The sequence below is a fragment of the Mugil cephalus genome, chromosome 4, assembly GCF_022458985.1.
Source record: "Mugil cephalus isolate CIBA_MC_2020 chromosome 4, CIBA_Mcephalus_1.1, whole genome shotgun sequence".
Classification (NCBI taxonomy): domain Eukaryota; kingdom Metazoa; phylum Chordata; class Actinopteri; order Mugiliformes; family Mugilidae; genus Mugil; species Mugil cephalus.
The window spans coordinates 25,095,676-25,239,854 of NC_061773.1; the positions used below are offsets into that span (position 1 = coordinate 25,095,676).

General features: G+C 41.4%; 4 protein-coding genes across 6 annotated transcripts; 3 read left to right on the forward strand and 1 right to left on the reverse strand.

Annotated features, from left to right (window-relative positions):
- Positions 1–12,157: 12,157 nt before the first annotated feature.
- etnk2 (ethanolamine kinase 2) lies at positions 12,158–28,956 on the forward strand. Its single transcript, XM_047583477.1, has 9 exons — positions 12,158–12,568; positions 18,115–18,252; positions 18,346–18,467; positions 18,954–19,094; positions 21,735–21,877; positions 22,364–22,447; positions 22,538–22,698; positions 22,805–22,878; positions 24,531–28,956. The coding sequence occupies exons 1-9, from the start codon at positions 12,422–12,424 to the stop codon at positions 24,601–24,603; spliced, it is 1,083 nt and encodes a 360-aa protein (XP_047439433.1). The 5' UTR covers positions 12,158–12,421; the 3' UTR covers positions 24,604–28,956.
- A 7,592-nt stretch (positions 28,957–36,548) lies between these two features.
- Positions 36,549–81,303, reverse strand: LOC125007221 (transcription factor SOX-13-like). Of its 2 annotated transcripts, none has more exons than XM_047583895.1 (14): positions 80,481–81,303; positions 51,773–51,992; positions 51,579–51,681; positions 50,175–50,261; positions 48,791–48,963; positions 48,391–48,459; positions 48,170–48,284; positions 44,272–44,348; positions 43,570–43,735; positions 43,104–43,231; positions 40,862–40,958; positions 40,307–40,477; positions 38,731–38,947; positions 36,549–37,026 (listed from the first exon to the last, which is right to left on the reverse strand). In XM_047583895.1, exons 2-14 carry the CDS (start codon positions 51,989–51,991, stop codon positions 36,729–36,731), a joined length of 1,920 nt encoding a protein of 639 aa, XP_047439851.1. In that variant the 5' UTR covers position 51,992; positions 80,481–81,303; the 3' UTR covers positions 36,549–36,728. The 2 variants fall into 2 exon arrangements, with proteins under 2 accessions (XP_047439851.1, XP_047439850.1); XM_047583894.1 differs by lacking the exon at positions 80,481–81,303 and adding an exon at positions 74,334–74,874 and having other exon boundaries at positions 43,104–43,222.
- Positions 81,304–122,439: 41,136 nt separating this feature from the next.
- snrpe (small nuclear ribonucleoprotein polypeptide E) lies at positions 122,440–126,780 on the forward strand. The gene is made up of 5 exons (XM_047581977.1): positions 122,440–122,635; positions 124,070–124,096; positions 124,210–124,272; positions 125,765–125,843; positions 126,572–126,780. The coding sequence occupies exons 1-5, from the start codon at positions 122,579–122,581 to the stop codon at positions 126,625–126,627; spliced, it is 282 nt and encodes a 93-aa protein (XP_047437933.1). The 5' UTR covers positions 122,440–122,578; the 3' UTR covers positions 126,628–126,780.
- A 908-nt stretch (positions 126,781–127,688) lies between these two features.
- Positions 127,689–139,285, forward strand: LOC125006588 (cell division control protein 42 homolog). 2 transcript variants are annotated; one of them, XM_047582758.1, is made up of 6 exons: positions 127,689–127,766; positions 131,686–131,826; positions 132,069–132,141; positions 132,274–132,383; positions 132,480–132,677; positions 137,370–139,285. In XM_047582758.1, exons 2-6 carry the CDS (start codon positions 131,722–131,724, stop codon positions 137,457–137,459), a joined length of 576 nt encoding a protein of 191 aa, XP_047438714.1. In that variant the 5' UTR covers positions 127,689–127,766; positions 131,686–131,721; the 3' UTR covers positions 137,460–139,285. The 2 variants fall into 2 exon arrangements, with proteins under 2 accessions (XP_047438714.1, XP_047438715.1); XM_047582759.1 differs by lacking the exon at positions 137,370–139,285 and adding an exon at positions 134,948–136,807.
- The last annotated feature ends 4,894 nt before the right edge of the window (positions 139,286–144,179 follow it).

The window sequence follows — 144,179 nt, forward strand, 5'->3', positions numbered from 1 at the left end:
CTTCTGATGCTCCTGTCACCGCTGTGGATTCCCCAACATCTGTCCCTCCTCCCCCACTGCAACCATCACCTGCCCCTTCCAATCTACCTCAGGCATCAGATGTAGATAGCCGACTTACCTCACGATTTGGCAGAGTCATTAGGCCAGTGTGTCGTTTGATTGAGTCCATGACACAACTTGAGTCCATTCTAGGGGTTGAGCCAAGCTCCCATGCTGTTATTCATGTGTGAGATTTATGAGTCAGAGTGACTTACTACATGCGTTCCTTTTTGGGGTGTGTTCTTAGGCCACTCTCTATGTCGTGGTAGTACTATGCTGCTGTGTAAAACTGTTTTTTTTTTCCCCTCTTGTCTCATTTACACACATTGTTTGGCCTGAGTATGTGTGGTGTATAAGGCACCTCACGTTGTCTATTGAGTATTATGAGCTCTTGCTAGGCGCCAGGCAGATCTCTAATTCTCTTATGCTTTAGATAGGAAGCTCATTTTGCTGGTTCATTTGGTTATATTGTGTGTGTGTTTTCTCAATGGCCAGTGTGTTTGTAAATGTGGTTTGTTTTGCAACCCAGAATTTTGTGTAATTCTAGGAGGGTAAATGTAACAGGGTCAAATATACAGTACTGTACAGTATACAGTAGTATAATTACACAAAATCTGTTTCACTTTAAATTGTTCTTACCTGACATGTTTGTCCTCCTAAGTTGTTATGTGGAACCTTTAAAACTGAGCTACTGTACCCCTACGTTTATTTTCGGGGTCCCTCCCCTATAAATGTGTCTCCCGCCTTTACCTCTCCCCTTTTCCTGTTGTGCTCTGGAGAGGTAAAGCGACACAGTAGTCACAGAGATTTGTGTTTTAGCTATGTGCTAAAGCTATACTGTTAAAGTTCGCTCGCTAGCTTAAAGCTAACATATTTCTGTCCTTTAATGCGTGTAGGAGCTCATGTTTGTGACTGATGGGAGGATTTTGTTTTCATTTATACTTTCGTCAGGTATGCTTTTCTGTGTTTTAATGTATTATCCGCCCTTTTCCTGTTGTGCTCTGGAGAGGAGCTCATGTTGTTCGTGACTGATGGGAGGATTTTGTTTTCATTTATACTTTCGTCAGAGAATAAACGGAGACTGCCTCCTCCAAAGAAATCCTGGTCTGGGCCATTAATCCTCATCACACAACGCAGAGGTAAAAACTAGCCGGTTACACATACTCCGAGGTTAATGCTACACTTCCACAAGACAAACAAATCTGAAGTGCACACAAGTTGTCCTGAAGATATACAAAACGACGCTCGTCACGTGAGGCCAGTTTCACGGACATGTGGAGGCATGTTGGTAACCAGGTGAAGACCTCCGGGCTTGGAAACAATGTTTCTCCTTCCATGCTTTAGAGGAGCAGTCCCACAGTGATAGGATAGTCAAGGTCAAGACATGCAACACGAATACGGAAACACACACACAAAGGACATATTATTTAATACAGTAAAACGGCTTTATACCCCTCCGCTGCTGTTTATCAAGCACACAGGGGTTCTTTCAGTAGAAGTCACTATACATTATTTTATTTTATTTTATTTTATTTACCAGAACTGACATAATTTATTTAGTTTCCAGTCCATCAAATGAGGCTGCAGCTCATTATGATGGAGAATAAAAAACATGAGGTGTTAAATGTTGTGTGTGTGTGTTTGTGCGCGCATATGTTGGTGTGGTACAATAAGTAATTAATGTTCAGAAAAGAACTTCCTGCCACCCCTGACAGACAGTCCCCCAGCTGCTGCCAAACACGGGTGAAAGGACCTCATCTGAAAATGAAAGGAGAAGCAAGAAGAGAGGGCTGTAAATAAGGGGGAAGGGGTCTGTGTGTGTGTGTGTGTGTGTGTGTGCGTGTGCGTGTGTCGCTGCTGCCCTGTTGTTCACCCCTGTGAGGAGGAGTGAGGCAGTATCAGTATTGATAGGAGCTGGGTGGAGGCTCTGTGTTGTTCTGCCATATGTTCCTCTGAGAGTCAACAAAAAGACAAACAAGAGACTCAAACTCTGACGACACACGCTGACCGACTGGACCAGCTCACCGAGGGCTTGTCTTGGTTTAGCCCTGCAGCGACATGAAGCTCTTTAAACGCGTATGTTAACCTGTTTGCCAGCTTTCGTTTGTCCCCTCTTATCTTCGCTGCTGCGGCCTCCATGTTTCAGGACTGATCTGATCTGTGTGTGATGGACTCAGCTGAAGGCTGCATGTTGTTTCATGCAACATGTGCAGATGCTACGGTGGTGTCTGTCTCCCTGGTTGCAAGACTTTCTGAATTAACATACCTGGACTACTGTCCAACAGTCTGGTCTTGGAGATTATACAGTATAATTTCTGACTTCTTGGTTTCTTTCTTTTTCTTTTGGTGTTTGCTAGTTTCTGGGTTTTTTCCTGTAACCGTACGGCTTTTAGGTGTTTGGAAAAGTGGGATGTGATTATCTTATATATTCTGGGTGGTTGTTTTTCTATGTAGAGTATGTTATTGGGAAGAATGTCCATTGCCCCTATAATGGAGTGATCACAGATGGGGATCCTAATAAACGCACAAATAAACAAGCAAGTAAATACACTGGACTTAGCACGAATGCAAAATTTCAGCTGTATAGTCCCTAGGCTAGACTTTAAGACAACTACAAATCAAACAAGGCAATGTGGAAAATGACATCAGTCATAAAACAGTAAAATGTACATGCATGTCATACACATACAGTATCTTTACAGAGCTGCTGCACGTGGCTCAAGATGTGATATCTTTTCTTTCAGGAGAACAAACAGACTTTAGACAGCCCTGCATGCGCTCGGAGTGCTTTGGTGATCTCTCCCTGCCTCGTTTGCTCAGGTGTGGTTATCTAAAGAATCTGGAGCGGTGCAATCACTGACCTAGATCTCCGACAAAACACCCAACTCTGAAATGTCATGAAGATTTTTTTTTTTAAATAAAACAGATCCCAGCAAAAAGCCTTTTTTCAGCGAGCAGAGATAGAAGAACAGGATGGATGAACAAAATGATTATAAGTCTCTTTATTGGCCAAATGTACAATGTACACAGGAATTTTACCTGGTGTATCAGCCCCACATAACATTAAATAAAAGTTAACTTAGAAAATGTTTTACAATTCCTAGTGAATGATTCGGAAGTGTTCCTAAACCAGATCAAACATGCAATTCATCCAGGAAATCGATGGCTGTGCGCAGTAAGCCCCGACATGGAGACTCTCGGAATAAGGCATCATCATAAGATACCTAAAGCAAAGAAGCAGTGATACTATTTCAAATGACGTTTGTTTGATGCCTAAGATCTTTTCTATAGTATTCTATGCATTGGTGCATTGGTGTGGAATACAGTTTTCAGCTCTGGCTTTAGACCTAGTGGCCTTTATTTACAAAGTTTCCCTCCACAAAGAGCTCACTCTTGTATCACACGTAGCCAGGTTTCCCTCTTGACACTAGGGATGGGAACCATAATGTCACCTGTGCTGACGCTGAAGCGGTAGTAACCAGACCGTAAAGCGACGCAGATTTCTGTGCTTCGCTTCTCTGCCCCCTTGGCTCTGTTGCTGTGTCAACGCTACACGTGACGTTAGTTTTTCACCTGCATGGATGGAAGTGAACCTTTAAAATGCCAAACAGTCAAAACTTTGGCTGTACCTCACCTTAAAAGATGCAGACAACCGTCGTGCTTGAAGGTGATATTGTGCGAAGGAGGTAACGCCAGGAACTTGATTAAACACCCAAGGACGCATAGCATTTCTTTAAAAGCTTAGAAATGTACCATCTTTGATGGCATGAAGACCCCACGCCACTGTTTTTATTATAATTATGACAGTTTGTTGTGAATTTTGTTTTATATTGTTTCATTTATTACTCAGTCGTATTGTAATGTTGTATTTATAGTATTTATATGAATATTCTGTTCAACTTGTACGCCACAAAACGCCTTAAAAATAAAAAAAAAAAAAGGTCAAAGTTTGTATGTTTTCTGTTTCTTTAAGCACCATTTCAAAAATACTGGTTTGGCATCAATATATCGGATAAAACCTTAACAATAGCCTTTCTTGACACTATACAGGTTAGAGAACATTTAGTCCATCAGAGTCCTGCAGTCCAGCTTGTTCTAATCTGTCCAGATGGTCAGGTGTCCCTTAATGACCTTCCACACGGTGACTTTTGTAGATCATAAACAGTTCACATTGTTCAGCTTCTCAAAGCACATCTGTCAAACGCTGAAGCCTGTCCACATCCTTTGTGCGGGGGGTGAGTGAATGTCGTGTAGTTGTGTGTGAAAGTAAACACTCCTCACGTGGAACGGTTCCTTTACTCCAAACGTCCCCGGTCCGTTCTAACCCGAGCAATCTGTGATAGATGAGGACTGTGTCAACACGGGCCTCGACATGAGAAATTAGGTCGGACAAGAAGAAGGCTTGAAGTTCGCTCTTTCAGTGGCGATGTGATTTATGTGTGCGTGTCACTTTGTAAACACAGCCCCAGCGTTTCAGCACGTAAATATTTCCTCATTCCCGCGATATCGAAGGAACGGCACTCTACCTTTGAGCTGTCCCACCTGCTTGCGAGGTCACAGCCAAGACACACATAAACACATTCACGCCCACACCCACACAGCGGACCTGTCTTCACACACACACACACACACACACACACACACACACATACGTCATGACACACATGCGTGCACAATTTACCAGCTACATTCCTGAGGCAGTGATGAGCCAGGATGAAGTTTAGGGGGAGCAGATGAGACATGTGGATACAGGCAGAGCTGCAGCTCTGAGCTAAAACGACACCGCATGGGTGTGACTGCGCTACCTGCTAAAGTAGCATCTGTAATAACTTTAAGTTATTGGTGGTGAATTGTTCTGTCAGAATCAGAATCAGAACACTTTATTAATCCTTCAAGGAAACTGTTTTTTTTGCTGTTGCTCCCATAAAATCCCAGTTGCAAGGAGGCAGAGTCAGATAGATAGATAGATATGAGGTGCATTAAAGAAAACAAAATATTGCACAAGATATTCAAAACTTGCAGGGGTAAAATGGTTACAGATAAATTATAACAGAGCATGAAGTGCTAGGAGTGGCCAACACTCAGCGAGAGGAGTTATTAAGTTTGATGGCCACAGTGTGTCGTGGAGTGGGTGAGAGGAGTTGTCCAGTACAGACCCCTCCATGGCCTACATCACTGTTACATCACTGCAGTAGCTGGAGGCAAAACAGAGGGAAGCTAGAGGCGAACACTGTCGCTGTCAGCTGGGAAAATGTCATCTTGCTGTATTGTATTTTTGTGTGCCAAAACTGAAAAACCCAAAACACTAACTAACGTTGTTTACCAGGGACACATGCACCACAACCAGCAACTCAAAAGGCTCAAAATGATGCAACGACTGCCACGTTTTCTTTGCAAAGCTATTACCTTAAATTATGTTTAATCCTTCAAACACTGTTGGAGGATGAAGGACCAGTGGCTGTGCCAAAATAAATTGTCGTAGTAATAATAAAACTATGCCTATTTCTCTCCTTAAATTAATAACAATACTGTGGGTAGCACCAACCAACTACACTATGTGTTTAAAAAAAATATAGTACTACATATGGGGAAGTGTATATACCCCAGCCAAACACTGTCACTGTCACTGTCAACTGTGAAAATTACGTCTTTCTGTATTTTTTGTGCTGAAACTGAAAAATCAAAAACACTAACTTGAAGTTTTATCACGTACCAGCCACTGCTATTGGTTTGGCTTTGGCGTTTGAAAGAAAGGATTAGAGCGAGACAATCATCAACAGTCACACTTCTTATCAGATAAGATTAATATGTAATGCATCACCAGTTTCAGCCTCGATAACGATATGGGTTAGAACAATTGTGACTGAAATTATGTAAGTAAATCATTATTTGGGGGATTCTTGTTACATGTTAATGCTAATGCTAACTGCTAGCTAATGCGACGTATTTCAAGGGTGTCCCGGTTGAAGTTGCTTTGCTAGGTTACCCTGCATAATGGTTCTGCTTCACTTCACTTTATAAAGGCAGCCCCACTGTGTTTGCATGGACAAAATGCATTGTTCAATTTCTTCTCCTGCAAATCTTGCACATGCCCAGTCAAGACATTGTTTTAGGCGATTTGGCAAATTATGTTAAGTTAACCATTATTTGGGAATTCTTGTACATATTAATGCTAATGCTAACTGCTATGCTAGCTAATGCAATGTCAGTTTTGTGTTTCAGGTTGTGTCCGAGCGGAAGTTGCATTTACTACATTACCCTCCACAGTGGTTCCACTTACTTCTTGTAATATCTTTGTTGGAGAGACTTCACTTGATAAAGACAGACCACACATTGTCCCCTCTGTTTCCTCCTTTGGTCAAATCGTCCATCCAGTGAGTGAGAATGTAAGGGTCGGTGAATGTAGTCCCATTAGTCAGAGTCAACTTTTTAAAATAACATTAACGTTTCGAGGAGTGAGTGTATTTGTATATTCTCTAAAATATGTGTTTTCCTCGTCCATTCTTGCCAAAACAGTCCATTGATATATGCTAACCGGCATTTACAAGCTAGCATGTTTGAGATGTTTTGCCTCCAGCTAAGCCCCGCCCCTCAAAATACTTCACACCGTTTACAAACTGTGAAGGGGTCTATGGAGTCTTTATTGCAGTTTTGCGTCTTGCTCAGGGAATCTGTGTCACAAATCAACTAACAGGTAGTTCCTACATTCGACCACACTACCAGTAACGCTGCAACCAACATTTGTCTAAAATAAAATCCTCAGGAAGCTGAGGGTTTGTTGGTGTAATTATGACTCAAGAATGTGGGTGCTCTTTGCGGAGACCATGAGAGAAAAACAGAAACTGACCTCACTTAAAATGAATCAGCAACACTACGGAAGTATGTAAAGACACTAGTGGCTAGTGGGTGAGTCACCTGAACTTACATGAGCTCACATGGAGGAAACTTGAGATATTTTCATGAGTGGGTGAGAGGAGTTATCCAGGATGAAGTCTTTATTGTAATTTTGTTGTTCTACTGAGCATCAGCAACACAGTTAACTGGCCAAGGATCCCAGAAATTATAGTTACTCCATTTTATCTGGACGTATGTCATTTATTGCAAACTTATCTGGCATCCTCCAACTTGCCCAGGGTTAGTTTTAAATAGGTAATCTGTACACATAATATCAAATAGTTTCCATCACACTAGACCAGTAAGGCTGCAACCAACATTTGTCTTCGTTACCTATTTAGTGTTGCATGCCTAAAATGTCAAAATAAATAAATAAAATAAAATCTGCGTCTGGCTCACAGTTGGAAAGCAGGAAGAATCAAATTTGTCTTTGTCTCCTCATGAAAATGATTCTCTCTGTAGAGTATTGGTTACAGCTGCAGTGTACAATAGGGGGTAAATAATGGCCCCACAACAAACTGTTGCCCCCGGGGCCCTGTCTCACACATACACCAATGACATGAACCACTCAAACATTGACACATTCCCTCAAAGCACAGGTGTCAAACAGACGGTCTGCAGACCAAAAGCAGCCCACCAGTAAAATGTCACATTGCACGCAGAGTTTATGTTTTCAGTGCAGCACAGAAAACATTGAACAGTGTCTGATTAACCAGAAATCTTTACGTCATAAATAAGAAGCGCAACGCTGGCGCACTGTAGATGATGACAGCTGTGCACTCTCAAGCGTAAAACAAATCAAACAACAAAATTCGTCTTAGGCAAGTAAAGCATATTCATATTATAAATTAACCTCTAAAGCCAATAGGACCGACTCAGCTTTGCACATGAATCGTGTGATGGAAATTATGATTTTGGCCAAATGTTCTAAAATACTTGCAGCATTGCAGAATCTTTTGCGGCCAAGAAAGCATTTTTTCCTGGTTATTAAAATGCTAGAAAATAACTTTTATTCTCATTAACTAACAACAATGTACAATAAATCAATAAATCTGACTGGCAGCCATGTTTCTGCAACACCTGATCCAAAGTCATGATGTGTAATGTTAGAACTATTAATTCTAAAAGGAGACATGGGTTCTTTGGTAGCTTACATGAAAGAATATATAAAACATAACATAAGAATATAAAGGTGCATGAAGTGACTGCCCATTAATCAGAGTATAAATATGATTTTGTTGAAATGTTTTCTCGAGTGTCATTGCTATGCGGTGGGGGTTCCTAGTGTGGTTTAGGTGGATACTATACATCTAAATAACATTCACATGAATTGCATTGTCAAGATGGTCAGTGTCAGTGGTCATAATGTTATGCCTGATTGGTATAAATGAACGTATGCAGAGTAACTTACCTTTTGAATTATGCCCTAGACGCAAACACCAATGAACGTGTTACCTCATGAACACGTAAGGAATTTGTCCTCTTCATTGAAGATGTTATTTACAGATTCATACGTCCAGGCCCAGTCATCGTTCTTTTCCCCCAAACAGTAAACAATACAAATGAAAAAATCCCCAAACTTCCTGTGGACTTGTTTATGTCTTCTGGCTTAGCATACACACACAAATCAAGCCAAACCCCTGCATGATGTGCAGTGGCTGCCTCCAGCAATATATGCAACTAGTCCGAGCAGGTTTAATGTGGCCGGACGTCCGTGGATGTTTACTGTATCTCACTTTGAGCCACGGTGCTGGAGGCAGATGGATGTTTAGAAAGAAATTTTATCTGCACAGAATGGGAATGTGGCTTATTGAGCATGTGGCGCGCTGTTTACTCCAAACTCGTATGAATAAATAACCTCATGAAGTTTAAGAATCCCAACATTACAATTGTGGGTGAGCCGTAGGTAACCTTTAAAGTATTTATATCTCTTTAGTTTGGTACGTGCAGGAGCTGGGGTGCTCATTGGCCAAAGCTTTAGACCAGTGTTCCTGTCAGCCGTGCTACTGTGTGTATCATGTGTGGTTACAAACATGTGATAGGAGGTTGTGGACTTTTGCTGCTTATTATGTTGTTCTTTGATTCTTAGGAGTAAAGGGGGAGATTATAGACCCATTCACAGTTTGGAAACAGTGTGACGTTTATTGAGGGGCGGGGCTTAAGTGGAGGCAAAAGATCTCAAACACTATAGCTTGTAAACGCTTGTTAGCATATTTCAACTGATTGTTTCGTGAAGAACAGACGAGGAAAATGCATATTTTAGAGCATAGGCGTTCAACAGGGGGTGCGTGACCCCGAGGGTGTCCGAGGAGTTACTGTAAGTTGAAAGATACACAAGTTAAAATTAATATTTTAACTTGTGTATTATTTGAATAACTTATTATTGAGTGCAACATGGTGATAATTATTTAGATCTATAAATAGCACTAGGCCAAGTTTAAAATAGAACACAAATAGTAGGTAGGGAGTCCCTACTTTATCTCTTCATCAGTTTGGGGTCCTTGGCCTGAAAAATGTTGAAGACCCTTGTTTTAGAGAATATACTAATACACTCACTTCCCAAGACTGAGTTATTTTAAAAAAAATTTACTCTGTCTGGTGGGACTATATATTCACTGACCCCTACACTCTTACTCTCTGGATGGATGATTTGACCAAAGGAGGACACAGACGGGACAAAGTCTGGTCTGTCTTTATCAAGTGAAGCCTCTCCAACAAAGATATTACAACAAGTAAGTGGAACCAATGTGGAGGGTAACGTAGTAAATGCAACTTCTGCTTGGACACCACTGAAACACAGAACTAACTAGCGGTTAGCATTAGCATTAATCAAGAATCCCCCAAATAATGATTATCTTAACGTAATTTCAATCACAATTAAGTCTAACCCATAATCCATGTTATCCAGGCTGAAACTGATGATGCATTACATATTAACTTATCTGGTGCTTTTTTGTTTTTGGTCCCCAAAAATGCATTTTCATGGTTGACAATGACAGTTTGTCTCAAGTCTCCCTCTGTTTTTTTTTTATATGACTTATTCTTCTTTCTGCTCCCTTTCATTCAGATATGGGAACATTTGTGCTTATATTGAATTGTATTGTTTTAATCAATGAATGAAATACAAAAATAACCTTAGATAAGTCTGGAGTAGCCTATACACTTTCCCACATGTGGTACTATTGTGTTTTCAACACACCAGTGTAGTTAAATGGTGCCACTCCTGGTATTTCTATTTATCTAAGCCTTTTTCAAAAAGAAATGTTTTGGTTTTCTTCTTTTTATATATATATATTCATGATAGGCAAACAAATAGGCATAGTTTTATTATTATCACGACAATTTATTTTGGCATGGCCACTGTGTTTGTGTTCCCTGCAAACAACGTGAGGTCATCTCATCATATTTTAAATAGAATTTTTCAAGATTCAAGATGTTTATTGTCACTAACAACACTAAATAAATAAAACACAAAATTGTACCATTTGAACTCACTGACACCAAATCCACCAAAGATGAGGCACCTGAGTCTTTAAACTGTTAGGTCCAAACATGGACTATTATTATTATACTATTATTATATTTCAAATAGAATCTAAAGAGGCAGTTACATGCAAATTGATGACCCTCTTGAAAGCCATCCCTCAGGATAACCTTCACCCACGTTTGCAGCTCATTTTTATCACTTTACTGCCCTCATTTGGCCGAGAGAAGGCACTACCATGACCAGTCGTGTGCTCTTCGTTCATTTAGCTGTCTAACAGTGTCACTCAACGTATTACAACACTGAATATGACAGAGCTGGTGTTTCTGCTTCACACTGTGTTTGAGTTTCATTGTGCTGTTTTCTGGAGCAGGTTTACAGTTTTGACACCTTTGTTACACATGACTCTAGTCTATAGTTTACTTACACTCATCAAGAGAGGCAGCTCTCCCCAATGTGACTTGTGATTTTTGTCTCCATTATATCAGTAATAGACACACAAACAGCAGACCCACGTTAATAATCTGTCCAGTCACCTCATGCCGTATATATCGGCTATAAAAAAATGGACTTAGATATTGTGCAGGGTACAGACCAAGATTAGCAAGTCACTGCATTATTACAGTTACACAATAATTACAGAACATTTATTACACAGCTGTTGATTCCAGTAGTTATTAAAGATTCATTGGCCTTCTCGTGTATTTGACATAGTTAATTTTCTTCTTGCCCTGATGCGACATCGCTCTGGAACACAGTGTGAAATCTGGACTCATCAGACCACGTGGCCTTTTTCCTTTGTTCCAGAGTCCAAACTTTATGCTCCCTGGCACAATGAAGCCCAATTTTGGTAGTTTAGTAGTTTCTGCTTCAACTTTTATTTTTGCCAGGCAATGTACATTAACCTACCTCTCTGTAATAGTTAATGCCATGTTATCCACATGAATAGACACTTTTAGCGTCTGACTATCATTGACGTTTATATTCTCCCATCTCTATTATTTTTTACATTTGTTCATATGCTAATTACATACATTTTGTTGCTCACACTACTTTCTATTTTACTTATTACTCATATTTTTGTCTTTCTTTTACTTGTGGTTCTTAAGAGTTTTTTCTTTCATTTACATAATTATTAATACTTTTCCTAATTTAAGTGGCCCCAAAATAATATATGTTATTATTCTTGAAAATAAAAGTGATAATAGTTATATAGTTATAGATAACTGTCCAGTTTGGAGGTTTAAATTGTTGGGGTCAAAATTGATGGCAAGGATAAAACATGTTAGTAAATGGGAAGAGTATGAATGTCAAGAAAAAAGTCGAAATACAATGTCGAGAAATAAAGTCGGCTCAAAAAACACAGCGTAATTCTCAGTATTAATATGGAAAGACGGTTCTTGAAGTGTTTGCTCATTTTCTTGTTTTCTCTTGGAGGGCTTTAATACTCTTCCTTACATACCTGACACATACACCTGGGGGAAAAAATGTATTATAATCATTTTTTGGAGGTTTAAAGCTGGGGCTAAATTGACCCCAGTGATTAAAAAGTGTTAGTAAAAGTGAAGGTAATAAGAGGGTTAAAAGTCTATGAAAGCCTAATAATAATTTTTCAGTCGTCAGAACGCGTGCCGTCATTCGGCTGGACTCGGCTCCACCCGGAGAGACTCGGAAATAGTGGGCGTGGTCGGCCTTATTGCGTCTCCGTCTCCACCGTCGTACAATCGGATGATCCCGGGTGGGCGGAGCCAAGTTTAAGGAAATGGTCCCGTTGGTAGGCGGCTGCTTCTGCTCCCAAGAAAACCGGCGACGAGCATCCATACCCGGCAGTTTCACGATTCTACATCTTCACTGCCTTCAAGCCACGGCTACCGAGCAAAATACACAAAATCCACAGTGACACTTGCCTGCTTACAAGCTGAGCGAACGACAGTACGCTGCAAAATTTCTAGAGATATCCGTGTCGGGGCTCGGAGATTAACGTTTAAGATAAACCTCTTTAGAATGGAGACGCAGATACATGTGCCCGTCGGGTCGCCGGTAATTAGGAAGATTCCCGTTTTCGTGGACGAACACAATGTGACGGAAGGAGCCATGAAGCTCATTAAAGAGCTGAGACCTGCGTGGGAGACGAGCCGTATCAAGACCAAGGTAACGTTAGCCGCTTGAAGCTAGCCGTGGAGAGTGGGCTAAGCTAGGCTAGGCTAAAGATTGACAGCTCTGCAGCATCACCAAGCAGTACCAGCCGGGAGGAGGGCCACGTTTTCTTTTAATTTACCAATTTTTATTGCTACATAGTCTCTTTATTCACTGACAAAGACGTTCAATTGCGTATATTGTCACATAACGTGTTGATTTTATTTAAGCCAGACTCTGATTCTGAGAGTTATAGTGGCAAACTAATACTAAATCAGTGGGATTGTAATCTAGATTTAGACTTTCATCATCCACAAGGGAAATTATTTGGTCACAGTAGCTCAGGTACACATAAAAGAAACACTCTTAAAAAACACTAGTAAAAAGAAAGATACAATAAGATTAATATATAAGTATTATCAAATATAAAATAGCCTAAGCAAAAAATGTACAGATTTATCTTAGGAGCAAATGTACAAAACTACTCTTCCTGTTACAGGCAGCCTTGTGTGCTCGATGTTAAACAGCAACACATTGGACCAAATCTGGAATAAAAAGGGCCAGTCATGCTGTCATCTTAGTGTCAGTGACCAGCTGGTGGTGACGTGATGGGTCTATACACGGTCATAGTTAATTGCGAGTTCAAGGAAGCAGACACACCTTATGCTGACGTTTTTTTACAGCTGTTTGTGCTCACGCTGCCTCTTGACATCCAGCCACGTCCCTCGGCTTCTGCCGTCACATGGACTGGATGTTAATAATAATCGAAACCATCAGCGGTGGAGGTGGCGTCTTGGGTCCTTTCCAGGGTGATAGTTTGGACTTCCACGCGGTTAACTATCTGCACCGCAGGTTTCAAACATACGGGGCAATTAAGTGGCCTGTAGCAACATGAAATCGCAAAGTCTACTCATTTTTACCAGTGAAAATAAATGACGTCCCTAATTTGTCCACAGCTTTAGTCAGAGAAGTGAACAGAACACAAAACTAAACAGAAATATATATATATTTTTAAGGATAGTTCATTAAATGTAAACATTCCCTTAATTCACTTGTTCTTCTTTGCATGAAAACAGATGGATTAAGTTGCAATTAATTTGTGGGGGCACTTGAATGGTGCCTGGTTCTCCTTCCTTAATAAACTAAAGTGTAGTGTGAGTTAAAAGCAAATTTAATTAATGAACTCAATTAAATCCCAGAGGGTGTAGTGGTGTTTGTGGGCTAACTCTGCCACCGCACTGATTGAATTTCCTTTCCAAGACTATGAATACACGGACGGAAATCTCATATTTGACTGAAGTCCTGAACCTCGTTGCTACAAGCCAGCTACGAAAAATCCCCAGTGATAATGTCCATGTTAAGGACAATATTAGGTTGTCATTCGACATTTAAAACAGGATTTGATGTAAAGATTTATATGGTCATTCATGAACCCAAAGTGATGGGCCTGAAACGAGTAGAGAGGAAATTAAATCAGAACTATATGCTTGTTGTCCCAGCAAAAATGCCTCAAAGGGTCTTTTTTTGTTTGGAGACATGATGTAAAGAGAGTCAGACGTCTGTTTTCAAGCTCCTGCTGCAAGTGAAGTTGTGTGTGTGGACTCACTGATGTTTTCTGTACATCCTCTTAACTTAGCAGGACATAGGAAACTCTCTCCGTTACACTATTATATCCGTGTGCTCTACTTGTTCAGTCTTTTATGGGAAAGCTGTACGGTGTCAGTGTAAAGCTCTGATGCTTTTGGATGCATAGTGATATGTCAGTCGTGTCATTAAAGGTACATTCTGCCCAAAAAGGTGGTTGGTGAGAAACAGATATTCGAGTTGAGGATCTTCTACTAAATAAACTCTAGGTAGTATTTTCCTTTCCGTTAGCTTCTCACTTTTAGGTACCGTTATTGATCTAATCTAATCTGTTGCTGGTTGTAACAGCTAATTAACTTGCTTAGAAGCACTAATTATTTACTTTAGTTACTGTGATACACTGGGCTGGACATTCAGCCTGACTATCGTCTGATTAAAACGCTCTGTTCAGACGTGTCTGTGCTCTGACGATCGGACTCTGTGTCTCCTTAACACTAGTATTTATAGAGCACAGTCTCAACAAAGAAAACACGGATGCACCGAAAATAGTTTGTAACGCTTTTATTTTCTGTTCGTAAGCTATTTCTAGGCTCCTTAGTGTAACACGCTAACCTTGCTCTGTGCAGCCGCATGTCTTCATTTTGTGCATAAAGAGGCGGAGCATTAAAAAGCTGGGTGATTGAAAAGCTCACCTGATTGCTAATATATTATTGCATATGTTGTGCATCCCTACCACAAGTATTACTCTCCCTCAGACTTATCTTTCGACTGTAATTCCTCCCGTTTCCATGTAACGATGCTGTTGGATATTTTTGAGTTTCGACCACTTTGGACCCAACTGAATCAGCCAAATGTTTGTGTAATGTGCATTTCACCACGGATGTATTGTTAAGCAGTCCCTTTGCAGGGATAGAGAAAATGCATAATTGATTCCCGGCGCGTGGATCAAGTGACTGATGTGTCATAGCCAGGTCAGACTATTCGGAGCGGCTCCGGCGGTGGGACACGATAACACCATTCACCGCCTTCGCTCTCTCGCAGGCTCAATTTGAACACAGCTGCTGCAGCCGTGTATTTACATCCCGCTGGCTAATCCCTCTCTGGATCTGATAGCCCACGCACTCACACACACCTGCAGCTGAGGACATCACATTGTTTACTTCACCCCCCCCCCCCCCCCCGAGCCTTTTCTCTCTGACCACCACCCAGACAGAACTCAGAGGTACATCTCCACGACCACCAGCGCAGCCTGATCAGGAAAGTGTGCGATTAAAGTGAAAAAAACCACAGCTGCACCATTGTTCTGATGGGACTTTGAAGCTCTAAATGCGGCGAGGAAGGAGCGCGGCAGCAGCAGCGGCAGCTGTTGACAGAAACACCTGATTTGCCCTGCCACCTGGACAGGAAGACTTTTACTGTAAATACACACTGTCCATTTCCAAAACATCCTCCACACGCCCGCCGAGTTCCTGAAAACATCAGAATGTGCCAACCTCAACAGAGCCGTGTCCTATTACAACTTTCTCATGCTCAAGATGAATTGATTAATATCTGCCACGGGAAGCCTCCTTCAGGCCGCGCGGTCAGAACCGGCCGGTGTAGACTTGCACACACCGGGGGGGGGGGAAAGTAAAACCCTTGTCTGGATCCAAGCTTATCGCTGCGTATCGACGTATTGATCGTCGGTCTTAGCGGCGTATTGTGCAGGCGGGCGGGATGGATCAGTCATGTGGTAGCAAAAGGCGTGTTTGCCTGTGTACGTGCGGTCGTAACGGGGATGCCTGCGTGCCCATCTTTGTGGTTCGCCATGTGTGGAATGCCAGATATGCGTGAGTGAGCGTCTGTGCTGGGGTGGACGTAGGCAGTGTGTATGTTGTTATTGTGTTCTCAGCAGGCGGGACCAGCCCACCGGTTTCCATTGGAAAGATGCCGTCATTCAGATATCGAGATCCGAGGCTTTTTTTTTTGCTTATTCATCAATTTGGATGAAGCGTTAGAGTTAACCTGTTTATAACACCATCCTGCAAGAGTCATTGGACCATGGGATGCAGGAAGTAGCCATATAGTCAGTTTGATGGAAGATATACAGGGAGGGACGTAAGTATTTAACATGTCAATGTTTTCTACACTTAAACACAGTTGACAGTATCCCAGCTGTCATTGGGTGAGTGGCAGAATACGGCCAATTTAGAATCACCAATTAACCTAACGAGCATGTCTTGGGAGAATGGGAGGAAGCCGGAGACAACCCACGCAGACACAAGGAAAATATGCAAACTCCACTTGAACCCTGGCAGAAAAGCCACATTCGGATGATGTATTCGAACCTTCTCGCTGTGATGAATCAGTGCTAACCACCACAACACGGTTAGTCCAAACTGTCTCAAGACACTTTGCTGAACCTTGAGCCTGAAACCCCCAGAGGAAGCACCACGCAACAGTGGCAAGAACAAGCCTCCCTAGTACCAGGAAGAAACCATGAGCAGAACTCTGTAATGTGAGAGGACCCATCTGCTCGAAGTCGACAGAAAACCTAGAGAGGCAGAGTGAGAGGAACGATTCAGACGCACATTTATTTTTATGATTGATCTTTGTGAACTGTGAAAGTTAATATCAATTGTCAGAATGTCTTATGAATTGCTTCATTGTAAGATATTATTGTGTAGAATATTAAAATGGTCATGTAGCGTCTATGCTAGTCCGAGTCTACTCCACCCATGTCAGTTTTGCGGGGAAAAGTTGGTCTGAAGTTGATCCACAGGCAACTGATGATGTTCTGGCAAAGATTTGCCGGGTTAATTGAATAGTTTGTTTGGGCTTCATGTCGTTATGGTGTCGTAACAGTGACAAAGTCATAGACGTCACCTGAACACTGAATTTGTTGACAACAAAATGCCTGTGATTGGTTGAAGACTGATCCAGTTGCATGCAGAGGTATTGTTTTTCTGCATTGGTTGTAACAAACCCCATAACACCAGGCATCATTTCTAAATCATCTAAATAAATGAACAGACACTTGCATTTATAAGGAGGTTCCTATCAAACCTGTAAGAATGTACAAACAACCATCTACCAGCTGAGATGTGTACTAGGTTATGGCTCCCAAATGTACTTGTCATTTTTATACGTTGTGTTATTTAAAAACCGATATGTCTGTTGTGTTAAACATAGAGTACAGTAACAGTAGATGGTAGTTACTGTTGTCAGTTTCAGCTTTTTTAGTAGAAGCTTACCAATACTTTGAGTATTGGTTGTCAGTTGATTTAACCTGCATGGCCACTTTTTAATACCTTCTTTAATCGTACGTGATATGCAAACATCATATTTCCTGCTTCCTCGTGAAGTTACTAATTGCTAAACATGCATGAGCAGATAACGACGCGCATCACACGAGATCTTTCATCATGAAACATACTTCATAGCTTCATAGTAATATGATAACAATTGTGTTAAATAGTTTTGCAATAGTTTCAACTTGACTGTCAAGTTGGGACTCGTGAGAGTAGTTTACTCCATTACGAGCGTGTGTCATGGCAGGATGTAACAGACATGCATGAGTTACTCAGAGGTGTAAAAAAAAAATGTCATGCAGCTAGTTTGATAAAACAACTGCTTTGTCATATCCAGGTTATTTCAAATTATTAGCACATTCGTCAATGACTGAATGTGTAAAATAAGTTGCTTATTTAAAAAACATGACGTTCCTCTGTGTCCTTTTTGCACCAAAGGAATGTAAAGTTGCTCAGCACTGAGCTGAGTATCTTTGGGCTGAAGGCTGATGTGATACTGATTCAGTATCACGTTCAAGCTTTTGCGATGTGACACATTCGTCTCGTGGCGTCTGCAGTGTTGATGCTGACTCAAGGTGAACCGATAGCTCTGTGAAACGACCAAACAAAACACTGGAACCACCACGGTGCCGTAGCGCTAGATGTTCTCTCAGAGCGGCTACATGATGCCTTTTCCTCCTCTTCCAGCTCTTCACCGATGGAACCACCAACAAGTTAGTGGGCTGCTACGTGGACGACAGTCCAGAGGACGTGGTCCTGGTCCGAGTGTACGGGAACAAGACGGAGCTCATTGTGGACAGAGACAATGAGCTCAAAAGCTTTCAGGTAGCGTTAGTTTTTTTTACGAATTTGACACATTTTGGTGCTTCACAATTGTTCGTCCCATCCATTTCTCATGTTTTTTCATGTCTCCTCCAGGTGCTACACGCTAACGGTTGCGCCCCTCGTCTCTACTGCACCTTTCAAAACGGCATCTGCTATGAGTTCATGCAGGGAGACGCTCTCGGGACGCAGGACGTCAGGGATCCTTCTCTACTCAGGTTAGGACGTTGGGGACAGAGTCGGGGCAGCTCGGGATTATTACAGACTTAGCTTAGAGGGGTGAAATTATAACAGTGTGCCCATTAACGTGATGATTGGCACACGTGTTTTCCCAAAGCAGAAAACGCCTCGTCATCATGTAGGAAAAATGCAAATGAAGTAAACCCACGTTAGTCAAATGGTATCTGCAGTTATCCACAACAACAAACCAAAACAATCTAATACTTTATCTGGTGACTCAGTGTCCACGGTACTTGTTGTAATGTTTGGTGTCTCCTTTGTGGAAATCACTGTTCAGTGCTGGATTATGTATTTGCTGGGTTTAAGTCAACTGCACAAGAGATTATTTGTCCTTATCTAACATATAACAGATATCTTGACCCTGTAGCAGGACACTCTTGTCACTTCTTCATCTTCAGGATTATAACTCGCATGTTATCACTTCAGTCGTGATGGATAACCTTGTTCTTTCTTTCCTTCCGCAGGATGATTGCTAGGGAAATGGCTCGCATCCACGCCATCCACGCACACAACGGCTGCATCCCCAAACCCAACCTCTGGATCAAGATGCGGAAATACTTCTCCCTGGTAGCCACGGAGTTCACCGAGCAAGCCTCCAATGTCAGGTGAGTCCTTTTTTTTTTTTTTTTCTCCTCGGCTTTCATCTTGTTGTCCAGGCTCCTGCGACGCCGCTCTACACACGGTGTGATAGCGATGCAAATAGTTGCTGAAGTGCAGCTTCATTTCCCTGTAACACTAGTACCGAGAACAGGGGACATTTGCATGGACATCAGCGGAGAGAGCTCAGTGAAAAAGAAGATGATTGCATTAGGAAAAAAAAAAAAAGCATAGTTGTTTGCTTAAAAAGTGTCAAAGGTGAGAATTTAATATGAGCAAACATAAAATAAGACTCTATTTTTAGGAGTCACGGACAAACATGACCCACATAATTAATTGTGCACTTAATTAAGGAAATAATGAACCTGGAAAATCCAGGCTAAACCAGCAGAAGTGATAAATATACACCTGAAATTTCTCATTGACTGACGCACACCTACAGTCAGCAGAACTGGAAATGAATCTCTAGGAAAGAGGGAGGCTGACAGTGCGGAGGTGTCCACGTCCACCTGTGGATCTGTTTTAAAAGTCGACCCTTTCATAACCCGGCCAGCTGCCCGGCCACAGCTGATACCTTTGTCCTGATGGCTATTAGATTATGTCCAACATGTGGCTTATATAACAGTAACAATAACAGCCGCCTGGATTAGGGAGTCTGAGGCATGCAGCGGCCAGCAGATGTTTGCTCAGCTCTGTGTATCAGGTCACTTTACTGTCTTCCATGGTAACACAGATGGCTGAGGTGTCCTCGTCCTGGACAGCACAAACCGGTTTCCCTGCAGTTAGAGAGACACACGTCACCGGGGTATCTTTAAAGAAAAACTGTAGCGGTGACAAAATTTCATCAGAAGACGGTGTGGGAGAAGGCACCAAACCAGAAAGACGTTTCCGAGGAGAGGGCGTGTCTTGTGTTTGTGTGTTTGATGCAGCCTTCCAGCCCTGTTTTCTCCCATCTCCTGCTATAAGGCCGACTGCAGCTTAAGCCCCATAAGCCCATTACCGTTAGCGCAGGGGTCTCTACTCAGCACTCAGGACTTGGTTGGCTGAGGCACTAACCCGGTGGCTTAACTCTTTTTTCCACCAGCCAATAATACCACCTTTCAACTGCTTTCAGGCAGCGTCTGCTGTTGATGTGATTGGGTTACAGGGCGTCGTCCGGTCCAGGCAGAACACTTATATATATCAATATCAATTTTGAGTTTTTTTGCTATTTTTCTTCATTAACATGTCATTTATCAATCTAGTTTAAAAAGAAAAGTCTAAATGCTCATTTATGTGTTCTTTTCACTACACTTTGTCTTGTTTGTGCCTCTAATTAACTCGTAAATTGACTTATAAACTCAGCTTTCTGAGCCGTCTCGTAGCTCTGTGACCCTCATCTCTACCCTGGCGTATGAGCTACTGTTGTGAAGCTCCTTTTCTCCTGCAGAAGTCTGTCGGGCCAAAATACAGTCACATCCTTTGTACTGGCAATTAATCGTGAAAGTAGAAAGGCAGATCTGAAGCTAAACTTGAACTCTCGTTGGTTGGTGTCGATTTCTGACAACGTGATAAGTTCAAACGTGTCACGTGACCGGATATTCTACCGGTCTGGGTTTATCTGCGAGGGGCATTTAAAAATGCTTCTTCTCTAAGAAGAAAATTACAGCTCAAATTAGTAAGAAAAGTCAAAGAAAAGACACAGATAGAGAGGAGAGGGGAAGTCAGACTCATCTGAGTTCAAATTGTGTTTGGTAAAAGGAGACGAAGGTGGAGACGATCAGCAATGGATCAACATTCATGTTTCACACTTGAATGAACTCATTGAAAATTTAATCTTATATTTGCAATAGATTTGGTTTTGGTACATAGTGGTTTACAATAAAGAAATATACATGATTCTGTAATGTTAAGGCCGTTTTCTCAAAATGAGTTTTTCTGCTACTCTGAGCCAGAAATCTCCACTTCAGTATCACTTACACAAACAAAACTTTCCAGATTTGTTCCTAACTACATTCTGCAGGTATTTACAGAGGGGATTTTTTTATAGCTTTTATCATTCAGAGCCTGATTTATAGAACATTTTACTCCAAAAAAAACAAATTTGAACCTGACTTTAGTCATTATTAAGATTTCTGTTTCAGAAATTTATGCAAATTAGTGCATATTTAAGTAAGTGATACTTAATTTGTATATTTAAATATACATTCACAGAAAACCTGTAATACAAAAAAAATATTGTATTTTTTGTAAGTGATCAACTGGAGAAGGTTCATGGTGATATCTGTTAGTTAAAAGTTTTACCCTGTAGTGTCTCGTGTTAAAATTGAGTCCACATTTCCTGCGGAGACGTAGCGGTGTATCCATGGAGGGTCCACTGAGGACAGGTTTCTCTGCAGCCGTTCCCAGGAGCCGTCTGGCCGGAGCCCCACTGAGCCTGTGTGTTGCCTGAGCATGTCGATCCACGTTGTTTTTACTTCACACACGTCTCCACGCCGCAGTGATGCCACAACACAGAAAAGTAGTTTAGTTTGCTCGGTAACAGTTAGCGAGACTTTCCCTTCCCGTACATATGGGCGCCTGTTGTGTTCGCTGACGCAAAGAGAGAGTGTGTGTGTGTGAGAGAGAGAGAGAGAGAGGTGATTTTTACATTTCTTCTCCCCGTCCAGAATCCAGCAGGAGGTTCCCAGCAAAGCGGTTCTGGAGCAGGAGATGGTGTGGATGAAGGAGCATCTCTCCACGCTGGGCTCACCTGTCGTGCTCTGTCACAACGACCTGCTCTGCAAGAACATCATCCACAACAGCAAAGAGGGTAGGACGCTTCACTCCCTGCACTGCTTCCGCCCAGTAAATGATTGACAGCTGCAGAAACACATGCATGATTGTGAAGCTAATTATAGAGTTTCATAGATAAACCCAGAATCTGAACATACTGACGATGAAACAGTGTCAGAGTTTCCGTTCTCTTTATATTTTTCAATGTACATTTATCTTGGATTGGATTCAACCTGCACGATTATGGCCAGAGTGACAATCACGATTATGTTGATCAATATTATAATCACTGTTATTCATCATGTTAAAGAAAACATTGTATTTTTTCAGCAGTTAGAACGTCTGAGATTCTGGTTTAGTTTTTCTTCACACCTGTGCCGCCCCTGACTTGAACTCGATCAGCTGACTTCCCCAGAAATTTGCAGCTTGACTTTCAACGTTCTGCTTACTAGTGTTGAATCAGTAACAGACTTTAATCCTCAGGTTTTAATGCAGTTATCGCTGTTCTGTTTTTGTCTCGCAGGTCACGTCCGCTTCATCGACTACGAATACTCCAGCTACAACTACCAGGCCTTCGACATCGGCAACCACTTCAATGAGTTTGCAGGTTTGTCCGAACCGCACCACAAGCGATTTTTGCATGTGACGGTAAATATTAAATCAATGCATATTTACGCGTAACATGCTGTGCAACCAGGCATGGCTGAGCTGGACTACGGACTGTACCCGAGCCGGGAGATGCAGATGGACTGGCTCAGAGTGTACCTGCAGGCGTACAAACTCTTCACCAAGAAAACAGAGGAGGTCAGCGAGCGGGAGCTGGAGACGCTTTATGTGCAGGTCAACAAGTTTGCTCTGGTGAGGAGAAAAGAAGAAAAAGAAGCTCGCACACTTCGTTCTATCTGTTACACCCCGCGTCTCGTGTTACTTGTCCTCATCACATGTCTAATTTGTGTCCCTCAAGGCTTCTCACTTCTTTTGGGGCTTCTGGGCACTCATCCAGGCCAAATACTCCTCCATCGACTTCGACTTCCTCGGGTACGTTGGTGTGTGTGTGTCTGTGTGTGAGAAAGAGTTGGCGCTGTGTGTGGTGACCCCATACCCCCACTCCAGTTGTGTATGATGTTACTTGAGTAACGGGTCAAAGTGTGTGTATGAAAAGGATCTATCAGCATGGGTTAATCAGAGTATTATGAAAGACTGAAACCAGGAACCCAGAAAGCCAACATGTCTCTCATTCCCATTGTGAGCTTCCATATAAGAGCCTCACCTCACACCTGTAACACACAGAGATGCTGGGTTTGCCTCCCCTAGTGTTTCACAGCAAGAAACTAGACCTAAGCAGAGTCGTGGACTGCACCCCCTCGCTGAGTGAAACGGCTAACGTCCTCCTAAAATGAGACATTTAAGTTGGAATGGAAATCGTTTTCTTCTTAAACTTATTAAAAGTTTAAAGACTAGAACTAATAGTTTCTAGTCTACAAAGTGAGGGTCACATGACAAAAGTGGTTAGGGAAGTTAGTACTTTTGCTATGAAGCTAATCTGCTTCTGCTAGCGTGTTTATTTCAAGTTGTTTTTATTAAATTTCCAATAAAATGTAATGAGAGAAAAAGAAAACGTGGAGAAAATAAGAAAAACAAACAAGTAAAACTGAACTTAAGGAGCCAAGAGACACAGTTGTATGAGACATGGATACAATATCCTGTGTGAACTGGACATTATCTTTACAAACATAGATACAAACCTCATATAAATAATAGTGATCGACCGATATGGATTATTTAGGGTCGATACCAATACTGATTTTTTAATACTCATCATGCTGCCGATATTTCTGAGCCAATATTTGGAGCTGACACTGCTTTTTCTCCACTTACATGATAAAAATGAAACAAATGTTACAAGTTAAACATAAACATTTATTGAACTCAAAGAATATTTAGGGCTGCCTGTGGATGTGCCTGTCTGTAAATCTTGCCAGGCAAAAAAAATACATACACACACACACATATATATATATATATATGTACATATAAATAAATGTATCTGCGAACACACTACCAGTAAAAAACACAAATATCAGCCTGATATGTTGATTTCTAACATATACATACACTTTTCTTGCTTCGGTTCATTAGCAGTATCCAACCCGTGTACAAACTCATGCATAAAATTCATCTGCTAAATGAAGTAGATTTGCAGGAATAGAGAAATTAGAGGCCGATAAACAAGCTTGTTCTCTTTCTTTATAAATCCAGTCAGTTTTTACGTTTTTGGTGCACGTTGCCAAGTATTGTTACAATAATATTTTAATTGCCTGACACAATGTAACATATTATATTAGCACCAGTACTAACTAGCGAGTTTGTTAAACAGATTGAATAGTGCAGACATTTTCAGTTTTTAGCTAGCAGACAGAAGTGATGAGAAAACACTTTGAATTAAAAAGTCAACGGGGAACAGTGACGAGTTTTCCTGATGTTTTCCTGATGTGGGCGGGGCTTAATTGTGCTCCATCTCTATTTGGGCTCGTTGGAAATAGCGTGAGGTCATAGGACACACACTGAACCAGATCCTTCTAAAAATGTTTGGTCAGTTGAGTAAAAGGGAAAACCACATCCATAGCATCAGTGTAGTTTGTGTTTTCATTTCTCTAGCGTCACCGATTTCATGCCCTTGTTTCTTGCAGGTATGCTGTGCTACGCTTCAACCAGTACTTTAAGACCAAACCTGCACTGATGGCCCTGCAGATCCCAGAATGAGAGGGACGGCGGAGAGGAAGACGGGATGCAGGGTGTCTCAGACGTCCCTGTGGGGTGTGGACTCTCTTCTGTACCAGCTGTCGATGGACCACAGCTGGGTCTACCTGCCATCCTCTTTTCTGCAAGAAGCGCAATTACCGTTTTATTCCTCCGAACCCAGCTCCTCGTCCGTCACGACTCCAGCTCCAGAATTACAAATCTTCCATCTGTGTGAATGTGCGCGTGTGTGATTTACCGCGACGAACCCCGAACAGCGTCTCGCTTTTTCCCTCTTTGGGCAGCTGAACCAGACGTAGTGAGAACAGCAGTGTGTGTGTGTGTAGGTAGGGTAGAGGTCACTGGCTTAAAACCTGCTTTATCATCTGTCGCACTGGCGCCAAAATGTTCCAGAACGCTGGTAATGAAGGTCAGTAGAGGGGACGAGACTGTTCAGGGCGGTTTGACGGCGCCGCTGACGGATAGTTTGTCTAATTTTTTCTGTGTATATCTAACGGGACGAGCCCGTCGCCTCCTTCAGGGGCTTTTTTTTTTTTTTTTTGCCTGGCGTTATGTGTTTGGCGAATGGAGCGACACCGTTTCGCCTTCTCTCCCCCGATGTTTTAATACTTTAAAGTCTATGTTTTACCCGCCCGTTTTCTCCGTCTTTGGTGCTACCTGCTCGTAGCTGCAGCCTCTTTTTGCACTGAACTTCCCAGAGATCAGAGCCGAACACGCATCACTTTACCCCCCTCACCCCTTCACCCGGCTCTCCTCTCTGTTGAGCTTCTGTCGGTACCTCTGATAATTAACCGCTGCTTCTGCCGCTGCTACTTTTCTGTTGTGCAAGGCCCCCCCCCCCCTCCCTGGAAAGAAGGTGCGAGTGTGAAAAATGGCTTTAGGTTGAATCACTATTGTGTTGTAGCAATCGGTGACAGAGAGAAGCTAAATGTGCATTTATTTATATGTGTGAAGAAACTGTGGATTATTACACATCTCAGGTTTAACAACTCTTGGGTTTGGATCGCTAAGTTGGAAAGCGGTGTCGCGGGAGGAGCGGGGAAGTAAATGGTTAATAAGAGGGGTGTAAATGTGACACTAATCTCTGTGTGCATTTCTGTCCTCGCGCCCGCTTTTTCCACCTTCTTGACTTTTATGGTTGCGCCGGATTCGCTTCGTCAAAGCTTCCATTTAAACTTTCCAGACCTTCTGGAAAATCACGACCTCCGTCACCCTTCTGTGCCAGCTGCTCCCGTCCTCCTGCTCCCGTCCTCCCCCCCCCCCCGCGCTGTTGTGCCCCCTTGTGTCGGCTCCCTCCTCACCGTTTCCATCCGCGATCTGTTTCCCTCACACCTGCATCACGAAACCATCTCCACATCCCGGCCTCCTCTCGGCTCCGCGTTCGTAATCCGTTCACATTCCAGATCCAGAGCCAGATTGTGTTGCGTAATCAGATGTTACGTAAGTTTTATCTGGGGTCAAATCAAGTGTAGCTTTTTAAAACGAGGGAGGAATGGGATATTTTTCGGGCTGTGTGACTGTCGTGCTCTTACGTTCATGGTAAAAGGTGACTTCTGGCCCTTTATCAGGAGAACACTTCCTCCTCCGGCTCTGACTGCGCGTAGAAAGCCGCATCCTTAACGCCACGTTTTTGTGTTTTGTGCGAATTTCCCCGCACAAAACGAAACCTGGTCAGCTCATGCAGACACCTCTAGCCGTAACGTAGCACAGCAAGATGCAAAATCACGTTTTTATGTAGTAATTTGCATGTTAATACACTACAGATTCACCACTGCATCGCACATCTTGACTGGACGTCACGGCCCCTCGCTCACAGCCTCGTTCCTTTTTTTTTTTTCCTTTTATCTTCATCAAAGACCTTTTGACTTGTCACAGAAAAAATAAAGTACAGGTTAATAAAGGCTGCTGGGACACTTAATGGAGCTGAGCCATCAATAATACACCTGTGCCTCTAATCCTGTCACAAGTCAAAATGTCTGACTCAGTGGCCGTGAAACATGTTTCTGAATGAAAGTTGCCCACAAACAGAGCGGAACGGGACGAATTTTGTAGAAATATCGGAAAAGCAGATGATCTTCTCATGAACAACCAGCGTTTATCTGGAGGAAACATTTGAAGACATTTGTATGTAAGACAGTGAACAGTCCCTTGAGTAGGATATAAATGAAGCTCATGTTAGTTCAAGAGCCTCATATCAGTAAATTCTGCATTTAATTTATGTTCCGTTCCACCCGACACGCTCAAGATTATTTAATTCCTCACAGGCCCAGACGGGGGAGACACTGAGCTCTGACCTTTGTCCTCCACTGCTGGTGTTGTGTAACCGACAGGTTTAATAATTCACCAGGTGAGCGGAGCCTCAGAGCTGCAGCACAGACGGAGATGTTAATGAGACATGTTTCTAGAAGGGTTGTATTTATGTCTGAATATATGTGAGTCAGAACTCAGTTGAAGGCAGTGTGACGCTGAATGAGTTTACTTCTTTAATGGCACGTATTTGGGAGCAAAAAAAAAAAAAGCTGTATTGTCTTAAAAAAAAAAAAAAGAAGCTTGAATCATCGCACATCACTGAATGGATTCGAGAATGATCAAGAGGTCCCCGTTTTTAGCGGACTAATAGAGTAATCTGCTTAGTAGATTTGCAGACAAAGGCCAAATTGGTGAACTTGCTGCTCGGATGCACAATCCTAAAGCCCTGCTAGGAATTCAGCCTGGATAAAAAAAAAAAGAGCACTTGCACCCCGTGAGCACTGAATACATTTCTCCATTCCCTTTAGCAGAGGGCCCTGATCCAAAGTGGAACTCTTCTGTTAGCACAGCTTTCTGCAGAAGAAGAAGAAGTGTGTGAAGTGTCATTGTCTCTAAACGATATCTGATACCGCAGCATAAACAGACGCTAAAGGCTGGAGATCGGTGTAGAGTCGACGACCTAAAAAAACACATTCCACACAGCCGAGGTCGTCCTAAAAAAACGCTGCGCTCGTTTCACAGCTGTTTGACCTTTTGGCCACCTTACCCACTGTGCTCTTTGGTGCTCAGCGTGCGGCGTCGCAGCGTCTTCGTGTGGCTGAAAATCGTTTTTGTGTTCTAAAAGGCACGTGACATTCTTCCGAACCGCGGAAACACTTCTGTCCGCGCAGGTTCTGTGAAGGAAAAGTTAACGTTTAAAAGCACAAAAGCACATGATCGGAACGTGTCCCTGTTCTGTGTGAACCTAAAGATGCGCCCGGAACTTTTTATCGTTCAACAACAAAGTCTCAACAAAATATTAGTAAGAAAAAAGTCTGTAGCTACACCAAACACATATCGCAGGATGTGGAGTGTTCAGCTTCCAATGCACAGTGGACACAAACGTTTTCTAAATTATTATGTTGAATAGATAGAATAATCCCACATGCATCACGACATTTGTCTAACTACAGTCTCCTAGGGTTAGGGTTAGTGTTGCCCTTCTCAGAATCACTAACATGAATTTTTACCTGCTTACCTAGAAACTCTTATTAATTAACATATTTACCTGAATTAACCTCTTGTCAAAAATGTTTTTAAGTGATAAAATGAGACCTATTAGATGTCGGGTACTTTACTGCGTTTCACCAAAACATTATCTTAAGGATTTGCACTATTGCACCACACTGACAATGAAGTGCGGCAAAAAGCAACAGCCGTTGTGTAGTCGGTGGATCACTCCGTGGGTAAGGTGTCAAAGAGCCAAGAAAGTCCTGCGAGTGTTCACTGGAAGCTGAAAGCTCCCGTTTCCTGTTTTTAAGACGGACTCTGCGTTTTATTTCGTGTCCTTTTTGTAGCGACCTCTCCGTGCCGGCCGTCGAAAACATTTAACTCTCACTGTGTCCGGCCTTTTTAGTGTTTTAAAGCCGTTTATTTATTGAAGGAGCCTAACGCCGCATTTCCCACTTTTCCTCTCGTTGTTTTCTAATCATACCAAAATGGCTAGTTTCAGTGTGCATTACAGTTAATTTGAGATTAACCGTTTTTGTGTGCGAATGTACTAACTTATGATACACTGTACAGGAAAAAAAAATATAATTTTTTTTCTTTCTTTGTATGCCGATATTTACTTTTTGTAAAAGCTTTGACTTGAAACCTAGAGCGCCGTGTAAAAGGGACGCAGCGTTTGGCTTGCAGATGTGACTTTGTACTCATCCACTGCTAAAAAAAAAGAGGTGGTGCCTCAGTGTGTGTGTATGTGTGTGCGCGCGCCTGGCGGAGACGGAGGATGTAAATACTGTAAGAAATACTGTGAAAAGCTTACTGTACAGTGATCCTTCACACCTCTGTAGGAGTGGCAAGAAGAATTATTTAACAGTTGTCAATAAATATTTCCATTAAAATGTATGGAACGATGCGCGGCCTCTGTTTTTTTTTTTTTCTGCCCTGCGACGCGCTACGAGTCGAGGAAATGACCCACGCGTGACTTGTGCTGACACTCCGGCTTCCTCCAGGGTTTGTTTGTGTCTGCCAGCTGACCCTGGGTGTCGACCCTGGACAAGGAGGAAGGAAGGAAGGAGAAAACTTCTGCTGTGGGACGTCCTGCCACAACACGCGGGCACGCACCACTACTAATATTACCACTACAGGCGTTAATGGCCAATCTTTTCCTTCCCACACTCACCATCACCTTGTTATATTTAATAGAATATATATAGAATGTATCCTTTTAACCTACTGAGATCCTGCGTCCTCATATGGGGACATTAGGTTTGTGGCTTATTCGGCTTCATTTCAATCTGTTGTGGTACCATGATAACGGGCATTTTAGCAAAATCTTTATTTTATTTTTATTTTTATGCTTTAAACTTCTCCATTTATACTTATTAACTGCTCTAGTTTGATACAACATACAAATTTAACAAATTCTACAGCGTCGCTAATAAGTGAGTACTCGTTTGAGGACATTGGGATTAAATGTCCTTATTTTTATTTTTTCCTAGGTCCTTGGAGAAATCAACAACACACAACAAATAAAAGCTCAGGTTTTAGAAGGTTAAACACATTGTACGCTGGTCATAACCTATAAAATAAAGACAGTGATCCCTGAAGTGTCCTGCAAAGCAACATTGCAACACAATTAAAACATAAAAAGGTTACATAATGTGGTCCAAACCAACACGAGAATCAAAATACGAAATCAAGTGATCTTCATTACAAACACCTGACTTTATTTGAAGAAAATATTCAAACTCATAGCCTCGAGAAAAGTAAACATAACCTGATTTGTTCAGTTTAAGCTCTACTTAAACTTAGAGGATAAAAAAAATGGCTGGATTGAATCTGAGCTACTGAGTGAGTGTAATTATATCTGAAGTTAATAGCTGATTTCATAAGGGTGTAATTTGTGTCAAGTAGTGAAAAAATAATGTTAACTGTATTATATATATTTAAGTCATAGTAATTAAAGAAACAAAGTAATGAGCCAGTAATGAAACAAACCTATTCTTAGCAAGTGTAGGTGAAAAGCTGATAAAACTGAGTCAGGGTCAATAAACCTGATTAAATTCCATGTTAGAATCTACAATGTGCATTAGACAAAATGTAAACAGGGTTTGTGGCTGATAATTACAGCAGCCGTTCAATGAGTTCTATTGTGGTTTTGGTTCAATATATTCAATATAGCATTAGTATGTTAAATACCCTGTAGCAGGGAAGAAGAAGAAGGGCAACAAAGAATGAAGCTTAAAACAAGGGACACTGGACGTCACTCCTCATCCAGCTTCTCCAGGTGACTGGTGGGTATTTGGGTTATTCCCGGGAACGTCTATAGGTGGCGCCAACCTGAAACTCACGTGACTTGGGGCCTGTAAGGGCCAGATACTCACCTGTGATTGGACAACTTTGTTTTGATCCTGTTACCAATGAATGGTACTGTAATAACCCAGCGATGGTCCCAGAAACCCATCTTCATATCCATCTTTCTTCCCTCAGCTTGGTTTATTGGACGTAACATGACCTGAATCCCCGAGAGCACTCAAAGGGGCCAGGACTCTCAGCTAAATGGGCATTCACAGCGAGTACAAATCAATGCAATTAACAGGAAGGGATTGTCTGGAGCAGATATAGATTTGGGACAATATTCCGGTAAAGCATCGCTGCCAGGCCCAAAGACACCAGGCAGCACCTGAAAACCCCCAACACACCGACATGGCTGGTTTTCAGGTGCTGCCTCATGTCTTTGCACATGGCAGCAGTGTTCAGACTTTTGGGAACAACTGTATATTGGATAAAGCTACATTACAGCAACTATGCTACGTTAGAGCTAACAGCTGCACTGCTGGATTAGCACAATGCCTGAACCAATTTAAAAACACTTTTTCTCATTTATCCAACTCTGGGGAACACGGTGGGTGAGTAAATATCACATACGGGTGGATTGTGGGAGTAGGAAAGTTGGTTTCTTATTTAACATAAGAAGCTTATGTCACCATTGATTATTAGGGTTTGTCTGTTTGCTTGTGTAGCTGGGATACTTCAGTCAGATGTGATCAGAGCACACAATCCTAAAGAAACATCACTTTTATATCTTTTTTTTTCCCTCAATGGGATCTTGGGAAACTCTTTAATACCTCTCTGCTTGTAAATCCTCCTGCTACGTTGCAGGTCAAAGGAAATCGATGCCCACCTCCCTCATATATAAGGGGTGAAGACCTTCTTGAGGTCAGTTATGAGTCTCCTAATTCAGATTTTGAACCAAATGAGGAAACTGCTATTACCCCAAGCAAGACGTTCATATAAAAAAATGGTGAAAAACACTGGTCTTTGTGGCCCAAATGTGCATCAGACAAGACTGTCTGCAGAAAACACAGCAAAGACAGAGCCAGGGCTGGATAGGACGATCATTTTTTCTTGGTTTTAAGTCGGTGGATCAATTTAAAACAAATAAATAAAATGTAAAATAGGTAATTTTTCACAAAATCAATGTCAATTACAGTGATTGTATTTTATATGTAGATCTTAATGGTTAATTTTTTTAATTAAACATGCAGGAACATCATTGCTGGTCCTGAGAAGGGAACGTAATAGGAGCTACATTAAACAGAAAACCACATAAGTAAATATAAAATTCCTTAAATTTCACACTAAGTATTAAGAATGAACATGTTGTATTCTCTTTCCTCACGGGCAACACCACAGTACCACAATACACACTATAACAACGCCAGCCTCTATCTAAGACACATGTCCTGTTTATGCTCCTTCCCCCTGGCCATCACCTGTTTACTGCTTATCACGCGCTCCCACTTTATTAACTTAAATATCATGTGCTCTAAGTGCTTCTTTTTGTGAATAAGTAAAAAAATAAAACCTTGAAGGTGCTCTTTGGTGCAGGGCTGGCAAATTGTGGCAAATGAAGAAAGTTGCCAAGGCACTCTTGGTCCAAAATTTAAAAAGCCTTTATTTAAAGTGAGTAAAATATATATATATATATACAGTATATATTTTGGACTGGCGACCTGTCCAGGGTGAACCCCACCTCTCACCATTGACAGCTGGGATAGACTCCAGCAACCCTAGAGAGGACTAAGTGATCGTTGAGGATGAGGGCCTTGAACAATTTTATTTTTTTTTGCCACTATTAATTTTTTCAATTCAAACTTTTGCAACAGTGTCGGAAAATTGTGGGGTAAAATTACAAAATATATATAAAACACGTCTAATCAACTAAAGATTTTGCGACCCCCTGTTGAAGACATATGCACTAGACCTTTTACGCATTGATATGGTAGTTATATTATGTTGGTTTGAAGTGTTTCAGTCTAGTTGCTATGGAGACAGGTGACGGAGATGGAGTGTGCTGCCTTCAAACTGTTTTCTGGAGACACTGTTAAAATGCTTATTTTAAAGGACGTATTCATATAACCTGATATAAAAGAGGCCTCACATGTAAACCAACACAGGAGCCCAGAGACGTGGCCTCCAGTCAACTCTCACACTGGACAGAGTACGACACCTCTCACAATTGTGGGTATAAAACAGTTCACATCAACACATCGTAATAGGAGTATTCACCGATCAGGCATAACATTATGACCACTGACGGGTGAAGTGAATGACATTAAAACCGTCTTGTGACAATTCAAGGTTCTGCTGGGAAACTTTTGGACCCGACGTTCATTCATGTGGATGTTACTTAGACATGTAGCCCCCACATAGATCAGACCAAATCAGACCAGGCACCCCCCACCCCATAGGAATGACAATCCTTGACGGCAAGGTGTGAAGATATCAGACCCCTGAGGGAATTATCTTTGGTTATTATGGGACATAAGAAGAATAACTTGACCAAACACACAGGTTTAATATATTTTATTGTGGTTGCTGTGTTTTTATTTATTTATTTATTTATTTTCTGATAGCTGCCTGACACCTGATTAAGGCCCATCCTGTAAAGAAAACATAGCCTGAGTAGATGCTTAATCCAACCACTACCAGGCCATAATAATATATAGCTTGATTCACCCTGAACACAATTTGTAATGAGTTCCTGCAGAGAGCTGTAGTGAGAGGTCTGCTCCTCCTTTTAGGAGCTATTTAATGACCAGACCATAGACAGGCGCCGTCCGTATCCCCGGGAAAATAGCATCAGTTTGGCCAATGCAAGGGTCCATATTTATATACAGTCTATGCACCAGCCTGCCTCAAACAAAATCATGTAATTATAAAAAAATTAAATAATTAAAAAAAAAAAATCATACCAAACACAATTAACACAACCAATTTATTGTCTTTCAAAAAACAAAAACGAAAAAAAACAACACAAAACTCTGAAAACATAGAGAAATGTACACCTTTAAATTACACAATCTCTTATAAACAAAATAAAGTCTCTTTCTATATTTACATCAGCAGGGGTAACAACAGGTGACTCTTCAGAATATCTCATAAACAATCTTTCTCTGATTTTGTTTTTATGTCTGTACACACACACGCACACAAGAAAAATAACAAACAAACAAAAACAACAGCATCAGGATGTGACCCAAACCCTGAGGTCTGACGTTGGTCTTTTTTTTTGCCGCTTTTTTGTGATTTATCAGCGGTGTGATTTGTGTCTTTTTTGTTTAAATTGTCTCAGTGGTCAGCGAGTCTAGTGAGTGGTGAGAAGAATAACAACACCAACAGCGACGCGCCGTTGGCCAAACAGATTTATTCCTGGGACTGATTTATTTAACGATTTTGGGATTTTATACTCCACAACCACCTTCACTTCAGATGGAAAGAGTTGGTATTTTCCTTCTTGGAGTTTAAACTGTATGAACTTCTTACACAAAACTATAATCATGAACTAATTAAAACATCTATACATTTAACTAGTAAATAAAACCGTTCACACAGCTTAGGGACCTCGGGTCCATTGACGACGCGTGCTATCGTTAGCATCGTTAGCTGCTCTGTTACTGGAATTTTCCCATTTTCTGTGTAAACCGCTGTGTCTGTGTTTTCCGAGTCACGCCTTCAACCTCCTGAGACCATGTGTCCTCATACGGGGCGTTAAGTTTTAGGTTTTATAGCAGCTTCCTCTGCTTTGTATAAACCCGTTGTCCTCGTTAGTGGACAATTGAGTTTGCCATCTAGTGGTAAAAGAGGGTCAATGCAATAGTCGGTAAAAACATGATCGCAGGACAAAAGTGGACGAGGAGCAAATTTTACAGTTAAAACTCATCTATTTATGCTTGTTATCGTCTCTATTTCGATATGACCTGAAAATTTAACAAATTTAATAAACAGCAACAGGCTACAACGTCGCTAATTAGCAAGTACTCGTTTGAGGACGTTGGGACTTCATTGTTTGCAATTCTCTTTTTGCTTAACCATGTACAGGTATTAAAATAAACAGTTTTATATTTTGTCACACACGGGTGACTTCATTCAAATAAATATTGTTTATTAAAATAATCCCAGTGTCCACATATGAGGACATTGTTTTGTTTTGTTTTTTCAAAAAACTACTTAGGTCCTACTGATCGCAAATAGCTCAGAGACGTTAAAAATGCAGACCAAATAAAAGCTCAGGTCTCAGGAGGTTAAAACACTCTCAGTGGTTTTATTTAGTACTCGGACCAGACTCACTACCAAACTTCTAATAAGTGCTTAACATCTGGATCACGGGTTGTATTGTCATCGCTAAGTTGAACCCAGAAGTTGATTCTTTCCACTTGTTATTATATATAATTGAGATGTCTCTGCTTTTGTGTCAACCCCCATGAAGCGCAGGGTGTTGTGGTTTATATACATCCTACCGGTAGACAGCTCCCTCCAATGTCAACGCACGGTCAAATATGTTTATGTTTTGTTTGAATGTCCGAATTCGGAGTGTGTGAATGTACCCGCTACACGCTAACCTCAGTATTATATACACTACTAACTCTTAGAATTATTACTGTGAGTGAATTTTGGACAAAGCCAGAAATAACCGCGGACCGGGAACCATCCTCATATTCAGATGGAACTTCAGCTGAAAAATGTTTCAAGATTAATAATAAAATAATAATATTAACAAAACAAATAATAACATGTCGTATGTGGATATTTTCTGCAGTTTGCTGCAGGAAGCTGCATCTCAGAAGAAAAAAAAAAACAAAAAAAACAAAACGAAACACGGCAGACGTCTGGATTACACACATAGAAGGTGCTCAACACGACAATCAATAAACACTCGAAGAACCAAACACAGAGGTATTAAAAAAAGGAAAACAAAAAAAAAGAATAAGCAAGGCTGAGGTCAACCCACCCTGCTGTGGAGAGGGAACTGATGGACACATAAATACAGCATGTACACATGAGGAGAGGAAGGTTTGATTGTTGATAACCTGGGACACTCTCCCATTAACAGGAGTCACTGGTCATGTGCCTGTAAAGCACTGCAGGAGAAGAAGTGTGTGGCATTAAAAGAATGTAGAAAACATTCATCGACAAACTATCAAACTGCTGCTAGTCCTCGTCTCCCGAAGACACACGACTCATCTCATCGCACGTTTCTTCCCCCCGAAGGCCAGTTCACGGTTTTATGAATCTACGCTCGGATCCGAGGCGTTTGCTTTGATTACAGTGATGCAAACGTGGATCAGGCGTTAGCTCGGCTGAACGACAGAAAGCGAGAATAGATGGAGATCCCCAGGGTGTGCGATGCTGCACAAACATAGTGCAAAAATAAAAAAAAAAACAAAAAAACATATGCAGTCCAGACATGGGCAGAGAGTGAAATTCATCATCAGATGCACAAACAGCAGCGCGAGTCCCAGTAACACTCATCAGAATATGAGTCTGGTAACTCGTCACTGGGATTTCAAGACGGGGCGTGTTCCAACGGACACACAAAGAAAAAAACAAAACACCCACGCAATTGTCTACAAAATCAGAGCCGTTTTGTTTGGTCTGGCTTCCAGAATACATCAACCATGAACTGGCCTTGAGGAGTAATCCCTCTTTATTTCTACTTCCCATCAAATGTGGCTCGTTCGCTGCACTCTTCGCCTCTGTTGTGTTGAGATTGTGGGTAAGTAATACCACATTGCTTAAATATATCCTTAAATGTCCACCTTTGATCCTGGTTATGTTTTTTTTTTAATTTTTCCTATGTTTCTGCAGCACCAGACAAGCTTTCGGTGAGATTTATCTCTCTGGGTGCTATTTGGTAATAACTATGCTTTACCTGCAGGGGGCAGTACAGTGCTATAGTAATGGGATCGCTGAGCTCCTCTGCTGTGTAACAGGTGAAAACAGGTATTCTGTTGAACTTCTTTAAGAGTTTTTCCTCCAATGACTGTTAGTCAAAATCAACACGGGGAGAAAACAAGAAGCAAGGCAGATTAAACACTAAACCTTAAACATAATAATCAGGGCTCCAACACAAAGGAAGCGATGACATGATATACATAGAGGGAAATAATGAAAGCCCGCCTTTATGTGTGTGTGTGTCTGTGTGAGGAGAGGGATGACATTTCCTTTTTTTTTTTGTTTTTTTTTTGATTCATTCAATCCGTCCTATGTTTATCCTCCTTCCACTCTGACTGCCATTAAACAGAGGCCCATTTTCACCTCCGCCAAACTCACCTCTCCCCCAATTCCTTATCTTTTGTTAAGTTTCTCCTTTACAAATTCCCACCTTCCCCTCAGTCTGTCAGGAGCACCAGTTCCCCCTCGCTCCTCTCCCCGCCGTCGCTCTCCTCTCCTTCGCTGTAGGGGGGTCGCTCCCTCTCGCGCTCCTTCTCCCGCTCCCTCTCTCGGTCCCGGGGCAGGGAGGTGGCCGGCGCTTGGCCCTCGGTTCTGCGCGGGGCCTGCGGGACCTGCGGTAGGTAGTGCTCCAGCAGCGCGGGGTGGAAGGGCATGGCCGCGACCGAGACCGAGCCGCCCCCGCCCGGGTACTGGCCGTCAGCGTGGGAGAAATGCATCTGCTGGGGGTCCGTTTGACTGCAAAGACGAGAAGAACAGATTTGGGTGATGAACTTTCAAAACTTCTCAAGGTTCTCTACATTTAGACGTGTCCACCGTGACCGCATGACAAACAGAACATAATTACGGTTCTTATCAGATATGAGTGTGGGAACGCGCCGTCATGGGACGCGTTTCAACCGGGACAGAGGTGGAAAAAAAAAATAGCTCTGCACGCAACCTGGATAAAACCGAAACCTAAAACCAATCAGATGCCAGATGTTGTTCTGGGTTTACTCAGAAACAAGAGGTGAAATCATTTCCTGAAAAGATTCAAACTTCAAAAGCAACGGATGATGAATTATTTGTTAAAAATTAACAAAACATACCGGACGTCTCTTATGTGTCACTAAATATTAACAGACACGTGAAATGCGTTTAATTGCAGATTCAATTCAAAATCAGGACTTGATTTTATTTTCACTTGTGTCCTCGAGCAACAGACTGAACATCTTGAACTTTTCGGCGAAGTGACCGACTCTCCTCCGCTGGCGGCTGCTGTGACGTGTCGTTCACAGACTCATGCCACGTGCAGCGTAAAATAAAAATATTGCTTTCAGCACGAGGGAAGAAACAAGTTCTTGGTTGTGTTGTGTCTGCAAAGAGGAATTTCAAGAAAGCCAAAAATCCTTGTATCTAAGACATCTTACATTTTGTTCAGACAAGAATGTTGTTGCTTATTTTTTTCTTAATACAAGATAATTTGATTGAATATAAGAATGTTTTGCTTCTTTCTAGTAACGCTGTGTTTGAGTCGACCAAATAAACCAGGATAGAGATCGACCGATATATCAGACGGCCAGTAGATAATAGATCGGGACGATATTTGTGTTTTTTTTTTTTTTACTTGTATCGACTGATACTTGGATGCCAATACATATATAAATATATTTCTATGTGCACATACACAAAACTAACAGAGTGTGTGCAACCGGAAGCTGGAAGTTGTTTGCATGAGAGTGTTAAATATTCTTTGAGTTCAATAAATGTTTATGTTTTTGGTTAAACTTGCGACATTTGTTCTCATATAAATGTCAGGAAAAAAAGCAGCTTCAAACATCGGCCAAAAACGGTAAAGAAGGACCAACAGCCTGTTAAACAACAACACGGCATCATGTCTTCACTCGTCTGTAGATGCTGATGAGTTAATCGTTCCATGCATTGGGGCCGAACCTTCACTGCACCAGGCTCAAGATTGATCTCCGAGAAGTTCCTTCGAGATTAGTTTTGATTTTTTCCGTCCACTTTGACAGTCTCATATTGATGTCTTGTCCTCAAAAAGGAGTTCAAAAGAGAACAGATGTGACGGGGTGGAGGAAAGCGCAAGAAAGAACTCAAAAACAAGCACCGTAAACAGTCTCCGTGCTCCGAACTCCTCAGCTTAACTAGTTGGAGGAGTTGGCAGGACCGACGGCGAGGGAGTCTATTCATCGTCAAGGACAGACTGAAAAACAGCCCAGCTGCGGCTTCCACACTTCACTTTTGTTTGTGTCTTCGAGAATAAAAAAAAAAAAAAGAAAAAAGAAAAAAAGGAGCTTTCATAGTCGGGATTCATTGTCTGCTGCAGTGTGTGGATGTGCAGCGCAAACTCATGTTGCGCGGCGTTGTGTGCCAGGGACAAATTCTCTCACATTATACCTCGGCGTTGCGCGGTGCACGCCGGCGCCCCCCTGTGCTTTCTACCTGTGCGTGTAGGTGGCCCTCTGCTCCTGCCGGCGGCTCTTCATCATGGCCTTGTACTCGCCCACCCTCAGCCTCCGTCCCTCCACGATGCAGGTGCGCTTGGGCCGCGGCTTGTATTTGTAGTCGGGGTAGCGCTCCAGGTGCTGCCGGCTCAGCCTCGCCTGCTCCTCGTAGTACGGCTGCTTCTCCTGGTTGGACATGCCCTTCCACCTGGAGCCTGGAGACAAAGACCCGTCAGCACAAAGGAGGTGAGCTCATTCACAGAACATCTCCAGCGACACAACAGGGCCGGCGTTAGTCTGCGTCGCTCATTGACTCATTCGCTTCTTCTTCTTTTTTTTTTTTCCTATTTAGTAAAAGCTGAGTATTATTATTATTATTTGCTTAGATACCACACACAAAGAGATGTCCTGGCCCACTTTTCCCTTATTTAAACAAAAGCTAAAAAGGGTTTTATAAGAAACAGGAAGAGTCGGTTGCTGCGTTTTCACTCAGTCACACTATGGGCTACAACTCTTGTCTGTTATATTTAATTTATATAAATCTTTATTCATTATATCCTCTGAAACTGCAACAGAACGGACTTCGTGCATCTTTCCATACAAGCCTCCATAATACCAGCTTTCATGGGTAGAGGATGCACAAATGGCACTTTATTCTTTTAATTAAAGAAATAAGAGGCCAAACTGACCTAAGAAAAGACTAGAATGGAAATAAAAACCAACTCCGTCTTTGCAGCATCAGCATCATACATTCATTCATAAATAAAAACATCGTTAAAAAGAGATTAAAACTGCAACTCATGCAGACATTTTCAAGTCCGAGTGAAATTTTGTTGGACTGAATGTCACGAAACCATCAGACTTCCACTAGTGTCAGATACAGGACGATGCCACACAGCACCTCCACGCTGCTAATTTCACTTTTCCTTTTTGTTTTATAAAACCCTTTTGTTTTCCCCGTCGTCCGTGAAGCGAAAGGGTTCGCGGTTCAATCCCTGGAACGCGCCCAAGTGTCCTTGAGCGTGACACCGAACCCCCAGTGGCTCCCAGTCAGTGCTCGGAACTGGTGTGTGAAGGTGTGTGAATGAGTGGCTACTGTGAGTGTGAAAGGGCTCTGAGCACCAAACATCTTTACAGGGCGTCATAATAAATGACTGCAAATGGCAAAGTTTGTCAACGTTTAAGCTGAACTCCTCACATTTGCCAAGACAGCTTGTTCAGAAATTCATTTAAAATTTAGCGCATATAAGTTTCTCTTAAATAAAATAGATAAAACCACAGAGCTAACACTTTAAATGGCTAGTGAGCACATCCTTATGTCTTAAAGTTTGGAGTAAAAATCCCTGTTTGAACTCGTTCCGAACCAAACAAGCTTCCAACAATACAAAGAAACTTAAATGTTGGGTCGAAGGAAAGGGATTCAGGCCTGTGTGTGTGTGTGTGTGTGTGTGTGTTGGGACTGTGTGCGCTGCTGGGGGAGGAGCAGGTGGCTGCTAATGCCCCCACATGTGCCAGGCAGTGTCTCAGAATAGAGACGTCAAGTGAAACCCACCCCTACCCAGCGCTGGGCTCACCCAGGATCTTGCTGATGGAGGAGTTGTGCATGTCGGGGAAGGCCTGCAGGATCCTCCTGCGCTCATCCTTGGCCCAGACCATGAAGGCGTTCATGGGTCTCTTGATGTGGCCCGAGGAGGCCGGAGGCCGGGCCTCGGCGTAGCCGCCCGGGGCCGAGACGGGCAGGGCACCTAAAGAAAACAAGGTTACTGGCTGGGTTCGGAATATGTTAGTCATTCTTCAGGATATCTCCACTTGTTTCTTCCTGGGAGTGGCTCACTTCTCGATATTAACCTTTCCACTCGCAACTTTAAAGTTGGTAAATATCTCTCGCTAATCTTTAGTCGCCTTCTCCCACAAACATCCGTTCCTGAACAATTATTCGCATTTTTTTCGAAGTTTTTACCGGAAACGTTCGTCGTCTCTCTCATTAAAGCTACAAACACCTCATGGAGATTTTGATTGAACACAAGCACATGGTGGTGGTTTAAATGATGAGAAAACACGTATGGAATAAGGGTAATTTTGCTGGTTGGAACGTTAATATGAAGCATTAAACAGGGAGGGACACCTACTCTCAGAGTCACTGCTGAGGTGATCCTCAGTGGACGGCAGGCCGTGTCTGTCTTCACAGTGAGAGATCCTCTCGCTGCGGGGAGAAGCTTTATACTCCTGCAGACACAGAAAAGACAAAGATAGATGAAGCCAGACAGACGCGCTGCAACGTCAAACAAATATTCCATCAGCAGACAAAGAGACAATTTGAATTTGGACTGCAGTAAAAAAGAGTGACTCAATGCTCCTGGGGTGTGTTCACGTGTTGCGCAGAGTTTCTATTTAAGGTAAAGACACGGCATGCTCGCCATATCAGCTGCTGCTGAAATGCAGAGCTGTAAATGCAAAGACAGGATGTTACGACGCTATGGAGAGGAGGGTGGAGGGTGGGGGAGAGGTGGGGAGGGGTGGTGTTTATTGTTTGAGGGAGGAAAGGTGAAGGAGAGGAGGCAGAGGTGGGAATGTAACAACCGGAGAATTTGCAAAACTACCTTTCTGCCAGTGTAATATCTATCGCTCCGTTTCCCCGAGCTCTAAAACGTTATTTATCCCCATGCAGCGGAGTGAAGTGTGATACCAAAATAGGTCAGTCAACTGTAGTGGTGTTAACGCGGCGGCAAAGGCGAGATGGAGGAGTATAATGGAGGAGAGGAGGAGGAGCAGGAGGAGGAGGAGGAGGAGGAGGAGGAGGAGGAGGAGGAGGAGGAGGAGAGCCACAGAGTACAGTATTACTGTGGACAAAGAGAAGAGGGCAGGTGGCTCAGTCAATGCCACACTGAGGCCTTTGTGGTATTGTGGGGCTGCAACAGCTGTTGCTCAGGACGAGGCTGAGACCAAAGCTTCAGCCACCTCAAAGAATGAAAACCAAGACCGGAATAGAAGACCATTTTTACAAGAACCAAAACACAAAATAACAGCCAGGAGTTTTTTTTTCCCCCCTACAATCAACATTCTGGACAAAATACACAGTTCTGAGACTTACAACATGTTGCACATCACTGCAGGATAAGAGCAGTTTTTACGGTTCACTTCATAGAGTTTACCGAGCTGTAACTATGTGCTTGTGTGTGTGGGGACACCACAGCTGGGATCCGCTGGTTAAATCCTGAGGCGGAGCGTGACTCCCTGCGACTGTAAACCGAACTCTGACCCCTCATTTGGACCCCGGTCAGTCAGAGAAACGGAGACAGACTCCATCCTCATTCTCCCTTTGTTCAGTTACAGGGAATTTGAATCCCACATTTCACTGTTGATTCTTTTCTTTGTTGACATGCCGCCTTTTGAAATGAATGTCAGCGGCAAGATTTACGCTAAAATACCTGCTCTGTAAAGTTAGCGGCCGGCCTGACTGACACCGTGAAGCATTTAGCGGAGAAAGCAACACATACGGTTCTTTCTTCAGGAGTTGGTAGGGACCAAAGCAGAGCACATAGCAATAACTATGTGTAGCTAAGCAAATGTTTGCTGGTTAACTGCAGAACACAATAGTTGTGCTAAGCTAAAGTGCTAAGGGACTGATCAGACACACAACATCTGGTTAAGTTTATGTTTGTGCTGCTGCCATATGCTAGTTAGCATGTAGCCCGTAGGTCTTCAACAGGGGGTCCGTGACCCCCAGAGGGTCTGCAGAGGTACTGCAGGGTGGGTCGGAAAATCTTTGGTTGATTAGACATTTTTTTTTTTTTTTAATTTTCCCCCAGTCTATTCAGTTGCCAGGTGAAATCCCACGTATGTGAGGTATGTTTACGTCAAGTATGTTTATTTTTTTGTCGCAGTTGCACGGCCAACCTACTGTTGCACATGTTTGAAATAAAAAAAAATAATATTTGAACCTGAGCTTTATTTGAATAGCTTAATATTGAACGCAAAATGATAATAATAATGTATATTTATAAAAAGCACTAGACCTAGTTTGATATAGAACACATATAGAAGGTATCTCTCCATCAGTTTGGGGGTCCTTGACCTTTAAAACGTTGAAGACCCCTTACGTAGCCTAATAGCCGTCCCACTAAAGGCTCGTTTAAGGTACTGCGGGACCTTGACGCCATAACTACGCACGTAGCCTACGTTGGTGTGTCATTTATATTTGTGCGCTCATCTGCCTGGCTAGCTTTGGAGCAAACGCCACCCAAACTCTAGTCAGCGCTGGCCTCTTTTGCTAACTGGATTCATTTTCGGAGTAAAAAAAAAAACACCGTTCCGTTTCTATAAAGAGGCCCACGTTTGAAAAGGTAGCGGGGAGGTTCGACGTAAGCTCACCATCTTTCCTCCGCCGCCATCTCTGTCTCTGTCCCTCTCCTTCTCCCGGCCTCCACCGCTGTGACTCCTCAGGAGCTGCTGGGCGTCGTGGATGGCCTGGGTGACCACGTCGCCGTCTCCTAGGAAACCTCAAGATTAAAATACAGCACAAGGAGGAAAAAAAAAAAAAAAACAAACAAAAAAAAAAAAACACGAGGAACAAGTTCAAGATTAGACATTTGGACAGGCCAATGCACGGCAGCCAAGAACGACTTGCTTTGCAATTCTCGGCTTGCCGTTGCGGTTTAATCTGTTTGTTATTTGAGACGAATTATCTTGTTATCTCAAGAAAACATTCATCTAATTAAGTAGAACGGTGAGGCAGTTTTACTAGTTTCATAGATAGATAGATAGATAGATAGATAGATAGATAGATAGATAGATAGATAGATAAGGATCTATGTACTCCATAAAAAAGTGAACTCACTTAGGGCGGATCGTGGCGGGCTGTGGGACACCTCTCTCTGGAGGTCTCTGGGTCTGTAGGTCCCTTGCAGGCCTAGCGACCCCAGCTCCATGGCCTGTGGACTGGGTGTTTTTCCCAGCTCGAGCCCCTTAGGCTTGGAGGTCAGGTTCAAGGGCTGACTGGCTTCCTAAACACACAGATGAGCAGGCAGGGGTGGAGCTATTTATACACACTCAACCATAACCACAAAGGGCGAGGATGTGCATGTTTTCTGGTTACGCACGCCACATACGGCATGTCAGAGCACATCTGTCACACCTTGGTAGCGCTTTCTGCCTTTTGTCTTTAAGTTACCCTCATCCTCTCTTCCCTTTTATTTGTCTAAGCCGTGTTCGTCTAGTCCTGCCTGAGAACCTGCTGTGCAATTACAACTCACAATACACAGACATACACAAGCACACACCTATACCACACACATTAAACCTCTGAACGGTGGGTGTGGAGTGTTCCTAAAGCCTCCCAGACACCTGAAAAGAATATTATTTGTTCAATCTGGAAGGCTTCACTTTCTTTAGCATTCCTTAAACTAAACACACAGTATATACACACACACACACACACATTGCACAGTAGCCAAACACGCTGCTGTAACACACTATTAAATCCTAAAAGCTGAACAAATTGCTGCCGAACAAATGTATTGAAACAGTGGAGATATTGTACCTGTCGGAAGGAACCACTGCTCCTCTTGACAGGGGTGGAGTGAGTGTTTTGGAGCAGCTGCATGGGATAGTCCACAGCTGTAAAGGGTGAAAGAACATTTTTTCCACAGTTAAATACATAGATTTAAACATACATACATAAGTTGGGTGAAGTCATAAACATAAACATCCATTGTCTGTTGCAGGTAGTTAGACGACGCCTCCTGTATTGTATGTCGGCCCACATAAAAAATAACTCGCTGAATTGTGGTGAGTTATACTTTCTAACCCTTAGACTGTATAAAAAATGGACAGCGGGAACCGATCTTCAAAAGTGAGACCAAAGCAAGTAGAGCTCCCCCTGGTGTCTGGCTGCAGTATAGGTCATAAGCTCCGCCCCCTCCATGTTAGTGGATGGGACTTAGAGCGAACTAATACACGTCATTTCTTTATTTATTTTTTTCCAAGATGGTTTCAGTCATTTTTGGGTAGTTAATATAATGTTTTGGATTAGTTTAAGTTTAGTTAGTTATGTGACACTACAGAAACAGGATGTGACATAATGTCGACCAGCAGTTGCCATGCCAACCCCTCGGTAAATACATCCCAGAGGGACAATGAGAGTTGTAAAAACTGTTTTTAATATTTAATATTTCTGAAATATAATATCTGAATGCACTTTCAACATTTCTGAGCTTAAACATTGTACTGTATATATTTTAGGTTTTGATTTCAAATTTAACCCCTTGAAAAAAATCCGATTAATCGCGATTAATTATCATTTACCTTTAATCCATATTAACAGCGTGCACTGCAAACTGAGTATTTTGACATGTCATTGTTAAAATCTTCACACGATTGTACAGATTCAAACAATATAAATACTGAAGCTGTATGTTGTATATTTTTGAGCTACGTTCGTCTGTTCAAAAGCATTTTACCTCAAAAAGTATAAAAGCCACAGCTTAGATATTTGTATATATAATGTGTTCACACATGGGCAAATTTCTTATTGTATACTACTATTACTATTGCAAAAGAAGATCAACCGCCAGCCAAAGGGTTAAGAAAAGTCATAATATATGGCTAAAAATCTCCTTTTAGTTAATGATTTCCAGTAACATATTTTACTAAAAACACATTAATACTTAGATTAGATTAGATTACATTAGATCAGATTAGATTAAATCAGATTAGAATAGATTAGATATTTTATTTATCCCAAGGGAAATTCAGTGTCCAGTAGCTTCATCACATAGGATAAAATAATAATAATAATAAAGCTATGAGGTCACTTTAGCATTTACATTTTCACTACACATCGTGCTGTGATAACCACCACAACTTTGCACAATTCACATTTAGGTTCACTTAATACAGTGACACTTTTATATTACCTATATATATATATTACTAGATTAGAAAAATGATTAAGCACCACAGTCACCAACGGCAGAGACGTATCACCCAAGCGGTTTGCAGCAGCGCCATGTACTTTACTCAAGATCTGGCAGAGCGACAATGTCTGGGGGTGTGAAACTTCATGTCCAACCTTTATTGAAAGAGCGCTAAGGTTATTCTGAATAGAGAATGCAATTCACAGCGCGGTTAAAAAAGAAAAAAAGAAAAAAAAAGGGGCTGTATTACGACACGGAGGCAAAGTCCACAAAACACAATGTCCATTTCATGGTGTGGTTATATGCAAACGTGCAAACAAATAGAAGACACCCTCGAAAAAATGAAAGGAAACAGCTTCATTCAAATGAGATACATACAGTACATCTACAAAGAACTTTCTGTCTACAAGCAGCCTCCTCCACACAATGCGGCAATCCTTCTACATTTTTTACATTCATCTGTCAAAACATTCAGAGGCACTCGCACGCTGAAAGAGAGAAAAGCAAATGAATGGCTACTCTCCGAATTCCGTCTGCAGACGCTGAAAAGGCCGGCCTTGTGTCTTTAAGTTCCGAGAGACAGAGGAGACAAGGTCGCCCGCAAGATATGAAGACTCGTGAAAGCAAATCTGACAGAGCTGTGGCTTTCTCAGCCGTAGCCTCTGTAGCCCCCTAACTGTACAAGTGTACAGCTGCACTGTTCAGCTGAAGTCCTTCGATTTTCTATGATAAAAAGGCGTGGGAGCACCTCAATCAATCAATCAATCAATCAATCAATCAATCAATCAATCAGACTTTATTTACAAAGCACTTTTCATATTTCTCTAAAATCTCGCTTAAAAAATGGCTGATTGGACACTAGTCTGCAGTTATTAAGAAGTGTGGGATCCAAGCTGCTTCTCTTCAGAAGGGTTTTAACCACAGCAGCACCCGTCTACACTCAAATAGGATGAGATCTAAAACACAGGTTGCTGGATTTAATTGGGGAAATAAGTTCTCTAAGCATCTCTGCATCAAACGGGATGAACCTCTCTAGTGTTTTTCGTTTAGAAGCAAAGGTTCTGGGGTGTTAAATTTCATAAGCTGGGATCTGATACTCTGTTTTACTGCTGAAGTGGAGGGCAAATTCTTCTGACATTCTGCTGGAATTATTAAATTCTGCTTGTTTAATTGCCTTATTGTAGATGGTTAGTTTTTCAATTTGAAATTGGACCACTAGTTTCTAACCCAACGCCTGCCTAGAGAAATGAAGGAATCCGTTTTAAGGGTCAAGGTGGAGGACCTGCTGGACTTGATATTCTTGGAGTGAATGAGAGAGCTGGTGCAGAGCCTAATGTTTCGGTCTGAACCAGCGAGTGAAGCTGATACACCTGATTATTCAACACGATGAAGCTGTTTGAGAGGCAGAGGTCCTGAGCTGGAGGAGGACATGGGTGGTGATGTCGTCCCAAGCTTACAACCGTGTTTCCCACAGTGAACCACCGCCCACGGCGCCATGACCGACCCAGGGTGGAACACAGAGAAGACTTCCGAGCCCATTGGTCACTCTGTGATGGGACACTGAGACTAGCATTACTTTATCGAAATCGAAAAACTGTGACGGAAACGCAGCTGGTGAGTCGCTCGTCTTCTCTCAGCTGGTGAAAGATTCTTTCCTCCAGTTTGACGACTTTCTGGTTCGGCCAAAGGCAGCTCACACAGGAGGCAGGTGGACAGGTGAGCGGTGGCAGTCTGTGCTGGCTGGTCCTGCTAGCCATCGGGCTAAAAACAAACTGGTTGCGCTAGCAGCGGTGCTAGCAGTGTGTCCAGTTAAAACGTCTCTGTCAGTAGATGAGGTCGTTTCTTTCTTCTTCCACCGTCGCCTTCAGGCTTGTCCTGGAAGTTTCAGGCTGGTTTTTCGTGTAACGTCTTGATTTAATTTGTATTATTATTGACACTATATAAATAGAATAAAATTTAAAATTTGAAACTTGAATGATTGATTTCTGTGGTGCAGTCAATATAAACTTCAAAATGGTTGAAAACGGGCTCAAACAAGGGTTGAAGATGATTTAAAAATGCTTTAAATGAATCGATCTTGTCAATTTGTTTTCATTCACACAGACGCAGCGGCTCAAGCACATAAACATGCTTTTCTTCTAAACCACTCACGGATGGCAACGCGTGGTGATACCTCTTCACTAAGTTTCTGGCCTTCAAGCGGAGTTGAGTGCTCATCCTTCAGAGTGCATGCGAACACATTTAAACAAACTCACAAAATGAGCATTTCCCTCAAGGTCCAGTGCATAGAAACTTTGGTTGGTTATTAAGAGATTCCAGTGACTATTGAAGGTAGTAGTAGTATTAGCCCATTGTTTTCCTTCTTGCACTACGCCTTGAAAACTAAAACGCTTGTTGGCTGATGGCTTTCCAGAGTCGTAAAATATTTCTTTGATAACAGAATAAACCCTAAGATTACTCTAACTACCTTAACCTTCTCCGTCTTAGATCCATTGCATTATCCGCACTTGCTCGATGACTTACTCGGTTTGCAGGGAATCGGCTGCAGCGGCAAGGTCATCTGTGGATCAGAGGCGACCGAGAGTTGCTGGGCGTTGGGGTGGAAAGCCGGAATCATCACGTAGGGCATGTTCACCTGCTGGGACAAAGCAGGACACGTACGGCTTACCCAAGAGTTCTAGTTTCACTCGTTTGAGACAGTCGTTTTGACGAACTAGAGCGAAAAGGTCTTGAGAGGAGCTGACCTGGATCTGCTGCTGGAGCAGGTTGATCTTGTGCTGCTGCTGGATCAGCTGCTGCTGCTGCTTGGCAATCTGAGGCAAAAACGACCTGTTCATTAGCTGCTACTACTTCAACTCTCCTTAAACGCAGTAGTTACATGTTTTGGATGCAGCATTATCCAACACAAGCTTCCAGGGTGCAAGTAAGTGCTAGTGGATCATCAAACGAACATCACGTGTAAAGGTGCACAGCGGTGCTGTTCTTTCCTGACCAAAAATGACATCTCAAACAAAGGGCGCTTTCAATTTTCATCCCTCAGATTTGCATGATCTTCATATGCATTCGAAACACCCAGGATTTCAGACTGCTTCCTGGCAGAATATGCATGTTGCGATGGGTGCATGCATAGATTCAGAGCGGTACCTGCTCCTGCTGTTGTCGAGCCAGCTCCATCTGCTGCTGCTGTTTCTCCAGCAGAAGGGCGGCCATGTTTCTCTGCTCAGAGTGGGCTCCCAGGAGCTGCTCCCTCAGGCCGCTCAGCTGGTTGATCATCATCAGCAACTGGAGCTCCTTCTCTGCCAGAGACTCCGGGGTACCTGGAACGTCAGAGGACCATGTTTCTCCATGTTAACATATCTTGTATTCATTTTACGTCAAACTAACCTGTGTTTATTTGCTAATTTGTAAGCTTCTAACGTAAAAGTCTTAGGCTGGTGTAGCCAGAACATATCATTCTGTTTCAACTGATAGAGAAGAAAAGAAAATCTCTGTACGCAACCAATCAGAGCCATTTAGTTGTATTTTGACCACCTACACCTAAATGATTTGACGGGGCCGACAGTTCTTCGCTGTATCGTGACCAGATCCTAAGAGAGTGACGACACACCAATTGTCCAACACAAAAAAATAAAATAGTTGGCATTCCTTTCTAATCCTTATGAGAAAACGTGCGACAGGAAGAAACTTTTATAGCAGCACTTTTCCTGTTTGTTTCTTTTGTTTTTTTGTCTATTTTATTCGTGTTCCTTTTTTTTCTTCAAATAAATCTTCTCACTTCACAAGGAGAAATGTCTCTTGCTTTTGCAATGAGCTTATTTTCACAAGAAACTTGTCACATTTTAATAAAAGACTTCACTCGGCTTTGTGGTAAAATTCAGTTTCCTGGAGCAAAATTTATAACAAATAATGTTTTTGGAAAACTTTGCTTTCTCCTCCCTGAAAGATGCATTTACCATTATTTTTTTTTTACTAATTTCTCCATTAAAAAATCCTTTTACGACATAAATCCAGTAAAGGATACTGTAAATGATACAGTATCACAGCAGGAAGCTGATATCAGTGTGTTCACACCAGAAATGTTAGATAATACCGATAATTGATAAGTATTACAGCTACAGGCAAACATCAAAGAAGGTCAAATGATAAAAACCTGCGACGCCCAGATTACCACTAAAGCACACAGTGAGACAGAGACACTGACAAAAAAAAAGGAGTTAGAATAAGTCTCCTCCTTCTCTTTCGACTTCCAGATGTGCTGTTTTTGTTTTTTACTAACTAGCCCCGAATTTAGAAGAAACAAAGGATGAAACCAGCAATTTCGAAGGCTTAGTTGTCCGGTTAGAGACGTAACGACCTGCTGCACGCAGCCAGGTCACGGTTATGAAACATGTAGGGGTTATATAACACTGTCTCCTTCATAAAACAAGAAAAAAAAATATATATATATATATATAAAAAAAAACAATATAATGGTTAATAAATTGTGCATAAGTGGTGCAAAGTTTTCGGTAGTGTCTGAAAAGCTGACCTTTCAGTTGTCCTGCCCCCGCTGTGCTTTTATCCAGAAGTTTCTCCTTCCAGTCAGCATTCAGAAGCTTCTCAATGGTAGGCATTACTGTTAACAGGACACAACAGGTACTCAGCAGAACGGCACCGGGCAGCAGGAGATGGCGCGAAAAATCTATTCTGTCAAATAAAATGCATCTGACACCGAACTACTTTCTGAGGCTCTCGTCTGCCTTTCTAATGGCCCTGATTGAAGAAGGCTTCGGAGGTGTCGAAGGGCAGAGGTTGTTTGTGCATCAGGGAGAAGTTTTGAGTGTTTGAGTGAATCAATATTTGGACAGAGAACAATCCAAGGTCAGCTAGTGGAGCGCATAAGAGAAAAATTTTTAAGGCGAGGAGTGGAGGCTGGTGAAAGACTTGAGGGCAAGGAGAGGCTTGGAGAGAAGCCTTTCACTCCACATGTGAAGGACAGAACAGCAACAACAAAAAAAAAAAAAAAGAAAAGAAAAAACCCAAAACCAAAACAACACCCTCGCTCTGCTAGACAAACCGTCACTTCTGCACATCGATTTTCAGCAGAAGGCATTGTTAATTGCTGAATGCGGTGCACTTAAACGCGTAAGATACAGAGTCAACAAAGTCTGGTTGGTGGGGGAGGTTGTATGGATGTGCATAGAGGTGAATAACAGACTCCCATTGAAGGAGGCGCAGAAAGGAAAGAGGTTGTGGAGGTGCAGTGACACGACTATTCTATATTCGGTAAACACTGAGGCAACCTGTTGAGGTGAATCAGGTGCGGATCCCAATACGACTGCGTTTAGAGTCTCTTAGACTGATGTCAAAACTACCTGTCCTTAATCATTACTATTACGTGCAGCCGCCGTGGCTTTGATAGACTTCATCAAAGCCCCCCCGACATGTGTGCCATCAAATTACCTCATGGTGTCTCTAAGCAGGGCAGGTAGGGCTATTGAAACACACTTTATTGTCAGAGGTTTGGGAATTATTTCTGTTGATTATCATTGTTTACAAGCGGCCTAAATGTCTGAGCTCGCGCTGGGTGAAACTTCGTCCAATGTCTTTAGTTTTTTAATGCTCTAATAATCATAATAATGCACATATGACTGCAAATATCACGGCCATGTATTAGCTGACTGTTATAGTAGTATATATAGTATAGTTGTTGAGATATTTAAGTATGGTGGACAGTGATGGACCGAATATCCAACTCACTCGTCTGGTACAGTGTGGTAGTTGAGGGTTAATAAAATGGGACACCCAGTCTGAACAGCCACGCTTGTAAATAAGGTATTTTTTGTTCTGTTTTGACAGGTGATTCTAAGGCAGCTCGTTTTTCAGATTTAAGAATGACTGGGTCTAGTCCTGACGTCTGAGCACACAGAGAGAGCAGAGGGTTTAGACGTACCTTCCTTCAGGTTGGACGGCCCTTCTGAACGTTCATGCATCCTCGCCTCCTTCAGTCCCATGGGGCTCTGTCTGTGAGGGAGCTCCTTACCCGGAGAACCCTCCTGCCGAGGCACAGGGAGAAGACAACATTAATCTATGACACATCCTTCACGTTCTCAAGTGCCCAGGCTTGGATTTCCTGATAATCCTTACCGAAGGGGAGCGAGACAGCGGTGGGGTCAGCTGACGGGCCTCGAGCAGCTGATTTCCGGACCAGTCGCGTGAGGGAGACGTCTTGCGAGGCTCGGAGCCGCCACTGACTCCGCCGCCGCCTCCGCCGAACTCCTCCTGTTCCACCTTGACACCTACGCCCGCCATGCTCACGTCCCCGCTGGAGAGGAGGTGCAGCGCTGGAGGGCTGGGCTCAACCATTCTGTTGAAAGACAAACACAATGCTGGGTGTCATTCGGGTGTGGCAAAGGGTTGGGCACGGCAAATCTGTAGATGCAGCGAGATCATGACGAAAGATAATTCCTGCAATATGATGGTAAAAAAAAAAAGAACTTTAACACAAGAGCATGCAGCCATGCTAGAAGTTCTGCTAGCTAAATGCTAACAGCAGCGTGCTACCAGTGATCATGTTTATATGATGATTGGTCAAATAAGATTCCAGCGCACAACAGGATACCGGATTTCTGGCTAAATAGGTGCAAAATCCTAGTCATCCAAGCATGTTAGCCTGCAAACCTTTTCGGCAATTAGCAACTGGAATGCAACCTCCTTTACAAGTATCTTAAACACATCTGGAGAAAATCGCCGTCATCCATGAAATAGTTACCGGGATGTTTCACTTTGTGTCACGGGTATCAACCAAGGACTCATCTCTTAGAGAAATATCTGTACCAACTTTAGCCTACCCTGGTAGCCTCTTTAAGGTATTGTCTTGGGAGCAAAGCGAAGATGTGACAGCACTCAGAGCATCCCTACAGCTGTGTAGTCCTTGGCTAACACAAAAGGCTAAAGTCTGGCTCCTAATAAAGTCCAAGAAACGCATTGGTGGGGATGGAATGGCCTATAGCGCTGAGGATGGCTGACATACTCATTCTTGCATAATTGTGATTGTTGTCTGAGTATATATGGGAAGAGAAATGATAACTGAGTCAAATATACTGCAGGTGTTAGATGTAATGCCTGTGTGCATTTCATAGATGTTACTCACCAGCTTTAATTAAAGGAACAGGAATGTGGTGTGGAACGATGGGGGCATGAGGCCATTTAACTGAAATCCATTGTTTTAGGCGACTTCTTCTGAAGTCAAGGTCAAGGGTTAGGTGGCCCTCGCGTTAAAGCAACAGCCATTGTATGTGTGTGTATGTGTGTGTGTCTGTGTGTGTCTGCGCGAGTGTGTGACAGTGAATAATGGGAGGTTACAGGGGATTGGAGTCAGACAACGCCTCAGCCGGTGGAGAAAAGGGAGAAAAGGGAAGAGAGGACAGGTTGAGTGAGAGAGGTCTGAACCACGGTGAACTTGAACAAATCAACTCGGGGGCCCGTGTGCGATGCGTGTGCGCGTGTTATTTCCCAGCTCTACAACAGGAGGAAAGAAAAACACAGCAGACAGCAGAACAAAACAAACAGAACACACACAAGGGCAAAAAGTGCACATATATATAAAGAGGCAGAAAAAAAAGCCATTGTTGGAGCCGGGGAACAAAGGAAGCTGGGACAATGGGGGAGAGGCTGACAAAAGCCGCCGGCCGCAGGAAACAGGCCGGATAACAATGCCAGCGGAATGTGCCGACCAACTCGGGAACACGGCAAAAAAATGCGGAGCGCCACCGTTCTGCGGAAAGCATAATAATGATTAGAGCCCCCACCACCACCACCCTCCTCCCCTCCTCCTCGACTTCACCCAGCTCTCCCAGAGCGCACACTGTGTTTCCGAAACAAAGCCACCTGTCAGTGACGGGGTCCAAGACTCCAGACCTCTGTTATGTATATGCACGTGTTGGTGTGCGTATGTGTTTCGGTAAAACACATGATTCTAAACTAATTCAGCCTCCTCACGGTTGCTGCTGGAAATCTTATCCACACAGGAAGTGATGAATCAAACACAAAGTATCCTCCAAACAACAACACCAACAGCCCAACAAAATCTCCCTATTGTTCTTAACTAAACTGAAAGCCTCCGAGACTTAAAGGTGGAGACATTTCTTATAATCAAACTGCTGTTTGCATGTTGCGTGGCTGCGCTGGCCAGATTTACTCTGAATCTGAGTATCAGAATAATGGCCCAATCAGTCCACATGCTCCTAATCAGAATCATTTCACCTCAGGTTGAGCGAACCGTGGCACTGTTCAACGCGCTGCTTTCTAGTGAAAGCACAAACCAATGCACACGTGCACTACGGGGTTGAATCAACAAGTCAGCTTTACTGCTGCACCGTGACGCTTTAAGCAGGAAGTCAACTAGTCGCTGATCACGTGACAATAACAACACGGACGCCTCCTAGAAGAGGTGACAGGTGAGGAGCATTGACTGTATAAACTATGGACAAACCCATCGTGACGTCACCCGTTGGATTCTGAATCTCGAAGACGAAGCCTAAAGCGGGCGGAGCACGTGTTCGCCATGTTGCATGAGCTTTACTCCGCCCACATTCGGATACTCCAAATATGGACACGCTCCGCTACCCGTTAGCTCAGGCTACCGCCGGTCACTTAATTATGCAGAATCTTAAACCTTAATAAAAAAATAAAACTTAGTACCAGGCTGTAAACATGTTAAATAATGCTGTAAAGTTGGGCTTTTTAACGTGGGCGTCTATGGGGATTTGTTTTTGGATTCAGCCTCAAGTGGCCACTCGATGAACTGCAGCTTTTTGCACTTTGCATCGGCTTCATCGTTCACACCTGGAGGTTGACACTTGTTGAGGAGACTCACAACGGTTCATCAACTGTGTGGAAATACTTCACTAAAGACACGCAGAATATGTAAGTCAGTCCTGAAATACAACTAAAATTCTACGGTAATACCCACTCATCTGAAAAGATATCTGCTAATGCAGAGGGACAGTTCAGATCCAGTTAATTCAGTTAATTAACAACTACACCAAACGTCCTGAGGCAACAGAGGAGGAGGCTGCAAATCAACTATTGTCTGGTGCACATCTTTAGCTGTTATATATAGAGAAGGATTTGCATTTTTTTTTTTTATTTCCCGGCTACATTATCCTATCTTACAACACGCTGTGAAGGCTATGCATATCTACAACACACATTATTGATAAGCTATTAATAAGTATTGTTTATGTTCACTTCTGTTGTGTTCTATGAATTGATATTGTTGCTGTGGTTGTTGTTGTTTTATTTTTTATTTTTTTTGTTGTTGAATATATATATATTGTTGCAATGCATTACTGTGTCGACTAGTCAACTTTCACCACATTAGTCGTTCAACCCTTAGTGTTAATGCATCAACAGTGACCACTTGCAAAAAAACAAACAAAAAAAACATGGAGCTGTTCATCAAAACATTGTTCCACAGCGCTCCTAGTGGTCAAAAACTGTGTCACGTAAAAAGACGTTTAATACCAGAGTATGAACAAAACGTGAGCAGATGACACGGGAGGTATTTTTCTAGTTTCCTCCACATATCGAGCAGCTAGCCAACACCAAGACCAACCTTTTTTTTACCGAATTTGAATTACTTTTGCAACTTTCATGCAACCGTGCTACACCCTGTTGTTTTCTCACAAAAATGGCAGTAATGACCCAAAATGCAGTTAACTCCCTGAACTACAACCTCAGCTGCTACTGCGATATCCACACAAATACATCAGAGAACGCAGGTATTAACTATGAATATCTTCTCTTCTAATAAGGCTTCTCTGAGATTTGTTAAGAGATTTGGCCAAGCTAAACAGGCAATATTAGACATATTTATATGTTTTTCGATATAAGTGTATACAACAAGATGGAAAATTTAAGTAAAATTACGTTTAAAACATTCATAAGTACTGATTAGTATTTAAAACACACACGTGTAAAGCCTAAAATTCAGATTCCCAGTCCCAGTGGCCACTCATGGTATTGCAACAAAAAAAGCAACAACAAAAAAAATAGATTCAAATATTTAATCACCACTAAAAACAAAACAAAAAATGCAGCAACGCAAATTAATCACACTTTTACAGTTTTTCTTTTCTTTTTTTAACTATGGAGGTTTAACCCTCCCCCAGCAGCCATAAAAGTGAGTCTACGTTTGAGAAGTCAACACAACGGAAAGGACATGTGAGGGCAAATGTGGTTGGTACTTACTATACTTTTCTTTGGGCAATGTGCCATAGTGGAACAAGAAATCACAGGAACAAGAATTCTTGTTCTCATTTTTTTTTGATCAATGAATGTGCTTTGTGATTTACACTTCAGTAAATATTCCCAGTTAATCGCTTCTTCTATACTGTAATATATTAACGACATCCAGAACTCTGGTGAATGCGTCACAATGATGTTACTACATTTCAACACAAAACCACCTTTCTGTCCATCCTGAGTTAATGTGTGCGTGTTTATATCTCTGTATTCAAATCACAGAATCATAAAAAACACCTCATTTACACATCTGATAGTGACTGAAAAGTACCTTAAAACACAGCTGCGAGCAGGAAGAACAACAACACTCATTAGACGCTAGCGGTGTGAGTGGACACGCGTTTGTGTTTCTTTGTTTTCCGCCGAGTTTAACCTTCTGATTTCCATCACATTTGCCATGAACTATCGACAGCTTTACACCCACAAGAATCTGCATCAGCCTTAATGTCGTTTGATGGCTATTTTCAGGTGGGGTGCGTGGTTTTTTCGCGGAGCGTCGGGAGGGAATTAGATGAAGACGGAGAGAGGCGGGCAAAGTGTTTAGCTCTCGGCGTCCGCCCTCGGTGTCGGCGAGGGGTTGATTGTGCGACGGCAGGGGGGGTGGGGTGGAAGGGGGCGGGGTGGTCGCCCCGACAGTGGCAACATACCGAGCTCGGTCCCACGCTGCAAGTTATTCCTGGGTCTCCCCTCCACGTTCCTCAAGGGCCGGACTGTAGAGCTGCCACAGGTGGCTTTCACACGCCTCTGCACCGACCCACGCTGAGTTAGTGTGTGTGTGTGTGTGTGTGTGTGTGTGTGCATGTGTGTGTTGCCATGTGCGGAGGTATGCGCAGAATCTCGGCAACACACGGAGCTGCTGACAGTGAGGAATGTGTGTCAAGGTGCGTGCAAGTTTTATAAGTGCAAAGGTGTTTTTCTTGTTTGTTTGTTTTAACAATGCCTTCAGCGTCTTAGAACAATGCACATCAGTCAAGGCCACCACGTCCCTGCACATCGCCCTCTTCTAGTTAAACACACACACACACACTTAACATATCTGGAGCCGACTGAACCCATATAAAAACCTGACCTTGTGTTTGTACGTATGTATGTATTTAGTGCGCGTTCAATAGCGCTGCCTTCCTACGGGGTTATCTGATTGAGGCCCTTCTCCGACCACCTGCAGGGCTGCTCGGCTTTTATAGGCGCTCGCCACATGCTGCTAAGAAATCACAATAAAACCCACCTCAGAGCAGCTGTCGGCTTAAACAAAGTGGAGCAAAAAACTTCCACTCAAGACTGAGTGTGACTATTTAAAAATGTACACACACAAGTCAACAGAGCAGAGCAAACAGTAGTGTTATAAATTACCATTTATTTATTTATTTGGCAGTTGGCTTTAGTTTTGTTTCTACTTCCCGCTGCACTTTCAACAATGGAAACTGAAACTTTTGCCAAGATTTTGCAGAAATGAGTCACGCAGATATTTGTAATGCCCGAACCTCCTCAGGTTTATCGATCCGAAACAATCAATTCAAAAATTGTGGACACGCAGAGACAGACGGAAAGTTAGTGAAGTTACATTTCTGGGGAGTTGCAGGTTCTGCGTATGCTCTGCACTGTCGCAGCTGCTAAACCATCTATTAGCCACATATACACATCTAAAAAAAAAGTTTCCATCTGCTAGCAAAATATCCATTAACCTCTTGAGACCCGGTGTCCTCATATGGGGACATTATGTTTTAGGTTTGTTGCAGCTTATTCTTCTTTATTTAGGACCTGTTGTCCTCATACAGAGACACTTTTACTTTTAACTGCCATGTATTGGTAGCGAAGGGTCAATACACTTGTTTATTTATGCTAATTAACTTTGATATGACATGTAGTACTCGTTTGAGGACGTTGGGATTTCATCGTTTCCAATTCTGCTTTTGCATTAAAATAAACAAAACATTGGGGACTTAAATTGTAATATGCAGTGAAATAATGCCACATACTATTTATTTATTTACTTTTTAAACTACCTCCAGTTCAAAGATGATGCTTATTTTTTTCTACTTCTCAGGTCCTTCTAATCCCAAATACCTAAAGATCTTAATCTTATCTCAAAGAAATTGAGATGCATTTCAAACCAATGCTTGGGTTTCAGGAGATTAATGCAACTCTAAACTATAGCAATATGTTTTTTGGTTTGGGAAAAGTTCTGAAAACGCTTTTCTACCGATCGCCGCTTAATTTTAGAGTGGATGAGTATATACCGGCCTGAACGTTAACTTTATCTGGACTCAAACGTCCCAGACAGACGGGTAGATACTTTATTCATCCCCTGGGAAATCGAGCGTCCAACATAGAAACAGATACGAAAGATCTTTGACCGTTGACACTTAAATAGGTGACCTACCGATTTAAGAAGAATTGTCTGAAGGTCCAGGCGCAGCCACGTCTGAACCTCCAGCAGACAGGGAGGGGTTTGGAGGATGACAGCGGATAGAGGGAACATGCCTCTGCCCTTTGATAATAATCAGCTCTTTTCCTTTGAGCTCTGACAACACTGAAACGTTACACTTCCCACGACACAAGAATCACTTCACACAAAGCCTACAGTTACCCAACAAGCTGTAACATGTAGAAAAGCCCGGGAGGATTGGCAACGCAAATCCTTTTTCTGTTGTTCTCCCTTTCCATTCTTTTCTTCCTTTGTTTCCGTTATTCTTTCTCTCGCTGCTTGTGGGTTTTTTTTTTTTTTGGGCTCTACCCACCTGACAAGAGAAGCTTGTTAGGTTTATATCGTCTTCGTCGCTTTCCAACTAGTGCCCGAGGCAGAACAGAACAAGCAGAGTGCGTGTGATAGACAGAAGGAGAGGGTGCCAGCAGTTAGCCTCAGTCTAGAGAAACTTACTCGGTGATAAACAAATAAAGACAATCTCACCGTCACCCCTCAGACTGACAGCTGTAAAGGCAGAAGACTTCCCTGCAGGAACATATCAAAGACAGAAAACCACGACACAGCTCGGTGTGCTGGCAAGAGCACAAGTTACAAACAAAAAAAAACAAAACCAAAAAAAAAAGCTCACTCTCTAATCTTTGTAAATTTCCACAGCCGGTTCCATCACAATTCATCCCTGAACACGAAGCCTTGTTCCTACACACACACTAAATCGTCTGAGGCTGTTCGTGACAGAGCTCTCGCTGTAAGTTTCCAACCTGCTGTGCAGTCGTGTTAGGACAAGTGTGAACCAATGTATAAACAAATGTTTGGGGAAATGTTTCACAGTTAGCTGTATTTGCTTAGGGATGATAAAACAATTCAGTGTTCTGTGCCCGCTACATTCAGTCCGCCTGAGGGACCTGTCTCTGGCTTATCGCTGAAAGAGTTCCCAGGAAACTGAAACATCACTGCAGTAAACCACATCTCATCAAATAAAAGAATCTAAAATAATCCGACCGTGACCCGTCTGACTTCTCTTAACATTCATCATTCGCTTTGTTTGAAAATCAGGGAGAGTTGTCACTTTCCCTTGAAGTTAAATAAAAGAGATTCAAATGGATGCCAGTACTGCAAAGTCAATTTCATGTAAAAAAACAAATAAATTAAACAAAATTAGCCGCCACATCCTTCCGCCTACATTCCAGTTCTGTGTACTGACCTGGTTGAGCCGGGTGGATGCGAGGAAATCCAACAGCGCTCCCTGACTGCAACAGACCTGCCGACACAAGCCATAGCGACTACTCTCCGGCTACAGCGACGCCCGTCTTTTCTGCTCTTTCGCCACCTCGACCCATCCACCCCTGCCCCCATCTCGTCTACCAAGAGAGGAAGTACAAAGAGCCTCTTCAATCCTCACTGTATGCCCGCTTCATTTGCATAATTTAGCTCACTGCAGGTAACCCCGCAACGTCCACGATACCAATCAAACATCAACACACCAACAGGTGTGATTGTTGCGTGATAAGAGCATTCATCAGTGGCGGACACTTTCCAACAAAGTCTGCTTTATTCACGGATACAATTTCCTGGATGGCGACTGAGGTGGCACGAGTATCACGCCGGTATTGTAAAAGCAAGTGAATAAGGCAGCACAAAGACAATGAAGTGGCACTGACTCCATTGTCGTTGCAATTTAAGACCAACTGAGGTTTGAAAGAAGTTGAGATCACAGTAGTTCGATTGTTAACCCTTTATGGGGCAAAGAACCAGATGTGGTTCATCACATTTTAAAATGCGTCACCGTTCCTCTCGGTTTCATTCAGTCAATCAGAGAAGATCAAGGAAACATTCTCAGGTCTAATCAGTCTAATGTGGTCTACGAGGTGCATGAACACTGAGCAGAACTGATTTATTAGACTTATTACTGAAAAGTGCCTGAATCGCCACCAACACCACCACGTTCTAATGCTCTAAACACATGTTTACATTTGTTAAACACATAATAATCTTGAAAATTAGAAAGTAAAAGAAACCGTTTGTAACGGTTGATACTATGAAATGCACCTTTACGACATTATGGCAAAAAGTCACATAGCACGTGAAGCTATTTGTGTTGGTCACTAATAAAAATTGACAGTTTAAAACACGATGTTTGTGCTCTTGATTTTTAACACCATGGAGAACTACGGTTACTTAAAGAGAGGTGGTCAAAACCCAAAGGAAACGACTCCAGACGAAACGTTCACTAGCTTAGAGCTAGCTAGCAAAGTTAGCTAGAAAATAAACTGTTCACTATAAATTACATTTATTTGCTGATACTTTTACTATGATACTATTGATATACTGATACTATTTAATCATACGTACATCTGACCATAGAATACTTTGTCTCCACGGCATTAGGTTTAGTGTTTTTGTTGATGAACAGGCTCTTGCTATTTGTCGCTAAATCCAATATCCGCGTTATTACGGTAATTTAAAGACGGACTGACCCAAAACGCATGTTTATGTGCCATAAAACAAACAAACAAACAAAAAACGCCAAGCTCAGTGAAATTTTGTGAGAGACACTGAGTTGTGTACGAGTGCAGTGCATGTCTGGGAGGGTCAGACTGCAGCTTTCTCAAAAACCACTCATCTAAATGAGAAGCTGAACTGTCGTCGCACCGTTCCTCAGTTTGAGCAGTACCTGCTCAAACTGAGTGCAGCATTATCTAACAAAACACAGCAAATGTGCTGCCATGCCCCCTGATGACTAAGTCCTGTTGAGGAGAAAGAGACAGCAAAGGCAACGCAAAACTCTGCCTTGCTTGGTTCCTCAGCTATACTGTACGCCCTCAAAGTGAAAAGTGAAGCGCATACGATAACAATCATGTAGTGAGATTATTTGCTTTGTTACTGACTTGACTCCATGTGTTATGTTTTTGTTGATTTAAGAAAAATTTGAATATCCTCATTCTTCCCGTGAACGCATTGCCCTGGCTGTTGGCTCTGCTCCACATGCTTCACCAGAGCTGGATAGATGCTATTTCTTTGATAACTTGAGGACTCCAGACCAGCTTTCCACCACAAAAACAAAAACAAAAAAAAGAAGCTAAGAGCAGGGGGATGTCGGCATGCGTGTGAACACATTCACCACACTAATGTGCATTTGTTATATGTGCCCAACTCGGCCCTTGTAAACCCTCATAAACTGTGCCGACAGAGATCAGAAACCGCAGAATCAGATGCTTTAATGAGCTGTTTGTGTTACAGATGCAATAAGATTAAGAGCAGTCAAGCGAAACATTTAGGAAATTCAGGTGTGACGCTTTGTACAAATGCAGGCAGCACCAGTTAGACATGTGCTGACTCACTCACATTTACTAGTTTACGAGTTCAATTGAGACTTCCCGAATGCGGTCCTCACCAGCTTACATGAAAAACGAATAACTGATGGGAACATGTCCTTACCTGTGTTAATACGGCCACCTTTCCGGTTGACCTATTATGTCATATAATAAACAACAGGGAGCCGTTCATGCGGCAGACCGTCATTTCAAACAACAACAAAATGGATGATAGTTCAGCTTTTTTTTTTCTTTTATCTCGTACGTAATGTGCACTACTTGTGCCGCCGATAAGATGCCGCTATTCCTCAGGTGGTGCTTCTAGCAGCTCTGTTTATCTTTATTCTTCTACGACCGACTTGCTTGGATGTTTTTGTTCCGGGGTCAAACATCAGCGCAGCGGTTGTGGAGCACGCGTACGCGCGTTGTCCAGTTAAAATCTGATTATGGCGTATATATGCCAGAGAAAATCGATTTCCAGTCGCATTATCTGGGTGTCTTATCGGATAAGGAGAACTCTGATCACATGCGATTAAGTTGTCCAGTTAAAGTCAGATTGAGGCAGTAATGCAGTTTTTTTTTCACATGTATGTAAATGTTAAATACTGCAGCTTGTTTTTCCCCAATCAGGGTAAAAAGCAAATACTCTTCAATATGTAACATTATTATTATTATCTCAAGGTGAAAAGAAATATCACTCTATGAATGTTTTTAACTTGAACCCAGAATTATAAGAAAGTGCAACGAACGGTATGAGACGTCCTTCTAATTCGCTCTAAAAGCAGGTGATCGGGAACCAGCCATGACAGGGTGGTTCTGTTGAAACAGTCAGGCTGGAAGTGATAATGATTAGTGAATTTACTGAGGACAGGATGTTTAATCACTGCAGAGCAGAGGGACACGGACACTGAACCTTTTCATTAACCTCACCACAGACCAGAGTAACACCTGTAACCACCTGTAACAACAGCTGTGCACAAAGATGGTGACAGCTGTAGCCTCTAAAGCAAAACTAATACCAAAAAAAAAAATCATCAACTCTTATTTTGACCGATTTTTGTCAGAAAACCAAAATCAGGTGTCAGAGTTACCACAAGCCCACAATTTTACAAAGGTCTAATGTCAGCGAAGCTCAACGAGACCAAAAGCAGCTGACAATGAGCTCCCTCTAAATAAGTGACCTTTAACTACAGAAAAAAATCTAGCACATTTAAACTCAAACATGCACCGACTCTGCAAGGTCTGCACGGCTTCCCGTACTGTATTTGTTTTCTTCTCCGGGTCACATTTATTTACCACGACCTGCCCCTCTAGAGAACTTCAATAGCAGCTTTTCAGTGAAGTTTCAAGGCCCTGCAGAAAAAAAAAAAAAAAAAAAAAAAAAAACGAAGATCACACCAACAGACGAGGTCTCAAATAACTGGAGAGCGTGCGTCCTGGATCCTGGATTTTTGAAAATTACATTTTTTCCGTGATGTCGGAAGAGTGGTCGGAGAGAGATGTCCACACCGACGCCCACGCAGAGCAACGGACACACACACACACACACACACACACACACACAGCTGTTGAACAAAGCTTCCTTGGGCTGCTGACTGGGCCTCATTAGAGATTGAGCTCTGAGGACCAGAGACACAAAAGCCTCACTCTCTTCTTCATTCCTTCCCCTCTCTTCCTCTGTTCTCCTGGCCTTTTGATGTCAAGGGTACTGAACCACAGTGCATAGTCCAAAGAATAAGCTCATCAAGAATACACATGCAGTTTTCTCTTCTTTGTGTGTGCTTTTTTTTATAAAAAAAAAAAAAAAAAAACCTGCACTGAATTTGTGTGTGTATGTGTGCGCTCAAAAGCGGACATAGAAAGCTACAAGCCCTGATAAGGTGCTGTTGTTCTGTGGTTGCCGGTCAGTTCATCACACAAAGAGCAGTGTTGGAAACCCCGGCGCAGCGATTGAGTGATAGAGACTTCACAAAGACTACATTTTACTCCCCTGTTCCTCATGGAGTTCAGGGGCAGCCCCTCGGTGGAGCGCACGCTCAGCATCAACACCTCTCCACCTCACAAACACACAAACACACACACACACGGTAATACCGCGGGACACGACCGATGGGGCCGGCAAGGAAAAGGAAAGAAATCACGAGACAAGGAATAAAAGAAATGAGCTCAAATTATATTCAACATAAAAAAGCTTAAACCAGTGGTTCCCCATCGTTTTCCTTCCAGTTTCCGTTTTGTACAAAAACAACTGTAGATCATTATTCTAACCCTAAATTTCAAAAGTGACATCCCAACAATTAATATTATTATTTTATTTATTTAATTAATTTTAGTCTTTTATTTGCAGTTACGACACATTCTCCTAGCTTCATAAATTTACTCTCCATCTTTCCAGAAACAGTTCAACTTCAATGAAAATAATGGCTTAAATGATGCCTTCATGAAAACTCAGAAACTTCAGACTTCCGATATCATTGTGTTTACATTACAGGTTAACTCGGAGAAAGAAAAAAAAAATCAGTTTCGTATTTTGTCACCGATCATTAACACATGTGCAGCAGCTATTTATTTTTATTTCTGAAGCAGTAATTTCTCAAGTTTGATTACTCAGACCTCATTTTTTCCACCCAAGTTGTCTTGAATGCAGCATCAGCTGCAGCTGGATCACAACCAAGTATTGCAAGATCCAAGATTCCATCTCCACCCTACTTCTGATTGGCTAGTTTGGAGAGGGGGAAAGCTGCGTTACTCTGATTCCATTGGTAGATGAACTCAACTGACTGCTCGAACCTGGCGATGTCCCATGTCAACGTTTTTTATTTTCTAAATGTTTTTTTTTTTTAATCATAATCAAACACCACATCCCGGAGATCCGGAATACTCTAATCCCTATGTAGGGAGACAAGTAATACTGGTTGGCAAGCTGAGATCAGTTTTGGTTTTGGCGCACCCCCCCGTCATCTCTGGACCCCAGGTTGGCAACCACTGGCTTAAACAAAAAAAAAAAAAAACGAAAAAAAAACAAACCAAAAAGATGAAAAAAGTTTATCAGCTGTTTCAAGCTAGTTGGTAAGATGAGTAACAGGTGGGAAACTCTCGGGGTAATTTCGAAACCAAGTTAGAAGTTGTGATGAATAATAGCACAACTACACCGCTGGAGGAGGAGCGGAAGCAAAAAGAAGGTGATGAAAAAAATGTTTTAGGTGTCAGATAAAGACGAAAGGGGATCAACAACACGATCAGAAGAACGGCAGGAAGTAAGAGAAAGTCTTTCTCTTCGGGTGTGTCGTAACGTGTCATGTTTGATAATGATTCTGTTTCTAACTAAATTTAAAAAAAAGAACAGAAACTAGCGGAGAAACATCTGATTTTGGTTACAGGTAAAACTCCACCCTGAGACTTCAACGCCTCCCCCCTCATCCACGTTTCAATAAGAGCTTAACATGCCTCATTATCGCCCTCTAACCCTCCTTACTGCTTAAATACACCATTCTGTAAGAGCCACAAAACCCAAAACTTTGTTTCTTTAGTAAACAGGTCATTTTCCCGTCATCTACTCTACAAGTTTACTATGCTCAGTCCATCCCAGATGTTTCCTCTTGGAGGAGACGTCAGGATTACAACAAACCAAGTGCGTTGTAGCAGTAAATACAGACACACTTCCCTCTTGGAAACACACCAGAAAGCTACAACCTCAACTACAAGAGGAGATATAACATCTTGCTTTGGGTACCGATACTAGTGAATTCATTTTCTCCTATCCTGTCACTTTACTTCCTTATGAACATAAATCTGTCACCGTGCACAGGTTTGTTAACCAAACTGAACCAACTTCTAGGCACTTTCTCCGCCTTCTTCTTCTTATACATCTTATACAGATAAATTGGATTTGAGCTGAGATCGGTTTGGAGATTCTGATGGGTTCATCATCATCATCATCATCTCGCTGCATATGTAGCTGACTTTACGCTCTAAAGATGCTTTTATATCACTGCCGGACCTAGACCCACTAACTTACGTACCCCACGCTGGTGTGAGCCATTTATATAGGTGTGCTTGTCAGTCTGGCTCGCTCTGTAACAACACCACCCAAACATTAGTGGGCGCTGTGAGTTTTTCATTTGCCACTCTGTTGCCACTTCCTGCTTCACTTTAAACAACTGGGACTAAAACTTTTACTAAATTGCAAAAACGTCTTCATCTCCGAGCCTCCTCAGTTAACCTCATCAATCCTTTGTTGATCCAAAACAATCAATTAGAAAATTGTCGAGATGTAGAACAGTGTTGCCAGGTGGGAAATGACTAACTATTGTACCAGAAGCTTAAAATTAGCGTATTTTGAGGAAAATTATCGTGCATACCCAACTTTACGTTGTTCAGGACCATCTGCTACAGTAAAACATTACCTAGACCATGAAGTATAGCTTATAATGCAGATATACGTTCAAATAAAGTTTGCTAATAGCCGTGGATTGAAGATTTTTGGAATTATTCATCGTACAGAGGGTTAGTATATAGCTTATTTTGCCTGCGTCACATATTTATGGGTAATTTTTTGGGCTGGACATTTTCTTATGACTGGACTGGATCAGATCACCCTGACAAAGTCATCCACCATTTAATTCATTCCTCCCTGCAATATTATCTGTATCTGCCACAGATTTAACTCGGACTCACGTTGAACGCACTGCAGATGACTCACCACAAAGATATTCTTATTTTTTCTCAAATAAAACCCACAGCGCCTTTAGTCCGTCGTCGGGAGATCAGGGCCGACTGTTTTATTCAGAAACAGTTCCTTTTTTTATTAACGCACGAATGAGTCAGACTTTGTTTCAAGCTCTGCATGTTTTCTCCAAATACCTACATTTTGGCGTTTTTGTAACACAGCACAGCCGACTTCTTTGGGTCCAATGATGAAATGACTACCGATCACAGACATCCATTACGGTCATTAAAGGAGTCGCTTTGAATTGGCGTCCTGAACGGAGGGTGTGGGCGCTGCTGGTGGGTCTGAGTCACGGAGTCCAGTCATCCCAAAAAGACTTAACTTTCTTTCATGTGCGGAGGGTTTGGTTCGTGTCTTGTTCGTGACCGTTGTGTGGTGTGGTTGAGTATGTTTAGGGTTATTTTCTTTCACAGCTTCGAAACTATGTATTCAACAAAAAAAAAAATGAAGCAATGTAAGCTGAAATAACACGTTTTTACAAAGTATTCATGATGAAGACTGAGCGGCTTGTTGCGAAAGAAATGATTTTCCATCGTCTTGTACTTTTTATAAACCCATCTAATAGAAGCACAGAAAAACAACAACAACAACAAAAGACTCTAAATTGATGTTGAAAAGATCGGAGGGCTACAAAACGGGTATAAAACTGTAACACTACCTCTGCTGCTTACCATGAAGACCACACTGGCACTAGATGTGGTGAAGGTTTGTGTTTTTTTTACCCCATTTCAGAACTTAAACATATTTCAAAACTGTGAAAAACAGCTGTTCTGTGCATCCCCTCATTATTGTGTATTTGATGCACTAGAATATGTAGACGCCAAAGGTTAAAGTCTCGTTCCTCGTTGACTCAAGTCGTGCTGAACTTTTTTGGGGATAGAGTGAAGTAAAATCCTGGTACAGACTCAGTTCTTATCAGAATATTAGAGCCATTAAGGGTTTCATTGTGGGGACTGTTTCAACCAATACAAAGAAATGCTCTGAATGCCATTGGACAGCTTAATAAACACCTAGAATAATCAAATTCAATCCACCGCCAGCAAAACAGACAGAGGCCAGAGTGACCATGTGACCATAAGGCCTGTTCAGACCTGGCATTAAGATCCAATGTGGACGATCCGATCACGTAAAACATGGATCCATTGAGATCAGACTTCTGACGATATTTGGAGGTGGTCTAGGTCGCATGTGTCTGCATGTGTTCGCCGTATTTTGGAAGTCTGAAAATGTTTTGCTTCGTTCATTCAGAAAGAATGAAAGAAAAACATGCAACTGCTATTATAAATGAGGGTGTGAAAAGGTAACAGCACCGCAAGTGTTCATTAATAATGACAGCCTTTTAAAATATTATGTCCTTGTAGCTGTTAACTAACTAAAAAATAAATAGATCTAAGAAATGAAAGTATTTGAGTACGCGAGGGTCTGTGTTAATTACTGATGTCGATGTATGAGGAGCCGTGCGTAGTATTAAGCATTTCCTCAATCACCAATGTCTTTATTTACGTTTATCACCAGAGTTTACGATGCGTACGGAGACTTTCAGGGTTGGAGTTCTTCGTTTTGTGCAAGTCTAATTAACGTCAGGGTGGAAATCAATAATAAAAACTTGTGCCCAAGCCATGAAGCACACACATAAAACAGCTCTGGTGTATTTGATTAGTGTTGAGAATGACTGTGACTGTGACTGTGTCACTGGGAGGCGTGGTGAAGATGGAAAGGTCTGAAAAATGAAGCGACAGAACAAGAAGGACCATGTCGGTTATTTGTTTTTTTTTTGTTTGTTTTTTTTTAGGATCACCAGACGTCCCTGATTTCTGGGGACAGTTAATTCTTCTTCTTTTTTTTGTTTTTTTTTTAATCTCCGAGCTGTAAATGTCCCTCGGAATTCCCCATCAGCAGGCAGCGCTAACACAGGACCATGCGAACCAGTTTTACTACTAGTGTTATCATTATTCTACAATATTTACTCATCATCACAGTAAAATAGTCCATCCTTAGTCAATCTAGTGCATTAATTCCTCTCTCAACCAGTAGAAAATGTTGAGAACACGTAATTATGCATGAAAAAAAAAAAACCCAGCATGATATCGCAAGAGTTTTGAAAAATACCGTAATATATAAGCATGATAAACTGTTATCAGATAGCCCAGATCAGATCTTAATGCAAGACTGAACGTAGGGATGGAATAATGTAATCACAGAGACACCCATCTTACATGTGTAATAGGGGTGGGGAAAAAATATCGATACGGCAATATATCGCGATATTTAATCTTCTGATACAATATCGATTTTAAAAGAAAAAGAAAAAGTCGTGTTCTGGGCCGATTGTTAACGACTTACACTCCTCTACCACCATGTGCATTTTAAGCTGCATTTAAAATTTCTCAGTGAACCATGTCGAATGTTGCAATATATCGCAATATCATAATATCGCAATAATGTATCGCGATACGTATGACGTGAAGTCCTTGCCAATACCCAACTCTTACATGTGTAATATATCTTATTCTGTGTTTAAATCCTGCCCCCAAACACTTCATCCCATCTCTCACTCTCTCTGTTTCAAAAGCTTTCTAAATAAGATGTATAAATAGGCTGATGACACAACTGCGCCCTTCTCAAAGACACAGAGGAGAGAGAAAAAAAAAAAAAAAGAGAGAGGACTCTGGCTTTAGTCACAGCCCCTTTATTCTTCTGCCTTTCAGAAGCACAGGTTAAAAAGCAGCCATTTTTTTTTCTTTTCATGCCTCCCTCTCATCCCTCTTTCTCTCCCTTTCTCTCTCCCCCCTTTGCGTTCTCCGAAACAGGTCGTCTATTGTGGCGGCCAGCGAAAGGCTACTGTGGCATTTATCAGAGGAGGAGGAGGAGGAGGAGGAGGATGAGGAGGGAGGAGGGGGGAGGAGGGGGAGAAGACAAAACACACTCCCAATAAAGAGATAGAACAAGAGAAAGGGAAGAAAGGATGTGCATGAAGGCCACTTTTTTTTTTTTTTTTTTTTTTTACCTCTTTCTCTCTTCCTTCACAAAGCCCCCCCACCACCACCACCACCACCACCACCCCCCTCTCCCTTTCCCTTTCCACCCCCCCCTGCTCCTTCAGGCTAGCTCACACAAAGGAGGCCTCGACTCTCACAATGTGCTCTCTCCTTTAGGCCGGCACACTTTATATCCTCACTCCATTTACTGCTGCTTCTTGAGAGCGCCCACATGTGCGCGGCGTATGTGTGCGTGCGTGTTTGTTTTCAAGAGTTTGTAATGGTCATGGTGGCGGTGGCGGCGGCGGCGGAGGAGGCGGGCGGCGGTGGTGGGGGTCTATATTTGCCGAGGGTCTTATAGACCAAGGGGGCCAGGGTCCTGTTACTATGGAAACGCCTTTCGAGCAGTAGGAGCACAACAGGTGATTCAGCTGAAGGCCTGCTCGTCTTAGCATTGAGTAACCGCAGGAGGTCCTCCGTCCGTCCGTCCGTGCGTATGTGTGCGTGCGTGTGCGTGCGCGCTTGCATTTGTGTGTAAAATGTGTATTTCACAAGCATAGCGGCTTACGCTACTAACAACTTTAGTGCCATAGGTCTTAACCAGCTCCAATAAGCCGGAGATCATGTCTGAAGTTGCAAGCCGTAATGACACGCCGCCTGGCTTCGGGCGCAGGCCCCGGCCCACAGACCTGACTACACAGTAGTAGATACATCTGGATGGAAATAGGAAAACACAGGAGGAGCGGCGGTGGAAAAATAAACCCAGGGCATGCTCCGCTGACTCCTACGGAGAGATACATTCGAGTGCGCCGCTGCCGATTCACGAGGCAGAGAGTGAGAAAAGGCAGGAAAAGGGAAACAGTAAGGAAGTATGTAATATGTAATTGTTATGATATCTGCACACAATTGACGTCGTTTGTGTGTATCTGTCCTCTGAAGCATAGACTGTATATAAATATGGACAACGCGTCTCTACTGTCTTGCACTGGCCAAACTGATGCCATTTTCCTTTCTTTACTCGTGTTTTCTCTGCTCTACCTCCACCAGTTACAAGGAAATGTTGGATTATACACTTTTTTTTTTTTCCACAACTCTCACAGGAGTGGTTGGCATGGCTACTGGTGATCATCATAAGGCCACATCCTGTTTCTATAGCGTTTAAAACATCGGTCTTTAACAGGAGTTGATTTATTTATTTTAATTTTCCCTCACAAATTTAAAAATAGTCTATTCAGTCCCCGGGTGAAATCCCACATATGTTTACGTTTAGGGCAGTTTCATGGTCACCCTACTGTTGCACATGTTTGAAATTTTCAAAAATGAATATTTGAACCTGCGCGTTGTTTGAATAGCTTAATACTGAATGCAAAGTGATAATAATAATGTATATTTATAAGTAGAACTACATTAATATAGAACACCTACAGTAGGTAGGGGGTCCCTACTTAATTTCTCCATTTCTCCAATACATCAACATTATATTAAACTACCTGAAATGACAGAAACCATCCAACCACCATGTATTTTAGTGTTTTAATTCGGCCCAAGTCCCATTCGCTAACACAGAGGGGGCGGAGCTTATGACCTATACTGCAGCCAGACACCAGGGGGAGCTCTACTTGCTTTGGCTTCACTTTACCAGACCAAATTACTCGCACACATTTTGTTAAAGCCGGTGTCAGATCTGCTCGGGTGAGTTCCAGATGACATCTCGATGTAGGGAGGGGATTTTGTCCTTTTATACTTTGGAATAAAATTGATCAAATCTGTATTTTTGTTTAATCTTTTCCAGGATAAAACTTCTTAAATCTTTTTACTACACAAAGAAATGGTTTGAACTTGAATTATTTTGTCATTTTATTACTTTATTCTTTTTAAGAATAATGTGCTGTCATAGTATTTTTTCTTTGTGTGTGTGTGTGTGTGTGTTTCGTGGGAAAATTAAAAACTTTATTGAGCTATTTCTTCCAAACACATTGTGAAAAATAAATTAAACTTGTGTTGTCTAACCAACCTCGCAGTCCGAGCCGAATGGAGCCAAACATACAGTTGACGTAACCGGGAAACGCTCAGGATACTCACCTGAACAGATGTGGTACCTGCACTGGAGGGTTGCTCTGGAGTCTCTCCACTGGGAACAGTGCAACAGAGCAACAGAGCAACAGTGACATGGTCATACACAAAACTGTTCACAACAAAATAAACTGTATTTCCTTTGCTGTTTATCGCTGTGGTGCCGTTGATGGGAGGTGGAAAGCTTTCATGAATCAGTCCTATGATGTCATAGAACTGGATTTGCTGCTTGGTCCTTGAGGAGGAACAACAAAGTCCAGGTTTAAAAAACTGAGCATTTATCTTTTTTTTTTTCAAATTATTTGTCATTTTCCACATTTGTCACCATCTTCGTGTGAACGCCCCCTTTTATTCTGCGGCTCTGGTGCTGCACAAAAAAAAAAACTTTTCAAAACCCACCAATGACCACACTGGAACTAGGTGACATGCTATTTTGACACAACACACATACACTGCAATTCATCGTGACACACACACCTGCAACCGCGAGACCTCGCAAGCCCACCGAATGATGCAAATTCGTCTGTTTGTGTAGCGTTCACAACACCTCACAGTTTAAAGAAATCATGTAAAGTCTTTGTGGAGAACTGGAAACACACCGTAACTTGTGAAATACTGCTCGGCGCACCGGAACATCCTTCATTTCTAAATAAAGTCGCTCGAATGCTGATCTAAATATAGTTTTACAACTCAAAGACAGAGTTCAGCATTCTCCACGGGCCGCGAGGGGTCTTTGTTTCTGAAGGTGACAGCACGACAAAGCGCCTAAATGCCACACGCGGACATTTATCTGGGTGGTTTCTCCTTTCGATTGTGTTGCACCTCAGCCGACGATAAAACCTAAACGCGTGGAAAAAGATTAAAAACTAAATAAATTGACAGAAGTCCTTATCTGACGGCAGAGGAACAGGAGCAAACAGAGCACGCGCGATAACAAAGGGTCAGTGACAAATGTCGCGGGACGGTGTACACAAAGTGCACGGCTTTTACAGCTTTGTTTTTTTGTGATTCAGTCGGACGCACAATATAGTTTATGAGTCTTCTGTTCATTTCCCCCGTGGCTCAGTAGGTTTGATCCCTTATTATTCAAATCGAGGCCCTGATGGCTGTATGGGATATTTATTTTGCTTCTATTACATCCTCAGAGAATCAGAAATACTCTATTAATTTGGAAATTTGGACAAACACGCCTCACTTTACTAAAAGAACACTAGGGAGCATTATCTCCATTCACTGGAGGCTAAGAGAGATATCAAACCTCTAAACTTAGCAGCGATAACTCGCAGTGAAACGATCAATCGAAGAGGAAAGTCGAACCTTTGCTGTACCGTCGCACGCGCACGCCACACGCGAGCGACAAACCCTGCACACAGAACCTGTCCGTAATGGCCCACTGTCGCTTTAGATTCCCCAGATTTTGAAAGAAAATGCAAATGAGGCCACAGTGGAACAAACAAAACGGTCTCAGGTTCATTTGCAAATGACACGATGTCTGAATATGCAAAGCGTACACAACAAACAGGTATACAGTTTTGTGTTTTATTTAAAAAAAAAAAAAAAAAATGTAAAATTTAAGTTTGACATGACAACAGGCCAGTGTTGTGCTCGCCCAATGGAAAGTCATGTAAATGAACGAGGAAGCTGCTGTTTTTATTTGTGCATGCAGACCCGGATGGCATCAATAGCGGGTTTGTGAATTCTCTCGATCTCCGCAGAAATAAACAAATGGGTTTGGAGAAGGATGGCAACAGGCCGATTATACCTTTATCTACAGCTGTGGTGAACAAAAAAAAAAAAAAAAAAAACACATCTGTGTGTGTGCGCTGTGCTCTGATGGCGATGCAAATGTGTTGGTCAACGCTGAGAAAGTAGTAAAAGGTATTGCAACATAGTAAAAAAAAAAAAAAGGTCTTTTTGTCTTTCGAGGTGTAATGCGTCAAACCGCCTGTTCAGCTCGGATTCTGTCTATGAATCAGCTCCATTTATTGTTCTATTAATCTCCTCTCGCCACCTCAGCGCGGCGTCCCACTTTTGCCGCGGCGAGAGCGAAACGGTGCGAAATCCGCTCATTACGAGTTTTTCCTCTACGCATCTTTACAAATGAAGAGGCGCAGACCTGCTCATTCATGTCCCGCATGCCAAACAATACAGGGCCGTTATGTGACGAGCACCGCCAGACAAAAGAAACCTGTATTTAAGGTCCTTAAAACTCACTGCATACTTCCGAACAAAAGCCTTCTCCTTGCCTTGCCACTGCATCACAAGAAACACACCTAGGTCCTGTAGGAGCTTGTATTTTTGACATTGCGTGCTGAATGAACCCACGTGCACACACATAGGAAAAGTTGAGAAAAGTTTTTTTTTTTTTTTTTTTTTTTCCCTTCTTCTCCAGGGGATTAGAAAGTGTTCAAAAGTAGCATGAGAAAAGCGGGGCAGCGTTCAAGAATGCTTCCGTTCTTTCTTACGCCGAACTGATTTACAGCTGTTGATAAATAGCCTGCCGCGGCTGAAAGCGCAGGCTTTACTGCTGCATTATTAGCTCGTTATTATGAGCTTATGACAGCGTTCACGGACGAGTGAGCGCGCATTCAAAGCACAGCTGGCAGAATGTAAATGCACGGTATGCGCAGGACACAATGCACCCAGTCTGTCTATTTATTTAAAAAACCCTGTTCAATCTTGAGCCTTTCTGGAGCACAGACCTAAACAAGTGAGCACTACGTTACTGCTTACACACACACATAGACACACAGACACACACACAGCAACTCATCAGATGCTTCAGCAGCAAACACATGAAAAGCAGACTCCAGATATCTGACCTTGTCAACATCAGGTTTTGTTAAAACAAAAAACTTTGCAGGAGTGTTGTCAGGAATCTTACCTTGCAGTTGTGTGTAGATGCTTACGGGGTTGTGTGTGTGTACGGATGCTGTTGTCTCTGAGCTGAAAGTGGCCCATCAACCGCGTTAAGACCTGCACTTTATCACCCGCCCAGGATAAGTCGCCGCTGCGTGTGCGTGCGTGCGTGCGTTTCCTCTAAAGTCTGCACAGATATCTCGTTTTTTTTTTTTTCTTCCTTTCTCTACCAAGGCAACAGGTGGAAAGAGTCTTCAAAAAGCTGAAGGATGACGACCCAACGGCGAAGCCTTTGCACGCAGACTTCTAATTACTGTAAATAATCAAAAATAATAAATAAAACAATGGCTCAGAGCTGTGACTCGACACGAGCAAGAAGCTCCCAAGTCGGTGGCTCGTTCAAAAGCCTCTGTCCACGTCCTCTGAACGCACTAGAAGTGCTCTTTGTGGAACTGATGTATAGTATCATTAAACACACAAGATCATGTGCATGAGACTGTTGGATAATGCAAAAAAGGGGACATTGTGAGGCAGAGAAGCGGCCCGAGATATCGGGCTTTTATCACTGATTTAGGTAAGAATTAACCCGAATAATCTCACTTTATGCACTTTTTACGACGCAGAACAGGGGAGAAGTATGTTCACCGTCGGTGGCGAGGGCGTCTGGACGAGAGCAGCCAGAATTTAAAAAGGACTTAACGTTAAATAAAGTTCTAAACCAGAGGTGTCATTTTAGTGAGTTCCCCCCTGAGATCTGATCTAAATGGGACTGGATCAGTAACGTAATAACATAATAACCAATAAACATGTACAATTCCAGTTTTTTTCCACAGAAGTACAAGTATATTAGGTAAATGATTGCATTTAATTTATTTCCTTTTAAAGACAAATAAGTGTAATGTGGATACACCGTTTAGTTCTGGACCTCAGTGTCGTGTTCTCTCCACATCTCTGACTAAAACAGTGAACAAATAAGAAGAAGCAGCTACTTTTATTCTCTTCTTATATGTCTTTTACGTCTAATTCTTCTATGTAATTTTCACACTTTGCAAATCCACGCTGTGGACCACATTAGACCCTGGGCCGGGCCACTTTTGGCCCACGGGCCTTGTGTTTGACACCTGTGCACTAAACAAACGATCAGAGGAAAAACAACCTGATGCAACACAAAGCTGCCACAACAACTATTGACTGAACCCTAATTAATAATTCAATACCTATGTAATCATTAATTAAAAATATTATATATGTAATGTGATACACACACACACACACATATATAAATAACAATAAAACTACACAAAGAACAAAGTACACTAAAGTCCACCACAGTACACAGACGTACATTTTCCTAACCAGCGACAGATTAACATTTGTCATTCCCAATCAGCTGACCAGAAAGTGAATACTATGTATTGTATGTATTGTATGTATTGTATGTATGGTATGTACAGGCCTTACAGTTACAGGGGCTTTCATTGTACAGTGGAACCTAGATGACATAACCTCTGTACGTAGCCTTCGTCAGTGTGAGTTATTTCTGCTTGTGCACTCGTCAGTCTGACTCGCTCTGCAACGACTCCACCCAAACACTAGTTGGCGCTGTGTCTTTTTTTTTTTTTTTTTGCTAGTCGTTGCTTCACTTTCAACTATGGCGACTGAAACTTTCTCCCAAAATTTTGGCCTAAATGAGCCGAACATGAGTCTGTATCTCCAACCTCCTCAGTTAACGTCACCGATTCTTAATTGATCCAAAAAAAAAAAAATCGATTCGAAAATTACAGAGATGCAAAGAGAAGCAGCCTAGAAATACTGAAGCGGAAACACGCTACTACCAAGCGAACCAATCACAGCTCTCGTGTTTAATATAAACTGCGACTAAGTGTCATAAATACATACTCTGGCCACCAGGGGGCACAGACAGTATTTTGTTTTTCTACAGCAAAATGTTGCAATTTGTAAGACGATATTAATATTTAAGCTTCTAGCCATCAATATTGTTATAAAAAAAGTTATATTTGATTCGTATGCAGTTATACTTGCAGCTATATTGTGTCACAAACTTAAATAAATACATTACAGGTTAAGACCAGATAAGTAGTACAACCTGCAGAAGAATATAAGGAAATATAATTCAATTATTGTAGAATGTAACTGATTTTTTTCCAATAAATTTCCAATTTTTTTTAATTATTTTGCAATATTACTTTCAAAGTAATAATGGCTGTTACTTTTCTCAAAGTTGTCAGACTCATACAATCCCATTGAACGCCTTCAATTATCTGAAACATTAATTTGAACAACCGATATTCAGAGTGCAACAACATGATATAATCCACATTACAAACCATATTCCCCTTTTTTAAATCAGCAGTAAAATGCTAAAGACAGAGGATGAAATTAAACAAAAACAATATTTACAGGTACGGCACATACGGGGCTCCGTGGTGCAAACACAACCAATCGGAGACGTCCAACAAATCCCGCTGACTGTCAGCATGTTTGTCGCCCAGTCGGCCGGCTGAGTGCTTTAACTTTCACGGTACATGTGATTCTTCCCGAGGAGACAATGCAGCACCGAGAAGGTTTTCTTTGAAGAGATCACAAGGCCTTCGCTGAACCAGGCATTGTTCTATGTGATTGGCTTGGCCTCACACCGCGTTACCGGCTGAGGTACACAGCCACACGCACAAACACACATGCAGACACACACCATTATGCCCCATTGTGGAGTTTCTCTCTGGACCCTCGGTTCAATAGGATTCAGAGAACAATGACGAGAGGATATAGGAGGTCAGGGGGAAAAAACCTTTGTCTGCTCTGCTTCACTTATAGAGACGTCCAACGTATAGGAAACGGTACACACACACGCACACACACACACACACACACATACACATACTCCATGCACACATGAGCAGGCTACTTAGTTGACTACAATAAAACAAATGGAAAAGTCTATTGGTCTCCTACAAAAGATTTGATATTTAAAAACAACAATGTGAAATGTATCACGTAGTCAATGAGTTGCTATACTGAAAAGCCCTGGAGTGCATTATGGGGATTATAAAAGGGCCACTTGGGATTTGTATGGGATCAGTTCCAGTTTTAACTTAGTACCAAGTATTACGCTTACACTGAGACTTTTTTCAACGTAGTGCGACTGCGTTATTAAGAGAAGTGGTGAAGATGGAAATGTCCGATAAATGAAGCGGAATGAGAGGACTTGTTTGGTTGTTTGTCTGTTTTTTTAGGGTGACTACACATCACCAATTTCTGGGGTCAGTCTCCGTTTTGGATGACCTGTCCCCGAGCTAAAGCTGTCCCCAATTTTAGCTTTTTATGAATGAGAAAAAAAAAATGTTGCACGCAGACTATAAATATTACGGTAGCAGATCATTGACATTACCAGACATAGCAGTTTAAATATGTTTAAAAATGAATAAATGTGTCAAAATAAATTAAACTGTAATTGTCCTTGTTTCTTTATTTTTATTTTGATAATGTTTTTTTTTGTTTTTTGTAAATTTCCAGAGCAGCAGTCAGCGCTAACACTGGGCCATGAAAACCTGTTTAACTACTAGTGTGGAATTATTCTACAACATTTACTCATCATCACAGTAAAATAGTCCATCCTTAGTCAATCTACTGCATTAATACTCTCAACCAGTAGAAAATGTTGTGAACACGTGATTATGTCTGAAAAAAAAAAGAGAAAATACCGTAATATACTGTCAGAATTTTGAAAAATACTGTGATATACCGCTTAGGCCTAATAGCAATTATTTTAAAAAATACAAACAGACTGTCGGGATAAACATTCTTAAATTTGTTTCGACATAACCACCGAGGTCCATTCTACATTTTGCCGCGTACGTCAGTTTAAACCGGGGCCCTCTGATGGACACATAACGTGATGCGATTTGTTATCGGTTTTATGCACGAATAATGTGAAAATCTGCAAAGAGCTGATACATAAACGTGAAATATCAACATATCAATAAAATATCGTGACCAGCGTTCTTGCTAAAAACTGTGTTTTTACTTGTTTTCCGAAAACGTTCAAATATGACTTAAGCACTTGTGCTTTATTAGGCTAACAATAAGAAGACATCGTATCATATAAAAAGCCAAGACATTCACCTACACAAGTGTTAAATGTTTCTCAGCATTAATGTTTGATCGTAGAGGTATGTCCTGATGTAGAAGATGTGTCATTGCAGCCTAACGAGACAGGATCCTTTTTTCATCCAGGTGGACAGAGGAAGGTTAGAGGGTCTTTGAGGTTTATAGAAAAACGTTCAGAAACAGAAGTGAAGCAGATCAAGGTTTACAACTTCAGGGCCTTTCAGTGTTAGAAACTTTGCGGAAGACTTCTTAGATTCTTAGCTCTGTGACAATGGAGGCACAAACTCTGGAAAACCAACAGATTAGATCAATTTGTTATTGATTATTTTGTGAACATTACCACAATTAGCAGATAAATATCCATTAATTGATTGTGGTGAACCCAAGCTACTTCAGAATATTTAATTTACACTTGGAAAAGCAACTCGCATGTTTTTATAATGACTGGAACGACTAAAACTGTTGATTTTCCATGGATAGCCTCATGGGTTAGTTTACTAAACAATGCACCTGTACACATGTGCTCCATTAGTGTCCTTCCATAACAGAAATTAAAAAAAATAAAAATAAAAAACACTTCAGTGTACCTGTTAGATTAGTTTGGAGTTGAACAGAATTTCTTTGTGATTTAAAAAATGAGGTAATAAGCCAGACTTTGCCAGCACATGATTCTAAGGAACACCTGCCAGTCAGAAATGAGAATCTCGGGCAGACTGATGATGATGGCGACAGAGAACAGAGCGAACAGAGTCACCTTTCCCCCGACATGAACCCATTCACCTGGGAAGACAAAGCTCCGAAAGAGAGGGCGGGAATGACAGAGAGAGAGAGTGTGTGTGTGTGGGTGTGTGTGTGTCTGTGTGTGTGTGTGTGTGCGGTGGGGGGCAGAGGTGAAGGATGAAATGCCAAACCACTCCTTGAGATTGTCTTGTGATTGTGTGCGTCGGTGTTGACAGACTGTGTACATCTGCACTGCTCTGAGAGCGAAAGGCAAGTTTCGGGACGCGGAGATGCAGCATTACGCGTCCTTGGAAGCATCCCAGAAGAGAAAAGAAAAGAAAAGAAAAGAAAAGAAAAGAAAAGAAAAGAAGTGGTGGCAGCAGTGGGAGGTGTGAAGATGGGACTGAAGAGCGAAAGAGGAAAGAAAGGAGATTGACAGAAAGAAAGGTCAGGGACTCCCCACTGATGGACAGCTTTGTATGCAGCCAGCCACTGTAAAGACGAGTGCACACGCTCCTTCGACGCACACACACAGACACACACACACACAAACATACGCACGCACGCCTTCCACACAACTCAACAACTTCAGTGCTCAGTCTGACCCCCACTGTGGCAGAATGCCCACAAGCTTTCACATGCTTTGCACCCTGCGCTGACATGGAGACGTCACCTTCAAACCGGCCCCAGATCCGTGAACCGTTCCCCTTTAGAGGAGCCTTCACAAAGAACCTGTAGCCGGGAATCCAGACCTCTTCCTTTGCATAATGAGTCAAGTTCTATTTTTGCAAACAAACATGACCACTTCCATCACTTCCAATTATTCACAAACTTTGGTGAATCAGCTGAGAGAAGAGAAGAGGAGGAGGAGGGGGAACAAAGGGTGTTGAAGCGTTTGCTAATATGTTGACATCTGTACCTATTCTCGGTGAACCTGCTGATACCCCCTCATTTGCATCTATCAACAGATCTGACATCACCTTCACCCTCATTTCCCCCCCACCGCTGGATAAACTGAGCCGCAGAGCTGCCGTTTCTGCCACATCCAGAGGGAAGGGACGGGAGGGGAGGGGGGGAATAAAGATGTCACCAGAGAGAAGTAGAAAAGTAGCTGGAAGTGCAGGTGGAGGACGCAACTTGGCGTTAAGTCAGAAGTAATGGAAGTTTGGCACCCGAAACTGGCAACCATCGCATTCATCACTATCACACCTGACATTCAAGACAGCTTCGGAAGTTTTCAGGGGAAATGTTGCGAGACATTAACGCCTCGGCGACAGGAGCTTAGCAAATTTACATTAACCGCGACCTCCAAGGCTCCACTCACCGGTCCCGGTGCGCGCTGCGCTTTCCGCCAGAGAGAAGAAGCAGAAAAAGAAAAAAGAAAAAACTTCCGTCCTCCTCCTCTTCTTCCTCTCCCGCTTTAATTGCTCACCGCATGCAAAACACGGCGGTTTGAGGCGCAGAGGCTGCTCCGTACGTGCGCGGACTTCTGCTCCGGTCTTTCGGAGTCGGAGGAGCCGGTGGTCGCTGTTGTTGATCTTGTTTGTGGTGGCTGTGGTTAAAGATGACGGCGCGGCGGGGAGGAAGACTACTGCCGCTGTTACTGCCGCTGTTAATGCTGCTGTTAATGCTGCTGCCGCCGTGCGCAAGTGTTTTGGAGACAGAGAGCGCACTCGGTCACTCACTCCCGGTGACTTTTTATCTACTGGTCTGGGTCCAAACACTCACCGTCCGCAGCGCCCTGGAGCTCACCTCCCACTTAAAGGGAGAGGGACGGATTTCCAGGTGGTGGCGGTGGGGACACGCACAGAGAGAGAGACGGAGAGAGAGGGAGGGAGGGAGAGAGGGAGAGAGAGAGAGAGGGAGGGAGAGAGAGAGTAAACAAAAGCAAAGAGTGCATCAAGGGAGAGACGGAGTCAATAATTTGTTGCCACCCCACTCGTCATATTTACATAGTTATCGACCGGACTATTGATGACTACTGATTGGCTCTAGTTCTCCTCAGTTCACAGCTTCTCTCTTTTACTACACTCAGATCCACGTCCACTCCACTGGCGTCCTTAAGCCTATTTTAAGGGGGCTGTAGCCCCCCCGAAAATATCTCTTCCACCTCCGGAGTCCAGCGCGTAATTGGCAAATTTTGACTACTTTACTTTTATATTTCATCTTAAAAACGGTGAACATTGCCTTGCTTAGTTTCATTTTTATTTATTTATTTTTTTCATTTTGATAAACTGTATTAACACACTGGACCTAAAACCAAACTAAAACCATCAAATCCGAGTAGGAAAAAGTTTGATTTTTTCACTGTGAAAACCACAAACATGTTAAACAAACCATTTTTATAACTTAGAATGCAAATCTAAAGTGTAAATTTCAAAATCTTATGAACAAATTTAGCAAACAACAAAGCCATTCATAACTATTTCCATTTTTGGCTTCTCTCTTTTTGGCTGCAGTCACTCCATAGGGAACATGGAACGACATTTGATTAGTTGATGGGATGCATTTTTCCACCAATAAGAAAAAATTCAATACCATTTCTCATATGCACCAGACCCACATCAACATGACTGCAACATTCAGGAAAAAGTGTGGTGTAAATTATTTATAATGAGTCTAGTTTTTCTTAGTCTATCAACACAATTTAGCACTTTCTATAAAAGTTGAAACGGAGATTTGGTGACACTACTAAGTCAAAAACAAGTTTAAATCAATAATTATATATGATTATTTAAATATGATCATGAATCCGTTCATTTCCCTTCACTTCATAGTGTAAGAGCGAGCGTCTTCAGTGCTTCCTCATCCAATCCATTCCACTCATAAATATTAATTTAAACTGAAATCATAACAATAAAGAAATGCTAAATGCTACGTTCGCTCACATCCTGTGCACGTCCTGGGGGTTAAGCCTCCCCTGTCCTTTAAACCTAGTGACGCCCCTGGTCCAGTCTCACTATTTGCTTACAGTCAGGGTTTGTACAGTTCAGTCTGCAACACATGCAAGGCCACATGCAGCTCTGCACGTTTAACATCATTGTGTTAATTTAAGCAGTTGTTCAAACTTTAAAATATCCCAAAATGGTGAAAAATGCAGCAACATTCCCATGAGCCACAGTCATTCCCATGGATAGTTTTCTTTTATTATTTTGCCCGAAGAGACTTTTTTCTTTATATTTATATTCTTTATATGGGTGGTAGCTTTCCCTTTTCAGATGTATTTTGTAAAACATAATGTCGTGTAAGCTATAAAAGTGATTCTTAAAACATGTAGTTCTTAACATGGAGGTTTTTTTTATAGCTGTTGTGTATTTCTGCTTGTCAGTTTTGGGTGGTGAGGTGCAAAGCGGATCCAATGCAACACCTTCCAAAAGTCCATACGGAGGAAAACTGTGCAGTGTAGGATTTGTTTCAGATGAATGCAACATTTTATTTCATGTTGCTGTTGTTTTTCTGTCCTATGATATAATTTCCTCTTCTGCCTAACACAATGCAAGTGAATTCAATCCATGTAACGTTTATTTTTCCTGCATTTTACAAAACAATTGAGTAAATGAAAATTATTTCTCAGACGCTGTAAGGTCGCCACCAAAGATCCACTGTTCTCTGGGTAGGTGCAACACACAAATGTGATTGTTTACTGTACGTAAATATCGTGCAACAGAAATGGAAAATAAATGCACGATGTGAATTATCATGTTTCATTGGAATTCTCATGGGAATATGAAGCAAACTTTGAAATGTATATTTAAAAGTAATTGTTTGAAGGTGCATTGACATACACTGGTTTGGAGCAAATAAACTTGGCGACCTTGTGTTGTCGGATGGTGTTACTAAACAGATTCAAGATTTGAGATGTTTATTGTCACATGCACAGTGAAAACAGCAGTTTAGACCATGCAATGAAGTTCTCACTTTGCTAGCTTCCCTTACTAATAACACCAAATAAATAAAAGAAACAGAAAACATATGGAGAACAGAATAGAAAAGGTGCAAGTGAAATCTAAATGTTAAAAAGCTTTAAACCTCAGGAAGAAAAAGCAACAGAACAGTTTGTCATTGTTAGTCATAATGAGAAACATAATTTTTTTGTAGGCTTAACTATGAGGATTCTCTTCATGTCTCTGGAGTGACCATTAAATAATAATAATAATAGTAATAATAATAATAAAACATTAATTAAATTAAATTAAAAGCTGCATTTTGTGTTTTCCTGTGTTACCTTTGATTAATATTTAAATTAGTTTGATTGTCTGAAATATTAAAGTGTGACAAACATGCAAAAAAAGAAAAGAAAAGAAAAAATCATTAACACTTTTTCCCCACCACTGTAACTTAACCCAGTTTATAATCATAGTTACGGTGTAGCTCCAAACACTGCAGCCTCTATGCAATAGCCAGACTTCCATCCTTCCAAGAAATGTAAGTATGTGTCACAGTGATGCAGACCACCGCGGCTATGATTCATCTGAAATGCATTTCCTTTTTCACGCGTTTCTGTGGTCCGTCTGCGCGCCCTCTACTTAGACATTTCCTCTATGTTCTGTGTTGAAGTCATTTCAGTGAAAGTAACTGTTGATCCACACTTATTAACTCAGTCCTACAATATCAATATCAATAGCCCGATATCCAGATTCATTCAACATATATTCAGCAATGGGCGTAGCAAAGCTGGTGGTTTTATCACAAAATGAAAAATAGTTTAGCTACGGTGCCCCACTATGAAGGGATTTGATCATAAACCCAAATGTGGTCTGAGGTCCTCTTCAGACATGGTTGACTGACTGCATCATGAGCCATTGGTCTGCAAGTAACTATATGAAACTAAAGCCCCTTTCACACTGAGTGAAAAACCCACTTGTCCGTCTGTTGTGAAAGGGTCGACCCGGGTTTTCAACCTGGGTAGTTTATCGGCTGGGCTTCAGTGTGAACAGGACCCATTAATTTACACAATGACGTTGATGTATGTACCTATCTACCTGTCACATTCAGATTTGTTCGTATACAGCTTGTGTAGTGAAATAGCACACTTTTTTTTCATCGATCATGGCAGCGCACTGGCAAGACCGTGAGATCTGCATCCAAGGAGAAGAGGAGATTTGGCGGCAGATATCGGGCTCTGTGCGGGATACAGTGATTTATTCTAATATCAGCAGCCCTTTTGAAAGAGTGCAGGGTTGACCAGTCTGTTCTTTAGGTCATCAACAAACTGAAAGCATTAAAAAAATACATCATGCCGTCCATTGTTTATCTCGCTGTGTAGTGTACTTAAATGTGCAATGATGACATTGTCGACGTGTGAGAGGGAGGAAAAAACAGGGACACACAGCTCTCACAGCGGAAGGTCAGACCCGGGACTTCTGGTGAACACATACACAAATGAGAATTTATGCATGTTCTCTATGTGTTTGTGTGGGTTTCCTTCGGGAACTCTGGTCTCCTCCCACCCAAAAAACATGGGTGCTAAGGACCTTCTTTTGGCCCCCACTATCCAACCATGTAATTTCATCATACGGTAACATGTATTGTGACAAATGCAGCACTTTACCTTACTTCACCTATTTATCTCAACTGGGTTATTTTAGAAACCCACGCGACATCTTCCCAAACTCTGGAATCTCCCATACGACACCGGTCATTACAGCAATACAATAATAACATGGACACCAGTGGGTCATGGCAACAAACTAGCATCAGTTCATCAACTCTGTGGAAATATTTAACTATAGATGAACCCCATTCTACCCTGACATCTAGAATATGTACGACAGTCCTTGAATACAACAAATGTCACCTTGCAGAAAAAAGGCATTCAAAATAATGGCTGTATGTTTATTTCTGCGTGAACTGCTGCAATCGTCCGCTTACGCAACAGCACGCTCGTCGAGTAGGACATGACCAAGGACGCATTGTGTGTTCACACTGCCGAAAGAATGCGGTCACAAGGGGCCCAGACCACCTCCAAATGTGGCCTGGGTGATCAGTGAATCGTCAAAACCCAGTAAGTTCACACTTCTACTTTAAGATGGTCGCTTGGGATTGGATCACCCAGGATGCACCTTAAAATACCAGGTCTGAACAAGGCCCGAAAAGACAGAAATATAATGATTCTAATCAGTGTAGCGATCACTATATGACAACAAAGGTTGACAAACGCACTGTGGTGCATTAAAGAATAAAATGGATAATGCCAACACCTTTTATCTGAAATGTTGTGTCCATGATGGTGAAAAGTTTGTTCCTAAAAACTACGTCTTGGGGTAAACGAACGTCCAAATACAAAGGGAGGGACAGATGCACTGATAGAAGCACAATGTATATTTCCTGCATTAGGGTGGACGTGCTGTACAGTGAGGCTGACTTACTGTATCTGCATCAATATAATTAACAGAGCATCGCGGAAATTAGACTGAACAAGGGAATACATAATTTAAAGAAAAAGGGCGAAGGAAAGAAAGTATCTGCAAGGTCATGGGAGTGCAGAGAGTGAGGGGAAGATAAAAGGAGGCGCGGCTCTACGGGGAAAGAAAGAGAGAAAGAAAGAGAGAGAGAGAGAGAGGAGGAGAAAGGAATGAAAGCGAGGGAGAGAAGGAGGTAGAGAGAGCTTGTCCGTGCGCTGGGGAAGCTGATGTGCCATTTCTAATCCCTCCTGTTCGTGGCTTTGTGCCGTGGCCCAGCAGGAAGTGGGAGCTGGGCAGACAACAATTAACAAAAGAGCTGTGAAGAATACAATTAGCCATCAATGGCCAACCATGGGCCTTTGTGCCTGTCGCCATGGAGACGGCACAACACCACTATACTGAGATTACAAAACCCCTTTTCTATACTTCTCCTTTTTTCTCCCCTTTTTTTCTTTTACCCTTTCCCTTTTTTCCACTTGTCTCCTTTCTTCTGCTTTCATACTAATGCCCCCCCCCCTCCCCTCCTTTTTTTTCTCTCTCTTCAGTTCATCTTCTGTGTCTTTTTTTATATCACACACTCAAGATGTTCCACCGTACATGGTGCGAACATGGGTATGCTTTCTAGTGAAGCTAGATGATGTCTCTGTTGGCCTGGCGACAGGTCTGACGGCCTGGATGTCCAAGCACTCACTGGACTTCTTGTTACAGATAAACTGACTTGCCCGCGTCAGTCGAGAGAGATCATTTTATTTATTATGTTTGACTGCAACCTTCAGTGTAACACCTGCAGCTCTGAGAGGTCGATTGAGACGTGTGATATGGGAATGTTTGGGTTTATCCACAAAGTAGTAAATTTGAAAAAGGGTCAAACATGATGGTCAAAATTTTGATAAAATGTGAACAGAAATCTACTAAAATTAAACACTTTCTAATAATAAAATGCCCTTTCACAGCAGCACAACTGCATTTCCAGATTTTGTAACCTCGACCGGCCATTTTATTAGGTACACCTTGCTAGTAAAAGGTCGGACCCCCCTTTTGCCTTCAGAATTGCCTTAATTCTTCGTTTCATACTTTTAACAAGATGTTGGAAACATTTCTCAGAGATTTTGGTTCATATCGACATGATAGCATCACACAGTTGCTGCAGATTTGTCGGCTGCACATCTATGATGAGAATCTCCCGTTCCACCACATCCCAAAGGTGAAATATTGGATTGAGATCTGGTGACTGTAGAGGCCATTGGAGTACAGTGAACTCATTGTCATGTTCCAGAAACCAGTTTGAGATGATATGAGCTTTGTGACATGGTGCTTTATCCTGCTGGAAGTAGCCGTCAGAAGATGGTCCACTGTGGTCATAAAGGGATGGACATGGTCAGCAACAATACTCAGGGCATTTAAACCATGCCCAGTTTGTACTAAGGGCCCAATGTGTGCCAAGAAAATATCCCCCACACCATTACACCACCACCACCAGCCTGAACCGTTGATACAAGGCAGGATGGATCCGTGCTTTCATGTTGTTTACGCCAAATTCTGACCCTGACATCTGAATGTCACAGCTGAAATCGAGACTCGTCAACGTTTTTTCCAATCTTCTATTGTCCAGTGTAACCTGTGTAAACTATAATCTCAGCTTGGCTGGTTGTAACCAGTGGTTATTTGAGTTACTGTTGCCATCTCCAACCAGTCTGCCCATTCTCCTCTGACCTGTCATATCAACAACTGTCGCTCACTGGATATTTTCTCTTTTTCTGACCATTCTCTGTTAAACCCTAGAGATGGTTGTGTGTGACCAGCCTGTCTGGCACCAACAACCATACCATGTTCAAAGTCACTTAAATCCCCCTTTTTTTCCCATTCTGATGCTCGGTTTGAACTTGTCAAGTTGTCTTGATCACCTCTACATGAATAAATGTATTGAATTGCAGCCATGTGATTGGCTGATTAGTTATTTGTGTTAACAAGCAATTGAACAGGTGTACCTAATGAAGTGGCAAGTGAGTGTATATAATCCCTATATAGTGGTTACTCCATTTTGTAGTAGTGGCCAAAACTTTAGCGATCAAATTCAATGCCCTATATAGGGGACTCAAAATTTCCCATAAAGCATTGCAAAAAGTAGTGACCATGCCATACCCTTATAAACATGACTGCTGCCACTCATTGGAATGATGTGCCTACATTGCGGCCATCTTGGTACAGTGCCACTCACTCCTGTGTGCATTACATTTGTAAAGGAATAATGTGTCTACACAATTAAAGTTATATAAATCGGTCAATTCTCAAGCTATTTTCACGTTGTTTGTTCACTACAAATGTCAGACATGACAGATATAAATAAATGAATAGAATGAAAGGAACCCAAAAAACATTCAGGTGTGCTCAGGTCTTCATTTAAAGCATTGCTTGAAGGGTATTAATTGCATTTGAGTATATTTGTAATAATTATTACTAAACCAAAATCACTATTATTATAAAGACTTCTCGTTTCACTGCCAGTTACCATGGTCTCCTCAAAATACTGTCTTTGTGAAAACTTGAAAAAGTGACAAAAGTAGTCAGAGATAATAATCCACACCAAAAATAATTCCACCATTAATTTTTTTCCCCTGTATAACCTGTTGGGGCTTATTTCAACAACCTGCTCACTTTATATTATCTTTTACTTACATCATACCTGTGAATAACTCTATGATATTTATTATTAAAAATATTTTGTCAAAAATAATGACACAGGTCATTATTTAAGGAAGGTGATTATTTGTATTTAGGCAGTAAAAACCAACATTTTTAAAAATCCAAGCACCCTGTGTCGTAGCTACATGAGCGACGTGTTTTTCAGTGAATAATTCTGCTTTAAGATAACGTAGTGCCTCTTTCCTTCATTAGTTTATACGCATCGCTGCCTCTGCTGGCACCGAACAAAGATGGCGGCGCTTTAGGCACGTTCCTCCACAGTCAATGCGGCGTCTATACATGTCTATGGACAATCGGATATCCCATCGTGCATTGTGTCTCTGGCGGTACGGCAGATTGACTTCTTCCATGTGTAGCAAGAACGGCACGGTGCAGTCTTCTCTGCGGTTAAGCTGGTTTCTTCTCATCAAAATCAGCTGATTTATGACAAGTGCAAGAAGGTTCAGAATCCTGTCAGGTAACATTTTCACAACTACAAAAGTAAATACCTCGCTCGAGTGTATACGTTGAATACTGAGCGCGAGACACATTTTGGAGTGAATTTTTTTAAAAAAATTTTTTACATATTCTTTTTATATCATGGATATCACACACATTTTTTTTTTTACAAAAATCCTCCTGTTTTAGTAACGTGTAAATTATACTGGGAAAACCAGGGGAGCGGTGGCAGTCTGACATGTAACGATGTCATTAACTGCGTCAAACGATGACATGTGTAGTGTCTGAAAGCCAGAAGAGCAACGTAATCACACACATCATCGGTACGGATGGGAACGCCAACGGTAGTAACCAGATCAAAAGGCAACCCAGATTGCTGTGCTTCATTTCAATTCCACTTTTTAATTAATTAATAACATGTCAGTTTTCCACCTGCATGGATGGAAATGAACTTTCAAAATGCCGAAGGCCAAACAGTCAAAGGTTTGGCTGTACTTCACCATTCCAAGATGCAGACTGGGTAATCCGCAACAATTGCCCGAAGGTGATATCATGCAATGTGGGCAACACCTTAAATTTGATTCTGAATCTGATAACGCATAGCATTTTTTTTAAAAAAGACGAGAAATGTACCGTCTTTGATAGCGCGCCAGACCTCACGCTACTGTTTTCATTATGATGATAATGATCTGCGGGGGAAATTACTTAGTCACAGTAGCTTAGTAACACTCTTAAAAAACCATTATCTAATAAAATAAAATAAACAGTGTAATCAAAAAACTTACAGAATCAGCATTAAACGAATGTACAAAAATAGTTTGCAAGACAGTGTCCAAGGTGATCTGATTGTTTGGTCAGTTGCATAGCAACAGTGGCCTGGATCGTGGATTGTTGATCGTGTCACTATTCAGTTTGCACAAAATGCCTTAAAAATAAAAAGGCACCGTTTTTGGATAACGTTTGAATGTTTTCATTCTTTAAGCACCGGCACCGTTTCAAAAGTACCAGTTTCCCACCTTTTACGATACCCATCACTATTCATGAGTTGATGTTGAATTTGTTCTCAACAAAGTGGCTCTGATTGGTTTGTGTGCAGAGATAAAGTATTTCTCTGTTCTGGGTTCTAATCTTTCCTGTGTGGAGTTCACATGTTCTCCCTGTGTCCTCCAGAGGACAAGTTATTATAGAAACTGAATGAATGTTAAGTTTTTCTCAACATTACCTGTCTATGGATAGATAGTGTTGAGTATAGCTATGATGAAATTTGAATTTGATTATTTCACAGGCCCAGCATATACAGAGGCTGATGTTAGCTGCTTTAGCACTATACTGCAAATAGTACAAACTTTAAAGTTACAACAGCATCACATGGTATTGCACAACCTGCCTCGTATGTACATTAAAGTTGCACAACTTAATCAAGCCATGATTGAAATTTCTGACTTTCTGAACGCGGTCCATGTCCCAGTTTCCCTGCAATGGATAAAATTGAATAATTGACAGGAACATGTCCTCCTCCTCCACACTAGGTGGCGATATGTGTCTTGTCAGCAGGTTAATACCGTGTTAATGACCTAACATGACCTATTATGTCATATAATAAACAAGAGTTGTCCATGCGGCAGACCAGCATTTCAAACAAAAATATGAGAAATACTTCAGCTTTTTTTAATCTCGTACGTAATGTACGCGCTACCTTTGGTGCATATAAGATGGCGCTATCCCTCAGGTGGTTCTTCTTTACCTTCTTCTTCTGCGACTGGTGTAGGTACTAGATCTGCTCGGCTGAGTATCCTTCCAGATGACGGCACGATATAGGTAGGTATGTTGACGTCGCGTTTTATAATTGGTTGGACAACAGGAAGAAGCGAGGGAGAGGTTAGCAGTTTTAGCCGTTAGCAGTTGTTATCGAAGCAGAGCAAATTATCGTGTTTGTTTTGTCCTTTTATTCTTTGGATAAATTGATAAAAGCTGTATTATTATTTAATCTTTCTCAGGATAAAACTTCTTGAATCTTTTTGTGCCTATCACACAAATTAATGGACTGAATTTGATTTTGAATAGAATTTTTGTCATTTTATCTCTTTATTTTTTTGCTGAAAAATGTGCTGTCATCGTATTTTTTGTGTTTTGTGCAAGATTAAAACTTATAAATGAAAAACTTTATCGAGCTATCTCTTACAAACATATAGGGAAAACTAAACTAAACTCCTGTTGTCTAACCACAAACCTGTCTCGCAGCCCGGGCCGAACAGACCCAAACGTATTCGAACATATAGTTGACGTCATCCATGAAATGCAGGATACTCCCCGAGCTGAATTAGTACCTACACCTGGTCTGTTTACCTTGTTCTTCTTCTGCGACCGGGTTTCTTGGACGTGTTTGTTCAGGGGCCATGCACACATGTGTTGTCTAGTTAAAGTCTGATTAAGGCAGAGAAAATCTATTTCCCATCTCATTATCTGGGAGAACTCTGATTTTAGCCGGAGTAACGTGTTGACATGCACTTAAGTTGTCCAGTTAGAGTCGGATTAAGGCAGTAATTCGTTTTTTTCACATGCATGTGAACGTACTTACTGATTTCACTGGGCTTGTAGCTTCATTTTAATCTACATACAACTTGTACTATTTCCTTTCCCTCTTGTAATTCAATTAAAACATTTCCTGCCATTGGGTTAAGTTCTCATTTCTAACATTCTTTCCATAACATGTCTGAGAAGTGAAGACAGCCAACCAGGACTGGGTAATTGTCTTGTTGACTCAAGTTCGCAAATGAAAGTGAAGAGTCTTTTTTTCCTCAGCACCCTCAGAGGCTTTTGTTTCTCGCAATACGGATGATGAATAGAGACAAACTGTGGCATGTCAAAAAAAAAAGAAAAAGAAAAAAAGAAAAAGAAAACGACGGAGTAGAAAATACAGCTGTGAGACACGGGAGTCGATGTAAAAGTGTCAAACCGATATCAGGCAAAACATTTTCATCCACGTTCTCAGCACTTTAGTCTGTTCAAGGTCAACCTGGTCAGATCTGAAAACCCAGCCCGTCATAATAAGTCAGTTTATTCTCGTGTCACCGCTGCACAACGAGCTTGATCCTCCACGTTGAAAAGAGGCTCGTTTTATTTTCTTTGGGGGAGGATTTTTTTTTGTTGTTCTTGTAGTTTTTCTTTTACTCTTCAGGCACCATTGTGTGATTTTGTTAATGGTTTAAGAACACAAAAACATTTCAAGTGGCATTTACTATTTTGCAAACTGGATCGGTTTTTCGGTTGTGTCACCTATTCTTACGAGCAGACACTTTTGTGTCCAACAACACATGGGAACAATGGAGGGGAACTGAATTTCTCTGAATGACTACCTTCAGCCCCGACAGTGATTATTATTTTATGATGTTTTTGAATCACATGGGTTTAACTTCCTGCTGAAACTTCAATGTCACGGTGCTGTGTTGAGACGTTTAGTAACCTGGGAGATTTTCCTTTTTTGTTTAAAGGTTTTTATGATGATTTTTTTTTTTTCCATGGCAAAATGTGAACTGTTTGGCTTTGCTTTGTCTACAGCACTAGTTCTTCACACGCAGACAAAAATAAATGTGTCAATTCAATAATGTTTTAATAAGTTTTTGTGGTAAAATTGTAATTTGACAAGTTTTTGATGTTTCACTTTTGGAAAAGCACATGCGATCTGAGACAAACTGAAGCTCTTGAAGCTTATGACACAAATAAGTTGCTAAATTAAACAATCAAATACTTGCCTAATGAATTAAATGTCATTGACTGTGCTCAATCAACAATAAACAATAAACGTTAAACGTGTTGGGTCGACATCGCTTCTACAAATCTTAAGGTTCGAGTTTTTCCTCTGGACACCGCCAGACATGGGACTTTTTTTTTTTTTTTTTTGCAGCTTGGTGTGATGCATTGTCCTGGTGTACGTGGCTTACATACGTATTAAAGTTTGTGGTACGTGTTGAAGTAGCATCCACGTAAATGCCAGAATCCAGCAGAACCCTTCCTCCCACAGTACGTATTGTTTATTATTACTATTTGTGCTACAATCGCTGAATTAAGTCAACCTTTGCTCCCCGCGAACCAGTCCAAAGCTGGTTCACCGCATTATGGCGTTATCTCCCTCTAATAAAGGCTTTTTTTAAATTATTCATAGCCTGTATACCAGTATGAGCTATTTGTACTTGTGCGGTCGTCAGTCTGGCTGTAACAACGTCACCCAAACACTAGACGGCGCTGTGACTTTTTTGCAAGTCGGGTTAATTTTTGTTTCTACTTCCTGCTTCACTTTCAACAACGGCGACTGAAATTTAGGCTGAAATTTCATCAAACACGATGCACTGTTAGCTTCTCTTCTGCTAATATTGCAGAGTGCGTCTGGATTTCACCCGGGGACTGAATAGGTTTTGGGCCAATTACGGGCAACCTGACACAGTCAGTGTAATATGCAGCCTTGTGATTGGCTCAGCAGCGATAGGGGCGGGGCCTATTGTGTACAGGAGGCTTAGATTGACAGGTCTAGTGTGACTCTCTGTGTGAAACAGTGCGCTGCTGAGACAGCTCCTGCATCTCTGAATGAATGAAGTGCTGACTGAAAGATCACGTCTTCTGCCTCAATTACTAAAATATGTTGGATTCATGTTAATGTGTATTTAAAGAAATTTAAATTTGTGGGGGAAAATTAAAAATATATATATGTAGCTTCTTTGCTAACTTAAGTGAAGTATCTTAACTCGGTCTGAAAGGCATCAAAATGATTCCCTTTCCCTTTCAACAGCATCTTATGCTGTAGTATTCAAATGCATTTCCTGTCCTCACAGTGGAGCTGTTTTGAGGTTTGCAGCCAGACTTGTCTTGAGATCCGCTGCGACCTTTGATCCACCACTAAATCAGATGGATAGATACACAACAGATACAAGAGCTTTTATTTCAAGTTCTCAACTACCTTTACTTGTAATGTTGCCTTCCTTAGCAAATCAGTTGTGTAGGATCAATAACAATACGAAAATTGAGATGCTTTATAAAACCCAGTCTGAGTGACGGTAACAAGGAAAAACTCTCAAACTTTGAGAAGAACCCAGCTCATATGGAGGGAATCATCTGCTTGAGTCCTGCCAGGTAAAGACTGAAGAAGTCTCTACTAATAAGATGGTATTTCCACTTTTACTCAGGTGAAGCATGTTCTTACATTTTTTAGGTCATTTATACATCAGTCCGCTCTCACCAGTTTAACAGGTTACACATTTAAAAAGGTGTATCTGATATCTACAGGACAAGTCCTAGCTTAACCGTATTTATTGGTTCAAGGAGCAAAGCTGCTGGAACCCTATTGTTTTGTTCTCATTACTACAGGAGCAAGTGGGGAAGCTGTTGGATCCCTATTGTTTTTCTTCTCATTATTAAACGTCCAAGCTGTTTAGCTACTGGAACTGTGTTGCTTCTTTTCTCTTATTACTTCTGCTTTTATAAACGTTTGAACGGGAAAAGTTGTGAGACACTGAAACGCCAGAATTCACCGGTGGGCTGCACAATGCCGCTACTACTCCAGCCATAAAAAGATGTCAGTTTTTACTTTGATAGGACACAGAACTTTGCCACAAATCATGAAGGCAGCATTATGTTACACAGAATACTGAGAAACACTGGGTTTGTATTGCACGTTTCACACCTTTCAGAGGGCACAAGTTAAACTTCATGAAATGAACAGAAAAAAAAAACAAGACAAATATCACCTTGAGGAATTTCAATATGTCAGACAAATTTAAACATTAGACCAACAAATGTAGTCATGGGAATTCTGTCTTCAGTCTGGGTCATAAGCCCAACAGCTAACACCACACGGCTGGTTAAGAAGCGTCAACTGTGGACGTACTTCCCGATGAGGCTAAGGAAGTTTTACAGCTGCATGGTCGAGAGCTGACTCCATCACCAAGGAACCCACCACCTCCAGCTCAGACTGTTCCCACTCCCACCCTAGAAGTAATTTTACCCCCACTGCCATCAGACTAGTAAAGACTGACCGGAGTCTATAATCATGGACTACTTCATGTTATGTACTGCACTGTTCATTGTTCACTGAAAATGTATCCAACAGAGGGCACATGTGACTTCACAGCTGGTGAAGTCTCCGTGGTTACGGCCACTGAGTGGCAAAAAGTGACGGTTGAACATGGAGATTAGCAGCATTCGCTTAAATCACAGGCTTTAATAATGTCTAAACTGTAAAATTGATTTTAAAAATAGGGAAGAGCTGTTGTGCGATTTTTTTTTTTTAATCTGTTTTTTGATGAAGTCATACCCTAAGTTACTTCTGAAGTTACGTTCTGGAGGGCTGTCACATAAGTTCGTGGGTGTTGTTGTTTTGTCGTAGTGTAGTTGCGGCCGACACTAACTATTTCAGTTCCAACAATAAATAACAATAAAACAGTAAACGTGATATTTGTGATCACTCCTCGTCACCATTTTAACGCTACAGTATTTTATGGCTAACGTTACTTCAAAGTCAAGCTCTTAGCGTTAGCATCTTTCATTTAGCTACATTTATCATAACTGAAATAACCTAAAACTAACTTCAACTGAGGCTAATCCACTTTTCCAAATCCATACTAGTTCATATGCATCATTGTTGAGTCCAATTGTCCCTAATTTGATCCAATAATCCACATTTTTCCCGGTCTCGCTGTATTTACTGATACATTTCACTGTGTTTTTGCCACTCAGGGGGCGTGGCCTCAGCTGGCAGTGATATGAGAAACATAGTCATGAAAAAAATGTTTTCACTCAGAGTCACAAGCCACATCAAGAGTTATATACCTCATCAGAGCCTCACTATATAGTGAAGATCACACTTCCTTTTGTCCTCCATTGTGTTGTTTGTCATCCTGAAATGTTCTTGTCTCCTTGTCTGAATTTACCTGCCGTCATTTCAGCGCTTTACGTTAGATTTTGTTTCCATTAAACACTTCTCCTGCTGCTCTCCTACATCACCCACAAACCTCGACAACATTAAACTATTTGAATCTTGTCTGTATCTAATTCTTTACATAGCCTGCATTGTTTTGTCCACAGACGTTTATGCTGCCTTCATGGCCCCGTCTGCAATGACAAAACTTTATTTGACCCCAATTTAAAGCACAAGTGAGTAGCATGATGTGCAAGTACATACATACAAACAAATAGAACAATACAAAGTGTATAGAAAAAAATGCCGTAAATGTTTACAAAAATAAATAAATACAAAAATCAAATAATATAAAAAGTTCGGTGTTTGTTTTATACCTTGAAGCCTGGGAGCAAAACATCAAGTTCAGCTCCTGCAAACGTTTTGTGGCAAAGCGCTGGTTTGAACCCCCCCCCCCCCCCCCACTGGAAGAACTGACTGGAAAAGGTCTAACGAGCCAAACAGATCCTTTGGCTTCGACAGCGACGTACAGAAGAGCAACAGCAACGTCGTCTGGAGTTGAATTCGTTTTTCTGACTCGTTGCAAAGCTCGTCCAATCAGATCGTTTTTCTCAGGATCGGTTAAAGCACATAATGAAATCCCTGATGTAAATCTAATTTTCAGCGTATTACGGTTTAATTTAATATCCTGTTTGTGCTCTAACATTACTCTGATGCTGTTGTTTTCATATTAAAACTCTACTTGCATAGTTACAGGCACTTTTATTACAAAGCACTGGAGAAAGTAAAGGTGCTAATAAAGTCAATCAATCCACACAACTGTATAGGAGTATTTGCCGGTAAATATGATTAAGATCTGACTTTTTGCCAAAGATTAGAAAAAAAAATGCTGTCCTGTGATCCTGGAAACATTCAGACGATCTGACAAATTACATTTTTTTTTTTCACACCTGATACACGCACACGTCAGATCAAAACTCCACAGGCTCATTTTCATCGTGGCTTACGGCGCGTGGAGGAAGCGAGATGACGGAAAATGGCGTATTCATAACCAGGTTTATCATTCACTTGTGCCTATTTAGCTTTTCCCGTGTCAGACGGTGAAGTTAAACGCGCCAGTGTGGGGGCAGAAGTGCAGTTCCAGCAACAATCAAGCCGCAAAGGGCAATTTTCATGTCAATTATTGCCAGGATTTGCATTTGTGCCGCCCATCTGTTCACATCAGGACGCAGAGCGCAGGGTGAAAAGCAAAGTCATGTTTCTTCCGTGTTTTTTTTTTTTTTTCACGTTGCAAAAAACGTTTTTTTTGGTGTGCAGTAAGTCTCTCCGGCGAGACAATTAAATAAACGAAACCGCTGCGTTTAGCTCGGTGCACACTGCCGAGATGTGAACGATTGTAATCCAGAACAAAGCTGTCAGTTTGTGCACCATGATGTGATGACTGTGGAGGTGGCCGCATCTATTAGAGATTTGTTTCCTTACGACTGGAGCAACAGACTGTGTTTTTTTTTTTTTTTTTTTTTTTTCTTTACAGGCAAATTGAATTCACCACGTGCACTATTGGAGCTATTATTAAACACACTGATGTAGTCGGTGTTTGGAAGGATGTGCAACTGGTTCCTGATTACTAATCATCCCGTTACAATATAGTTTAATTTCCTTATGAACAAATATAAATTATTGGTTTTGATTCTAGAAAGAAAAAACCCATTAAAACGCCAGTTTAAACCAGTCAGTGTGAACTTCGACATCAGTACAATAGGTATTACCGTCCAACTTGTATCAAAAGCTCTTTGATAACATTTGGATGGAGATAAAAACGTAAATGGTTAACCTTCTGGATCGGCACCAGGCAAAAATACTGGGTTAATCTTGAACACTAGCCTCATAAAACTATGGCCAGGAGGGAGGTTTCCTCCTGGTTTGGTGCTGAGCGTTTCACTCTTGACAGCACATTCATTGTTAGAGTCCTTGTAATAAAGGCAATGATAAAAAATAATAATAATAAAAAACCTACCGCCACTCATGCGAGTAGCTTCTTCAGTTCTGAGGGACTGGTTTGAAGTTGAGGTTTAAGTAGGGAAACTCCCCTCAGAAACTTGCTTGACTGGTTTCTGTAATAAGTAATTAGTGGCACCAGTTTCTGGTTATTGTTTCTGCAAGAACCAGAACACCAAACAAACACCAAAAGTCCCCGTCCTAAACGACAGGTAAGTACCCAGCCGTTAATGGAAATTAGTGGATTAGTGGATTTATGCTGCAGGTACATCATAGCCTTATAACCCCTGATGCAGCCTCAGTGGAAACCCGCTAACAGGACGTTGGCCTCCGAATATCTCCTCCCCCTTTTTCCAACGTTGCATTGACTTTAGCAAAAGTTACTCTTCTGCAATAGCCTGGTGTAGCTAAATTTAATGCTTATCAATCAATAGGGACAGACAAATGTTACCTATTGTGATGCCTTTAATGGCATTAAGCTGCCTTATGGCTAAAGGTTTGAGTGCAAGATTGAACAGTGGCACAACGACCCTGCCTTGTCTCACGCCCAAGTCTGAGAGATAAGAGTGCGACATGCATATACCTCCATTGAATTTGACGCATAGACGTCCAACCCACCATAAAGCCCGACCAAGTGATTTGATTGGAACCACCATACAGAGCAACAAAAATTGTTGAGAGGGAAATCTGGGGCTGGTTCCCAGGCAACCTGTTCAACATTCATTATCTCCAACACCAGTAAAGGCTCCTTTAAGGTGCTGCAGGACATAGTAACCATGTAGCCTGCGCTGGTGCGAGTCATTTCTTTATATGTTGAGTGGTCATCGGTCTTCCTCCCATGTTTGATGGGTTTCTACTTCCTGCTTCACTTCCCACTCTACGTTTCACCGAAAAATTTCGCCCAAGACGAGACATTTAAATGTTTTGTATCTCCGAAAACCTCCCCAGTTAACCTTTCCTCGATGTGTTCCATCTTTATTGACCCAGTTTGAAAACTGCGGAGATGGAGAAGCAGCCGGAAATACTAAAGCGGAAACACGCTACAACCAAAGTGAACCAATCACAACCACAGAGGTGCACGTCGGGCTATGGCGTTAGAGCTCACCTTACCCTTAAAATGCTTTTTTAGCTTCATAATAACAGAACAACGACGACACACCAGTGCACCAGTAAAGATGTTTACAATGTCGTAAGCCACTTGCATAGACTATGGTGTCCACTTGGATCAGGCCCCAGAAGTGTGTAATATAAACATGTCCAATTTGACAAAACAGTTGTAACTCAAGATGTGTTTTGTACGTTGATGTAATTAACATTTGAACCGTTTCTTTGGTTGTGGTGTTTGTTTAGTTGGCAAAAAAAAATGCACAAGTGCACCAATACATTTTTATGCCGACAGACAAGGCATAAGAATCAGATCACACATTTTCAAGGCAAAGTCCTCGGATTTTACATTTCACAAAGTGTGTATTCAGCTAGCGAAGAGTATATCTGCTACTCCTTTGTCATATAAAGTCTTTTGTGTCTCCAGCAGAGGTTATGGCACATGAGTCAGCGTTCCAGGTGAAGACAAAAAGATTGAAAAGAAAAGACGCTGCCGCATCTCAGACTGAAACACCAGCGGCCATTTAGCATCGCGGACGACGTATGTGCCAGGTTTTGACGGGGAAGGAGACGGCGCGCAGTCCTCTGGCTCATCATCATCCTCAACCATCCATCATTCTGAGTCTGACGGTGTTACAAAGTGTTTAATTATTGGAGTCCTCTTTTAGAGCCCATCCTGATGTTGAAACTCATCTTTTTGTACTCTTAGAGAGCCAAGGTTTCCATAGCAGTGTGCCAGGTTGTTTAAGAGATGAAACTATAACGAAGTACAGCAGATAAATGTTCTGTTAGTAGAGGTGTTCACCGTAAACTAGGCTATAAGATCACGTAATTATTTCAAGAAAAGTATGGCAAGGGGGTTTTATGCACCTGAACTACACTTTTGAGGGGTTTTCTGTTGCCGAAGAGCCCTTTACTTGTTTTCACACTTTATTGTGTTGTGGGTTCAACGTATTTTTAGGCCATTTTCTCAATGCAAGGTGTCAGACCTTTGCTGTGAAACCTCCAAACTGCGGTCAGGTGCACCCTATTTGTTAATGACACCTGTCAATACAAAAGGTCACACAATTCAACCAGTGCAAAAGTCTAAAAAGCTCTCTCCTTAGACCTCTGCGATAAAAATTGTGGCAAAGCACAGCTCAGGGAAAGGATATATAAAGATGTTTAAAGCTTTGAGGTCTCGGGAGCTCAGCGACCTCAATTACCACCAGGAGTCTTCATAGAAATGCCCGGTCCATTCAGACTTAGCAAGCAAGCCTCGGTCGGGGAGATGATGGAGAACCCTCTAACAGAGCTTAAGATGCGTTCTGTGGAGAACCCGGTCAATAATATGCTATGAGGTGCTGCTTCTCATTTTCAGAGACTGGGGGACCAATGAGGAAGAATGAGAATGACCGAAGCCTGCAGCGAAACGCCACAGAAGATCTACGGGAAACCTGAACAGGGAGAGTTCACAGATGTGTGTTAACGTAACTCAACCAAAATAGCACCTGAGAGGATCTGTCAGGAAGAATGGGATTACCTGACAAATCCATGTGTACATAGCCACAAAACCTGTGGAGATGAATCCTGAACCCAGGGCGAGACATGTAGTATGTATGTAGTGTTGGGAGTAACATGTTACGAAAGTAATGCATTACTTTTTGCTGTAACATGGTAATGTAAGGCATTTCAAACTTAACAAAATGTAATATTTTACTTGGTACAAATGTCAGTAACACGCCTTACAATGGTTTTGAAGCCTGTAATTAATTAAATTAATTAAAAAATATATTAAAATATTTTTTAAAAAAATATCCGAGCAACTTCCTGTTAGTAGAGAACAGCTGATTGGGGAGAAGATGACTGCAGCGACAGTCAGACTCTACATTCACCAGATGGACATATGCTCATTATTTTTAGTTGAAAATAAGAAAATCAGAGAAAAGGATACGAAGAACATTATAGTTAAGTTCACTTTGTGTTCAGAACCAAAAGATCTCTGTAACTTGAGAAATAACACAAGTAATTTAAGGAAACATGTAGCGTGGTGCAGCTTTCTTTAGGTGTTCAGTTACAATAAACAGTAGTACCTTCTAGTAATATTGATTTCAATATGAATAAACCTAATCTGTACTGAGCCATGAGCCATAACTGCTCCATTATATCGTACTGTTGTTAGCGTTAGCTTAGCTTAGTCATTATGTCACATCACCTTCTACTGGATGTGGAAATGAGCTACACTGAATGTTATAAGATCTACTGAGAACACAAAATCCATATTTATGGTTATTTTTGGTGAAAGCTACTTAAAAGACAGTAATATTATAATGTAACTAATTACTTAGAAATAACAAGTAATAAGTAATGCATTGCATTTTTAAAGCAACTTGCCCAACACTGTACATACATACATACATATATAGATATATACACATATATATAATTTAACCCTTTGACTGGTATTGTAACCCCACAGCTGATTTTTTGTAGTAGTATTAAATAAAATGCTAAATAAAATTTCTCATTTTTCATTTTGTATCTGTTTTCTAACCATTGCTAGTCATTCAAGTCCATGTGTCCATGTGTGAAGACATTATATATACAAATATCTAAACTGCGGCTTTTATACTTTTTGAGGTGTAGTGCTTTTCAACAGACGACCATAACTCAAAAATATAGATGACAAAGTGTCAGTATTTATATTGTATAAATCTGTAGAATCATAAAATGATGTCAAAATGCTGAATGTGCAGTGCACTGTATAAATATATTAATATAATTAAAAAGGAATGCTATTTCATTGTGATTAATCCTATTTCTTAGTGTGGAAATCAAAATGTTAAAGTTTTATTCATTGACAAAGTTTGCCATTTTTTTTTTTTTATATCACATGCATTCTAGGATGGTTAATTGAAGGGAGTACTGCCAAAAATGAGCCCCATAGTTTATGTGTTTCAGGTTTTCTACTTTCCACTTCACTAGTATAATTTTTTTCCCCAGCCGTGCCGGACAAAGACACAAAGTATTTCTTATGCTTAGTTACTTCAAGCATTTTAACGTCTCCAAAAAGCTAAATCTTCAGATCTCCTTGGGTTATGTTCCCTATGATGTTTGAGACAGTTTGAATTACAGAGCATATGGAGCCACTTTCCATCCCACGGACAATATTTTAATTCAGTTCGATTTTATTCATATAGCGTCAACAGGAAGTTTTAACAGGAAGAAACTTTGAGCAGTAGCCCGGCTCATACGAGAGAGGAAAGAAGAGCAGGAGAAACAAGACACTCCTGTTATACATTCATACATACATCAGACTAAAGGAAACATGTAGAAACTAGATATAGCTGATGAAGTTATGTGACAGTTTGAGAGTCTAAGAGGAATCATGACATCCAGGTATGAGGCCACGAAGACCAGACAGGTTTGGTTTTAGTCTTTTTAATACTGATAAAGTTAAATTTGGTCTACCACAAAAAAAAAAAAAAACATTAACAGTACACTACTAATTAAAAAACAAAACAAAAAAAAACAGAAGTGTCTTATGTGCAATATGTTATTAGACTTTTTTTTTCAAGTAAAAGCCCTTCTGGCCACAATGGCAGTTGCTGCAGACTTGTTGTGCATAAGCGGTCCAACGTAATCTACATGATGCAACGTGTCATAACAACCCCGACCTCAACTGAAGTCAATTACCCACACTATCTTCCTGTGTCCCACTTTGCCCCTCTTTTCTGGGTTTGTCAGACCCCGATGGCAGAGATTGGAATCAGGTCACTCGGCTGCTATCTCCTCTCAGCCATTAGATAGATATCTGCTCTATCTGAGGGCTGCTGACTGCACAGCCTACCTGCTGCTACACTCTGCCCCACGCACAAACACAAACACACACAGACACACACATTAAACCATTTGAACCAGACGCGTCCAGGACGACACCCTGCAACGCACACTTTCAAATGTTAATAGATGCTGAGATGATGGATTGAACCACACGGCTGCATTACTTTGTGAAATCTCTGAAGCAGATTTTGTTTTAAAGTGTAGAGCTTCAGTGTGACCTAACACCTTTTGGAAAACTTAAACACTCTTTTCTATCAAGCTTCACCAATCAAGCTGTAATAAACCAGGCTACAACCGGGTAAACAGTCACTGAGCTTCGGGTGAAATCTTTGGAGCGAACATTTGCAAACCACCGAGCGAGACTTGTCATCCTCACAAAACTGACCCTGACAAAGACACACTTTAGCTTGTTGGGTCACAAAACTGGTTCACAACACGGAAATAGACACGAGAAATGCTGGACCACAGAGAGAAGTCGGCCTGGAGCCTTCGCTGAGGGGGAAGCTTCGGCGTCGGTCACTGTTTTCCAGCAAACTCTGGTCACACACATACAGACGCGTTCAGACGTAGCACCTGGTGAACATCTGTCATATACGGGGAAAGTTTTAGGCCTTATCGTTTATGATGGCATTTTCTAGCATATAGTGTATGTTGGCGCATCACATACGTTGGTGCGTAGAGGTGACATGAGATAATTTGGTATGTTAAGTTGTTCCGTCTTATAATTAAAACTACTTTGGCTCTTTTTTTTTTTAAGTAAAAATGAATGTCATTATGGATTTTGTACATGTGTGTGTAATTAACTACCTCACTGTCCCCTTTTACTATCTTAGAAATTATATTATACTCAATTTATTTTATTTTTTAGCATTTCTGCCTGTCCGAGTGCTGTAATATGTAAATACTTTCAAATTTGACATCGTCTTTTATTGTTTTTTGTATATATTTCTTCTGGTCTACCGTGACAAGGTAATTTCCCATATGTGGGTTAAATAAACGCTGTCTTATGTCTTTAACAAAAAAAAAAAAAAACCCATAATATCTGCTTTTTGGCATTTTGCTTTAATTTGCTAGAATTTTGTTTAACTGATTTAGTGCCTGATGCCATTTACTCATTTAGTCGTTTCCAGGACAAGTCTACCTTACATTTACGGTTTTTGACTGGAACGTAAAGTACGTCTCTTCCTGTCAGATCTCTCACCTGATTCCCAGTAGAGCATGTCTTAAAAGTGCAATACGTAACTGTAATGTGACAAGAAAGAGGAGAATATGAAATATGAAGCAGTTGCAGTTGCGAGTCCATCGCGACGCGTTCGCTGGACGGGCAGTGAACTTGGCCGGCTAATTGGCTCGTGAACTTAGTTTGTTTGCGTCTTTATTCCTGCACAGAACACAACAAATAAGATAAGCTAAATGTCGTATATAACCCGATATACAGCTGCAACAATGTGGCCCATGGCATCCAGCCTAAACACAGAATGTACCATGCACGGCAGAGATAGAGAGGGCCCCTGACAGACAACACTCTGAGATAAACACCAACAGTGGAAAAACCTCATAAGATTATTCTGCTTAGTTGACACAATATCACAGCCGATAGCGCAGATCTGCTCATGTGTGCATTTAGACCGAACAAGTCGTCTTCAGCAACCTGCAAAAAAAAAAAAAAAAAAAAAACAGTGACAAACACACACACACACACATACCAACACACAGAAAACCCCACAGGGGTGGCTGAATGGTACTTGTCGAAACAACCGCCTTTTTTGTGTGTGTGTGTGTGTGTGAGCGTGTCAACATGTTACTGATGCTCCTATCCGATAAGCAAAGTTCGCATTATTTCTGAGAAGCAAGTACACCGCAACACCCTCTTTTCCGACCCCCTCATCCGCCGAATGCAGCAAAACAACGCTGCGGAAGCATGTCGAAGGCGAGAGCTGCTCTTCGCAAACATTAACCTATAGAGATACGGAGACCACAATGACCCGATAGAGCCGATAGCGCCGCGCACAATATTCTACAGAAACCCTTTGGGGGGACGGTGGGTGGTGGTGGGTGGAGGTGGCGGTGGGAGGAGGGGGGGGAAGGGGGGCGGCCTCCGGATTGGCGACTCAACGGTGCGCCTGAACGTCGCATTTCAGCCGGGGACGGGGGTCTGATGCCGTCCAACGTCTCTCGACGTAACCTGGCTACACTTTGCCCTCCGCTGATGGAAAGCAAATAACTAAGCCGCATAAAAGGCCTGTGCACGGACACGCACACACACATACACCGGCGTGCACGAGATAACAGGGCCTCCGCATGGGCAGGGGGTTGGTGTGGAGGTGGTGGTGTGGGGTGATTCAGGGAGTTGAGGATCGAGGAGAGGTGGGGTGGAGTGGTGGTGGTGGTGGAGGGGAGTGTGGCACTACCCCACACAAAGGCAGCCCTGAAATAGCCCCCTCACACAATGAGACCTGCCACTCTGTCTATGAGATAATGTCTAATTGAAAACACTGCAGCCATTGTGCTCCTGTCACCGGCTCTATTGTCCAGATAGCCCTCCCCCCCCCCTCCCACCACCACCACCACCACCACCACCTCTCTTTTTCCATTGACGCGGCACGATTGTTCCTCGCCATTGTGGCAACCCTACTCTCCCTCTCTCTCTTTCTCTGTCTCTCTATCTCCCCTTCTCTCCGTATTGTTATAATTTCATTACTTATTTGTTTTTTGTTCCACTTCTCCTTTCACTCCCCTGCAGACCTTTTGTTCACCATATTTAGGCACTTCATTGGGATCTGCTGCCAATGTGTGTTTGTGTGTGTGTGTGTGTGAGAGCAGGTGTCAGTTTCATGAGGAGATAAAAACAGGAAGCTAGATAAAATAGCTCTCCGAGATGAAATAAAGCCCTCGCAGGCATCATCACAGGCCGGGAGGGGGGGATGTGGGGTGTGGGGGGAGACCGGTTTTTATCCATATGCAGGTCTTGATTCTGGTAATATGAAACACAGCCTTCCGTGTTTCATGTTTCAGCGCCCTCAGAGGCAAACGGTTGCGAGGACAACAGGCATTGTCCTGAGTGAATTGCGGTCTGCGCAGAAGAAAATAGACGTTTATTGACATTGTAGCGGTCCCTCCACCCCCCGCGACCGTGTCCAGAAAACCGTGGACAACCTATCACCCGATGACACAGATATCTGACGGGGGGACGGGGGCCACGCGTGAATCATTGGATCGTGGGACTGACAATGGCAGCTGAGGACCTGAGGAGAAGCGCAGCAATGCACGGAGGCCTGACAAACCTGTTGCTGAAAAACCCCTCACTCCTCACCCACTCCGTTATTCTCAGACGTGGTGTTCACGGGAACCCTGCGAGAACATTCTGTCCTAATTAGCTCGTTAGCTAGTGCATGTACCGTCTGTAGTAGTATCATGGTATAAGCTGCTTCCTGGTGATTCCAATTTGGCCATAGGTGTTTTTAGGATGTAACCAGCCTCGCTCCCAATATCAGCTGGGATATGCTTCAACCACCCTGCAAATCTCTAGAACGGGGGCGTCCAAACTCAGGCCCGTGATCTGCTTTTAACTGGCTGGCAGCTATTTCTAAACATATAACAGAATACGTCCCACACGTGGAAGTTTTTGTGTTGTGAGATTTAGCTGTAGCTAGAGCTGGGTGGCATAGACCCCTTCACAGTTTGTAAACAGTGTGATGTTTTTTACGAGGGGCGGGGCTTAACTGGAGGCAAAACTTCCCAAACTCTACAGCCTGTAAACGCCGGTTTAGCATATTTCAACATATTCGGCAAGAATGGACGAGGAAAATGCATATTTTGGAGAATGAATGTGCTCCCTCTCCGAGCACATGAGTGTTATTTTAAAAAGGCAAGGAAATAACGTCGCGTTAGCTAGTGGTTAGTATTTGAATTAATATAACATACAACAACAATGATGCGAGTAATATACAAGGACACTATGATCAGCCCATGTTCGTCCTTCAACAAATGAATAAACACAACACAATAAGAAACGAGCTGCCAGAAAAAAAAACGAATTATATAATGTGGTCAAACTGCAGCAGATGACACTTACTGTACATGAGATTTGTATATTATATAATAAAATAAGAATGTGGGGAACTACGAGAAATATTTTTAAAAGTATTGTCACTCTAGTAAGTGTTTCTTTTTATAGTTTTTTGCTATTGCACTGCAGAATAAAAAAACATATATATAAATGGAAATGCAGAATCACATCAACATCCCATTTTCGTACATTTTTATTAGACCCTTCATCTAATTATGCTGGTGTTAGAGTAAAATGGCAGCATTTTTAAGACACCAATTCACACAGCAATTACAGCTTTAAAACGTTTATAAGCGCTTTATGCCTGAGCTCTATAGACATTTGCATGCAACAGGGGTGAAAATGGATGAATGGTGGGGATCAGATGTGTCATTTCGTGTTAGTGAGACTGTAAACAATAAAACAGCAGCTCCTTTTAGCAAATAATCATTTTAAATGTTTTGCCACACAGAGCGGGAAGGAAGCTGCGTTGTCGCTGTAGAGTCAAGTCTGCAACAAGTGCAGCATCTTTCACACACTTAAGAGACTTAAAGACTGAATCCTGTGGCATAAAAGAACATGAAGTTTAATATTAGCTAGAAGTAAAACTGCAATGCCTCTCAACTTCATATCCAGTAGGTTTAAGTACTGTACAAACGCTGATAAATAATTTGTATGGTCCTTTCACATGATGACGAGAATGCCTCCATAAGACAGTGAAACTAGTGCTATTAAAAAAAGACATGATTACTATCATTTCACATTCAATATTGAGCTATTCAAATAATATGCAGGTTCAAGTCACAATTGAATTGCATTTTTTTAAATTATATAATATATATATATATATATATTTAAAATTGTGGGGGAAAATTTAAAAAATATATAAAAAATGTCTAATCAACCAAAGATTTTGCGACCGCCCTGCAGTACCTCTGCGGATCCCCTAGGGGGTCACAGACCCCCTGTTGAAGACCTATGGTGTATGATATAATATTGTCTGTGTTTTTATGTCGCAGGGCATGTGAAATGTACGTACAGTACACACACAGATGCTGTGGCACAAAATAAATTCATAAATTCATAATGAAATCCACATGGAGTGTCATGCCAGGCTACGAGCATCCTGCCGAGTGCCAAAGCAGCCCAGCGCTAATCAATTCATCTCATCTTCCGTACCACTTAATCCTCACTAGGGTCATGGGGGGGTTGCTGGAGCCTATCCCAGCTGGCATCGGGTAAGAGGCGGGGGTACAACCTGGACAGGTCGCCAGACTGTCGTAGGGCTAACACAGAGACAAACAACCATTCGCACTCATGCCTACGGTCAATTTAGAGTCCTGATCAATTCAGTTCAACTTTATTTATATCACATCGGGAACTAAACAAATTGTTTCGAGATGCTTTACAAGACTGAAACCCTGCATGACGACGGAGACAGGAACACATTGATGTTAACGAGTGTTAGTAGAACACAATTGCATGAGCAGTAAAGAAGAAATGAGATAAGATATTAGAGGATAGGAGCTCGGTGTGAGAGAGAAGAGAGTAAGAGGATTGGTGCTCAACTTGTCATAACTCACGGATGGTTCAGTCCAGCCCCAACTATCAGATATATCGAAAAAGGAAGTCGTGCTCAGTAGATTGTCACCGAGCTGCAAGTACAGCAGATAAGTCTCCACAGAATGTATTCTTTTTAAGAATTTTTTGTATAACGAGCCCGAGCAGTGTGAAGTGGAAGAGCACGCTCTCCAAGGTTGTCACTGAGGTGAACAAACAGACCCTCTCCCTCCCGTTAAGAGGCACTGCTCTTAATTTGAGCAGCGTGTTCGGAAGCACACACATCTCCTGCAGCAATCTGTCCTCTCGGAGAGCGACGTGCGAGGCAGACGAAACGCTTGCTTGCGAGTGGAATGCAAGTGTTGCTGCTTATTTGCCCACTGCGCACTAACAAGTCAGGCCACACGTGTCACACTGATTGAAAGCAATGCTCCAGACAACGACAAACGTGTCCCCCCTCTGTTGAACTTCTTCAACCGTCGCTAAATCAACCAGTTGACCCCGTGGACTTGACACAGCGCGCTGGACGCTTACCTTGACTGGATTTTGATGTACGGACCTGAAACGAGTGCAGTCGGGATGAATAGTAGTCATGGCAGCGCTTAACATGGACCCTGATTCCTCTGTGCTCTCGCCGTGGTTACGTTGATTCAGCTGAGATAATTAAACGTGACAATCTCTCGCCGCTTTCTGAATGGTTTCATTGTGTCTCTACTAGTTTGGTATTGATTAACTAAAATATATTTGTCGCACCGGAATTGGTTCCATATTTGGTGAATTGCACACGCTTGAATGTAAAATGTTTGATTGCAGCAACTACTGTGTCATTACTTACTGTATAGAAATAGCAGTACAGTTTATTATGTGCCTCTATATTAGTATAAGGAATAAATGACTGGAGGTAAAGAGTCATTAAGGAGGGACCCCTACTTACTGTATGTGTTCTATATTAAACTACTGCTATTTATAAATATATATTATTAGTATTATCATTTTGCATTAAATATCAAGCTAATCAAATAATATGCAGGTCTAAAGAGTCATTTATTGTGGGGAAAATTTAAAAAATATATAAAAAATGTCTAATCAACCAAAGATTTTGCGACCAGTACCTTAATGGGCCCTACTCAGACATATGTTATCACTGAGTGTCATTATTATTATTATTATTATTATTATTAGCAGTAGTACTGGGTAGCAGTGCAGAGACAGTGGGGATTTAATGCAGTGTTGTTATAGACTTTAAAATTATTCATATAATAGTTTTCAATATAAAAGTCAAAGATTTTATATTAATATAATATTAATATATTAATAATTAATATAGTTTTGAGCTTTCTTTAAAAAAGTAAAGTAAGCTAAGTAAATGTTCAGTGCTAAAATGATATGTGCTGATCTGGTATGAAAATAATAAATTTCTGTCTTCATTACAGTGAAATTATAGCAAATTGCAGCCATGAACTCGTCATTACTCTTGTGAAATTATTTATAAAGGCCTTGTAGCTATTCAATACATTAACTGCTACATTTACTGTGTCATGTGTCATGGCTTTATTACTAAGGCTGTTAGTTCATTACCGCTTAAACACAGTTTAATCACTGAATACAGAATTATGTTGGGCTGCGTTCATAAAACTCTACAGATGAGAAAATAAATGTTTTTGTATACAGGTCGTAGCGAGTCAGGACGTACTCGAGCATTCATTCGATTTCCATCATCACTGTGAATACGAAGATGCTCAGTTAAGATAATTTCATTGCGTTTTCTAATGCATGATAAAATGGTCACAAATAATAACTCTGCCGTCAAAGAAAAGACTCAAACCATCAAATTACTCAACACGTCCGCAATTCTGCATCACTACTTCACAAACACTACTGCTGTTAAAGTGTATTTAAAACACTAGAGTTTGATGTAGTTTGTTCTTAAATTCACTTTATTCTTATGTTACATCAGATCTTACAGAGATCACCAGGTAATAAGATTTTAAAGGAAATAAAAAAAAATCACTCCAGCCGATGTGACTTCATGGAAATGTGCATAAATACTGAATGACCTGCGGATGGAGGAGAGGAGCGGGCTAGACGGTCCTTCAGCGAGCTTACGTGGCATGAAATAACACGCCAAAACCGCAAAATGAGTTCTGATAGCATGCAGCATGACTTGGTGTGTCATTCATATGCTGTTAGCTGACACCAGGCTGTTACAGAGCCTCAAGGCCCTGGATGCACATCCTCTGTCCCCTATTGTTCATTAGCTCGGCCCTCAGAGGCTAAAGAATTTGAGATTTAAGAGATGTAAGAGAGGCAATGAAAGAAACAAAACCTTAAAAAGTGCAAAGATGCCAAAACAATTGGTTCAACATGAATGTTCTTCAGAATAGAATAGAACGACAACACAAGTATATACAAAATAGTGCAAAGAGTGTATTATTTACAAAGGATTACAAGCTAAAGATAAAATACTAATACGAAAACATTATCGATAATATACAAAAAAAAAATGTATTGCACAAGATTTTTTTAGAAAAGACAGAACAGACATAATAGCTGCATCACTGTAGTTAGAAGTCTTGTTATTGCACATCGTACATTACACTGATTGTTGCATGTGAGAGTTCAGGGTGGTCAGGGACTGTCAGAAAGAAACTGCATGTGCGATAATTGATAAAAGTCTTGAAATCTTGAGTCTTAAATGAGCATCAGGTGCATAAACCGAGACATTTTTGAACCCTCCCTTTTTTTTGCTAATTTAATAGGGACATTGAGTGTGAGTGACAAAATATATGGTATTATTCTTGATAAGACACGTGACACTAGTTATATAGTTACTGATATCTCGATCAATCAGTGAGAGTTTATGGTGATCTGGGTATTAGGTGTTATGGATATATATGTGGGGTGGGGTGAGGGTTAGATCTGTTTAGGTAGTCAACAAACGAAAAGGAAATGTAGGGAAATTAGCTCTCGGTAGAGTTTTTCTTTCCCTTTATTTTGACAATAAACCAGTTTTCTGCCAAATTTTACGTTTTCTATGAGTTTCTAAGAAAATAATGAAGCTAACAACAAGTACCAATCGACAAACGGCGACACTACAACATGCAAATTAAATAAAGTAAGAAGTAAAATAAATGACAATAGATTCAGAAGCGAATATATGAATAAGGAATACAACACACGAATGGAAATGAAAGCTTTATGTTTCCAGTAACAACAGACATGTGCACGATTTGCATCCACTAACTGAGAACAGAGATAACATGCGACGGAGCTCATCTTTAATCTCCAAACTTGAACGTCTCCCCTAAAGCCGAGATACAGATTGACAGATTGCTGCGCTAATGTCCTCTTGACATAAAACCCTTTCTGGTTCTCACAGTGAACATAATGAAACTAGTCATCGCACGCTATGACTCCAGCAATGGTGATTTGACTATGATATGAGGACACATTCTGACACGCAGCGGGGGCGTATTTATCCAAACAATACTCATTTACAAGTCTCAACTCTTCAGCTAAATTCAGACGCATTTCTTATGACATTATCATATTAGAAGAAATGTCCTTTGTTGAGACAGACCAGCAGACTTCCAGTGTAAACTGCTTTTTGGGATTAAAGCAGAGACCTTTCCAGTTTACAAAGTAAATGTGTAAATGTTTTAGTTTAAACTGTGCCACAGACCTTTTTATGTTTTCTTGAGTTACTGTTTAATCTCTTGCTGTGTTGCAGGGACCAGACTAGACAAACTGTAGATTTGCAACAGGAAACCACAAAAGGTCCATCGGAGAGATTTTTTTCAAACACGATTCCAGTTTAACTTCATTATCAGAAACACTTTCATACAGAAAGGAAGCTGAACATTGCATATATTAATGCTAGTAAAGCCTTGAGACAGCTGTAATTATCCACTTTAAGTGATCTTCTATTTACTTGCTATTTTTTAATTAAGAAAAAAAAAAACTTTGAAGAAAATCAAAGAATCAGGCTCCCAACTTTTACTATTTTAATTTATCTGAAGACCATCTTTGTTGTTGTAGCCTAGCGAACAGACACAAATCACAATTTGCATTTATGTCCACCTCTTGTCTCCAATGTTTATTCTCTGCTTAGCTCTGCTGTTTGTTTCCACCAAATTCAACCTTTGCTCAGAATGTGCTGTCAGTTCAGGGAAGATAAAATAATGTCCAACTTTTGTCCAACTTAAACATCGGGACCTACACAACCACACTTGTGAGCATTCTTAATGAAATTTGGCATACAATGCTAACTCCAGCCATGTATGTGCTGCCCATTAATATGCAGTATCCTGACAAAATAAATGAAAATGATATGAGATCCCTTTTTAGCTGCAATGCTTCAAAAGTCGAGTCTAGTCTCAGTGGAGGCCGGATTATTCCCCTCGTCAAAGTCTCTGTTCAGGATGATCGAAGGCCTGCTACCGTGGTCAGTGCTTGTGGCTTCTTCGCTGCATGTAGACCGACACCACCTGGCTTTTGGTTGTATGGTGGTAATAAAAATGTTTGTTGGGGAGGAAAATTTAGGGCTAACATACTTCAAACTACAACTGTCCTCCTTAAAGACAGCAACCCAGAAAGCCATAACCCAATGTATAGACCCTTGTGCAATTTGTAAACTGTGCGATAGGCTGTTAGCATATTTCAATGGACTCTTTTGGCAAGAATGGATGAGGAAAACATGTATTTTAGAAAATATACAAATATTTGAAAAAGTTGACTCGGACTGATGGGACTACATTCATCAACCCCTAAACACAATGGACAATTTTACCAAAGCAGGACACAGAGGGGACAAAGTCTGGTCTGTACAAACAAACAAACAAACAAAGATATTACAAGAAGTAAGTGGAACCACTGTGGAGGTAAACGTAGTAAATGTAACTTCTGCTTGGACACGCCTGAAACACGCAACTTAAAGTTGTGTTAGCTAGCAGTTAGCATTAACATTAATATGTAACAAGAAATCCCCCAAATAATGATCACTTAATGTAATTTCACTATTTATTCTAACTCATAACTTTTTCCAGGCTGAAACCAATGATGCATTACATATTAATCTTATCTGATAAGAAGTGCGCACGTTGTCGTTGATTGTCTCACTCCTATTGTTTCTTTTAACAACAGTGTTGGACTGGCAGTGGCTGGTGTGTGATAAAACTTCAAGTTAGTGTTTTTGATTCTTCTGGTTTTGGCACCCAGAAATACAACAAGGTGACATTTTCACGGTTGACAATGACAGTGTTTGTCTCGAGCTTTCGTCTGTTTTGCCTCCAGCTAACACCATCACGTCACAGTGACGTAGGCCATGAAGAGATCAGGAATTTCATATAAAAATGTAATAGTGTGCCATTTCCATAAAAACAGCATTACATAAGTACCATGCCTCATCAATGTGAGAAGTATGTTTAACCATAAAAGTTATTTCTCGCATTGAACAGCAGGAAAACACTTAAAACAACTCTTGGAAGAGCAGATAAATATCTAACGAGTGACTCAGTTGATGTGTGAGATATTGCCGAAGCCCCCTTCCTCCCCTCGGTGCCTCTGCTCGCTGACCCCTGCCACTTCTGGAGCAGCTTTGGCTGACATGTTCATCAGATCCCCTGTGTTACAGCCAAACAGCCTCACAATGAAAAATGCCTTCACATTTCCCCGGTTTCACAAACACCGTTTGAAACAAAAAGCCCTTATCGGACCTGCGTATTATTCACTGTGTTAATTGGAAGGGAAAATAAATGTATTGTGCATCTTGACGGTGCTGTTAAAACAAGATAAGGACGGCGTGAGCAAGTCCGAGGCCGTGACTATTGAATGAATTGTTTAATAGAGAAAGTGTGAACAAGTTGGAAATTGTTTTTTCCCCTCTTTCTGTTTTACTTTACTGGCTCGGTGTGGCTGATGTGACCAGCCTGGTAATCCCCGGGTAGATATCATTCATTGTCAGTATTTCAAGCTTCAAATGTCAGAGGTCAAACACATGCAGACACATTAAAACAATACACAATCACCTCCCTCGCAGGTTTTCATATCCACACAAGTCATGGCCGCATGGTTGCCTGGATTTCACTTAACAGCAACTGCACAGTAAACTGAATTTACATTTTCAAAGAACTTCAAGGAACGAACTCTAGGAATCACTATCAGGTTGCACTTTATTTTTTTTTATTAAGTTCTTAGCAGCTGTCATGCTTTTCACCACTTTAGGCCACAATGGACCTCACCCTTATGTTCACTTTTGTTCCTGACAAGTACCGCCACTTTATATTGTGAATTTGACAGCTACGCATGAATTAATTGAAAAGCAGTTTTGGTTTTTGGCTAGATAACAATCCATTTCCAAAGCTTCACATTTATGTCAGTGTGGTCTCGGGGGCCTCGAGTTCCTTTAAATAAATATATATATATCTATAAAATCAGAACATAAAGATAGAAGAGGTCGGTTATTAGGTCAAAACATATAAAAGGTGTTTTGTACACACACATGTACAAGGGTGCTGTGAGTACACCGCAAACCATAACCTGGTTTTTCAGTATCGACTAGTGGAAAAAAGGCAGTGCATTGAGGTAGTACAGTAAGAGGTAGTTATATCTTGGCTCACAATAATAAAGCCCATATTTGGTAAAGTCGGGGCACAGAAAATAAAAAGCATGATTACACATGTTCCTGTAATTGGTTTGCCTCTTGCGCGGCATGTTAGAGCAATGGCAAGTGACTCCACCCCGCACTGAAGCGATTGTCTGCTTCCAATAAAGGCAATAAAAGTGTCAGTAATCGTGTTTGTTAGGTGGTGGTTTTACTGACTGCTGTCATGTCTGTAAATGATACCATCTACTGGAAAGAACAGCACCACAAACACCGACCAGAGTGTCACAAAGTGTGTGAATCGGTGCACAGGCAGGTAGAAGGTTCATGTGCAGGTTGAAACAACATGCCATTACAATCCTCACCAAACCACTGGCTCTGGCCTATAGTCGTGTATAGAGGTGAGATGTGACCAAACACGTATTTGCGTTATGTGTTGACCTGGGTGAGTGAAAGAAGTGGACGTACGGTATTTCAGCACACAGCACAGCTCTTGATTTATTCCTGAATGGACAGATCAGCTTTCTACAGGAACCCAGGCCACTTGCATTTGTTGCTGCCCCCCCGCCCCCATAGACTGTACATAAATATGAACAATGCGTCCCTACTCACTCGCACTGGAGCCACGATATCAATGACCCGACCACACTTCCACCGGACTCACACGCATTTAATACTACGCTCTGCTCAACCTCCACCAGTTACAAGGAGATGTGGGATTAGTCACCTATTTATTTATACATGCAGCGGGTGGCATGGCAACTGTCAATCATCATGATGTCACACCCTGCTTCTGTTATGTCAAAAGTAAGTAACTGCAAAAATGTGCACTTGGTAGCTTAAATGAAAGAACACGTCCTTGAAAAAACATTATTTGAAAAATATTTTAAGAGTTTTAGTTTGGTGCCATCCACTGACTGTACTGCAGCCAGACACCAGGGGGAGCTCTACTTGCTTTGGTTTCAACTTTGTGGAGCAGTTTCATCCATATTTATATTCTCTGTGGCCCCCATTAATTATGAGAGCTTCATTATGTCCCCAGGCTCTTCTTGTAATTTTGTTTTCCTCTGTTAGCTTGACAAAACAAGCTAACAGACTATATATATATATACACACACACACACTACCAGTCAATAGTCTTAGAACAGTATCCTCTGGTATAGTTGGTCAGAGCTTAATCCTACATCAAGATAATGACCCAAAACTTTAGTCCAAGCTCTATCAGAACTACCTCAGGATAAAAACAAGACGCTTGAAAGCTTGAAAACATGGAGTGGACCATGGCTCAGTCTCTAGACTTTAACCCCATGGAGCTGGTTTGTGATGAACTGGACAGAAGAGTGAAAGTTGTTATTTGATTTCCATTTTAGAAAGAAAGAAAGTCAAGAAAGTCTCATTCACTTCAGTTGTTTATATATAAATATAACATATAAACATATGGCTGGTTTGCTTACCAGTTCTGTTTGGGGAAAAAAACGGAAGAACTTTCCATGTAGCAAACAAGTGCATTCAAAATTTAAACCGCAGCACCAGCCATGCATGACAACTGCATTGAATTGCATTGAGCTGCACTGAATTGCATTGCGACACATTGGAGAGTAGTTTACAAGCGTTATTATTTTTGCTGTGTGCCCTGTTATTTGAGTTAATTGTTAGGAACGGGCGTGACATGATTAGTAGCAAGGGCAGTGATGGCAGGATAATCCAAACGCACAAATTCTAAAGAAACTGGTGAGGGCCAAAAAACAAACCACACAAAAATCCCAAAAGATAACAGCACACGGGAAACATTATAGACGACTTAACGGCAAACAAATGGAAAGGCAGGGCTATATACACACTGCCAGTCAAAAGTTTGGACGCACCTTCTCATTGAATTGAATGGGAAGGTGCGTCCAAACTTTTGACTGGTAGTGTGCGCGGCCAGAGGGGTTAAGGAGACACAGGGTGGAGCACACAAGGAGAAACCAATCCACCAATCAAAGGAGGGAAAAGACAGACAGTAAAACAAGACGAGAAACACAGAGGAAGAGCTTTATAAATCAAAACAGGAAACACAAGGAAAAGCAAACAACATCACAAACCAGACAGAAGACGATGGCATTCATAAAGATCAGAAAGGGAGAAGGTGGCTGGTGGTGCAGAGCGCATAAATTTAAAGAAGTAAAAAGATAAAAATCAAACCTACGGTGTAAATATAAATATGAGTCAAGTATGCGTTACATTAACTGCACATATTTCAATTTTCCCTAATGCTATCTGAATTATGTAAAATGCATTCTCTGTAATGCATTGTACAATAAAGCTGCAAAAGATTGATGTGATACTACAGTGATGCAAATCAGTGATAGAAAAGGAATTGTTTGTCATTTTCTGAAATCTCAATTTACGGGAAAGTTTGTGAAGCATTTACTAAAGCAGCAAACAAGAAACATTAATCATTCGTGCGTGAGGTTATGTTCTGTATTTATAACCAGAGTAAAAATCCGTTGAAGCTGCTTGAGCTAAAATGTTGTAGCTTGTACATGGACATGCGTCGCTAAAGTTGCCTACATTATGACCATGTGTTAGTTATAGTGCGTGGTCATACACTTGTCGTGGGACAATGTGGGAATAACCACCAACACATACTGGGGGGATTGAGTCGCATACACTTTGCTGGGACTCTGATACAACAAAACACACACACACAAAATAATCTTGAATATCGGCCAGAGTTGAGCCGTGTTGTGGCCCCTGACTTACTGCGCGTTCTGTTTGTACTCAGCGGGTGGCGGATATCCCATCATGCACTGCGTCTCTAGCGGCGCTGCCGTTAATGGGCGTTAGTGGCTGTTAGTGAGACACTTTTTTTAAAAATATAATTTTATTTTTATTTTTTTTTACATGAACAACACACATGTTTGTTTATCCTATAAAAAAAATAAAAATCCTCACGTTTTAGTAACGTGTAATTTTTTTATTGGATAACCAGGGCCACGGCCTTCTGACACGTAATGTTGCGACAGCAGTGACGTCATTAGCGGCGCGTCAAACGATGGTGCGTTTAGGGGTTAGGGAGTGAGTGAACGATTTGGGACACGGGTGGAATCATAGACATTGATACGTATTCATGTCTATGGGTGGAATCCTCACTACCTGCGACCTGAGTCATCAAGATAGCTGCGCCCGTTGTAATGTTCGCACTTCTGAATAGTTTTTGTTGCATTAAATCGGTCGTACAGACAGTGTTTTTCCACATACATATGTTGAAATGCTGATACAGTGTAATTAACTTTTTCATGTGTTATACAAGTCCATGTCGCACTAACAACGTCTAAAAACAATAGTCTGGCACAGCCAAAGCAGAGCCAAACACCATCGTGGCAAATTGTGATTAATAGTGTATTTTTTTCTACGTTTAAATTAAACAATTAGAAATCTAAATTCCCTTTAACATTATAGCAATAATATTAGTTAATGTCAAGATTTTTTACAATAACAAAAAACTTTGATTTCACTCTGCACTCAAAAAAAATGTAAATATTGAACACATCAAGTTGCTCCAAGTTAGTCGTGACAACAAACGCCCTCCGACGTAAATGGAAAATGGAACTGCAGGGAAATCAAAGCAACCGCAGTGAAGGCCACAGGACAAAACACAGACAATCTGAGGCAAACATCCCTTAAGGCTGACGTCTCTGGGTATCAATTACCCACACTCCAAGATAAGTGACAGTTTAAACTCGACAAACTGGTGGAAGTGACAACACATGTCACGGCTTAAGGGCGAAAAGATGCACGTCACAGTATGTCCTCTCGGTCCAACTAATTAGAAGTGGTCGCATACCTTACAAGAGTCCTGTTTAAACCCCTAGAAACGTTGTTTTCGACATATTTAAAGAACAACAGTGGCCATTGTACAAGAAAAGGCCGATATCCACTTACACTACCAGTCTAGTTTTAACTGGTCCAAGCACGCTATGAATATCCTGTCAGTCAGTGAGGCAGGAAACAGACCGCCAGCGGCTTGTCTGGCTGGCTCTACCAGGCCTGCAGGGGTCAAGCTTGTCAGGTGGGTGGGGGGGAGGTTGCGCAGGTGAGGCAGAGAGGGGAACAAAGAACAGCCACCACCAACAACAACAACGCTCCCCCCTCCTTCTTCCCCATCCCGTCTGCCTTCCCTTCCCCTCAGAACAATCACCACCAACAGGAACGGGAAGTGATGGAGAGAGGAGGTAGATCTAACCAGGGCAGTTCCTTTTGGCCGGGTAGGAAGGTAGGAAAGACAGGCATGGAAATGAGAAAAGATAGAACACACACAGGGCCAGTTGTGGCAGGGTATCCTGTTTGGGTGTGTGTATGTGTATGTGTGTGTGTGTGTGTGACTTTCCTATTTATAGAATATTCCAGTAGAGTTCCATGCTGTTGTTACCTAGAGTATCAGGCATTGTGGGAAAGTTATACCCTTAAGTTATGTGCGTTGTATGCGATTTGTCGTTTTTCTATCAAGATGCCCACGCAACCTTGGCTGCGAACAAGGCAGCAGCAGAAGTTTGAAACCCCTCCTCATTCTATGCATGCAAAGGCCGGCCTCCATCATTGTTATTTTGACTCCAGGGCCTCTGTGGCAGCCGGCCGGAGTGCCAGCGTCTGCAGCGTCTCCCTTCCCTCTCAGTCTTCCTTGAGAATGTGAGCAGGCGCGTGGCATTGAGAGTCAGCAGCCCATTCCTGAGCTCATAGCACAGACACAAAGCATGTGGCACTTGACAGCGATGCCCGATGAGCGACGCGCGCCACCACGAGCCGCAGCAGCCCTGCCTTTTAAGATGCGGCCGAGGGGTCCCTGCCCTGAAAGGCGACACCTCGGCCTGTGCCTCCGAGACTCCTTGCGTCTTTTCTTTCCCCCCACTTGCGGACTCTTGTCTGTCCTCGGCTGCTAATTTACGTCACACTTTCTTTTCTGAGCGGGGTGGTGGGCTGAGTCTGTGTTGCACGTTATTAATACTATTGTTAACGGCACACTCAAGGCTGACCTCCCTGACTCAGCTCATCATGTTACAGGTATATTGTGCACAACAGAGAAATTGGCAATCCTGCTTTATATAATACCCGCTATAAATATCATGAGGAATGCCTTGGCCAATTATGGTAGGACACAGGCTGATTGTCTTGATGTGCTGGCAACAGACTGACACTTTCTTCTTGGACTCAAAACAGAAGATGTGTTTTTGGGTGTCACACTGTGAGATTGTATCGTTTAAATTAGAAGCGAGTAAAGGTACAAATGCTTGATCAGGGACAAATACAGTTGTTGTTTTTTTTTCTCAAATCCATATGCACAGCTGTTAACTTTATCAAACACATCCAAAGGAGTCTGGCAAAGCTGTCGCGTTAGATGTGGCACAGCACCCTCTAGCGGCTAATATCGGGAAGTTCACGCGTTCATTCATTCATTAATTTTCTGTCCTGTGAAGGGTCGTGTGGGAGTTGCTTAGGATCATTACAGGGGCTTCAGATTAGTTTAGTTTGGGGGCCACATACAGCCCGATTTGATCTCAAGTGAAAGAAACTAGAAACATAACAGTATAATAACCTATAAGTAATGACAACTATAGACGTTTTCCGTTTGTTTGCACATTTCTTGTTTACATTTTTTATTTAGCTGCTGCATCGTAGGCCTTTGAGGATGATAATTTCAATCCTGTATTGTGTAACACATGTCAAAATTGACAATAAAGTTGAATTGACTTGTTTTAGTGCAAAGAATAACAAGTAAATTAGGATAATATTTACATTTAATACATTTTTAAAAATATGTGCAATTTGTGCACATTGCTATCTGCTGTTTTGTGCTGGGCCTCAGTGTTATGTTCAATCCACTTCTCTCACTAAAACAGAGGATAAATTAGTAATAGATTCCTTTCATTGAAAAAATTACACTCTTCTATGTGATATTCACACTTTGCAGTTTCACGCTAAGGGCCAGGTTGGACCCTTTGGTGGGACGCTTTTGGCCCGCGGGTCGTATGTTTGACACCTGTAGTACATTAGTTCATAATTGCAAACCAGCACACACCTTGTGGGACATGCTTTTGAGTGACTGTACAAGATAAGATAAGCTGTGCCTTTATTCATCCCACAATGAGGAAATTCTTGTTGTTGACAGCAGTAGAGACATTCAGCATCACAGACAGTACACACAGTGCACATATGGGTGGAATAAAGAATAAAGTATAAGAATATCAAAAAATATATAAAAAGCTGTATTACAAGGAACAAGGCAGTGTTCAAGTAACAAAGGGGGGATGTTTTTAAATTTAAATGTACGTATATGGTCACACATCTCCAGTTGGCACGGAAATGCAGACAGTGCAAAAACAGCAGGTATATGATATATGAGTATTGCACATTGACAGGATATGACACAAGCTAGAATCTGGAGCATGGCTGCAGGGATATATTCCCAATGGACTACGAGAGAATTTATTAATGAATGGTCAAGTTTCAGTCATGCTGACACAACTGGGAACCAGATCATGAAGAGGCCCTGGTGCGGTGCGAATCATTTTCTTTTCCCAGGGCGCCACCTGATGGGTTCATCTGGCCGTGGCTGCAAATAAATAAATAAATAAATAAATAAATAAAAGGCAAATAAAGTAAATAAGATGTAACTACGCTAATTGAATAGAAAGAAGGTTAGACATTAGAAAAGTGGAATGAACACAACACACCTGCTGACAATTAAACAGACCATCAGTCCTGAACAGTAAGACAACCCACAACATTTCATCATTTGGTACATTTTTCTTACATTTTCTCTGTACATATATTTTTTTCTGTGTGTGTTTTATTTAAATGTTTGTGTAATTTACATATTATACGTGTGCCTCTTAAGCCGGGAGTCTGTAAAATTGTTCACATAATGACAATAAAGACTCTTGATTCTTGATTTATCAGCAGGTCCCGTGAAAGACCAAACAACAATAAAATTACAAAACGCACAAAAACCACTGAAAATATACATAGAGGTAAATAGGAGATGTAGAGATATTCTGTATATTAGAATCAGAATTACTTTATTGATCCCAGGGAGAAATTACTTTTTGTTTCAGCAGCTCCTACTCAAAGTGTATCAGTATTAAGAACAAAGAGCAATGTAGGCAATAGGCAAGAATAGGTAAGTAAGTAGACAATTATAGTAAGAATACACACATATATATACTCAGAACACATGTTCACTTATGCTTATATATATATATATATATATATATATATATATATATATAGATACATATATATATATATACTGTCCGCCACAGTTGTTGCTCTATAAGAACATTGAATATGGGGTATTGCACAGCAGGAAATTATTGCACAGAAATTATTGCACATGGTGAGTCCAGATTAATACATAAGGAAATATGTATAAGTATATAGAAATAAGGAGAACATGAGTTTTTGCACAATATCAGTATAAATATGGTTATAAATATGGGTTATTGCACAATAACATATATGGTGTGTTATGGTAGTTAAAAATGCTAAAATTGGTGACTAAAATATAATTGCTAAGATTAGCTTTGCCTCCACTTGACTCTCTTTTTTGCTTGTGATAAATGTTTTCAATGTTTGCGCACCTGCAACAGGTGGGTGCAGTACCGACCTCCCGCCTGCAGAGGCGCAGTTTCCCATCCCGACACATCTCCAATAACAGCGGCGCCACACGCAGCGGAAGGAAGGAAGTCCGCCATTGAAGCTAACTCACAACGTGAGTGGTACGTTCGAAGAGCACTGGTTTAAAAAAAGGTGCAATTTTTTTTCATCATATACCTACTGCTGGTATATCGTTGTGGACATGGCGTACAGAGGACAAGGAGGACAGAAGGTCCAGAAGGTTATGGTGCAGCCCATTGTATCCTTTTCACCGCAGTGAGAGACACACGCGTTTGAATCAGTTCCTGCTGTAGCTTAGCGGCTAAGCTAACCTTTTTATCCACCGAGGGTGAAGCTTGTTGCTGGTCGCGCATTAATTAGCGTGAGCGGGTTTTTTAAAGAGGTGTGTGGTTTCGTGGTGCTACCATTCACTAGAAGTTGTTACCACGACGCATTAGTTCAAAATTTGTAGTAGTCCGTGTTCATTGGTTTGCTCCCTGATGTCCAGTGTGTAGACGCAGACGCCGTCTACTCTGGTGGTTTCTTCTTGTTCCTACACCGTCGTTTGCTTATATGCACGAAATGTTAAAGATCTACTCAGGAATTACTCAAGGTTTTTCCTTTAAACAGTCATTCAAGTAGTTTGATGCTCCCAAATATTGCCGTCAACCAGCTTCTCATTTAATGGTTGTATGACAATAGATAGTTGCACATCTAAATACATTGTCTGTGGCGGAATCTGTAAGCTATCTCAAATGTAGATAAACTACTTATTTTCAAAGCAAAACCCTGTGAAGAAACTGGACTGTGGCCATTGCTGCTACTACATATATATTTACACAGAATAATACAGTATATTATCTCTGTGTGTGTATATGTGTGTACATACTGGTGCCTGGATTTCCCACGTGATAAATAAATGACCTATTTGAATACAGGGGTAATTTAGGGTGTTTAAAACTTCAGACAACATCATTTTAAGATGAATTATGTCCATAAAGTCCGCTCCAGCCTTAAGTTTATACAGAAACTATGGCGGCAGACCCTAACAAACTTACAAATTATCATACCATAAGCTAAAAATGGTACGAATATACCACAACTTAAATAAACTTACAGCACTGTTTGTGTTTTCTAATCACCATGTACTGAAGGAGTAAGGTTATCGTGATTTTTAGAATTGTTGATTGTACAGAGGATGATATTATCGTAACACTGGTCGTAGCGAACATGCACCTCCACAGAAATCTGAGGACAACGCAGACGACAAGAGCTGTGATTGGTCTGGTTGGTAGTAACATGTTTCCGTTTTAGTTTTTCTGGCTGCTTCTCCGTCTCCACAAAGTTCGAACGTATTGTTTTAGATCAGTAATAATAGTCAAGGAAAGGTTGTAGATGCAAACATTTGTACGATAGTGAAACAGGAAGTAGACACACTAAAATTAACCCGACTGGGTAAAAAGACACAGCGCCGACTAGTGTTGTTACAGAGTGATGCACACAAGTATAAATGTCTGGCACCGGCGCAGGTCACGTGTGTAGGTACTATAAAAGAGCCTTAAGGCATAAGTGAGTAGCAGGGCGTGCAAGTATAAGACGTCGGGTACTTGATTTGAAATATGTTTGTCTTTTCTTTATGTTTGTGTCGTGTGTTTACTTTTGGTTGTTGAATTTCCTTGACTCTTTGTGTCAGAACCTGATTTTCAGGTACCTGCAAAATGTAAGTAGTGCATTTTTTTTTCTCCAATGTTTATTCTGATTTGGTTTGTTGTGAGACTGTTTTGAGATAAAATATTCTTTATTTCATTTCATTTATTCTTCCTGTCATTCCAGCGCTCACGGATCCAGGTGTGGTTGTATGAACAGGTGAACATGCGGATAGAAGGCTGCATTATTGTAAGTTCAGATCAAAAAGAAATAGTTTGTTTTAATATATTTCTTTCTGTGTTTTTTCCTATATACAATTGGGCATAACATATAACAATACAATTTCCAGCTGTAAAACTTTTGAACATGACATCCGAATTAAAGTACATAGAGGCAGGTGGGTTGTCTAAATATGTTTCTTCTGCAGTCTAGTTTATGCTTGTATGGTTGTAGGTTCACATTTATTGTATTCTGTTTCAAACCTTCATCCTAATATTGCCTGAATCATGTCCTTTGTTGGCTTCTCTGGCCTACAGGTGGACGTAGCATTGTCCTGTTTGTCTGACAGGCCATTAAGAAAAACAAAAAACAGATGAACTTCTTGGAGTCATAAGGCTCTTCATGTTTTCTGCTGTGTATTAAAAGTTGGGGACATTTTGTAATTTGATCATCTTGGAGAACCAGTAAAAATACAGTAGATCTGAATGTCTCTATCAATCCAGTTCACAACATTTTCTACTGAAAATCTCAAAAGGTGAGAGAGGAAATAATGTGGTAGATGACTAAGGATGGACTATTTTACTGTGCTGATTAATCCCACACTAGTAGTAAAACAGGCTTGTGTGGTCCTGTGTTAACACTGCCTGCTCATTGGAAATCCCGGGACATTTACAGCTCAGAGATAAGAAATAAATAAATAAATGTTATCAAAATGAAATGAAGAAACAGGGTAGTTACAGTTTCATTTGTCATATTTATTCATATGCCTCCTTTATTCATGTTTAAACTGCTACATCTGTAATGTCAATAGCAGTGTGACCGGCTACCGTAATAACTGTAGTCTGCGCGCAAGTTTATTTCTCATTCATAAAAAGCTAAAATTGGGGACTTCTACAGATGGGGGCAGGTCATCCAAAGCGGGGGCTGTCCCCAGAAATTGGGACACAAGTCTTCTCGTTCTGCCACTTCATTTTTCGGACCTTTCCATCTTCACCACGTCTCCCAGTAACGTAGTCGCACCATGCGTGTTTAGAAGCGCTACATTGGAAGTGGTCCGGTCTGAAACGGTGTCTCACAACAAAGTGTTGTGAACGTTGTGTAATCAAATACACTGGTATGCCAGTATATTTGAAATTCATATCATAACAGGGAAAAAACACCAGTATTTGGTATGAACCGGTATACCGTCCAGCCCTACTGCTTGGTGAATCTCTTTGGAGCCACAACATCATGCATCTTGACCAGAAATGTTCTCTGGTGGACAGCAGGGATCTCAAATTCTGACCCTGTTATAACCGAACGGTCCTTCTGTTCACAAGAAAAGACTGTGGTATTATGCTTCATGCTACACTCATGTAGCACATGTTGTTGCAGCGCTTGGGCACTTTTTAATCAGTGGTTGAGCTGCACCTGAATGTCTCCTGTTTTATATTGGTTTGGCTCTATACTGGCAACAACTGAACGTACCTTTATAATAAAGCCCAGTTTAACTGATTGACTCACTGTTCTCTTACTGTCTTAGGGATTTGATGAGTACATGAACCTGGTTCTAGATGATGCAGAGGAAGTCCACATGAAGACTAAGAACAGAAAGCCACTGGGTAAGAGTGCTCTAAATTTGAGCTATATTGAGTTATACATGTGCAGTGTAAATGACATGTACCTTAATTCCAGTGTTAGATCTGTTGTACAGGAGATATTTAACTTCATCGTAGCAGGAAAAGCACATTAGTTAGTTGGATGGTTGGTGGAACTGAGCCATTGTTTGCTTTTCCTTCAATACAAAGCCAAAATAAGTTATGGGGTGTGGAGTTTTCTGCTAAATTATTCTGTGTTTCCAAAGAAACTCGATAGCTATGTGTGCTAACAAACATCAGGCTTGGGTGCTATGTTGTGTGCAATAAAATATTAATTTTTTCATTAGTGTAAATTTAATCTGTGTGTGTGTTTTGTCTGGAAAGTTTAATAAGTTGATGAACTTCTTTCTTTGGCTGCTGTCAGAATAAAAGGGATATTATATTCTCCCAAAATATAAAAAGTGCTGACAGGTTTTGTTTCTTCATGATTATTAAACAGTCATGGTTTCTGAGAATATTAAGGGAAAACTCCAGCCCCGAGTTTGTCTTGCACCGTCACACAAACATACATTTTAGTGCTCTGATTTTTCTGATTTTTTTCTGTCAAAATGTTGACTTACAAGTTAGTTTTTCCTGGTATCTTAAGCTCACTTTGTCAGAGCTTTGCTTTGTGTGTGTTCAAATGTGAACTGACAGTTTTTATCTCTCTCCATCCATCCTGTGGTTTTTCTGATCTGCCTCCATCTTCTCAGGGAGGATCATGTTGAAAGGAGACAACATCACCTTGCTGCAGAGTGTGTCCAACTAGGACGATGGAAATGAAGACCAAGTGTTTTCTATTCTTTCTTTTTTTTTCCTCTAAATTTTGAGTACGTTTGTGTTAATATGACATGAATATTGTAATATTTTCTTTCTTCCTTATGGTTCCATTTTGAAAATAAATTTGTTTTTTCTTACAAGTGCCGCCAGTGTTCGTTTGTATCATTGAATATTTGTAGCACTCAGCTGCTTATTTGGGTCACTGGGCTGCATTGCCATCTAGTGGCAGACACTACAGCTGCAATATACCAACAGATATGTAGGTCAAACTCGCAGCTGCAAATACAGTACAAGGACGAAGTACTTTTATTAGAAGTACTAATGGATTTCTTTGTATTATGTTATTTTAGATGTGAAACATAAAGGGGAATCTTACTTTTTGTTGCTATACACAAAAAAAAAAGATTAAACTGCTTCAAAGGAAGATTGAGTGAAAGGTAAAGAGGGGAAACATGGAGAAGAAAAAATCTATCCATCCTTTGTACAGTCTTACATGAATCCATATTACATTTTTTTTAAAACTGTTTATTATTTTAGTATCTCCAGATACTCAATTTAGAGTCCCAACATACATATATCATAAACTTCTTCCTCTACATACATCACTCCATAAAAGATCAACCAGACTTTTACCGTGGGCTGAAGGTGAAAGTCTTATTGCCCTTTTGCACATGTACTTTACCCTTTAATATACATATTGTATATCAGCCCAGTCATTGCACTACAACTTTTTTCCCCCACTACTCATCACCAGCTGCGTGTTTGCATTGCCTGCTCCATGTGCCCCTAATTGTTCCCTGGGGACAAATAAAGTTTTCTGAGTCTGAATTATATCGCGAGATGATGGACAAATTCCCTAGTATTTAATTATAATTTTCAAAACCTGAAATGTGTGTGTTGTATTCAGACAATCTCTGTTCCTCATTACATAAACTAAACAGAAGACTGAAATAGTTTTATTGTCATTATTATTATTTTACCTGTTTGCCCCATTTTGAAAGAAGCAGCGAAATTGATTAACGTCATGACGTAGTGGTTCTCTGCGCAACGTGTCCCTGTTCTGTTGACTGGGAAGCCCCTATCGCTGAGCTGCCAACGCCCGGCGCAGAGACACAAATAGAAGATACGGTACGGTAAAAAATAAAACAAATGACATTATTGTGTTATTATGCTATAACTATATTTGTTTTGTATTTTTTTTTGTTTAAACGTGGTCAACATTATGTGTGCTGTACGCTTTGTGCTATTGAGTTGTCTTTTTTTTAGATATGTCATTCAGCGACAGCATCCGCTAATGCTAACCGCTAGCCGCTCACAGTGTCTGTAACATTAGATCGGGCAGTTAATAAATCCCGCTGGGTTGTATAGTAGCCACATTTCAAATAACTCATTAATAGTGGGTTTCAGTGAGAATCCAGTAGTTATTCGACCTTAATAAAGTTAGTAAATTGCAGAATACGCAGCTGTGTGGTAGCTAGCGTTTAGCCGGTTGCCGAGCTGAATAAAAAAAAAATGAATCAATATCGAGTGCGGTGTTAATTTATAAAATGTATTTGCCTTAAAGTGCCCTCCCGGATTATAGTTAAAACAGTGTAATGTTTGGGTCCCATAACGTTGGCTGGGTAGTAGTAAGTTTATATCGTTTTAAACCGGCCGGAAATTAGGCCAGATTGAGGCCAGGGATGTGGCCGACATAGAGCAGCTACGGCTAATGCCACAAGCTAACGATCTGTTGAGTAGTATCCATCTCTAAAGTGCGATGTACAAATGTTTTCTAGTACGCGATTGTTACCTGATTGTGACAATACCTCTGACTAATCGTGGTCGCCTAGTTGTACATATTATAAAATTGTAAGCACCTTGTCAGATGAAAAGCCCACTGTTGGATGGAGGTAAAGATGTGACCTCTTTGACTTGGAGAACTACATTTGTCAAGTTTCAAGCATCCAGTCATTTTCCATGTCGTTCCTGTGCTTGTGTGCATCCTTATATCTATAGTCCGGATGAATTTGGAATGAAATTGTGGGCAGCCATTGAGAAAATAGGAAACGCACACTGCTCGTGTTTAATGATGTAGTAAAGGGTGATGCAAAACAATAATAATCTTGTTATAAAGAGAGTGCCTAATTGTGTGATGTTAGTAGTTATCTGTGGCTTTTGGTACCAGTATTAAAGCTGGCCTGGCCTCATAGTGCTCGCTGGCCTACAAACACATATGTGTGGATTAAGTCTGGCGGTATTATTGCAGCTGCAGGCACCCTCTGTTGCCTTTTGCCCTGGGCTTCATTCGTTGTTAAGCTTATGTTCTGTTGTCTTGTGTTGCGAAGCTGCTCCATGATTTATAGATCACATTATTTGCCCTGCAGGGTAGTATAATACAGCTTGTACACTGTTGTATGGTCATAACAGTGATCATTATACAGTGAAACTTATCGTTTTTTCAGTAGTTCAAGTGGGAAAATAAATCCACGAGACCAGGGTAGGGCAATTATTTTAACTGCTACCTAATAATAATAATAAAAACAACAACAACAACAATAAGAATACATATTATTTGTGTGTGCCTCAAGGACACTTTACATAAAAAAGTATTGGCATGTTGTTGATCACCTGAATGCCTATTTTCAGCCTATAAATTTTATGAAGTCCCCCGAAAAAATATCCTATGCAGAGCACCATGAAACAAATTTTAATTAGTGCCTAATACACTTAGTCAATTTTCTCTTCAGTTTTCTACAATAATTACACGTTCCACCCATGTTTATTGATGTAATTTCAGTTTTGTCACATTGCTAATCTGGTTAATACTCCACCATAAGATATGGAGAAAAAAAACTATTTTGTATGTGGTACAACTAAGTAGTTATAGCTTTGTCGACTTCTCTCAACTCGCAGCAGGCTGCTCTTGTAATTGTGGCTGCCCACAATTCTTGTAAAGCACATTCATTCGTAGCATGCAGCGTTACCAAAAGATCTACATTTCCTTTTTTCATTCTGTAACAGTTGTGTAATCAGGCTCAAGTCTCTGTACTGCACCGTAACTTCCACTAAATATTCAGCTGCCTAATTTGCAGAGGATTAAGTTTGGTCTATGCTTTGCAACAAATTCCCTCAGATTTACTTCCTTGGTGAGTAGCCCACAATGTTGCAAGCATGTATACTTGTGCACTGGTGGCATTGTTCTGCAATTATGCCACAAAAATGGCAGTCGGTGGCAAGTCAGCTGTGTTGAGTGGTTGCAACTTTGCAGCTCATGTTACTTTTAGTTACTTTCACTGAAAACACTTCAAAGCAGAAAACGAGGAAAGGCATCCGAGTAGATTATTTAGGAGGCAGAAAGAAGGAGAATTTACTGTTCCTGTCCAGCAAATGAGTGACAAGGATGAAAAGATGTGTTTTGGGACAATCACAGTTGTGCAGTGTGTGTTACTCCGATGTGAACGGTGTAGCCTGTGCCACAGGGCATAGAGCTGTACCAAGGCTACGTCACAGATCTGACACAGAAGAATGAATCCACCTTATGTTTTGCTCCTGTGTTTACTATATTTTGTAGCATTTGGTGTCTGCAGCCGCCCCCACAAAGTGGTGCAGAGCTCTGCAGTGGCTCACTGCCATATTTTTCATGTAATGCTTATATTATTTTCTCTCTAAAGTCAAGTGTTTGTTGGCGTTTTAATTGAATTACGCGTCGCTGCTCGAGCTGGACTGTTGTCAGGGTTGAGACATAGAATAAGACAGAGTCACCACTTTTTCTTCTTATAATCCAGGGATGTCTAACTCATGTTAGTTTGCGGTTCATATTGTTCCCAATTTGATCTCAGACAGGCCAGAACAGTATAATAGCACACTAACCTATAAATAATGACAACTCCATTGATTTTTTTTCGATTTGTTGTCGTGCAGAGAAGAAAAAGTACATTAGGCGAATGTTTAGATTCTAAATTATCCTATTTTCCTATGAAAAATAAGTGCAATTTTGGCACATTGCTGTCTGCTGTTTAATCCAGTGTTGTGTTCTTTCCACTTCTTGGACTAAAACAGTAGACAAATTAGAAATAGCACTTATTTTCATTGAAATATTGCAGTCTTTAAAAAATTCAAGACCCTCTGGTGGGCCGCTCTTAGTTGTATGTTTGACACCTGTGTAATAATGGGTCAGAATGTTAAAACGTTTGCTTTCCTGTAGGTTTCCTGTAGACATTTATATTTTTGCTGTGGTGGTTGGATTTTATGTATTGGCTGCTGCTATTTTACTAAATCACGATGATGTGAAAGTATCACCAATAGCAAAGGCCTCAAGTTAACCTATTGTGAACTTAATTACTTGTAAATTTGAAAACTCGTCTCTAACTCATAATCTATAAAGTCAGACTAAGCACAGGATTAACTCCATTCTGGTTTGGCTCTTGGGAAATATGTGGAAGAGGAACAACCCCAAACTGGTTTTCCTTTCCTTCCACATTTCCTCCTCCCAAACATTCTTTATGTGCTTGTACTGCTACATAAAAGGGGAATTGCCTTCGTGTGAGTCACTGTCATACTGTATCAGGCGGCTCCCAAATGGGTCTGTAGGTGTAATTAGTAGAAAATTTGAAAATAACAGCATCTCCAAATCTCACTTTGTTGGTCAGTGACGTTACGTCGGTTACTGGACCGGGTCATCTACACATAAACATCCCCTTGTCTAGACAGTAATGAAATTTAGGTGTTTACTAACAGTTTATTGTTCAGGGATTTTGAAAAAGGCAATTGGTGCTCAGCTTTTCAAGATCTCTCTTAGAAAATTCAAAGTCAGTCTTCACTACATACTTCTTCCTCATTTTTTTGTTCTGCTCACTCAAAATGCAGAGTCATGTGCAGAGTATGTGCTTTTGCAAATTGTACCTTCAACCTATTCAGTTTTATGTTTATTTGATTATTTAGATGCATTATAGATTTGGATGCTATGTGGCCTAAAAAAGCAGAATTACCTCCATTTTGATTAAAGGTTAAAATCAGATAAATCAACTAATACACCTTTTCCTTCCATTTCTTTTTGTTGTTCCAGATCTTGAATGAGTAGCGACAACTGTAAAACTCAGCTATGCAGACCATCAAGTGTGTTGTAGTTGGGGACGGTGCTGTGGGTAAAACCTGCCTGCTGATCTCGTACACCACAAACAAATTTCCCTCAGAATATGTACCAACGGTGAGTGTGTGAACGCCCGTATTAACGGACTGTTAGTTACCTTGCTGCACAGGTAACTCATATAAAAAATTAGTGTTGGAGTTTGTTTGACTAGATACTGTTAAAAGATGTACAATTAGTGATGTGACGCCCATTCAGGTCCTTAAAAACTTAAAATGTGAACAATAAGTTTGCTGGACTAGTGGAAATAAACTGTATACGTGCTTCATATGGCTAATCAGGTTTCGTTCTCTGTCCTGTAGGTGTTTGATAACTATGCTGTTACTGTAATGATCGGAGGCGAGCCCTACACTCTGGGCTTGTTTGATACAGCAGGTATGTCTTTTGTTTATATCTTTCATTTCCTTATGTGAATGTGAAATGATAATCGTATTCCATGGTGTTTTTGTTGCCTGGTCCGGATGACACAAACCTACGTTTAAACATACGTTCACGTTGTTTCTGTAGGTCAGGAAGACTACGACAGGTTACGACCTCTGAGTTATCCCCAGACAGATGTCTTCCTCGTCTGTTTCTCTGTTGTGTCTCCATCCTCCTTTGAAAATGTCAAAGAAAAGGTGAGTCTGACACCACCTTTTTTTTGGTGCTTTAAAATGTGGTATTTCTTAACTTTTATGTCACGTAATGGCGTGTTGTTTGTTGTGTTTATCCAGTGGGTTCCAGAGATCACCCACCACTGTCCAAAGACGCCCTTCCTTCTAGTCGGGACTCAGATTGACTTGCGGGATGATCCTTCCACTATAGAGAAGCTGGCTAAGAACAAGCAGAAGCCCATCACCCCGGAGACGGCCGAGAAGCTGGCGCGAGACCTCAAGGCTGTGAAATACGTCGAGTGCTCGGCCCTAACGCAGGTAAATTCTTACGTAAATATGCAAGGTACATGTAAATATGCAAGATGTCGGCTCACATTTACACACACACACACACACACACACACTGGCATGTTTATGAACAACCCTTCAGTGGCAAAAACTAAGAAAGTGGAGGAAAGAGGAACATGCCCATATCCCCTCTGAGCACATTTTGGTTGCTGAGTTTTGTTCTGCATGTTCCTTTGGTTTTGGTGACGTTCCAGCTTGTGAGCTCAATGTTGGCGTTAATTATAAAACATCATACGTATTTCTTAAGGGCTCCTGGTTTCAGTAAACCATCGTTTAAGCTGCGTTGTCTCTAAGGCTGTAAAATATTTTGAGTGACACAAAGGCTTTGCTAGTTAGCAAATTTCTTAATGAGCAGACTAATTCAAACACACTAGCTGACCAGTCACAGTTGCTTCCTCACCCTTTCCTCTTTGCTATTGTTGTTAGCCTGCTAGTGCTAACTCTTGTCAAAAAGGGACAGTTGGCGCTTTATTCATAAGATATATTTGTTCCATACCCCTTCACAGTTCACCCTGCCAAGATTACGTACTATTTGTTAGTGGCACAAATTTGCAAGTCAGAACATCATCAACAGCTGTGCCTCTCTTCTCCGAGAAAATCCACTGAAAGTATTTCAAGTGAAATTTTGTCAGGTTTCTTAAGTGGTCCATTCATATGTCAGTCTGCACCCAGTCATACAAGGCCCAATACCGTGTCCTGGGATCTGCCTCCCACTGGTCTGGTCTTTGTGAGTCTATAATACTGGTCACATGCAGCGACTTTACTTAGAACACATGTTAAGGTAAAAATGTTCTGACAAAACGGCTTCAATATTCCTTTGTCAGGTAAAATGTCAAAATGTAAAACTATGTTTACATATGCAAGCCTGCTCATAGAGTTTGTGTTATTTTTATGGTTTGATTAGGTCCAACAAAACATTGGCTGTTGCAGAAACAATGATGACCACTAGTAAACACCATGAATAGAGCTTTTTTTTACAGCACACGTCTGACTTTTAGATATCGTACAGATTGCTGCATTAAACATAGGGGAACTCTTAGTGGAACAAAGCCACGACTAATACACTGCCCAAAAACTCAAACACTATTTAATAAGTCAGTTCAACTTCTAGGATATTACAGAGGGGCAACAATGCAACGGCCCCAAAACAGGAACGGTTTTATAGGTGGACGCCTCCGACATCATTTTTCCTCCTCATCTTCTCTGGCTGTTTTCACTACTTCTGCATTTGGCTGAAGTCACCGTCACTACAGGTAGCATGAGGTGATAACTAGATTGTGGGAGATTCTCCAACTCCTCTAGGATGGTGCAACAATATGTGCAATAGTCTGAAGGTTTGCTGTGTCTCTCTGGTCTCTCAAGAGAGGTAGTTACTCAAGGTAGGTAGGTCCTCAACCCATCATCAGGACTAGTATCTGCTCCTCTGTGCAAGGAGGAACAGGATGGAAACTACCAGAGCCCTACCAGACTAACAGACTTCCTCTACTGACCCCTTTGCTCAATACGCCGCCCCGTGGAGCTTTATTGGCATTAATCATAAAACACCAGAGTTAGCAGGTTCACCACTGGTTCCCTCTGCTTTTTACAAACGGCCAATCAAACATCAAACAATGTGGCGTCCTTTCTTTCCTAAAACATCACCCATTCCACATCAGTGTTTTCAAAGTGTTCCTTAAATGCCTTGAGCAGGGTACATCTCTGATTCCCCCTCGACTTATTAATGTCAAACGTCTCCCACTCAGTGTTAGATAACTCAGTAAATAAATCAGTCACTGCCTTTTAACGCCTGCTCAGTCACTGCCCTGAGTTCTCGCCTTATTATTATCGATGCCGCGCTGTTAGAAAGTCGAGAAGAGGGGACGAGATGAGCCGGGTCTGACTGAGGCGGAGAACAATAGTGTTGATGGTGCTGAGGTGAAGCCCCCACCTCTCTGCTCCGCTCCTTCCTTCCTCCTCTCTCCGCGGCACGGCACATTTGCATCGCTGCTGATGTCATTTCCCGTTTCCTGTCGGTGTCCTGGTGCACTCGGTCCCCGCCACACTGTGTGAGTCTGTGTGAGTCTGTCTCAACACACAACTTTACTCCCAACTCCTCAGCTTTTAATACGTTTGCACCTTATTTCACTCTGCTTCTGACTCAAAGACCTTCCCTCCCGTCCTGCCATGTTCCTCTTGTCCTCCTCCGTGTCTCTGTGTTTGCTGTGCTAACTCTGCTCTTGTTCTCTCCCCTGTTGTCGTAGCGAGGGCTGAAGAATGTGTTTGATGAAGCTATCCTAGCTGCCCTAGAGCCACCTGAGACGCAGAGAAAGAGGAAATGTTGTATATTTTAAACTCTGCGTGCGGCGGCCGCTGCTGCTCTGGTCTCTTCCTCCTCCGATTGACATTTTTTCTCTGCATTTTTCGTCTCTTTTCTTCTACTTCCTCTTTCTGTCTCTTCACCGTTGCTCATTTTAAAAACCTAACCAGTTTCTATCTTATTTACCGTTCCATCCGTCCACACTGTGCTGAGAGTACGTGTAAACTAACGACTCGAGGCCGTTCTGCACTTCTACTACTCGCCGTTTGTTTCTAACTTGGCTTGGTTGGAGTGCTATCATTCCTCTCATCTTACCTTAGGATGGGTGTATAACCACAGCTCTTATTATTCATTGTTCACTTCTTTGGCCCAGCGTTCATTAATGTGTGGCCCCTGCACAACATTTGGGCGATATCTTTCAGAGGATGTTGGATGGAATTTGGGATACAGCCATTGTTTCAGGTCGTCTTCCCCCCTTCTCCTGTAGTCGTAGTTAAGAGGGGGGGGGGGCAGTGGCTTCACAGACTCAGCTTCATCTCAAAAATAACAGAGCTTCCATTTCTAATGCTATTTTTTCTACAGTTTATGTCCAGAACTTTAGCAGAACCTGGAGTCTGACTGTGGTTAGTTACATACATACGTAGATACAGGACTTTCATGTACTCATGCAAAGTGTTCGGCCATTTTGACAATAACGCCATCGGACTGATTTCCTCTTTGCTGCTACCGTGGTGCTTTCTCATTGGCTCGGTTTATAGTCAAACCACGTTCAGGGTCCATTCTACGGAAGCCCTGAGCGGCCACGCATTCATACGTATTATCTCCTCTGTTTTTTTAACCATGATAACGTGTTAATTTCCTCAGTTTTCTCGAGCTCTTGAGTTACTCATCTCGTTTGTTATCTACAGGATCTATGCAGCGTCTCGAGAAGTGTTAAAAGTTGCTAATTCAGTTATGGGGAGTCACATTTTGAGTTTGCATCCAAAAACATTGGAAAAGTGTGTGAATTTATTTATTAAAAAAACAAAGACGAACCGGTCTGAGAGCGGCAGAACGTACGTCCACTTTTAGCCGTGGCAGCTAATCACTGCTAGCTTCTCTGCCACCACAACCTAGTGTTAACGTTACACCGCTACCGCTAGCCGCACCAGAAGTGACCAAACCTGTCTGACCAGGGCTTTTGCTTTTATTTTCTCTACTTAAAAAGTTATTTGTTGGTGCATTTCCTTTAACTTTAAGCACTTCAACAAACCAAAAGTATTCCTTATCCGATTACTCGTGTTACATGTGGTTAAACTTTGCCTTTGATTTATTCTCCTGTTCACTCATACTGGTCTATAGTCTTTGTCGTTAACTAAAACTGTTAACGACGTCACTGATGTAAATGGTCACAGTTCGGTCTTTAAAAAGTCTTTAAAAGCCGTTGAAATTAACTTCAAGATTCCTGTACAAACCCTGATGTAGCAAATGTATTGTTGTTACTACATTATCACTTACGTTAGTGTTGAGGGCAGGTCTCCTATAAAGTGGAGCAACTCGAGATCTTGAGAAAAGAGCGGAAATGAACTCGTTATCACAGGAAAACGGAGGAAATAATACGTGTGAACATTTGGCTGCTCAGGGCTTCCGTACCTTTCTGAAAAACGCTTCCACGTATTTGGCCCCAACCTTCCCTAGATGTGACGTTAATGTGCCGTTACCTGTGGTGCAAGCACGCTGCCATGGACGTCCAGATAATAACGAAGTTCTAATAATTGTGTGAAATGACTTGTGAAATGTATTAATAAAGGACAGATGAACTTGCTCTCCTCTCTGACTATTCTTTTTCCCCCCCGACGCTTTGTCAGAGGCGCTTTCAGTGCAGTTATTATTCCCCCGAGTTTTAAACAGCACAGACGCGACTTTGTGTCTTAGCAGCTCTGGTTTGCTTCACATGACCGAGCTCATGTTTGTAAGCGGCTCTGCTCAGGGACAAAACCCACAGAGATTCACCTCTTTTCACTGGACACAGCGCGAGTTTGTGGTCATGTCTCTTATTTTTCAGTCTGAATGTCCCTCTTTCAGTGCGGAGAAGCCGAGGAGAACAGGAAGGGCAGGGAGCGTATCACCAGGGGTTATATGCTCACATGTTTTTCCTCCACTTGTTTAGCTTTGCCTTTGATTTGCACAACCACAGATCAGCTGCTCCTAACACACAAACATGTGATTTACGCTGCTGACACCCACAATGCATTTTTCTCCCAACAATTACGTTTCCTCCGTTTAACCTGATGCTGCTTTGTTTCTCCCTCGTGAGATTTGATTTTGCTTGTTCTGTTTTTTTGTTTTGCTGCTCCCTCATTGTGTTTGTATGTTTGTGTTTACAGAAAGGCCTAAAGAATGTGTTTGATGAGGCGATATTGGCTGCATTGGAGCCCCCAGAGCCCAAGAAGAAACCCAAGTGTGTGCTGCTATGAGAGGTTCCTACCTCCACACAGCGCACACACACACACACACACACACACACACATACACATACACAACCACACATATTAAATACATCCTCCATCCCCTCCCACACCCTCCCCCCTCCCTCCCCCCTTGCTCTGCTAAGGCTGGCTGACAGCGTCGTCCTCCACAGTGAAGACTAGACAAAAAAAAAAAACAAAACACAGCCTACCAAGTTTCAGAAAAATTCTCTGCAATAATACAAAGCTTCATCCCCAAGTCTTGATGAGTTTGGGACGTGAACGTGAACCAACCAATAACGGTCGAGCATCCAGACACCGAAGCGCGCACACGCGGTAGAACTCATCCTGTTCGACCTGTTTTTTTTTTTTTGGGTGATTTTCAATCCAGTCAGTGTCGATTTATCCGTCTTCGACCGATGTTTCCCGAGGATTATAAGCCCCGCCCCCTCTCCGGCCTCTCCCAGCCGCCTGATTGGTGGCCGCTCTCACGCCGCTGTTCGCTCCTCCGTCGTCGGCAAGCACACTCATCCCCCCCCCCCCCTTGTTTTTCGTTTCCCAGCACTACCCCCAAGACAAGAAATGCAACAGAGTAGTGTTTTATTTTTTATTTTATTATTTTATTATTTTATGTTTTTGCCAATGCCCCTATTTCTCCTGAGATATTTATTCCACGTTCCAAAAAAGACGCACTCTTAACCACTATGGACACCGTGTTGGTCTGACAGGGTTCAGTAATCTAAGGCAATACGTCTCCCCACAGCTGAGGAGCTTTAATTGGTTAAAATAAATAAATAAATTGTCTTGTATGCAGCCCACTAAATGTCGACGTCCACAGCGCAGAGTCGCGGTCCGTTTGGAGCGTGGTCATCACTTGAAGAGCTGAAGGCGTCCGGTAGAGATGAGGTTCCGCTAAGTCGACCACGGGAATTGGCCTTTTTTTTTTTTAGATGCAGGGAACTTAAACAGTGTTAGCAGAACAAGTGGTGTGTTCTTCATGCGTTGCCAGGGACCAAGGGAGGATGAAGCAAGCAGAACCCGGTTCTAACATCATTGTCACCACACGCTCTGAACGGGCTGCACCAGAAATGTGTCAATGTGACGCAAACGCGTGTTGCTGGAGTTACATTTTTTAGAAAAAAAACTCATGAGTGAACGTGAACGTCCACCAGATTTTCTGTCTGTGCCACATCATCAGAGTGTGGTGCCTTCCTGTAGCGTGTTGTGTTCAGGCGGCAACACGCGAGGGTGTCGAGTCTGTTGTGCCCGTTCAGAGTGTGTGGCGCTGTGTGTGTGTGTGTAGCTCAGCCTTGGTCTCTGTTATAAATGATAGGTTCAACAGATGTAATTATAATGTAAGCTGGCACAAAAATGTTGATATAGGCTCCAGGTGTTTTTACCAAAATCTTTTTTTTTTTTTTTTTCTTCATTATTTCTGTTGTGCTGTTTTTTATTATTTTATTTTATATATATATATATAAATATATTAAAAAAAAAAAAAAAAAAGGTTACTTTGACTCTTTTTACATTTAGGGGTCGGAAGTCATCTGAACTCTCGCCTGCCAGTTTATATACCAAGAAAACCTTTGATTGGTTTAGTTGAATAAAAACCTCCAATGGCAGAGAGACTGTTCGGCAAAGATTATTTGTGATTGGCTGGTTCTTGTTTTTCTTTACTGGTGGCTTAGAGTTGGGTTGATGTCCAGCCCAAGTCAGTATAATTAATATAACCCATTGTTGTTTTGGTGCAAAACCAAATGCTTTGTCTAAAAGTCTTTGTTCTTTGTATATGCATTCTTTTCAAAAATATTAAACTTATACCTTAATTGCCTTTACCACTTTTCCCTTGCCTTGTTTTTCATTTATTTATTTATTTATTTATTTATTTTAAAGTTTTGCCTACTAAAGCAGAAGACTAACCCGTTTAGGTTGGGCTCCACTGTTTGGATTAGTCTGTCATGGGATATTGAACCAGCAGGAGGCGCTGTCCACTCAGACATCAGTGGAGACGTTCAAGTCAATTACTCCTGCATTTAAACGATGATGAGTGTTGCTACTGTAATGACAAATAATTTAAAGTAAAAAAAACACATATTAAAGAAATGGAAGAGATTTAAAACATGGTGGTAAAACTTCTATTAACAACTCAGACACAGAAGATGATGTTCACTGGAAAAAAGTGAAGAAAGTCAGCACCCTGTTACTTTTACATCCAAAACAGAAAAAAATAATGTTGCCAATTTGACACATTCAGTTCTTGGAAACTTTTCATAATGAATCCAAATTTTTAAATAATCAAATATCGGGATCATTGCCAATAAGTTGTGAGATGAACCTCAAGCAGAAAATTATGTCATTATTTCAATTTATCGACATGTCCTTTGTTTGACAAAATTACTTTTAATAATAAAAATTATACATTCAATATTTGGTTCAGTTTTTTTTGTGTGTTTTCTGAAAACCCTGAAAAAAATATATTATTTTAAATATGGTTATTAGAGGTTAATGCAGGTTATTGATGAGTTGGTACAATCACCACAACTCATAGAAAACACACACCTGAACTGGCCAAGCATAAAACTGACGGTCATATGATGGTTGATGGTTTGGTTGGTCAAACACTTTTATTACTGCATATACACGTATTCATGGTTATCAAATCAGTCTTAAAGCTGAATATTTTAGCCAGATTTGGTGGTTAGTCTGGATTAGTTGAGCCACAAAGAGGAAGAAGACGGACTTGGACCAAACAATTCTTTTTATTCAATGTAAAATATAAAACACAAAGGGGAAAGTCCACGTATCTGACAAATCATCAAAGACTGACCTTCCTACTCAGTCTCATGTTACCTCCTCTGATGTTGGACGTAGGTTGTTACCCTCATTCTTAGGCTTTACACACAATACAAACACGAATTGTAGAGTCCAACATTCGTGGAACTTGATCCCAAACACAGTATTTTACGCTGTGACAACGTTTTGACCATAATGACCACAAAGGTTCTCTTTAATTTTCCACTAATGCCTTCATATGAATTACAGTAATGGGTTAGAGTGAACCATCATTTCAAAATAAAACTAACTGGAAGTCTATGAAAGTATGAACGTGTCCATATTTGTATTTTTTTTTAAGCTTCCTATTCATACTATATGATACTGCGCTTAAAGATCTTCTTTAAATTCTATGTAAGGACTAGTAATATGTGCCTTTTGTACATGGGCATTAATCATTTTTTGTTATTTAAAAATTCACATTATTGCATCATCTGTATAAAAATGTATCTTTGTTGCCAGGATGTTTATTTCTTGATTGTTTATGAAATCTATAAAACAGTCACTATGATAGAGCCTTGAGGTGCATCTTTTATGATCTTTACAGGGATTTGAGTTCTGTCTGGAGGATAGTTGTTGAACTCTTCTGATTTTTTTATTTTTTGTTACTGAAGTATTTGCTTTAATAACTCGACAAGCCAGTAAACACAGAGGACAAAGTTTTATCTCTTCAACTTAATAACTGATAAGAAACTGCTGATTTTGACTTGTCTTTAACACTATGGCAATAATAGAGCACAGTGACGTTTGGCGTCAACTGCATTAACGTAAAAGGTTTGTCTTTAAATATAGTCAGATGTACATTTAAGTGACAATTACAATCAGTATGAATGAATAACATGATTTCAGTTGTTCTTGTCCATTTTGGATACATTGTTCCAGTGATGAGTTGTAACAGCAAAGCATTTTCTTTCTCTCTTATCAAAATCACTGACTTACATTTAAATATTAACCCATTAATCTCATTAAATTATTCCCAGCAGTCTATTCTTTTGTTTTAATGGCTCGTCTGTCTCTGCAACTTTGCATTGGTGCTTTTATCTAATCATATTTCAGCCATCATGAGCTGCTGGAGTCAAAGAATCTACTTGGGCCTTCACACTTAAAACTGCAGGCGGCTGAAGCTGGAAACACATGGTAATGAAGTTGTTCCTTTAACCAATCACATTTCAAGTTCATATTCTTAGGCCTTCTCTGTGGTCTACGGTAGCGTCAGTGTTTTCTCGTCTTCTGATTGGACGGTCAGCGAGCTGCTCTGTTCAGGTCAAGCTAGTGGTTCATGTTCATCTGTTGCAAGCTGCACAATCAAGAAAAAAATATTTAGAAAACCACTTTCACAGCATACTTAGCAGGAAAAACTGTGCATTGTCTGGAAAGTCTGGAGCTAGCAAGCTAGCCTGACCTAGCCAGAGAAAAGTGTGAGTCCACCACTTTCAGGTCAGAAAAATATGAGCGCTAGTCTTGGCTCACAGGCTCTGAACAGAACTCTAAATTGTTTCTTATGTTCTGGTGAGTAAAATGAATTATATTATATATATTTAATTGGGTCGACATTGATGCTTCTGCTGGATTGGACGTATGTGGCGCCGAACTTGTTGAATTGTGAGTTTCTTGGTTTGGTAATGACATTCATCTTGCTATATGAGATATCCGACTACAATGTAGCATCCTGTGTTATTGCATATCCGTGTAATGTTGATGGTTTCTATCGCAGTGGGATCATAACAATTGTATTTTGAAAACGGTTGGAGAGCATTGAATGCCCAGGAGGGATAAACATGACCTGCTACTGCGTTGTTCAAATATTCACAGTTCAGGTTAAACTGAGTCAAGCGACTGAAGCAAGAGCATCTGATCAAGTGAGCGTCAAGAATGGTTTGTGAAAGTCAAAGGGGTTAAAAAGGATACTCATCAATTTGGTGTTCGGCAAACAGCCAAGGTCTTGCTCCTCGTTAAGGTATGCTGTCGCTGGCAAACATCTCTCCCGGGTTTCTCCTCTACGCACTGCTCTCGTTTGGACAAACATCAATTAATCAGACGAGAACATGTGGTACTACATATGGCGTGAAAAGGACACAGCGCTAACTCTGCTGTAATGTTGGCGTTAAGAGATCGCTATCTCTTCCACACGTCTCACACAGATGTCCAGGAATTCCTCAAACGCCAGCGAAAAATGAGGGCGATATCTCAGCTTTGGTGACCTGGATCATCTGCCACGGAGGGGGTTGGGAGGGATGATGAAGCACACCCCCCCCGACTCTCTCTCTCGGATCCCTCCCTCCACCCTCATCCACGGCTGCGAGGCGTTCACACATTCCCCGCGTTTCTGGAGTGCTGTCTGTCAGCGCCTTCTTCCTTTAAAGAGTCGCTGACAGCCATTAATTATCACACGGGCTGAACGAAGGGCATTCCACTCCGCTGAAATATCGGTACGTACACACACACACACACACACACGTGCATTGCATTGCATGCACACACAAACGTAGAGTGACACCACCTGGCGTCCATTGGTCTTCATCACATTTGACAGATGAGTCTGGGTGTTTTTTACGTCCTCTGTGGTTTTCCAGTCATCGTCAAGCCTGGGACAAACAGGCAAGGGTTAGAGATTAGAGTCAGGGTTTGGGTTAGTGTTAGGGTTAGGGTTAGAGATTAGGGTTAAGGTTAGAGATTAGCTCTAGGGTTAGAGATTAGGGTTAAGGTTAGAGATTAGCTCTAGAGTTAGAGATTAGGGTCAGGGTTAGGGTTAGTGTTAGAGTTAGGGTTAGAGAGTAGATCTAAGGTTAGAGATTAGGGTTGGAGATTAGCTCTACAGTTAGAGATTAGGTGTTAGGGTTAGAGATTAGGGTTAGAGTTAGAGATTAGGGTTAGGGTTAGAGATTAGATCTAGGGTTAGAGATTAGACCTAGGGTTAGAGATTAGGGTTAGGGTTAGAGATTAGCTCTAGAGTTAGAGATTAGGGTTAGAGATTAGCACTAGAGTTAGAGATTAGGGTTAGTGTTGGATTTGACCTAGCGTTAGAGATTAGGGTTAAGGTTAGAGATTAGCTCTAGGGTTAGAGATTAGGGTTAAGGTTAGAGATTAGCTCTAGAGTTAGAGATTAGGGTCAGGGTTAGGGTTAGTGTTAGAGTTAGGGTTAGAGAGTAGATCTAAGGTTAGAGATTAGGGTTGGAGATTAGCTCTACAGTCAGAGATTAGATCTAGGGTTAGAGATTAGACCTAGGGTTAGAGATTAGACCTAGGGTTAGAGATTAGGGTTAGGGTTAGAGATTAGCTCTAGAGTTAGAGATTAGGGTTAGGGTTAGAAATTAGCTCTAGAGTTAGAGACTAGGGTTAGAGAGTAGGTGTTAAGGTTAGAGATTAGCTCTAGAGTTAGAGATTAGGGTTAGGGTTAGAGATTAGCTCTAGAGTTAGAGATTAGGGTTAGGGTTAGAGATTAGCTCTAGAGTTAGAGATTAGACCTAGGGTTAGAGATTAGATCTAGGGTTAGAGATTAGGGTTAGGGTTAGAGCTTTGGGTGGGATGCATTGACCGTACAACGCACCGAGACACTTAAGAAAAGCGTAAACACACATCTAATGCTGGCAGGGAGGCTTGTGTGCTGCACCCACTTTTATGAGACAATTTTATGATGATGTGTACAGATACTGACTCGCGCTGAAAAGCACGTAGAAAGATTTTAGCAGTCTATCAGAGCTCCGCACTAAATCATCAGCGCCGCCCAGACATCTCAAGTCTGTACAGTACGCGGGCATGTGCTACGCTGCTGTGAGCGCGTGGAAATAAATCTCCATTTCGCTGGCTGAAGCTGCAGGACACGGCCTGCTTAGCCCTGCCGGTACTGAACCACTGACAGCTTTTGTTTTGTTGTGTGAGTCCAGAACTGATGCCAGC

Excerpts from the sequence above, each read along its gene's own strand:
- etnk2 (XM_047583477.1), top strand. The coding sequence starts at position 12,422 with ATGGAGACGCAGATACATGTGCCCGTCGGGTCGCCGGTAATTAGGAAG. Across the intron at positions 18,468-18,953 it reads AGGGATCCTTCTCTACTCAG|GATGATTGCTAGGGAAATGG; the intron begins GTTAGGACGTTG and ends TTCCTTCCGCAG. Across the intron at positions 22,879-24,530 it reads ATCGACTTCGACTTCCTCGG|GTATGCTGTGCTACGCTTCA; the intron begins GTACGTTGGTGT and ends TGTTTCTTGCAG.
- LOC125007221 (XM_047583894.1), bottom strand. The coding sequence starts at position 74,410 with ATGGGCCACTTTCAGCTCAGAGACAACAGCATCCGTACACACACACAA. Across the intron at positions 51,682-51,772 it reads CGCTGTCTCGCTCCCCTTCG|GAGGGTTCTCCGGGTAAGGA; the intron begins GTAAGGATTATC and ends GTGCCTCGGCAG. Across the intron at positions 37,027-38,730 it reads AGGGCCACCTACACGCACAG|TCAAACGGACCCCCAGCAGA; the intron begins GTAGAAAGCACA and ends TCGTCTTTGCAG.
- snrpe (XM_047581977.1), top strand. The coding sequence starts at position 122,579 with ATGGCGTACAGAGGACAAGGAGGACAGAAGGTCCAGAAGGTTATGGTG. Across the intron at positions 124,097-124,209 it reads TTTTCAGGTACCTGCAAAAT|CGCTCACGGATCCAGGTGTG; the intron begins GTAAGTAGTGCA and ends CTGTCATTCCAG. Across the intron at positions 125,844-126,571 it reads TAAGAACAGAAAGCCACTGG|GGAGGATCATGTTGAAAGGA; the intron begins GTAAGAGTGCTC and ends CCATCTTCTCAG.
- LOC125006588 (XM_047582758.1), top strand. The coding sequence starts at position 131,722 with ATGCAGACCATCAAGTGTGTTGTAGTTGGGGACGGTGCTGTGGGTAAA. Across the intron at positions 132,384-132,479 it reads TTGAAAATGTCAAAGAAAAG|TGGGTTCCAGAGATCACCCA; the intron begins GTGAGTCTGACA and ends GTGTTTATCCAG. Across the intron at positions 132,678-137,369 it reads AGTGCTCGGCCCTAACGCAG|AAAGGCCTAAAGAATGTGTT; the intron begins GTAAATTCTTAC and ends TTGTGTTTACAG.